Here is a 144179-nt window from a genome sequence, read left to right as displayed (position 1 = left end):
GTCAACAAAGTCTGGAAACTTGTAGACCTTCCTGAAGGGATTAAACCCGTAGGGTGTAAGTGGATATACAAGAAGAAAAGGGGTCCTGATGGGAACGTTGAGACGTTCAAAGCTCGACTTGTGGCGAAGGGTTATACCCAACAAGAAGGGATTGACTATGAAGAAACCTTCTCGCCAGTCGCGATGCTTAAATCCATCCGCATACTCCTATCCATAGCTGCAGCTCTCGACTATGAGATCTGGCAAATGGATGTCAAGACAGCTTTTCTGAATGGCAATCTTGACGAGCGCATTTACATGGCTCAACCAGACGGTTTCGTGGATAAAGGTCAAGAGACCAAGGTTTGTGAGTTGCTTAAATCCATTTATGGACTAAAGCAAGCATCTAGGTCATGGAACATTAGATTCGATGAAACTGTAAAGAGCTTCGGCTTTGAACAGTCAATAGATGAGCCTTGTGTTTACAAGTTAATACACGAAGGCAAAGTTGTGTTTCTGGTACTATATGTCGATGATATACTACTCATTGGTAATGACGTGGGTAAGTTATCTGAGGTTAAGGTCTGGCTAGCAAAGCAATTCGATATGAAGGATCTAGGAGAAGCCGCGTACATTCTGGGAATCCAAATCTTTCGAGATAGGAAAAACCGGACCCTGTCGCTCTCTCAAGCATCTTATATTGATAAGGTGATGGATCGCTTCTCGATGCAAGACTGCAAGAGGGGTCAAACACCCTTTAGGCATGGAGTTTCACTCTCTAAGGACCAGTCTCCCAAGACTGCACAAGAGATTGAAGACATGAGGAAAATTCCTTACGCCTCTGCCGTAGGAAGCCTCATGTATGCTATGCTTTGCACCCGACCTGATATATGTTTCGCCGTTGGCGTAGTTAGTCGTTTCCAATCCAACCCTGGACCCGAGCACTGGATTGCTGTTAAGCATGTTCTTAAGTATCTTCGAAGAACTAGGAACTTGATGCTTACATACTCAGGTACTGACCTGACTATGACGGGATATACCGACTCCGATTTTCAAGCGGATAAGGATTCCAGGAAATCCACTTCGGGATCTGTGTTCATCCTTAATGGTGGAGCTGTTGTGTGGAGAAGTATTAAGCAATCTTGCATTGCTGACTCCACAATGGAAGCAGAATATGTGGCTGCTTGTAAAGCATCCAAAGAGGCTGTATGGCTTAGAAAGTTCCTTAAGTATTTGGAAGTTGTTCCAAACGTCGACGAGCCCATGACCCTTTATTGTGATAATAGTGGGGCTGTCGCTAACTCAAAGGAACCTAGAAGCCATAAGCGCTCTAAGCATATTGAGAGGAAATACCATTTGATTCGAGAGATCGTGCAGCGCGGAGACGTGGAAGTGAAGAAGATCTCAACGGTGGACAACCTCGCAGATCCATTCACCAAGGCCCTAGCGAACAAGGTCTTCGACCAACATCGTGAGGGATTAGGCATGAAGGACTACACACACCTTCTTTGAGTCAAGTGGGAGTTTGTTGTCAATAGTGCCCACAAGAAGAGTTGTAGTCTTTATTTTGAACATTTGATGTAATAAAGTCTCATGAAGACTCTTGCTTGTAATTGCCTATTCATTCATTAATAAAGTTGAAACGTTCATTCAATCTTCATTGTCTGAAGCTTTATGATAAAACCATAGTCTTTTAGTCCATAAACAAACTTAACAACTTACGAAGAGAAAAATGTAGATTTGCATGAACAAACTCTTCGTAGTTTGCTTAAAACGATATATTCGCAATCTTAGGGTCAAAGGACTATTGACCTCAGTATGATTGTTAGAAGAATCTATGATGTCTGGTTATGAGGCATTGAGAGTTAGGAACTCTATAGTTCTTCTAGGTATCTTCCGAAGGTACTGAATTGACCAGTGCACTTCTAGAGACAAGATAAGAACAAACCATTTAACCTCTTATGTCTCGAAGTCACTATGTATGAATTGCATCATGCTTACCTTAATCCTGAAATGAGACATGCCATTTCACACCTTAGTATTCTCATTTGAGAAAGTCAAAGTTCGGACTCACTATGTGATTCCGAACAAGGCCTATTGGTGAGGTACTAAGTTGTGAGTCTGTCATGAGTAACTTTGTGAAGTTCTCATAGATATGGAATTCATGTACAAGATTGCTGAAATGCAATGTATGTCACCTCATGCTTTGTTCCTTGGAGTGTGAATAAATGAACTGGCCAGTGTCCAAATTGAGTCTTGACTCTTTTGGATGAAACAATGTGACTTGTTAGCTCCTCGTCAATACATTGTTTCTAACTTATTCACAAGCGACAAAGGAGTTGAGGAAATAACAGCTAGAAGGGTAAAATGGTAATTTAGTAAATCCCGACTAGCTGATGACATTCATGAAGGGTAAACATAGATAATATTCAGTGGATCCGCTCATTATAATTAGGTCGAATTCTTGAGTAGAAAACAAATTCATTTGAACCGAGAGATTTTCAGTGTCAGCTCTTTAGTGGAGTCAGTTGGCATTAAGCTAAACTTGGAAAAGGTTTGTGAACTTTTGAGTCCAAGTGTTTAGCTAAAGCTTTGTTCATTTGGGTCCATGAGGTCACTGTCACGAATCACATCGATAGGAATAGTTAAACTGGAAGCTAAGCCAAAACAAGAACGAAAATAGTTAAAAGGGTATTTTTGTCTTTTGAGACATAAGGATGAAATGGATGTCAATAAATTTTGACAAGTTCATTTGATGACTTAATGTCACTCGGCCATAATATGATTAATTGGGCCTTGTGAATTAATTTCATTTCATAAGAATTTTATTGAAAACTCTTAATGGGCCTTTTTCATGTTCTCATGAATAAATGAAGAAGCTTCTAGAAGCTCCTTCTAGAAGTGAAATGGGCGCCCATAATACCCAAGGAAAGAGAGTTTATTTTGTGCATAAATGTATTTAGATACTTGCCAAAAGAAAAAGAGGAAACAAATTTCCCACACATGCAATGGGAAATTCGGCCAAGTGAGAAAAGGGAAAGCCAAGGAACAAAAAAGGAAACAAATCCTTGCCTCTAGGAGGCAGCCTTGGGCGCCCAACAAGGAATGGGAAATGAAGGATTTTTGCTCATGAATATGTGATATTCTATAGAAGAGGAAACTACCTTATTGAAGGTGAGACCTCTCCTATAAATAGGAGCCCCATTTCCTCACAATTCATTCATCCAAGTTTAAGAGATTTGAGAGACTCTCTCTCTAGAACTTGGCCGAAGTCCTCTTCTCTCTCTCTCTAGTTTATTTTCGGTTTTCTCTTGTCTTGGCACCTAGGTCCTCACTCGACCTAGTCTTTAGCTCTGCGACTTCGAGACTCGTTCTCAAGTCGTAGTGTTTAAAAGTGCCCACTCACTAATTCCTTCTTTTCGAGTGATTTAGTGATAGAAACTATCGTGGTTGCTCGAGTTCCCGAGGAAAGAAAAGAGAGACGTGCTGCGAGGGGAGACGAACGTTGCCAACCTTCCAAAGGCTCATCAACGTTCAAGCATCAAAAAGGTTAGTAACTTTTAAAGCTCATATTAGTTTTTATTTACATGCATATGCTCTTGTCTAGGTTAGTAAAAACTAGTTTTACTTAAAAAGAAAATTTTTAAAATTCCGCCGCTTTGCGAAGCGTTTAATCTTTTTCTTAAACCCTAGATCGATTCCAACATCTTCAAGGTTCAAGCTTCAAGAAAGGTTAGTAAACTTCTATACTCATAATAGTTTTTAATTACATGTACTTGCTCTTTGTCTAGGTTAGTAAAAAACTGTTTTTACTTGAAAAGAAAATTTTTAAACTCCGCCGCTTAATGAAGCGTTAAATTTTTTCTTAAACCCTAGATCTATTCCAACAGGATCGACCAAAACAGAGGGAGGAAAATAACAGCCTGAATAAGGAGATGAGAACTAAAGCAAACAGCAGAAAATAACCACAATCAACATAGTCTGAATACACATACCGAAGAGGAGAGCAGAGGCTGATCACCAAGAGAAGCCAAGGAGTGTATCAACCAGAACATCAACAGCTAAAGGTGACCAAATATTCATATGGTTCAGACCAAATAAAGAGAGACTCTAGAAAGTAGAAGTCCCGCCAGAACCTTCATAATCGTCATCTTTATCTTCCTCTTCACCACTATCGACCACATCTTCTTCCTCATCCTCATCTTCAACATAATTATCTTCATCTTCTGGAGCAGGCTGAGCAGTCTGTGCCGGATGTGAGGTAGAAGCACCATTAGTACAAGAAAGAGAAGTCATCACCTTAATAGGACCCTCACAAGTAGCTTTCCGACGAGTATACGTCTTATGGATCTCTTTGAGAGCAGAGACTTCCTGAATAAGAGCCTTGACGATATCACTCTGCACAATCTCGGAAAGAACATCAACCTTCAAAGATTCACCGGTGGCGACAAAAGTCGCGACAAAAGGCCTGACAAGATCACGAGCATGTTTTCATTCACCCAGCTTGTGACGGAAAGATAGATTACTCGGAGCCTTTCCAACAACATCCATGGAAGGTAGACGATCAGCATTAATAATATTCCCATGACTCAAGAAGTTGTTGATCACAAAAAGAGAGACATCAAAGCAGTGCCCATGCAGAAAAACCTTTCTGAACTCTGGATAATGCGGTTGATCAATAGAAGCATACAGGTTCATAACAAACTCCTTCACCAACTTGGTATAGTAAGGACTAATTTCTATGACAGTCTTGTGCAACTGTGCACCGTTCAGAAGCTCCATAGTCACATAAGTCTTCAGAGCCTCTTTAGAAAGCTCTTTCTTAGGAAACACAGTCATATGAAACACATACCTCCACTTCCTCATACGATCTTCTTCGTGGAATGAGAACTTGTCCAGATGGGCAGGAGGAACACCCTTAGGAAACTTTTGGCCTCCAACAGATTTCCTGGAGGCAAGGGACACAATCTCCGGAAGAGCAGATTCTTCCAAAATCAGGAACATTCTTCTCAAAAGATTTTTCCTTTAACTTCTTCTTGTTCAATCCCATCTTTACCAAATTCTTTTTCTTCTTCTTTTTCTCCGGTTCAGGAGCAGTAGTCATACTTTCTTCCATCATCTTCCTCTTCCTCTTTCTTTTCTCGGACAGTAGAGTAGCAATGCACATGCCGTCTGTTGTCAATGGTGCCCACAAGAAGAGTTGTAGTCTTTATTTTGTACATTTGATGTAATAAAGTCTCATGAAGACACTTGCTTGTAATTGCCTATCTATTCATTAATAAAGTTGAAACGCTCATTCATTCTTTCTTTGTTTGAAGCTTTATGATAAAACCTTAGTCCTTTAGTCCATAAACAAACTTAACAACTTACGAAGAGACAAATGTAGATTTGCATGAACAAACTCTTCGTAGTTTGCTTAAAACGATATATTCGCAATCTTAGGGTCAAAGGACTATTGACCTCAGTATGATTGTTAGAAGAATCTATGATGTCTGGTTATGAGGCATTGAGAGTTGGGGACTCTATAGTTCTTCTAGGTATCTTCCGAAGGTACTGAATTGACCAGTGCACTTCTAGAGACAATATAAGAACAAACCATTTAACCTCTTATGTCTCGAAGTCACTATGTATGAATTGCATCATGCTTACCTTAATCCCGAAATGAGACATGCCATTTCACACCTTAGTATTCTCATTTGAGAAAGTCAAAGTTCGGACTCACTATGTGATTCCGAACAAGGCCTATTGGTGAAGTACTAAGTTGTGAGTCTGTCATGAGTAACTTTGTGAAGTTCTCATAGATATGGAATTCATGTAAAAGATTGCTGAAATGCAATGTATGTCACCTCATGCTTTGTTCCTTGGAGTGTGAATAAATGAACTGGCCAGTGTCCAAATTGAGTCCTGACTCTTTTGGATGAAACAATGTGACTTGTTAGCTCCTCGACAATACATTGTTTCTAACTTATTCACAAGCGACAAAGGAGTTGAGGAAATAACAGCTAGAAGGGTGTAAGTGGATATACAAGAAGAAAAGGGGTCCTGATGGGAACGTCGAGACGTTCAAAGCACGACTTGTGGCGAAGGGTTATACCCAACAAGAAGGGATTGACTATGAAGAAACCTTCTCGCCAGTCGCGATGCTTAAATCCATCCGCATACTCCTATCCATAGCTGCAGCTCTCGACTATGAGATCTGGCAAATGGATGTCAAGACAGCCTTTCTGAATGGCAATCTTGACGAGCGCATTTACATGGCTCAACCAGACGGTTTCGTGGATAAAGGTCAAGAGACCAAGGTTTGTGAGTTGCTTAAGTCCATTTATGGATTAAAGCAAGCATCTAGGTCATGGAATATTAGATTCGATGAAACTGTAAAGAGCTTTGGCTTTGAACAGTCAATAGATGAGCCTTGTGTTTACAAGTTAATACACGAAGGCAAAGTTGTGTTTCTGGTACTATATGTCGATGATATACTACTCATTGGTAATGACGTGGGTAAGTTATCTGAGGTTAAGGTCTGGCTAGCAAAGCAATTCGATATGAAGGATCTAGGAGAAGCCCCGTACATTCTGGGAATCCAAATCTTTCGAGATAGGAAAAACCGGACCCTGTCGCTCTCTCAAGCATCTTATATTGATAAGGTGATGGATCGCTTCTCGATGCAAGACTGCAAGAGGGGTCAAACACCCTTTAGGCATGGAGTTTCACTATCTAAGGACCAGTCTCCCAAGACTGCACAAGAGATTGAAGACATGAGGAAGATTCCTTACGCCTCTGCCGTAGGAAGCCTCATGTATGCTATGCTTTGCACTAGACCTGATATATGTTTCGCCGTTGGCGTAGTTAGCCGTTTCCAATCCAACCCTGGACCCGAGCACTGGATTGCTGTTAAGCATGTTCTTAAGTATCTTCGAAGAACTAGGAACTTGATGCTTACATACTCAGGTACTGACCTGACTATGACGGGATATACCGACTCCGATTTTCAAGCGGATAAGGATTCCAGGAAATCCACTTCGGGAATCGTGTTCATCCTTAATGGTGGAGCTGTTGTGTGGAGAAGTATTAAGCAATCTTGCATTGCTGACTCCACAACGGAAGCAGAATATGTGGCTGCTTGTGAAGCATCCAAAGAGGCTGTATGGCTTAGAAAGTTCCTTAAGTATTTGGAAGTTGTTCCAAACGTCGACGAGCCCATGACCCTTTTATTGTGATAATAGTGGGGCTGTCGCTAACTCAAAGGAACCTAGAAGCCATAAGCGCTCTAAGCATATTGAGAGGAAATACCATTTGATTCGAGAGATCGTGCAGCGCGGAGACGTAGAAGTGAAGAAGATCTCAACGGTGGACAACCTCGCAGATCCATTCACCAAGGCCCTAGCGAACAAGGTCTTCGACCAACATCGTGAGGGATTAGGCATGAAGGACTACACACACCTTCTTTGAGTCAAGTGGGAGTTTGTTGTCAATGGTGCCCAAAAGAAGAGTTGTAGTCTTTATTTTGTACATTTGATGTAATAAAGTCTCATGAAGACTCTTGCTTGTAATTGCCTATCTATTCATTAATAAAGTTGAAACGTTCATTCATTCTTTCTTTATTTGAAGCTTTATGATAAAACCTTAGTCTTTTAGTCCATAAACAAACTTAACAACTTACGAAGAGACAAATGTAGATTTGCATGAACAAACTCTTCGTAGTTTGCTTAAAACGATATATTCGCAATCTTAGGGTCAAAGGACTATTGACCTCAGTATGATTGTTAGAAGAATCTATGATGTCTGGTTATGAGGCATTGAGAGTTGGGGACTCTATAGTTCTTCTAGGTATCTTCCGAAGGTACTGAATTGACCAGTGCACTTCTAGAGACAATATAAGAACAAACCATTTAACCTCTTATGTCTCGAAGTCACTATGTATGAATTGCATCATGCTTACCTTAATCCCGAAATGAGACATGCCATTTCACACCTTAGTATTCTCATTTGAGAAAGTCAAAGTTCGGACTCACTATGTGATTCCGAACAAGGCCTATTGGTGAAGTACTAAGTTGTGAGTCTGTCATGAGTAACTTTGTGAAGTTCTCATAGATATGGAATTCATGTACAAGATTGCTGAAATGCAATGTATGTCACCTCATGCTTTGTTCCTTGGAGTGTGAATAAATGAACTGGCCAGTGTCCAAATTGAGTCCTGACTCTTTTGGATGAAACAATGTGACTTGTTAGCTCCTCGTCAATACATTGTTTCTAACTTATTCACAAGCGACAAAGGAGTTGAGGAAATAACAGCTAGAAGGGTAAAATGGTAATTTAGTAAATCCCGACTAGCTGATGACATTCATGAAGGGTAAACATAGATAATATTCAGTGGATCCGCTCATCATAATTAGGTCGAATTCTTGAGTAGAAAATAAATTCATTTGAACCGAGAGATTTTCAGTGTCAGCTCTTTAGTGGAGTCAGTTGGCATTAAGCTAAACTTGGAAAAGGTTTGTGAACTTTTGAGTCCAAGTTTTTAGCTCAAGCTTTGTTCATTTGGGTCCATGAGGTCACTGTCACGAATCACATCGATAGGAATAGTTAAACTGGAAGCTAAGTCAAAACAAGAACGAAAATAGTCAAAAGGGTATTTTTGTCTTTTGAGACAAAGGATGAAATGAATGTCAATAAATTTTTTAACAAGTTCATTTGATGACTTAATTTCACTCGGCCATGACTTGATCATTGGGCCTTGTGAATTAATTTCATTTCATAAGAATTTTATTGAAAATTCTTATTGGGCCTTTTTCATGTTGTCATGAACAAATGGAAAAGCTTCTAGAAGCCCATTCTAGAAGGACATAGGCGCCCAACATACCCAACCAAGAGAGAATATTTTGTGCATAAATGTATCAAGATACTTGCCAAAAGAAAAAGAGGAAACAAATTTGCATGAGGATGCTTTAGGGTAATCGGCCAATAGAGAGACAAGGCAAGGCAAGGAACAAAAATGGAAACAAATCCAAGCCTTCTAGAAGGCATCCTTGGCCGAGCATCTCAAGTGGGAAAAGAGGTAATTGGCTCATGAATATGTGATAGTCTATAGAAGAGGAAACTACCTTGTAGAAGGTGAGACCTCTCCTATAAATAGGAGCCCCTTTTTCTCACAATTGATTCATCAAAAGTTTTAGAGATTGAGAGCTTCTCTCTCTAGACTTGGCCGCCCCTTCCTCTCTCTCTCTCTAGTTTATATTTTCGATTTTTCTTGTCTTGGAACCTAGGTCCTCACTCGACCTAGTCTTTAGCTCTGCGACTTTGAGACTCGTTCTTAAGTCGTAGCGTTTAAAAGTGCCCACTCACTGATTCCTTCTTTTCGAGTGATTTAGTGATAGAAACTTTCATGGTTGCTCGAGGTGCCGAGGAAAGAAAGAGAGACGTGCTGCGAGGGGAGACGAGCGTTGCAAACTTTCCACAAGCTTCTTCAATGTTCAAGCTTCAAGAAAGGTTAGTAAATTTCTAGCTCATATTGGTTTTTAATTACATGTACTTGCACTTGTCTAGGTTAGTAAAAACTGTTTTACTTGTAAAAGAAAATTTTTAAAATTCCGCCGCTTACCGAAGCGTTAATTATTTTCTCAAACCCTAGATCGATTCCAACAAATGGTATCAGAGCTATGGTCAAATATTAGCATGTACATGTTTTTAAAATTATGAGCTTGAAAATCGTTTTCGAAAGTTTACTAATTTTGTGACAAGTTAGAATTGTAATCTTAGATTTTTTTTTTAATGTAATGCTCTTGTCTTTAAATTAAAAAGCATGTTGATTTTCTATGAGTTTGGGATGTTTTTAAAACACATTAGAATCAGTTCTAAAAGTTTTTAATTTTTTATATTGAAAAACGTGTTTTAAAGGTTTGAGAAATTTCGAGTAAAATTTTGTGACAAGTTTTGATATCTTGCTAGTTTCTTATTTTTACTTGAATCGTTTTATGCATGTTGTTATTTCTTTTATTCTATGTTATTACCCTGCTAATAAAACACAAATAAAAGCTTTAAACAACATCTTGAAACGTTCCGTTACACTCGATTCTTTTTCGCACCTAAAAAGGACCAAGCTTTAATTTATTTCTTTTTCTTCGAGCTGGAGTAAACCCGCATTAAAAGTAGCATAACTCTCTGCTCAGAAATCGAAATTTAATGATTCTTGAATCAAATTAAAGCTCTGTCTGTCCTCTGTCCAATGCCACCGGTTTCGGCTCAAAAGGACATCGGAGCCGCCAGATATGGCGATTTTACTCCGAGGTGCGCGGCTGTCTGAAACTCCAGTTTTTTTTAGAAATCCGGATTTTCAAACCCCACTACCATGAGTTATAGAACTCTAATGAGAAAATTTTCTTGAGAAAAAATGTTTTTCATATGATTATAAACATGATGTGTAAGATTAAAATGTTTTGATTTTTTAAAGTTTAATTGAAATTGAATTTTTACAAAACTAGTTTGAATTTTGAAAAACCGTTTTCACTTTCAAACTTGAAAATATTTTGTCATCCAAATCAAATAAATTTTCAAAATGTTTTCAAAACTATATCTATATCACATATGTTCAAAATCTATATGCTCTTGAAAATTTGAGTGGGAGGTCTCTTTGTAGACAAGCCGAAAAATAAAAAGATGTGTAATCTCAAACTTTCAAGTGTTCGAGTGAGTTGAAGTTCACACTTCCCTCACGCACTTTCCCGAAATAGAAAATAGGAAAAGATCGAGTATGTACCTTGTGCCTTTATGCAATAATACTGCTCTGAACATGTCGATCTAGGATTCTCTTCTAGTTGTCCGCTCTGTCGCTCTCTAACTAGGAAATTTGTTTCCGAACTTATAAGAGTCGATGAACCATCTCCAAAAACTAAGTGGGAGGGTTATATTCGTTGTTTGTAACCGCGATCCCCAACACTAATGAAAGATGCAATAACGTGGGACTAAGAGCCGCTCTTGCGACCCTCACTTAAATGTGAGTACTCCAAGGCGTTATTGCTTCGATCATTGCTCAATGAGCTACGTCCGAGAGTGATGCAATGATGACAAGGCCTCCCCTTGGGGGATTGTTTTTCAAAGCTGATCTTTTGGACTAAGTGGTTGGTTACACACTTAGGCTCAATCCCTAGTAATCCTCCCTTGAGGCTCTGCGAAAGGATGTGAGTGATCAAACCAATTTAAAAGGTGGCTAGTCAAAATAGATGTATTGACATCTTGGCTTAGCATTAATGATGTGTCATTTACTTATAAATGGAGATTTTTTGCGGCCTTCTCTTGAGGGAGTATATTATCGTTTGGTTTATAACACCTTTGGATTTTACAAAAGTCTTAATAAAACTTAAATCCTAAACCAAAGACTAATCATAAACTTGTTTCAACTTTTATAGGCAATATGTCTCTCAACCCTCTCTCTACAATTCTTTCCTCGAATAAACTCGAAGGCGACAATTACGTCGACTGGAAACGTAACCTCGACATAGTCCTTACTGTCGACAAGCACAAATGGGTTCTCACCACCCCCTGTCATCAAACGAATGAAGATTCGACGCAAGAGGAGAAAGACGCCCTGGCGGCCTGGCTTCGATCCGATGAGATTGCGAGATGCTATATTTTGGCATCGATGAACAATGTGTTGCAACAACAACATCGTGATTATGAAACTGCCACCGATATGCTCTACAATCTCCATGAGATGTTTGGAGGGCAAGGACGTCAAGCTAGGTAACAAGCGGTCCGACAATTCATGAACTATCGTATGAAGGCTGGAACTCTCGTTAGAGATCATATGATGCTGATCATTAGCTATCTCAACGAGATGGAGATTCTTGGATCTGAGATTGATGGGGAGACTAAAATAGATATGATCTTGGAAACTCTCCCCGAAACCTTTGATACCTTCAAGTTGAATTATTCCATGAACAAGCTAGAGTACACTGTTACCGAGCTCATGAAGGAACTTCAAACCGCTGAGGCACTCACTAAGAAAAAGAGGGCTCAAGGAGAAGTACATGCTACTGCCTCCACCTCTGGATCTAAGAAGAGACCTCGCAATGCCGAGAAGAAGAACCAACCTAAGGTTCAAACGAAGAAGAAGGCGCCAAAGGCTCCGAAGGTGGACAAGTCTAAAGACAAGTGCCACCACTGCAACGAGCCTGGTCACTGGCGTAGGAACTGTCCCGCCTACCTCAAAACCAAAGCAAAAGGTATTGTACTTGTTACTGAAGCCTATTTAGTAGCTGATAATGTATCATCGTGGATTATTGACTCCGCTGCTACTAACCATATTTGCTGCTCCTTGACTGGTTTTAGGAAAAGCAAAAGCTTAGAGGATGGCGACTTCTGCTTCAAGTGGGGTGATGAGAGCGTGGTGTCTGCGAAGGCTGTGGGATCCGTGACGCTATCTTTTGAAGATCGAACTTTAAATTTGAATAATGTTTATTATGTTCCTTCCTTTGGGAAAAACCTAGTATCTGTTGCTCAACTTTTCGAGCAAGATTATTATTTAAAGTTTATAAAGAATGGAATTCGTATTTCTTTTTCTAATTCTTTCGTCACTGATGCATGTATGAAGAATGGTCTTTTTCTACATCTATCTCACTCAACCTTCTCTTTTAGACACCGAAATAGATAACGATCTAATTAGGGAGCCAAAGAGGATCAAACTTTCTGAATCCTCCGATCTAACAAAATCAACATACCTCTGGCACTTAAGACTTGGTCATATCAGTCTAGATAGGATTAAGAGGCTTGTGAGGGATGGTCCACTCCAAGCCTCTGCAATAGGTTCACTACCTACTTGTGAATCCTGTATAGAATGAAAAATGACTAAGCGACCTTTCTCCGATAAGGGTCGAAGAGCCACTGAGTTGCTGGAACTAATACATTCTGATGTATGTGGTTCACTCAACCAACAGGCACGTGGAGGATACGAATACTTCGTTACCTTCACTGATGATTACTCAAGATATGGGTTTGTCTATTTGCTCAAACACAAATCCGAGACCTTTAACGTATTTAAGGTCTTTAGGGCTTTAGTGGAAAAGCAAACTGGCAAAGTGATCAAAACCCTTCGATCCGATCGAGGTGGTGAGTATATGTCTGGAGAGTTCGATGACTTTCTTAAAGAAGAAGGTATCGCTTCTCAGCTTACCGCACCTGGCACACCTCAACAAAACGGAGTGTCAGAGAGAAGAAACCGAACTCTTATGGAGATGGTTAGATCAATGATGAGTTACTCATCACTCCCGCTTTCCTTTTAGGGATATGCCCTTGAAACAGCCGCCTATATTCTGAACCAAGTTCCATCCAAAACGGTTCATGGTACTCCTTATGAACGATGGACTGGCCGTAAAGTGAATCTTGGCCGCATCCGAATTTGGGGTTGCCCTGCACACGTGCTGAGGCAAAAGACTAGCAAGTTGGCTAGTAGGTCAGAATTGTGCCTGTTTGTAGGATATCCGAAGGAAACCAAAGGTTTTACTTTCTATAGTCCCGAGGACGATAAGACTTTCGTTAGCACGAATGCTCGTTTCCTCGAGGAGGACTTTATGAAAGATGCAAAACCTAGAAGCAAAATTGTGCTTGAAGAAAAGTTGGGTGAGGAAGCTTCTACCTCATCTGTAAGAACTGTTCTTACCCCAACTGAAACACAACCTAACTCATCAGAATCTCGTCAAGTAGTACTTAGACGTAGTGGGAGGGCTACTCAAAAGCCTGACAGGTACATGTCTTATGGAGACTCTCTTGTAGCCGTCTCCGACATGGATGACCCTGTTTCCTATAGCCAAGCGATGGCTTGTTCTGAATCAAACCTTTGGCTTGACGCCATGAAAGTTGAAATGCACTCGATGTATGTCAACAAAGTCTGGAAACTTGTAGACCTTCCTGAAGGGATTAAACCCGTAGGGTGTAAGTGGATATACAAGAAGAAAAGGGGTCCTGATGGGAACGTCGAGACGTTCAAAGCACGACTTGTGGCGAAGGGTTATACCCAACAAGAAGGGATTGACTATGAAGAAACCTTCTCGCCAGTCGCGATGCTTAAATCCATCCGCATACTCCTATCCATAGCTGCAGCTCTCGACTATGAGATCTGGCAAATGGATGTCAAGACAGCCTTTCTGAATGGCAATCTTGACGAGCGCATTTACATGGCTCAACCAGACGGTTTCGTGGATAAAGGTCAAGAGACCAAGGTTTGTGAGTTGCTTAAGTCCATTTATGGATTAAAGCAAGCATCTAGGCCATGGAATATTAGATTCGATGAAACTGTAAAGAGCTTTGGCTTTGAACAGTCAATAGATGAGCCTTGTGTTTACAAGTTAATACACGGAGGCAAAGTTGTGTTTCTGGTACTATATGTCGATGATATACTACTCATTGGTAATGACGTGGGTAAGTTATCTGAGGTTAAGGTCTGGCTGGCAAAGCAATTCGATATGAAGGATCTAGGAGAAGCCGCATACATTCTGGGAATCCAAATCTTTCGAGATAGGAAAAACCGGACCATGTCGCTCTCTCAAGCATCTTATATTGATAAGGTGATGGATCGCTTCTCGATGCAAGACTGCAAGAGGGGTCAAACACCCTTTAGGCATGGAGTTTCACTATCTAAGGACCAGTCTCCCAAGACTGCACAAGAGATTGAAGACATGAGGAAGATTCCTTACGCCTCTGCCGTAGGAAGCCTCATGTATGCTATGCTTTGCACTAGACCTGATATATGTTTCGCCGTTGGCGTAGTTAGCCGTTTCCAATCCAACCCTGGACCCGACCACTGGATTGCTGTTAAGCATGTTCTTAAGTATCTTCGAAGAACTAGGAACTTGATGCTTACATACTCAGGTACTGACCTGACTATGACGGGATATACCGACTCCGATTTTCAAGCGGATAAGGATTCCAGGAAATCCACTTCGGGATCTGTGTTCATCCTTAATGGTGGAGCTGTTGTGTGGAGAAGTATTAAGCAATCTTGCATTGCTGACTCCACAATGGAAGCAGAATATGTGGCTGCTTGTGAAGCATCCAAAGAGGCTGTATGGCTTAAAAAGTTCCTTAAGTATTTGGAAGTAGTTCCAAACGTCGACGAGCCCATGACCCTTTATTGTGATAATAGTGGGGCTGTCGCTAACTCAAAGGAACCTAGAAGCCATAAGCGCTCTAAGCATATTGAGAGGAAATACCATTTGATTCGAGAGATCGTGCAGCGCGGAGACGTGGAAGTGAAGAAGATCTCAATGGTGGACAACCTCGCAGATCCATTCACCAAGGCCCTAGCGAACAAGGTCTTCGACCAACATCGTGAGGGATTCGGCATGAAGGACTACACACACCTTCTTTGAGTCAAGTGGGAGTTTGTTGTCAATGGTGCCCAAAAGAAGAGTTGTAATCTTTATTTTGTACATTTGATGTAATAAAGTCTCATGAAGACTCTTGCTTGTAATTGCCTATCTATTCATTAATAAAGTTGAAACGTTCATTCATTCTTTCTTTGTTTGAAGCTTTATGATAAAACCTTAGTCTTTTAGTCCATAAACAAACTTAACAACTTACGAAGAGACAAATGTAGATTTGCATGAACAAACTCTTCGTAGTTTGCTTAAAACGATATATTCGCAATCTTAGGGTCAAAGGACTATTGACCTCAGTACGATTGTTAGAAGAATCTATGATGTCTGGTTATGAGGCATTGAGAGTTGGAGACTCTATAGTTCTTCTAGGTATTTTCCGAAGGTACTGAATTGACCAGTGCACTTCTAGAGACAAGAGAAGAACAAACCATTTAACCTCTTATGTCTCGAAGTCACTATGTATGAATTGCATCATGCTTACCTTAATCCTGAAATGAGACATGTCATTTCACACCTTAGTATTCTCATTTGAAAAAGTCAGAGTTCGGACTCACTATGTGATTCCGAACAGGGCCTATTGGTGAAGTACTAAGTTGTGAGAATGTCATGAGTAACTTTGTGAAGTTCTCATAGATATGGAATTCATGTACAAGATTGCTGAAATGCAATGTATGTCACCTCATGCTTTGTTCCTTGGAGTGTGAATAAATGAACTGGCCAGTGTCCAAATTGAGTCCTGACTCTTTTGGATGAAACAATGTGGCTTGTTAGCTCCTCGTCAATACATTGTTTCTAACTTATTCACAAGCGACAAAGGAGTTGAGGAAATAACAGCTGGAAGGGTAAAATGGTAATTTAGTAAATCCCGACTAGCTGATGACATTCATGAAGGGTAAACATAGATAATATTCAGTGGATCCGCTCATCATAATTAGGTCGAATTCTTGAGTAGAAAATAAATTCATTTGAACCGAGAGATTTTCAGTGTCAGCTCTTTAGTGGAGTCAGTTGGCATTAAGCTAAACTTGGAAAAGGTTTGTGAACTTTTGAGTCCAAGTTTTTAGCTCAAGCTTTGTTCATTTGGGTCCATGAGGTCACTGTCATGAATCACATCGATATGAATAGTTAAACTGGAAGCTAAGTCAAAACAAGAACGAAAATAGTCAAAAGGGTATTTTTGTCTTTTGAGACAAAGGATGAAATGAATGTCAATAAATTTTTTAACAAGTTCATTTGATGACTTAATTTCACTCGGCCATGACTTGATCATTGGGCTTTGTGAATTAATTTCATTTCATAAGAATTTTATTGAAAATTCTTATTGGGCCTTTTTCATGTTGTCATGAACAAATGGAAAAGCTTCTAGAAGCCCATTCTAGAAGGACATAGGCGCCCAACATACCCAACCAAGAGAGAATATTTTGTGCATAAATGTATCAAGATACTTGCCAAAAGAAAAAGAGGAAACAAATTTGCATGAGGATGCTTTAGGGTAATCGGCCAAGAGAGAGACAAGGCAAGGCAAGGAACAAAAATGGAAACAAATCCAAGCCTTCTAGAAGGCATCCTTGGCCGAGCATCTCAAGTGGGAAAAGAGGTAATTGGCTCATGAATATGTGATATTCTATAGAAGAGGAAACTACCTTATAGAAGGTGAGACCTCTCCTATAAATAGGAGCCCCTTTTTCTCACAATTGATTCATCAAAAGTTTTAGAGATTGAGAGCTTCTCTCTCTAGACTTGGCCGCCCCTTCCTCTCTCTCTCTCTAGTTTATATTTTCGATTTTTCTTGTCTTGGCACCTAGGTCCTCACTCGACCTAGTCTTTAGCTCTGCGACTTTGAGACTCGTTCTTAAGTCGTAGCGTTTAAAAGTGCCCACTCACTGATTCCTTCTTTTCGAGTGATTTAGTGATAGAAACTTTCGTGGTTGCTCGAGGTGCCGAGGAAAGAAAGAGAGACGTGCTGCGAGGGGAGACGAGCGTTGCAAACTTTCCACAAGCTTCTTCAAAGTTCAAGCTTCAAGAAAGGTTAGTAAACTTCTAGCTCATATTGGTTTTTAATTACATGTACTTGCACTTGTCTAGGTTAGTAAAAACTGTTTTACTTGTAAAAGAAAATTTTTAAAATTCCGCCGCTTACCGAAGCGTTAATTATTTTCTCAAACCCTAGATCGATTCCAACACCGTCATCCTGCTGGACCTTTTCCATTAATGAGGCAAGAACATCTTTTCCAACATTCTGACCTCTATCAGTCTCGTCCTCATGCATCAGAGGAGAAGATGTTGGAACATCCTTTAACACATCTTTACTCAACCCCAGAGTTCCACCAATCGCATCCACGGAAGGGGGTTCTTGCTCACCAAGAAGGGATTCCAAAACATCACTGTCCCTAGGATTCTCTTCAGAGGGAATGAAAGTTTCAAGATTACCTTGTACCATTTTGTGGGGGCTGTCAAGAGGAGACCCGTTGGTAAGGGTTTCTACCTCGGCAGTGACATCAGCCTCCCATTTATCTTCAGAAACGCTACTGGAACTGACTTCTCCGGTAATGTCGGTGATGGTAAGGGAGGATTTCTTGATCATGGCTTTTCTGACAGCGGAGAGTGAGGGGTTTTTAGGAGGAACAGATGACCCAGCAATTGCACCTCCGGCCTGACCATCGGCGCGCTTACTGGGTCGCAATCCTCGAACCCGGACACCATGTTTGTTGCTCTTCTGCCCTGGCCCCTTCGTCTTGACATCTTTCGCTCTCATTTTTATCTTCTCTTGCTTCGATGAGACAGTGGTGTTGATACAGCTTCTTGTTCCTACCATTTTGAAGAGAATTCCAAGAAAACTACCACACAAATAACCGTCAAGAATGGTGAAAACACAAATTAGAGAAAATTTGGGAAAGAAGAGCGATGAAACACGAAAAATAGCGAAATTTGAACAAGAGGTAACTTCCCAACATGCTTATTATTATTATTATTATTATTATTATTATTATTATTATTATTATTATTATTATTATTATTATTATTATTCTTCTTCTTCTTCTTCTTCTTCTTCTTCTTCTTCTACTATCATAAAGGATGCCAAAGCTTCATCATCACCAGCATCTTTCCTCTTTCCAGAGGTCTTTTCAGAAGGTCTCTCAGTCTCAGAGACAACCTCATCAACAGTACCAGCAACAACAACTTCTTATGCTATCTCCATAGTTGAATCACTAGGAAGCACACTTACTACCTCATTTTCACGAAAGATGCAAGGACATCTTGTGTGACATCCTTCTCACTGATCTGAAACTCTATGGATTCTTTCACGACAATTTTCTTTTTCACCATGGCAGATGTTCTCTTCCCGCTTCTTGTTCCAACCATTCTGACAAAATTTGCAAGATAACCTCCACAAAATAACACGAAGCAAAGAGTGGTTACACTAACCAGAAAATCATCAATTGCATGAGCTGAGAACCAGAGAAGTACAAAACAACGTCGTGAGATAAACTGAGCCAAGGGATTACTCAAGCTCAAACAATAGGGTTGTGTATACAAAGTGACATTAGGGCAATGAACAACAGAGTTTTCCCAAACAACCAAAGGAGAGCAACTGGACCAAAGCAAGTACGAAGTCCAAACTATGAACCAAAATGGCATAAAAGCCATGTATACGCGTCGAATGAGCCAACCAGATAAATGGGCCCATGAATAAAAAGAGAAGAAATTCCAATAATAATCATCCGTACAAAACACCTTATCATAATCAAGGGCCCTCAAAAGACAATACTGGCCTAGACCCAGTAATTGCTATTGAACAATAACACACAGCTCAAGTGAGGACCGAAGATCATAAAAAAGATCAGCATCCAAAACCTTAGCAAAAATGTCAGGTAGTTGATTTTTAGAGATAATCATACCACTGATGTTCTTGCAGAACAAAGTCTTGACATCTAGTCCGACACCATACTCAGTAATCATTTGTTTCAACCACAAGAGTAGAGTGATGCTGCTGTCAGCTGCAGTATATCCAGACTCTGCAGTAAACAAGGAAATACAATCCTCCTTTTTGCTGAACCATGAAATTAAATTGTTTCCAAGATAAAAACAACCACCTGAAATGCTTTTTCTATCAACTGCACTTCCTGGCCAGTCATGTTGGAATCGATCTAGGGTTTAAGAAAATAATTAACGCTTCGGGAAGCGGCGGAATTTTAAAAATTTTCTTTTACAAGTAAAAACGGTTTTTACTAACCTAGACAAGTGCAAGTACATGTAATTAAAAAACTAATATGAGCTAAGAAGTTTACTAACCTTTCTTGAAGCTTGATCTTTGAGAAGCTCTTAGAAAGTTGCAACGCTCGTCTCCCCTCGCAGCACGTCTCTTTTCCTTTCCTCGGCACCTCGAGCAACCACGAAAGTTTCTATCACTAAATCACTCGAAATAAAGGAATTAGTGAGTGGGCACTTTTAAACACTACGACTTAAGAACGAGTCTTGAAGTCGCAGAGCTAAACACTAGGTCGAGTGAGGACCTAGGTGCCAAAACAAGAAAAAATCGAAAATAAACTAGAGAGAGAGAGAAGAGGGGCGGCAACCACAAGTTCTAGAGAGAGAAGCTCTCAATCTCTAACTTATGTGGAATGAGAAAACAATGAGAATGAGGGCCCTATTTATAGGAGAGGGGTTAGCCTTAGAAAATAGGAGTTTCCTCTTTTTCCAAGCATTCATGAGCAATCTCTTATTGCCCATTCTCTCCATATGCGCCCATCACATTCATTCCCTTAAGGGATTTGTTTCCTAATTTGTTTCCTCTTCTTTGCTTGTCCTTGCCGCCCATATCATTTCCTCTTAGAGGAAATTTGTTTCCTCTTTTTCTTTTGGCAAGTATCTTCATACATTTATGCACAAAATATTCTCTCTTTCCCTTGGGTAGTAGGCGCCCATTTCTCATCTAGAAGGAGCTTCTAGAAGCTTCTTCATTTGTTCATGACAACATGAGAAAGGCCCATTAAGATTTTTCAATAAAATTCTTATGAAATGAAATTAATCCACAAGGCCCAATAAAACTAGTATTGGCCGAGTGATGCATGTCATCAAATGACCTTGTCAAAAAATTTATTGACATCCATTTCATCATATGTCTCAAAAGACAAAAATACCCTTTTGACAATTTTCGTTCTTGTTTTGACTTAGCTTCCAGTTTAACTATTCCTATCAATGTGATTCATGACAGTGACCTCATGGACCCAAATGAACAAAGCTTGAGCTAAACACTTGGACTCAAAAGTTCACAAACCTTTTCCAAGTTTAGCTTAATGCCAACTGACTCCACTAAAGAGCTGACACTGAAAATCTCTCGGTTCAAATGAATTTATTTTCTACTCAAGAATTCAACATAATTATAATGAGCGGATCCACTGAATATTATCTATGCTACCCTTCATGAATGTCATCAGCTAGTCAGGATTTACTAAATTACCATTTTACCCTTCTAGCTGTTATTTCCTCAACTCCTTTGTCGCTTGTGAATAAGTTAGAAACAATGTATTGACGAGGAGCTAACAAGTCACATTGTTTCATCCAAAAGAGTCAGGACTCAATTTGGACACTGGCCAGTTCATTTATTCACACTCCAAGGAACAAAGCATGAGGTGACATACATTGCATTTCAGCAATCTTGTACATGAACTCCATATCTATGAGAACTTCACAAAGTTACTCATGACATTCTCACAACTTAGTACTTCACCAATAGGCCCTGTTCGGAATCACATAGTGAGTCCGAACTCTGACTTTTTCAAATGAGAATACTAAGGTGTGAAATGACATGTCTCATTTCAGGATTAAGGTAAGCATGATGCAATTCATACATAGTGACTTCGAGACATAAGAGGTTAAATGGTTTGTTCTTCTCTTGTCTCTAGAAGTGCACTGGTCAATTCAGTACCTTCGGAAGATACCTAGAAGAACTATAGAGTCTCCAACTCTCAATGCCTCATAACCAGACATCATAGATTCTTCTAACAATCATACTGAGGTCAATAGTCCTTTGACCCTAAGATTGCGAATATATCGTTTTAAGCAAACTACGAAGAGTTTGTTCATGCAAATCTACATTTGTCTCTTCGTAAGTTGTTAAGTTTGTTTATGGACTAAAAGACTAAGGTTTTATCATAAAGCTTCAAACAAAGAAAGAATGAATGAACATTTCAACTTTATTAATGAATTAATAGGCAATTACAAGCAAGAGTCTTCATGAGACTTTATTACATCAAATGTACAAAATAAAGACTACAACTCTTCTTGTGGGCACCATTGACAACAAACTCCCACTTGACTCAAAGAAGATGTGTGTAGTCCTTCATGCCTAATCCCTCACGATGTTGGTCGAAGACCTTGTTCGCTAGGGCCTTGGTGAATGGATCTGCGAGGTTGTCCACCGTTGAGATCTTCTTCACTTCCACGTCTCCGCGCTGCACGATCTCTCGAATCAAATGGTATTTCCTCTCAATATGCTTAGAGCGCTTATGGCTTCTAGGTTCCTTTGAGTTAGCGACAGCCCCACTATTATCACAATAAAGGGTCATGGGCTCGTCGACGTTTGGAACAACTTCCAAATACTTAAGGAACTTTCTAAGCCATACAGCCTCTTTGGATGCTTCACAAGCAGCCACATATTCTGCTTTCATTGTGGAGTCAGCAATGCAAGATTGCTTAATACTTCTCCACACAACAGCTCCACCATTAAGGATGAACACAGATCCCGAAGTGGATTTCCTGGAATCCTTATCCGCTTGAAAATCGGAGTCGGTATATCCCGTCATAGTCAGGTCAGTACCTGAGTATGTAAGCATCAAGTTCCTAGTTCTTCGAAGATACTTAAGAACATGCTTAACAGTAATCCAGTGGTCGGGTCCAGGGTTGGATTGGAAACGGCTAACTACGCCAACGGCGAAACATATATCAGGTCTAGTGCAAAGCATAGCATACATGAGGCTTCCTACGGCAGAGGCGTAAGGAATCTTCCTCATGTCTTCAATCTCTTGTGCAGTCTTGGGAGACTGGTCCTTAGAGAGTGAAACTCCATGCCTAAAGGGTGTTTGACCGCTCTTGCAGTCTTGCATCGAAAAGCGATCCATCACCTTATCAATATAAGATGCTTGAGAGAGCGACAGGGTCCGGTTTTTCCTATCTCGAAAGATTTGGATTCCCAGAATGTACGCGGCTTCTCCTAGATCCTTCATATCAAATTGCTTTGCTAGCCAGACCTTAACCTCAGATAACTTACCCACGTCATTACCAATGAGTAGTATATCATCGACATATAGTACCAGAAACACAACTTTGCCTTCGTGTATTAACTTGTAAACACAAGGCTCGTCTATTGACTGTTCAAAGCCGAAGCTCTTTACAGTTTCATCGAATCTAATATTCCATGACCTAGATGCTTGCTTTAGTCCATAAATGGATTTAAGCAACTCACAAACCTTGGTCTCTTGACCTTTATCCACGAAACCGTCTGGTTGAGCCATGTAAATGCGCTCGTCAAGATTGCCATTCAGAAAGGCTGTCTTGACATCCATTTGCCAGATCTCATAGTCGAGAGCTGCAGCTATGGATAGGAGTATGCGGATGGATTTAAGCATCGCGACTGGCGAGAAGGTTTCTTCATAGTCAATCCCTTCTTGTTGGGTATAACCCTTCGCCACAAGTCGTGCTTTGAACGTCTCGACGTTCCCATCAGGACCCCTTTTCTTCTTGTATATCCACTTACACCCTACGGGTTTAATCCATTCAGGAAGGTCTACAAGTTTCCAGACATTGTTGACATACATCGAGTGCATTTCAACTTTCATGGCGTCAAGCCAAAGGTTTGATTCAGAACAAGCCATCGCTTGGCTATAGGAAACAGGGTCATCCATGTCAGAGACGGCTACAAGAGAGTCTCCATAAGACATGTACCTGTCAGGCTTTTGAGTAGCCCTCCCACTACGTCTAAGTACTACTTGACGAGATTCTGATGAGTTAGGTTGTGTTTCAGTTGGGGTAAGAACAGTTCTTACAGATGAGGTAGAAGCTTCCTCACCTAACTTTTCTTCAAGCATAATTTTGCTTCTAGGTTTCGCATCCTTCATAAAGTCCTCCTCAAGGAAACGAGCATTCGTGCTAACGAAAGTCTTATCGTCCTCGGGACTATAGAAAGTAAAACCTTTGGTTTCCTTCGGATATCCTACAAACAGGCACAATTCTGACCTACTAGCCAACTTGCTAGTCTTTTGCCTCAGCACGTGTGCAGGGCAACCCCAAATTCGGATGCGGCCAAGATTCACTTTACGGCCAGTCCATCGTTCATAAGGAGTACCAGGAACCGTTTTGGACGGAACTTGGTTCAGAATGTAGGCGGCTGTTTCGAGGGCATATCCCCAAAAGGAAAGCGGGAGTGATGAGTAACTCATCATTGATCTAACCATCTCCATAAGAGTTCGGTTTCTTCTCTCTGACACTCCGTTTTGTTGAGGTGTGCCAGGTGCGGTAAGCTGAGAAGCGATACCTTCTTCTTTAAGAAAGTCATCGAACTCTCCAGACATATACTCACCACCTCGATCAGATCGAAGGGTTTTGATCACTTTGCCAGTTTGCTTTTCCACTAAAGCCCTAAAGACCTTAAATACGTTAAAGGTCTCGGATTTGTGTTTAAGCAAATAGACAAACCCATATCTTGAGTAATCATCAGTGAAGGTAACGAAGTATTCGTATCCTCCACGTGCCTGTTGGTTGAGCGGACCACATACATCAGAATGTATTAGTTCCAGCAACTCAGTGGCTCTTCGACCCTTATCGGAGAAAGGTCGCTTAGTCATTTTTCCTTCCATACAGGATTCACAAGTAGGTAGTGAGCCTATTGCAGAGGCTTGGAGTGGACCATCCCTCACAAGTCTCTTAATCCTATCTAGACTGATATGACCAAGTCTTAAGTGCCAGAGGTATGTTGATTTTGTTAGATCGGAGGATTCAGAAAGTTTGATCCTCTTTGGCTCCCTAATTAGATCGTTATCTATTTCGGTGTCTAAAAGAGAAGGTTGAGTGGGATAGATGTAAAAAAGACCATTCTTCATACATGCATCAGTGACGAAAGAATCAGAAAAAGAAATACGAATTCCATTCTTTATAAACTTTAAATAATAATCTTGCTCGAAAAGTTGAGCAACAGATACTAGGTTTTTCCCAAAGGAAGGAACATAATACACATTATTCAAATTTAAAGTTCGATCTTCAAAAGATAGCGTCACGGATCCCACAGCCTTCGCAGACACCACGCTCTCATCACCCCACTTGAAGCAGAAGTCGCCATCCTCTAAGCTTTTGCTTTTCCTAAAACCAGTCAAGGAGCAGCAAATATGGTTAGTAGCAGCGGAGTCAATAATCCACGATGATACATTATCAGCTACTAAACAGGCTTCAGTAACAAGTACAATACCTTTTGCTTTGGTTTTGAGGTAGGCAGGACAGTTCCTACGCCAGTGACCAGGCTCGTTGCAGTGGTGGCACTTGTCTTTAGACTTGTCCACCTTCGGAGCCTTTGGCGCCTTCTTCTTCGTTTGAACCTTAGGTTGGTTCTTCTTCTCGGCGTTGCGAGGTCTCTTCTTAGATCCAGAGATGGAGGCAGTAGCATGTACTTCTCCTTGAGCCCTCTTTTTCTTAGTGAGTGCCTCAGCGGTTTGAAGTTTCTTCATGAGCTCGGTAACAGTGTACTCTAGCTTGTTCATGGAATAATTCAACTTGAAGGTATCAAAGGTTTCGGGGAGAGTTTCCAAGATCATATCTATTTTAGTCTCCCCATCAATCTCAGATCCAAGAATCTCCATTTCGTTGAGATAGCTAATGATCAGCATCATATAATCTCTAACGGGAGTTCCAGCCTTCATACGACAGTTCATGAATTGTCGGACCGCTTGTTGCCTAGCTTGACGTCCTTGCCCTCCAAACATCTCATGGAGATTGTAGAGCATATCGGTGGCAGTTTCATAATCACGATGTTGTTGTTGCAACACATTGTTCATCGATGCCAAAATGTAGCATCTCGCAATCTCATCGGATCGAAGCCAGGCCGCCAGGACGTCTTTCTCCTCTTGCGTCGAATCATCATTCGTTTGAGGACAGGGGGTGGTGAGAACCCATTTGTGCTTGTCGACAGTAAGGACTATGTCGAGGTTACGTTTCCAGTCGACGTAATTGTCGCCTTCGAGTTTATTCGAGGAAAGAATTGTAGAGAGATGGTTGAGAGACATATTGCCTATAAAAGTTGAAACAAGTTTATGATTAGTCTTTGGTTTAGGATTTAAGTTTCATTAAGACTTTTGTAAAATCCAAAGGTGTTATAAACCAAACGATAATTTACTCCCTCAAGAGAATGCCACAAAAAATCTCCATTTATAAGTAAATGACACATCATTAATGCTAAGCCAAGATGTCAATACATCTATTTTGACTAGCCACCTTGTAAATTGGTTTGATCACTCACATCCTTTCGCAGAGCCTCAAGGGAGGATACTAGGGATTGAGCCTAAGCGTGCAACCAACCACTTAGTCCAAAAGATCAGCTTTGAAAAACAATCCCCCAAGGGGAGGCCTTGCCATCATTGCATCACTCTCGGACGTAGCTCATTGAGCAATGATCGAAGCAATAACGCCTTGGAGTACTCACATTTAAGTGAGGGTCGCAAGAGCGGCTCTTAGTCCCACGTTATTGCATCTTTCACTAGTGTTGGGGATCGCGGGTTACAAACAACGAATATAACCCTCCCACTTAGTTTTTGGAGTTGGTTCATCGACTCTTATAAGTTCGGAAACAAATTTCCTAGTTAGAGAGCGACAGAGCGGACAACTAGAAGAGAATCCTAGATCGACATGTTCAGAGCAGTATTAGTGCATAAAGGCACAAGGTACATACTCGATCTTTTCCTATTTTCTATTTCGGGAAAGTGCGTGAGGGAAGTGTGAACTTCAACTCACTCTAACACTTGAAAGTTTGAGATTACACATCTTTTTATTTTTCGGCTTGTCTACAAGGAGACCTCCCACTCAAAATTTCAAGAGCATATAGATTTTGAACATATGTGATATATATATAGTTTTGAAAACATTTTGAAAACTTATTTGATTTGGATGACAAAATATTTTCAAGTTTGAATCGATCTAGGGTTTGAGAAAATAATTAACGCTTCGGAAAGCGGCGGAATTTTAAAAATTTTCTTTTACAAGTAAAACAGTTTTTACTAACCTAGACAAGTGCAAGTACATGTAATTAAAAACCAATATGAGCTACGAAGTTCACTAACCTTTCTTGAAGCTTGAACCTTGTAGAAGCTTTTGGAAAGTTGCAACGCTCGTCTCCCCTCGCAGCACGTCTCTCTTCCTTTCCTCGGCACCTCGAGCAACCACGAAAGTTTCTATCACTAAATCACTCGAAAAGAAGGAATCAGTGAGTGGGCACTTTTAAACACTACGACTTAAGAACGAGTCTCGAAGTCGCAGAGCTAAACACTAGGTCGAGTGAGGACCTAGGTGCCAAGACAAGAAATAATCGAAAATAAACTAGAGAGAGAGAGGATTTTCGGCCAAAGTTCTAGAGAGAGAGTCTCTCAAATCTCTTAAACTTGGATGAATGAAATGTGAGGAAATGAGGCTCCTATTTATAGGAGAGGTCTCACCTTCAATAAGGTAGTTTCCTCTTCTATAGAATATCACATATTCATGAGCAATTTCCTCTTTTTTCCCTTTGAGACACTCGGCCAACTCAAGGCTTCTAGAAGCCTTGATTTGTTTCCAATTTTGTTCAAGGCCTTGCCTTGTCTCTCACTTGGCCGATTCCCACTTTCCTCTTGGAGGAAATTTGTTTCCTCTTTTTCTTTTGGCAAGTATCTAAATACATTTATGCACAAAATAAACTCTCCTATTTCTCTATTAGGGTAGGCGCCCAAGTCTCTCTAGAAGGAGCTTCTAGAAGCTTCTTCATTTGTTCATGACAACATGAGAAAGGCCCATTAAGAATTTTCAATAAAATTCTCATGAAATGAAATTAATTCACAAGGCCCAGTTAATCATATTATGGCCGAGTGACATTAAGTCATCAAATGAACTTGTCAAAATTTATTGACATCCATTTCATCCTTATGTCTCAAAAGACAAAAATACCCTTTCGGCAATTTTCGTTCTTGTTTTGACTTAGCTTCCAGTTTAACTATTCCTATCGATGTGATTCGTGACAGTGACCTCATGGACCCAAATGAACAAAGCTTGAGCTAAACACTTGGACTCAAAAGTTCACAAACCTTTTCCAAGTTTAGCTTAATGTCAACTGACTCCACTAAAGAGCTGACACTGAAAATCTCTCGGTTCAAATGAATTTATTTTCTACTCAAGAATTCGACCTAATTATGATGAGCGGATCCACTGAATATTATCTATGTTTACCCTTCATGAATGTCATCAGCTAGTCGGGATTTACTAAATTACCATTTTACCATTCTAGCTGTTATTTCCTCAACTCCTTTGTCGCTTGTGAATAAGTTAGAAACAATGTATTGACGAGGAGCTAACAAGTCACATTGTTTCATCCAAAAGAGTCAGAACTCAATTTGGACACTGGCCAGTTCATTTATTCACACTCCAAGGAACAAAGCATGAGGTGACATACATTGCATTTCAGCAATCTTGTACATGAATTCCATATCTATGAGAACTTCACAAAGTTACTCATGACAGACTCACAACTTAGTACTTCACCAATAGGCCTTGTTCGGAATCACATAGTGAGTCCGAACTTTGACTTTCTCAAATGAGAATACTAAGGTGTGAAATGGCATGTCTCATTTCAGGATTAAGGTAAGCATGATGCAATTCATACATAGTGACTTCGAGACATAAGAGGTTAAATGGTTTGTTCTTATATTGTCTCTAGAAGTGCACTGGTCAATTCAGTACCTTCGGAAGATACCTAGAAGAACTATAGAGTCTCCAACTCTCAATGCCTCATAACCAGACATCATAGATTCTTCTAACAATCATACTGAGGTCAATAGTCCTTTGACCCTAAGATTGCGAATATATCGTTTTAAGCAAACTACGAAGAGTTTGTTCATGCAAATCTACATTTGTCTCTTCGTAAGTTGTTAAGTTTGTTTATGGACTAAAAGACTAAGGTTTTATCATAAAGCTTCAAACAAAGAAAGAATGAATGAACGTTTCAACTTTATTAATGAATAGATAGGCAATTACAAGCAAGAGTCTTCATGAGACTTTATTACATCAAATGTACAAAATAAAGACTACAACTCTTCTTGTGGGCACCATTGACAACACTAGCCTTCATGTGACAGTTCATAAACTGTTGGACTGCTTGTTGCCTTGTTTGACGTCCTTGCCCTCCAAACATCTCAAGGAGATTGTAGAGCATTTCGGCGGCAGTCTCGATGTCACGATGTTGCTCTTTCAGCATATTGTTCATAGATGCCAAGATATAGCACCTCACAATCTCATCGGATCGAAGCCAGGCCGCTAAGGCGTCATTGTCCTCTTGAGTTGAATCATCATTCATCAGAGGAGGACACGGGGTGGTGAGTACCCATTTGTGCTTGTTAACGGTAGGTATTATGTCGAGGTTACGTTTCGAGTCTATGTAGTTTTCGTTTTTGAGTTTGTTCGAGGAAAGAATGAAAGAGAGAGAGTTGGGAGACATATTGCCTATAAAAGTTGAAACAAGTTTATGATTAGTCTTTGGTTTAGGATTTAAGTTTGTTTAAGACTTTATAAAATCCAAAGGTGTTATGAACGAAATGACACTTTACTCCTTCGAGGGAAGGCCGCAACGAGTCTCCTTTCATAAGTAAATGACTCATCATTAATGCATAGCCAAGATTTCAATACATCAATTTTGACTAGCCACCTTGTAAATTGGTTTGATCACTCACATCCTTTCGCAGGGCCTCGAGGGAGGATTACTAGGGATTGAGTCTAAGTGTGTAACCAACCACTTAGTCCAAAAGATTGACTTTGAAAAACAATCCGCCGAGGGGAGGCCTTGTCATCATCGTCTCACTCTCGGACGTAGCTCATTGAGCAATGATCAGAGCAAAGCGCCCTTGAGTACTCTCATTTAAGAGAGGGCCACGAGGGTGACTCTTAGTCCGGCGACACTTGCACTTTTCATTAGTGTTGGGGATCGTGGGTTACAAACAACAAGTATAACCCTCCCACTTAGTTTTTGGAGTTGGTTCATCGACTCTTATAAGTTCGGAAACAGATTTCCTAGTTAGAGAGCGACAGAGCGGACAACTAGAAGAGAATCCTAGATCGACATGTTCAGAGTAGTATTAGTGCATAAAGGCACAAGGTACATACTCGATCTTCTCCTATTCTCTATTTCGGGAAAGTGCATGAGGGAAGTGTGAACTTCAACTCACTCGAACACTTGAAAGTTTGAGATTACACATCTTTTAATTTTTCGGCTTGTCTACAAGGAGACCTCCCACTCAAATTTTCAAGAGCATATAGATTTTGAACATTTGTGATATAGATATAGTTTTGAAAACATTTTGAAAACTTATTTGATTTGGGTGACAAAATATTTTCAAGTTTGAAAGTGAAAACGGTTTTTCAAAATTCAAACTAGTTTTTGAAAAAATTCAATTTCAATTAAACTTTCAAAAATCAAAACATTTTAATCTTACACATCATGTTTATAATCATATGAAAAACATTTTTTCTCAAGAAAATTTTCTCATTAGAGTTCTATAACTCATGGTAGTGGGGTTTGAAAATCCGGATTTCTAAAAAACTGGAGTTTCAGACAGCCGCACACCTCGGAGTAAAATCGCCATATCTGGCGGCTCCGATGTCCTTTTGAGCCGAAACCGGTGGCATTGGACAGAAAGACAGACAGAGCTTTAATTTGATTCAAGAATCATTAAATTTCGATTTCTGAGCAGAGAGTTATGCCACTTTTAATGCGGGTTTACTCCAGCTCGAAGAAAAAGAAATAATTAAAACTTTGGTCCTTTTTAGGTGCGAAAAAGAATCGAGTGTAACGGAACGTTTTATGAAGGTTGTTAAAGCTTTTATTTGTGTTTTATTAGCAAGGTAATATCATGATATAAAAGAAATAAGAACAAGCATAAAACGAAGATCATAAAAAAGATCAGCATCCAAAACCTTAGCAAAAATGTCAGGTAGTTGATTTTTAGAGATAATCATACCACTGATGTTCTTGCAGAACAAAGTCTTGACATCTAGTCCGACACCATACTCAGTAATCATTTGTTTCAACCACAAGAGTAGAGTGATGCTGCTGTCAGCTGCAGTATATCCAGACTCTGCAGTAGACAAGGTAATACAATCCTCCTTTTTGCTGAACCATGAAATTAAATTGTTTCCAAGATAAAAACAACCACCTGAAATGCTTTTTCTATCAACTGCACTTCCTGCCCAGTCATGTTGGAATCGATCTAGGGTTTAAGAAAATAATTAACGCTTCGGGAAGCGGCAGAATTTTAAAAAATTTCTTTTACAAGTAAAAACGGTTTTTACTAACCTAGACAAGCTTGAACGTTGATGAGCCTTCGGAAGGTTGAAAACGTTCGTCTCCTCGCAGCACGTCTCTCTTTCTTTCCTCGGCAACTCGTACTTGCTCTTTGTCTAGGTTAGTAAAAACTGTTTTTACTGGAAAATAAAATTTTTAAAATTCCGTCGCTTAACGAAGCGTTAAACTTTTTCTTAAAACCTAGATCAAATCCAACAATCTCATAATGAGTTACAGTAGTACCCGGATGAATGGTAACTCTGTTATGAATATGGAAGGCCGTGTTGAGCGTTTCAATCCTGCAAAGAAGAGAAATTTCTTTGGCAAGCATCATCACTCGAGCCATTTCCTAAGGAGTGCGATTCTTCCTTTCAAAAATCTCATTTTGTTGTGGGGTGATAGGGGCAGAAGATTCAGGAGCTATTCCTTATATGCTTTCTCCCTTTTCTCTTTGAACTTGCCTCTTTCCACCGAGACTTTCAGTCTGCATAGGACCCATCAAGTCCATGTGTAGGAGCTCCAGAACACGTGAAGTGGTAAGATGTTGCACCATCTTGTGCGACGTCTTGACCTTCTCAGAGACAATCTTGTGCATGATTCTGAGATTCAGATGACCGAGTTTTTGATGCCATAGCTTAGCTTCATCTGCCTTGGACAGGAGACACTTGGTGACATGAGAGTCTTTGACCGGGAACCACATGTAACAGTCGTCCGGAGAACTGGTTCCTTTCATAAGCTCATCATGTTCCTCATTTATCACAACACACTCATCACGAGTAAAATTAACACGTAAGTTCAAGTCACAGAGTTGGCTAATGCTAATAAGATTAGCAGTGAGGCCTTCAACCAACAAAGCCTCTGTTAAGCAAGACAAACCAGGATAATTAAGTTGACATTTACCAATAATCTTGGCCTTCACTCCATCACCAAAAGTAACATCGCAATTAGAGTAAGGTTTTATGTTGGATAAAAAGGTTTGAACACCTGTCATGTGCCGAGAACAACCACTGTCAAAGTACCAATCGTTACCAGTGGAGGCACGCTGGGAGGTGTAAGCAATGTCGGCGCGATAGGACTCATTTTTCACTCTCCATTCCATGCGAGATGAGGGGGAACGACTTGGTTGAGCTTGCCTATGGGAGGATTGATGCCGATGAAGATTCCTCCCATATAGGCGATAGAAAAATGGCCGAATATGACCACTACGTCCACAGTGATGGTAGATCCAACGAGGTCTGTTGACAAGAGACCTGGTTAGTCTATAAGGATGTTGCTGATGCTGATTCTGGAACTTGTCACGACCAGATGTCTGAGACATATTTCGTGGCATCTCGGCAGCTGACTTTTGAGGGACAAAAGTAGTCTGAGACGTGGAAGCACCGTGAGTATACCCAAGCCCCTACATGTTCTTTGCAGGCTTTCCAACTGTGAGAATTTTATCAAGACTGTCGGTGCCAGAGTTCAACATCCTTACTGATTTAGTCATCTGGTCCAGCTCTCCATTTAGGCGGCTGACTTCCCGTTTCAGATCAACAATGGTTTCTAGTAGCCTTGCATTGTCTTCAGTCAAAGAGAGAATAAGAGCACTCTGCTTGTCAAGAACATGGGACTCTTCAACCCATTTAGTGTGTAAAACATTGTACGCATTATTCATAGCGTCATCAGATAATTCCTCATCTATAACAAATTTCTGTGAGGATTCAGCAGATTCATTAATAGATTCAAGGTTATGAGTGGGAATAGAGGCTGTGAAGGCCACAAAGTTACTTATCTGGTCGGAGTCGCTATCTTCTTCTTCGTCATCAGACAGAGTGGCATTGTATCCCTTTTTCTGCTTTTTGAGGAAGTTGGGACACTCCTTCTGAATATGTCCAAAACCTTCACATTCATGGCACTGAATGTCTTTGCATTTTCCAGAGCGTTCACCACTTTTTCCGTTCCTATGAGAGTCAGCATTCTTCTGGAATCTTTGTTGAAAGTTATCCTTGACGTCTTGGGAGACATTCTTCCCAGTCATCTGATTGAATCTCTTCATGACCCTGCTATAATTCTTGGCCAGCAAAGCTATAGTATCGTCAATATCATTGTCAGAATCCGAGAATACCTGCTCTTTTTGTTCATGAACAGAGCTTTTGAGGGCCATTCCTTTGTGTTTCTTCTCCATCTTGGGGAGTGAAAGCTCAAATTTCATGAGGGATCCCATGAGTTCATCAAACTTCAGAGTTTTAAGGTCGTGGACTTCTTCTATTGCCGTGATCTTCATTTTGAATCGTGGGCTTAAAGCTCCCAGAGTTTTCCTAACGAGATCTTCATCGGTCATGGGCTTGCCGAGAGAGTAGGATTCGTTGGTAAGGTCTCGAATGCGCACATTGAATTCAGCAACCGATTCATCTTCAAGCATAGTGAGAGCTTCAAAGTTTGTAGTAAGATACTGCAGCTTCTACTCACAGACTATAGTGGTTCCCTCATAGGCAACAGCAAGAATTTCCCAAGCATCTTTGGCACTCGTGCATGTGTTTATAAACCTGAAAACATTTTTATCAACCCCGTTAAAAATGGCATTGAGTGCGCGAGAGTTACCCAGAGCTGCCTCATCTTCAGTAGGACTCCAGCCCTTCTCGGGTTTTGAACCTGTAGGAGCCCCTTTATCATCAACGGTAACTAGGGCTTCCCAGCCGTGTATCACTGCCTTCCAAGTTCTGCTGTCAAGGGATTTCATGAAGGCGCTCATGCGGGCTTTCCAGTAACCATAGTTGGTTCCATCAAGTACTTGAGGACGATTGACCGAACCTCCCTCTCTGGAACTATCCATATCTGGTAATCAGAAAAGAAATACCCAGAAAACCACCAAGAGATCTAGGTGCCTGCTCTGATACCAATTGAAATTCTGATTAGTCACAAAGGCAAGATGTCGCACACAATGTGTTGACAATGTGTCCGACAACTTGCTTGAACACAGATAATGGATAATCAACAAACAGTGCGACAAATAAACGACACACAATATGGTTACCCAGTTCGGTGCAACATCACCTACGTCTGGGGGCACTCTGCCAGTGGAAAGGATTTCACTATATAGTAGTCAATAGTACAAGCAAGGTCGTATATGATTACAACACAAAATCAACGTCCTAGAGACTATTACCACGAGTGAATACCTAGACCAGGGACTCCCCCTGAATTTGAAATCCTCCTCAATTCCACTCTTCGAGCAAACGCCTATGCTCAGATGACTTCAGTCTTCAAACGCACGTGAGTCTTCAATCACGTAAACACAGAACCCAAATCACACAAACACTCAATCTTCTGGAATAGTGTTTGAGGAATTACACCGCCCTTATCAATACCCAAAGCCTCCCAATCCGCCGGTCTTGCACGTCTAGGAGCTCTAAGTGTTTTGATAAAGCGTCAAGGCTGCTAAGGGGGGGAGCGCATGGCTTTTATAGCATCTGTACAATACCTAGAAGTGTATCTAGTGTTTCCTTACCCATTCTCGCAAGAATATCACGCAGTAAAGACACCAGTGAGGCAATCTGGCAAAACTGGAAACTTGCCCAAAATACTGTCTTCACACAGGAGGAAGGATGTCGTACCAGAAGCTGAAGTATGAAGACCGACATCTTTCCAAACAACTTGCACTAAAAAATAAAAGCCAACATATAACGTAACAACATCTGTAAATTCTAATCTTTAAATATAGAACACAATACCAAACCTACTCAAGAGCTTTATTGGCTTGAACAATGAATATATAGTCATTTAAATACATCCTTAGCTTTATGTTTATGAGAAAGAGATAAATGTATTTTTAGTAATAGTATATAAATTAATTGCAAACTGGGAAAATATTGTATATTTTGAAAAATGGACTAAGATTAAATATTAGCTAGTGCATTCAGAATAGTTGTCTTTATTACACCCATTATACAGCACGTTAAACATTTTATCGCTTAAAGTACAAAAGGCATAAACCAAAAGGAAACAAAAGTCTCCACACACACCAGGAAAATTTATAAATAATTAGTTTATCAACCCTCATCAAGTATATAAAATGCACATAACATATAGAAAATACGTATGTGTCACTACCTTATATCCTTGTTATTCTTGTTTATCGTAATCAATAGTAGACCCCACTTAATCAGGCTGAGTTAAGTGATATTTAGAGATATATACAAAAAAAAAAAAAAAAAAAAAAAAAAAAAAAAAAAACACACACAAAAAAAAGAATCATTTTTCTAATAGCAATGTATGGCTGGTGATATCATGAGACATATAAATGCATCACTTGATAATGACGCAAATCCAATGTGGTACAAAATCACCATGGCTGTAATAAGCATTTTTATTTCTAAATATTGATATTTATTTTTATTTGGGGTAGTTAGCCTAAATAGCTTGAACTAAATTTAGAGTGATTCGACGAAATCAGTTAGCAAATTTTCTCAGAGCATCTCCAATACAAGCAATCATAGTTCCTTTGTTGCTTATGTGTAATTGTCAAATCATTTTTTTATGCTTATGTGTATAGTAATGACTAATAATTATGACATTATAGTCACTTTTGAAACCGCTGCTTTTCATTTTTCTTATAAAAAATTAATAAAATATTAAATCAACCATTACTTTAGTTTATGTGGAACCCAACTCAATTATATTATATTATTTTTTTAGAATATGTAAAGCAACTTAAAATGCTTGCATTATTGATGTTTTTAGTAGTTCTATTTTTTTAAAAAGGACCTTTTAGATTTATATGGATAGTTTAATGATAATGCAGTAACTTAATCATTTAATCGCTTCGTCTCATTTATCTTAACTGTAACCTTCAAAGCTTGTTTTTCATTTAATTGCATGACATTCTAAGTCATGATTACATCTTACATACATAATACATGAGCCTAGCTTAATCAATATTTATTCATGCACCATAAACAATAAAGGAAAATATTCAGACGGAAATCACAGAAACAGCGGATTTTAATCGCTACTTTACGAAAACAACTTGTTTCTTAAAACCTTACGAAAATGACAGATTTTACTTTTTTTTTTTATCAAAATGTCTTTATTTAACATGCTCAGTATACAAACTTGATCTATGAGACGCAAAAATGTGCCGAGTTTTGCGCCATCGCGTTGGAGTTCGAACGCCCGTGGGAGGCTGTTTCCACCGTCGGTGTGACTTCGACACTCCTCTCTGTCCTCGCTGACCAATTCATGCGGTATCGGTATATTGTACACACCATACCTACGAGATGCGAAAGCACAGAAAGCTATGCGCCACCACGTCGAAGCTCGAACGCTCGTGGGAGACCGTCTCCACCATCGTCATGGCTCCAACGCTAACAGTATACAAGAATCACATTATCAGTATATTGTATATAATATTTCCGTCGTCGCCGTAACTCCGACGCTCCTCTCTGACGCTACCAATATACAATAATCATATCATCAGTATATTGTATACAAATATCACATAATCAGTATATTGTATATAATAACATGTATGTGATTAAATAAAATATATATGATAAATATATATATATATATATAAATATATGCTACTGATTAAATTATATATTTATACTGTATGTTAGCCGTATACTCTATACGTTAAGTTTCTAGGAAAAGACAATCAGCACGACAAAAAAAAAATCATGGTTGTAGTAAAACCTAAGAGCAACTGGAAAATAAACAAAGTAAGAGTAAAAACGATCATTCACATTTAAAATTCACTATTTTCGTAATCTAGAATGTCCACCCGTTATTTTTGTAAAAAAAAAAAAGACAAAAACGCGGTACTAAATGTAATTTCCACAATATTCAGCCTAGATTGAACGATGAACTCTTGGATATATAAGTATGTTGCATAGGATTACCACTCGGATAAATTAAGTACCATAATCTTCAAAGGCTCTATTTAAAAAATATATATATATGATTTTCTCGATACTCCCATAAGATTAAAATAAAATTTTAAACGTGGTGCGTCAAATAGGAAAGTAAAAAAAATATCAGAGTTATCTCGTTTTAATTATTTTTTCTTGAAAATACGTAATTATCTTTGTTGTGATAATATCTCTTTTTACTTGAGAAGACCTCAAAACAAAAAACAAACAAAAAAATAAAATAAAAAAATTGTTGTTTACGGTTTTATTTGACTTGTAATTATTATATAACACTTTACGTAAAGGTGATTGATTTGTCACATTTTCCATCATCTTTCCCAAAAAATCAATCAGTGTCTTATGTAAAGTTCGCAGATACGCTTATAGAGCATCTTTAGTGGTAAGCTAAATGTCATATTTAGATTATCATGTTACATGGTTCTCATTGGTTGAAAAAAAATTTGGGTCCATTTTTTGCAAAGCTAATGGTTAAGCACTTTGCTCTATAGAGCTAATTTGCTAAGCTAAATCAATAGCTAATATACAAAACAATGATAAGCAAGTAGCTTAGAACTTTTGCTATTTACTAGCAAGTCCCTCCAATTGTTAAGCAAATGACCATTAAAGATGCGATATGGAATCATTGCTTATAAACTTGGCATTAGCCATAATTTACTATTTCAAATTAAAAAAAAGGTCAAAATTATAAAAACAAAATGAGCTATATTATGATATATCTGAAATTTAGATATACAGAGAATAACTATCTTTAAATGAGTTGCATGTAAAATTTTCCCAACATAAAGTAGTTGTGTTAGTTTAAATAAAAAACGAGAAAAGTGATGGAAAAAATTTCGTAACTAACTTCATGCCTCACTTTTAATATTTCACTCATATTTTCAAAACATTTCACTACTAATCATTTTTCTTTTCTTTCGGACAAAAATACTCTCATGTGTCATAAATTTAGTCAAGAAATATTGAAATCTGATTACCAATTATTGAAATATGGTCAACAACTATTGAAATATGATTAACTGTTATTGAAACATATTAACTGTTAATGAAATATGGTCAACTTATAGAAATATGGTTAAAAGTTATTGAAATCTGATCAATAGTTACAGAATATGGTCAATAATTATTGAAATCTGATTAGCTGTTATTAAAAACTGGTCAATAATTATTAAAATTTATTGAAATCTGATTAACATTTATTGAAAACGATTATTTATGAAAATTAAAAAGTTTTAACGACTAATATTGAAATAGTTACGAAAATAGTTACTTTCGATTATATTCACAAAAATGATTGTGTTATCGTACTGGCTTTAAGGACAAGCCAATCATTTAAAATAAAGGCTAGTCCAGTTGGAATTGAAATTATAGAAGAAAATATATATATATATATATATATATATATATATATATATATATATATATATATATATAAGTACCAGTGACCTATTTCTATATAGTTCACAAAACTAATTTTTAACTTCATAATACCCATTAAATATTCAAGATTACAAAACAATACACTTATATATCACTTTTTATATTTCTCTGTAACTGTTTACAAACACCAATATATATAGTGTTGGAAATCATCTAAAACCACGAACAAAAATACAAAATTTTATTTTTAACATATTTATACTTTGCTTTTTTAGTTTAAAGAAACAATAAACTAATTATTGGATCGTCCGAAATCAAAAGAGATACAAAATGAGAGTAAAAATGGAGAATGAACATGTGGATACTCTTCTTAGAAAAAATTATTTAGATATTATTAAAATATGAGTCTAATTTTTATTTTTGATGTTTCAATGGCTTGAATTTCTCATTCATAATCTCTCTATACAAAGTAACGTGTCCACTAATATTTATATTTGTGTAAACTTGCATTGCATGATGCCATGATGTATACATATTATTCGCTGAAATGGACATCGTATATAGTGGCTAAAGGAAAAAAGAGAATATTCCCGTTATCCATATTCAATATCATTTTACTTTTTATTCCCTTCATAATCAACTTCTTGGTCAGGTAACATATACTCTTATCCATTAAGGCCAAAGAAGAATAAACCAAGTAGCAATATTGATATGGGCTAGTTTATATAAAGCCTACAACTACAGCATTTTCAATCAACAAATCGGAAAAATGGCTCAAATAGCATAAATGGAGTCTCAGTATATATATATATATATATATATATATATATATATATATATATATATATATATATATATATATATATATATATATATATATATATATATATATATATATATATATATATATATATATATACATCAATCACCAGAAAACAAGATCATAAACTTTCACAAAACTAAAACATAAAAATAAAAATTGATTTGCACGATGATTAAAACAAAAATTGAAATATACATGAAATTAGAAATTGTGGATGAGATATATTAAAGTGCGAGAGATTTGATTGTAAGTTTTTAATTACATAATTTCAAAGGGCTAAAACGTGAAGCACCTAAATAATGATTTATTGTATAACGTTTAAAAAACCATAATAGAGTTTTTCCCAAAAGATTAAAATGTTTTCGTAAACATTTGCATTGCAGCATATGGACGTGTATAAGGGTGACCATCTGGTCCATTTAAACAATTTTACACAATTTAGGACGATCAAATTGTTTTATCCTCAGTTTAATCGAAATGTGCGATTTATACCATCAATTTTTAAAAATATCAGACATAACTCTTCAGTTTAATATAAATTACATATATCTCCCATAAAAATATGTTATATTGCAAATACCACCATTTTCGTTTATTTTTTACACAAAATAATTTGAATTCCCCAAAATACCTTTAATAGAATAATAAATATTTATTTAATGTTTTATTAAGAAAAATCAAAACTTCTCTTTATAAAATAAAATCTTTAACTTTTTATAAAGAAAGTTTTGAATTTAACATTTTTATATATAAAATAAAAATAAAAATTTATTTCATTAAGGGTATTTTGTAAAAAAGCGAAAAGGGTTGTATTTATAATATATCATTTTTTAGGGGAGATATATTTCATTTGTAATATATCATTTTGAAGTTTTGATAAGAAAAAAAAAATTGTACAGGAGAGAAAGAGTAACGAACAGTAGAAAAAAAAACTAGTTTTAAGCGAAGGACAAAATGAAAAATTCAAATGGATTATTCAAGTGTCACCTCATCTGTTTGACTATTTTTTTAATAAGTTTCCAAAATTAGCTACATTCAAAACGTGATGTTTAGAATGGCCTAATAAATTACAAATTTCTTTTTTAATTAAGATATTCAAATCAAATTAGTAGGCTCAAATTGTCGGGTCTACATATCATTAAATACAAAATTACGACGATACATATCAATTTATTATGATACAAATGAAGAATATAAAATTCTACGTTTAGTTAAGGTGAGTATACAAAAATGAAATTTTAATAAGGTACTAATCGCAGTGAGAAGGAGAGGGCATTCTTTAAAAAAATTGTTAAGAAATCGAATGAAGAAGATGACGAAAATAAGTTAAATTGTCTATGACAAACTTTTAAAATCAACATCTCGTTTCTTTACGTTATGTCAAATTAAAAGGGGCCAAAATGCATGGCGTATATTTTTCTCCATATTTAGAAGTGATGTGTCTAATAATGCGGTAAACTATTCTTAAAATTTGAAAGACCGTGTTTAAATACCTCGGTGGCTGGTTTAGATGCAACATATCGCTTCTAAAATATATTTTCTAGTAGTGACACTATATTCTTCCAAACATTTTCTCCAAATAGGATGAGACAAATGTGTGGGCTTAATCCCCAATGTAAAGTTGGAACATCAGACAAATTCCATATTCTGCGGGAAGTAAGACTTGCAAAACCTTAAAAATGGTTCATAACTATTTTTCCCGAGACCTGTAATGTCTTGTACCATATTTTATAGTTCTGGGAACCCCATATTTTTATTTTCTTTATTTTGTTATCAATTACTTCAATTTTAAAGTAATTTATATAATTAAAAAATATAACTTAAAATAAAAACACTATGATAATACTAAATGATACGAAACGGGGATCCACGTCTATCCCATTTTATGGATGGTACCAAGACAAAAATCCATGTACCATTTTTTATATTATAGTATTTTTCTCATTTCACACATGGTATCAAGAATACAGGAAATGAGATCTCACGAGATCCGATGAGTGGCAATATATACTCTGGTGAGTTCCTCGACTTTTAGGTCATATTCTCCGGTTATTTGAGTCATTCATTCACAGCTAATAAGATATTAAATACTTATGTTTTTGGGAGTTCAAAAATTGATCACGCATAAGGGATCATAAGGAATCTAGCTCTTCAGAAAGAGAGTCAATGCTCACTGACGTGATACTTGATTTTTTAGTCAATAGATTGCACGCACTTTTATAATATGATTGCAACAATAAAAATCTTTCACTCAAAATTCAATGGAACTTGGGAATTGTATGTGACTAAAAGGATGTAAAGGTTAAATACTCGCATCTTGTCACTTGATGAAGCATAATGATGCTATTAAGAAGCTAAATGCAGATAGTGCCCCTGGTTGCGATGGATATTCAGGTCACTTTTTCTTGTGTTGCTGGGATATTATTCATAAAGAGCTTGTTCTTGCAATCCATGATTTTCTTTAGAGGTGTCAGTATTCATAAAATGATCTCCTCCGCTATCTTGGTCATGATTCCGAAAATGGCTCTGTCGGGGAATCAAGCGCGTATCAGACACGAACAATCGCTCTGATACCACTCGTTGAAGATGATTCTCTCATATAACCATATTAATGCGGAAAAATAATTAATTACGCTGATCATAAGCTAATTAAATTATGGTTATAATTAACAAGATCTAGTTATGTTTAATTAATTTAATTCACGAGAGCATATTTATCAAGCAACTGATTTGAGCGAAAAACGAATACTTACATTGATTTTCGGTTCAGCTACAGAACGCTCCTAAACCAATCACGTATTCCTTGCGTCGTCTTGATGAAGGACTCGAGGATGACACCTTAGTCTTCCGAAACGTAATCTCCGAGACGAATAAGAAAGATGAGTGGGCACAGTCTTTATCTCACTAGTTGAGAAACGTTGTGTTTCAAATCTCGCTCTTATTTTACTAAGAATGGAAACGAATTTCCGAGGGGGAGAGGTAGAAAATTTCGCACGGCCAAGAGGGAGAGCCACGAAACTTTCCACAAATTAATTGCATATTTTTGTCTTCTCATGAACCCCTATTTATAGTAGTAAAAGTAGATATTCATGTAATCTTCCTGAATATTTTATTTCATTTTATTGTGTTCACACTAGTGGATTAAATCTAGGCCGTTGGATCTCAACAAGTGAATCATACTTTTTCTCTCATCCATCAGATCAATATCTATGGGATATTATTCTCTATTTAAATAGAGAATATTTTATTTAGTGAGATAATAAAGGAGAATATATTATTTCCTTTAAATATATTCTCATATATTCTCATAAATACTTTCCTTTAAATAAGGAGAGAATATATGACAATATCTTATATTATTCTCTCTCCTTTATTTAAACAACTAAAGAGAAAATATTGGTAAATACCAATTTGAAATTTTTGAACTTGATGGCACACGGCCAAGGTGATTTGCGCAATCCCTAGTGCCAAAAAACCTAATTAGACTTTTCCATGTGTGCAATGCCCAATTGCTTAAAACCCGATTAATCATTTATTTACTTGGTCCAACAATAAACAAATAATTAATAATTGTTTATTTACTTGATCAAACAATAAATAAACAATTCTACCATAAATATTTATTTAATTCTGCGAATACCCGTTTTCCAGAATTAATGTTGTCAATCACAATTACAGCAAGTGAGATTAATAATGATAAACATTATTATACGAAAGTTCTTATCCGCCTTTATCAGAACCGAATCGGGGACTATGGACCTAGTAATAGAAGCTTAACAAATCCGATGAAAAAGACGAAATAGTCCTTTCTCTTTTTCCATCGATTCGTCTAATCTTGGTCAAATACTCCACTTTGTAAGCCAAGACTGAACTCTCCTTTAATACTAGAATTATATTTACTCATCGTGACGAGTGTCCACTGATATAGTCAGTTCGTGATCAAGATCCTCCAGGTTCAACCCGTGTCAAGAGAAGTCAATTTCTCCGTTATACTTCTCTTGATACATATCAGCCCTAAGCATTGTTGCTTCCCCAGCGAAAGATTCTTTCGAACGTTACTTACTTCGAAAGTGCTAGCAATCTATCGGTTTTGGAATCAACCCTTAGGTGAGTGAACATTAACCTTCTTTCAGGAAGGCTGGATTCCGTATCTGTAAATCACTTCTCACTCGAATCATGCTCTGAGAGACTCCCAAGACAAAAGCTGTGATTAGCATGGATAGCCTTTTAGCGAATGAGTCAAAGAGCTCAGTAACATGACCCAGTGTCCATGATCACTTCAGGATTCAGATCAAGTCTCACTGTGACCATCATAGTGGCCTCGGTTAGTGTGTCATAACGGTCCTTAAACGACACATCTACAACCAAAACATGTCCAAGTCGTACACTTACCACATGTGTAGAATACTCTCACATAGTGATCAGCCTTCACCTATGTGTTCCATATATATGACTTTAGATATAGCTTTCCATGCGTATATCAGTCATCGACCTCGTTTTAGCTCACCGCCTAAACTCAGGTGCCCAGCACGTGACTCAGTTTAATACGGAGGCTATGGAAGATAGTTGTTATTGATTCTGATCGTTTAGAACTCAACCTACTAATCATATAATGCTAATATAGTAATCTTATTATCGAATTTAGTAATCATTTATTCATTATTTTCAAGTGGGCAATATTCCCAACAATCTCCCACTTTGACCAGAGAAGATAAATTTCCTTCAGCTAATTTAATTATTTACCATCATTATAGACGGTTTAGACTTTGACCCAGGATTGAGATTCTCATCATATGTATTCCCACTTTTATCTATACTCTATCATTTATGTCGATCTGACATATGTCCCATTTTCATATTATTCTAGTTCATGCATTTTTGCAAGTGATCTTTGACTTACCATTTAAGGTCAAGTCAAATTGTTCATAGTAAATAAATTTACTTTAGAACAAATTAACAACTCGCATACCTTTAGATTATACACCAGACTTTTTATCTAAAGATAACAAGTCTCTCTATCAAGGTGTACATCCCTTTGGTGCCAAAACAGGTTGCACCATTGCATGGTTTGATCTCATCACCACTTACTATAGTGTGATTTATTGAACGTGTTTAAATAAGAATTTATTGACCTATTTCCATTACTTGGTTATTTATAGTTCATCCTTGTTTGTCGTGTTCATATTCAATATATACACAGGACTTTAAGGATCTACTATATTTAAATAACTAAGTATCTCACTATTTCCATAAATTACAGTGTTTACAACACATGTAGGTATTCTCGGAAATACGACATTGTCTAAGGTCTAATTATTAGTCCTTTTAAAGACAATGTTGATAGCCTCAACATTGAGCTCATACCTTATATCAATAAGTGTGTTTGAGACATAATGGAACGACCCTGTCGTTTCTAAATTTAATTTTAGAAACAGTTAGCTCAGTCAATTTACTTGTGTCATAATGAGGTCTAGAACTATAATAGTAATGACTTTATTCATGACACTTGTTTAGGAGCTACACTTATCAATCATTCTCAAAATATTGATTATAACAAATACCCATGTACAATCATGATTAGTTTGTTAAGCACTTAGGATCTACCTTTCATATTTCAAAAGGTTTAGTAGTATAACTACTTCGATCCATGTCTTTATGTTATTGGAACTTCATCCTCAAAGGACAGTTCATCTTCAATTTTGAAGATCCCAAACGAAGTGGTTCGTGGTATCAGAAAGAAGAGTATCATTGATGATAGTGTCTCTCCTTAAGGGCTCAATCCCTTACCTTATAGCTTATTAAAGCTTAAACCATTTCATTAATCCTTTTATAGATCTCTCTATTCCTTTAAGCTAATAGCTTAACAGGTAGATCTATTAAATATGGGCTAATAACTTTCAGACAAGTTAGTTTGATCGAGAGTGATATCTCAAGATCATGTCTTTCTATTTAAGGAAAGTTTATTGTTGATGAGAGTGACAAGGATCCATTCTAGGATGCTCCCACTAGGTTATTGATTTTAACGACAAGATAATTCAAAATTATTATTCCTTTCAATTCATTGATTTATGTGGCAAGGTAATCATTGATTACTCTTCTACTTTAATTATTGAATAATAGCATATACATTCCGGTTAAGGATGTCATCTTCAATGATGGGTTTAATCCTATGAAGGATGTTGCTATTTATTGAACAACAAGTGGCTAGATTTCATTAAAGAAAGCTCCCACTCTTTTTTTGAACAATAGTGACTAGAATCCAATTAAGGATGCTCACATTCAATAATATTGGTTATTTAGTGACTAGGTTCCATTTATGGATGCTTCCACTATGTCAATGAATAAGAGTAGCTAGGTTCCAACTAAGGATGCTCCTACTCGATTATTGAATTTTAGAGTGGCTAGGTTCCAATTAAGGATGCTCTCACTCAATCAATAAATCTAGAGTGGCTAGGTTCCATTCAAGGATGCTCCCACTCAATCAATACGAATATTAGTGACTAGATTCCAATTAAGGAAGCTCCCACTAATTTAATTCATCATCAACACTAACTTTTAGTTGTGTCTCCTTTATTACTTATTATTCGCACAAGTCATTGTCGAATAATGGTAATAATTATTTATACGCTTTCCAAGCTCTAAATAGTTTTTAAACAATAAAACATATTCAACATAAGAATTTAATGAAGCAATAAAAGCTAATTAAATTCTAACAGAGATATTAACTTAGAAAATATTTATATTTATTTATTGTGCTTCTATATAGCATACGAACGGAAAAAACGTTACCTTCATATTCTATATCTTTTTCATAAGGACATAAGCATTCATGCATATTCAAATATCATAAAAGCAATCAAGGCATTCAATTATAGAAGGAAATATTTAAAGACACAACCATGTGTTCATAAATAATGTAATAAAACATAAAGAAATAAAGATTCATCATTTCTGGAATAACCATAAAGGCTAAAGTCCAGAAAACCTCGGATTATTAAATGACACATCCCATGTTCAAAAATAAATCCAAAAATGAAAGTAATAAAACTAGCGGGAAAATAGATCTTCAAACGGAGCATGAGCTTCTCTACAATTCGGGCTTGAATCCGCCATTGTTTAGCAAGCTCGTCTACACACGTGTGCTCCATCAGATCTGCTCTGCAACAAGAAAAGAAGTATGCTCATGAATAATTATCCTCAAAACATTTTTAGGATATCTTTAATCATGAATTTTAAGGTACCATACCAGCATCTTCTTGTTTTTCTCAAGCTCAGCCAAGTACAAAGGACAATGCCTCTTCCAATGGCCTTCAGTGTTGTAGTGGTGGCATTTACCAATGCTTTCTCGCTTCTTCTCCTTTCCTTTTCCACTTCTCTTGAAGTTCTTCCTTTCCTTCTTAGCGGGACCTTTCCCCTTCGAAGTATTCGGGCGTGCATTAGATGACTCAGCACCAGAAGTCAACTTCTTCTTGGTTTTTATGCGAAGAACTGTTTTAAGCATAGATAGCCGACCCTTTGTTCTTCCCATGTCGAGTGATAGACTCGAAATTCTGTAGTTCATTCAACAGCTGAGACAGTCCATACGTCAACTTGTTCATGATGTCGTTGGACGTAAACTGTATGAAGTCACTCGAAAGGGAATTCAGGATTATTCCCACCTGAGTAACCTCATCCATCTGTGCCCCATGGAGTTCAGCTTCGGTGAAGTAGTTAGTCATCTTCATGACATGATCCATCACCGGAGTTTCCGCAGTCATCTTAGTGCTAGTGCACTTACGGGTGAGCTCAATGCGGGCTTGCTTTCTTTGCATCCCAAACATTTGTTGCAACGAGTCAAGGATCTCCACAGCGGTCTCATTCCCTTCCATCTTAGTTCGCAACGCATCAGATATGCTTGCGAGCATGTAGGCCACCGCCTTGTTATTGGCAGTAGTCCACTTGTCATAGTCCTCCCTCAAGTTCTTGGAGGCACCATCAGCAGGAAGAGGAGGTCTGTCTTCAGTGAGGATAAAGCGAATGCTTTCACTCACAAGCACAATGTTGATATTCGACTTCCACTTAGGGAAGTTATCTCCAGTCAATACGTCTTTCGACAATAGGGCCATAATAGGGTTCGACATGATTACTAAAAACATAAAAGCACATTTACTAGCAATATGAAAAGAAACAACCATCAATATAATTTAGGAAATAAAAACTATAATGCAAACATGCACGGGATAAAATACTAATCAAAAAGAACCCAGTTTTTAGATTCCATGGTAATTCGACTAATAGCCACAGTCCGTTTCACTCTGGTGACGTAACGGAGTGCACCTAGTGAAAATGAGAACCATATCAGATTAGTGAGCAACCATAGTACATGTACCTTCATAACTATGCTCGCTAACTACCAATTTTATAGGAATCTTTGGCCACATGAGCAACCACCGGTTCGTTCATGCATGAGTCAACCCAACATTTCAGTTAAAGAAATCTAGCTCATACGCACTAGCATAACTAGTACACGCAGAGATCAACCCTCCCACCTATCGTCAGAGACACAACCTTGGTATTGGAATCAGAAAAGCCCTTCCGAATGGAACTGACCACCATGTTTAGAAAACTGCCGGTCACGCGGGGATCTTTCATCCTCACGGTGTTGTGTCAATGTTGGAGACCTTACGACTCAATATACTTTCAGTATTTTAATTTTTCTAGCATTAACTTTAATCTAGGTGATCAACTCGAGTTAACTAAGTCATATTAAAAACTCGAGTGTTTCTAAGCTACCCTTAAAAACAGATGTTTCGATATAGCTTATTGATTAGGAATTCATGACATCTAGTCTTGATTATCCTAATAGTATTCCATCACGGAAAAGCTCCCAGTAGAGAAGGTGAGACACTAGGTCTTCTTAAGTACCTCTCAGCTTAGCCTCTTATCGGCTTGGTGACAGAGCTCTCCGATCCGTTCAACTCATTCATTAATTAACTATCCTAATCCAATTAGACAAATTTAATGAATGAAAGCCCATGACAACCATTAACATACGATACATGATCTAAGTTATAGCATACAAGCATGGCATAGTAATTAAATAAACAAGCAAGAGCATGTAAGAATGGTTTGATTCGGATTGATCGTTTCCTATTTGATTCTATAAAGTAAATCAAGATGAGCCCAATCATATTGGCACATGGATTCAATTGGGCCCATTCTTATGTCCTTTAGAAAAATAAATCAATATCAAATTATTTAATTTTTCTAATTTTTTTATCGAAAAAATTAATTAAGTAAAAGCCCATTCCAATGTCCCATTTAAAATAAATCGATATCATAATCATTTATTTTGTAATTTTTTAAATAAAAATCATTAGGGCTCAGCCCATACAATTAATTAAATAAAATGTTTAAAAACTTTAAAAAAATAATTCGGTAATTTTTTTTTATGAGTGGGCCCGTGGGCCCACTAGGTTTTCCGGGCTGAGGCCCGGACGAATCCTCTAATCTTGACCTAGGTCAAGATTAGACTTGAGGCTGCACCGGACCGCCGCCGCCACGAGGGCGCGGCCCGGCACGAAGAGGACGGCCGAGACTTGTCACAAAATTTTGTGACAAGTTTTCTTGTGGCGTAGTCGTGGAGGCTTTCTTCGTCCGTCATGCTTCTTCGTTGTGTGTCCGTCTCTCGCCGATCATCGTGATCAAGAACGTCGCACCATCGGATTACAACAATAATAATAATAATTATTACATAAAGCCTATACCCTTTGAATTTCGGGTTTACAAAAAAATCTAGAAAAGCGAGAATCAAATATTCTACGATCAAACCACGAATCACAATCCACATATCATATATTGAATTGCATGAAATTCACATCCACATATAATTTCATTCAAACCATATTTAAATTAATTACGAGAACGAATCGATTAATTAATCATAACATCTAGCTCTGATACCACTTGTCGGGGAATCAAGTGTGTATCAGACACGAACAATCGCTCTGATACCACTCGTTGAAGATGATTCTCCCATATAACCATATTAATGCGGAAAAATAATTAATTACGCTGATCATAAGCTAATTAAATTATGGTTATAATTAACAAGATCTAGTTATGTTTAATTAATTTAATTCACGAGAGCATATTTATCAAGCAACCGATTTGAGCGAAAAACGAATACTTACATTGATTTTCGGTTCAGCTACAGAACGCTCCTAAACCAATCGCGTACTCCTTGCGTCGTCTTGATGAAGGACTCGAGGATGACACCTTAGTCTTCCGAAACGTAATCTCCGAGACGAATAAGAAAGATGAGTCGGCACAGTCTATATCTCACTAGTTGAGAAACGTGGTGTTTCAAATCTCGCTCTTATTTTACTAAGAATAGAAACGAATTTCCGAGGAGGAGAGGTAGAAAATTTCGCACGGCCAAGAGGGAGAGCCACGAAACTTTCCACAAATTAATTGCATATTTTTGTCTTCTCATGAACCCCTATTTATAGTAGTAAAAGTAGATATTCATGTAATCTTCCAGAATATTTTATTTCCTTTTATTGTGTTCACACTAGTGGATTAAATCTAGGCCGTTGGATCTCAACAAGTGAATCATACTTTTTCTCTCATCCATCAGATCAATATCTATGGGATATTATTCTCTATTTAAATAGAGAATATTTTATTTAGAGAGATAATAAAGGAGAATATATTATTTCCTTTAAATATATTCTCATATATTCTCATAAATACTTTCCTTTAAATAAGGAGAGAATATAGGACAATATCTTATATTATTCTCTCTCCTTTATTTAAACAACTAAAGAGAAAATATTGGTAAATACCAATTTGAAATTTTTGAACTTGATGGCACACGGTCAAGGTGATTTGCGCAATCCCTAGTGCCAAAAAACCTAATTAGACTTTTCCATGTGTGCAAGGCCCAATTGCTTAAAACCCGATTAATCATTTATTTACTTGGTCCAACAATAAACAAATAATTAATAATTGTTTATTTACTTGATCAAACAATAAATAAACAATTCTACCATAAATATTTATTTAATTCTGTGAATACCCGTTTTCCAGAATTAATGCTGTCAATCACAATTACAGCAAGTGAGATTGATAATGATAAACATTATTATACGAAAGTTCTTATCCGCCTTTATCAGAGCCGAATCGGGGACTATGGACCTAGTAATAGAAGCTTAACAAATCCGATGAAAAAGACGAAATAGTCCTTTCTCTTTTTCCATCGATTCGTCTAATCTTGGTCAAATACTCCACTTTGTAAGCCAAGGCTGAACTCTCCTTTAATACTAGAATTATATTTACTCATTGTGACGAGTGTCCATTGATATAGTCAGTTCGTGATCAAGATCCTCCAGGTTCAACCCGTGTCAAGAGAAGTCAATTTTACCGTTATACTTCTCTTGATACATATCAGCCCTAAGCATTGTTGCTTCCCCAGCGAAAGATTCTTTCGAACGTTACTTACTTCGAAAGTGCTACCAATCTATCGATTCTGGAATCAACCCTTAGGTGAGTGAACATTAACCTTCTTTCAGGAAGGCTGGATTCCGTATCTGTAAATCACTTCCCACTCGAATCATGCTCTGAGAGACTCCCAAGACATAAGCTGTGATTAGCATGGATAGCCTTTTAGCGAATGAGTCAAAGAGCTCAGTAACATGACCCAGTGTCCATGATCACTTCAGGATTCAGATCAAGTCTCACTGTGACCATCATAGCGGCCTCGGTTAGTGTGTCGTAACGGTCCTTAAACAACACGTCTACAACCAAGACCTGTCCAAGTCGTACACTTACCACATGTGTAGAATACTCCCACATAGTGATCAGCCTTCACCTATGTGTTCCACATATATGACTTTAGATATAGCTTTCCAGGCGTATATCAGTTCTACATTTGTTGTGTGTGTGAATGGACATGTGTTTATATATCAGTTGAGCCTCTCCACTTAGTACCAATTGGTTTTAAGATGAAATTTAACAATTATAACAATGGTCCATTAGGTAAATAGTCATATTTACATTTTGATAATGCTAAATAGCCAACATTTCGTAGGTCTTAATTGACAATCTGATAGAGTCACAGGGCTGGTGTATCGGAGAAGGAATCGGGCCGAGTGGGCTTAATTAATATTAAGCTTTTTCTATGCTTTATTTAATTTTTTCAGGAACTAGAAATAAAGCTTTTAATAATCTGTTTAGGCCTATTAATTATTAATTAGGAATAAGCCCATAAAAAAAAGTTCGTAGTTCTAAAACTAACCTATAGATGTGTTACAGACTCATTCGATTGAAAACAATACCATCGACTGAGTCGTAACGGTGCAGCGGTCGGTGGGCCGCGCGATCTGAAGGCCTAATTGGGCCGAGGTTAATTAATTTTGTTTTTATTATTTAAGCTACTGTTTTCAGTATTTAAGTTAAGGCCTTAATCTTTTATTATGGATTTTCTATTATGTCTTTTATTTTGTTTAGGCCTCGTTAAGAAAAGCCCGGTTGTAAGTTGCCTACATATAAATAGGTCTTTTTCGTTAATAAAATTATCTTTCAGCCAAATAATCTAATCTCTCTCACGTTAGGAGAGATTAGGTTTAGCAGAGAGACAAACACTCTAATTTTCATAATTACCTTCATCACGGGTCCTCCCGTCAAGAGATCGAGATCCCGGGCCGTAACAACTTTGGTATCAGAGCGGCTCGAGATGGGAGACACACCAAGAAGCATGATGGAAGAGCTACGAGCCTTCATGGCTCGGCAGGAACAGATTGCTGAAGAGGGACGGAAGAGGCAGGACGCGTTGGAGCAAAAGCTTGCGGCTCTGACCGGCGTAGAGCAGAAACTGGCAGAGCTGACCGCGATGGTGAATCTGACAACATCACTCGAGGCAGAGTCGGCACAAGGTTTAGGATCAGAAAAACAAAGGGGAAGTGATGAGGATGACAAGTTCAACGATGTTGAGCGCACATCGCCAACAGACGAGCGATTGAAGGGCAAACTGCCGGATCAACAAGTAGGGCGAGTCGAGGGGTTCAAACCGAGTTAAGATTTTCGGACTCAAAACGAGGAATCCGGGTTGGGCGGCCAGGGCCATGGGCGTTCTGCTGGTGATGGAGGCTGGAGCAGAACAATCAACAGCCACGGCGGAGGCGCGGGTCGGGGTCGAGCACATGGCAGTAGCAGTGGAGTATGGCTAGGACGGAGATGGCTCCCAGGAATCGGATTCAGCGAATCTCGCCAAGATTTTCGAGCATCCGAGCCGAGAGCCAACATGTACGGCGCCGACGAAAGAGATTTCGGCGATGCTCGTGGAGGAGTCGTGGTTGCTGCCATGGAGACAAGCCGCAAAAATCGAGTTCCACGTTTCACCAAGATGGACTTCCCACCTTATGATAGCACCACCGAACCAGCCGAATGGCTTCAGAAGTGCGAGGATTTCTTCGACGATCAAATGACGTTTGAAGAATCTAAAGTGCGACAAGCCACTTTCGTGTTGATGGGACCGACGCACGGGTGGTACCACAACCTCAAGAGGATGGTTGACCAGCCGTTAACGTCGACCGAATTTTCCGAGATGTGCATGGACCATTTGGCCCCGAGGAACACGCGAACCCGTTGGGGGAGCTATTTTTCCTGCGCCAAGTGACTTCGGTCGAGGACTATTATGTAGTGCGCGTGACGACTGAACAGAGTATCTGGTTCTTCTGCGTCGGCCTACGTGATGTGATACGCTGCGAGGAAGAGTACCACCGACCAGAATCTCTCTACGCGGCGATGAAGCTGGCCAGGAAAAATGAGATAAAGCTCATCGACGACAGACGGCCTCGCACTTTTGGAGGCCTTCCGGCGAGCACCTCGAGACCACCTATCTTCAATAACACGAGCACGCTAAAAGGATGAGTGACCGGCCAGACACCACGACCTCCATCAGGAAACTCGTGAAGGTTTTTAAAGAAACTAACGAGCGAGGAGATCACTGAACGACGAGCCACGGGACTTTGTTTTAACTGCGACGAGTTGTTCGCGCCGGGTCATCGCTGCAAGCCAGCCCTTTTTCACATCGTCTTGGTCGAAGACGGGCAGAATTGCGAGGACGATGACGACGACCTCGAGCTCTCTTTGAACACGATTCGAGGTGAACACAACGCCCAAACCTTCCAGGTGTGGGTAATGGTTTCCGGAAAGACCTTTTGGGCGCTGCTCGACACCGGGAGCACCCACAACTTTATCAAAAATAGCGCCACCAAAGAGCTCGGCTTAACCGTGGAACATCAGCCGGGCATATGCGTGGCTCTCCCCGACGGAGATCGATTGGACATCAGCAGAATTTGCAGGGACATTTCCTTATACGTCCAGGGGTACGAGTTTTCTGCTGATCTCTTCGCGATCCCATTAGACGTCTTCGACATCGTCCTCGGCATTCGCTAGTTGAACCGCCTCGGTTGGATAATTTGGGATTTCGTAGCTCGCGAGATGGAGTTCACGCTGAATGGTGAAACTATCACATTACACGGCGAGATGCCTGATCGACGGCCGAAGAACAAACAGCTTTTCCATTTGTCCGACGAGCGTACAGATTTGGGATTGCTTCTCGAGGAGTTCGAGGATATCTTTGCTACACCAACATGCCTTCCTCCTCCCCACGCTTGTGATCACCAAATTCGGCTGCTATCAGGGACCGATCCGGTGGCAGTACGGCCTTATCGTTACCCCTACATGCAAACAGATGAGATCGAGCAAGAATGCGCTGAGATGTTACGCACGGGGATCATCCGCGAGAGTCATTCACCATTCTCATCGCATGTCTTGTTGGTGAAAAAGGCAGACAACTCTTGGCGGTTTTGCATCGATTATCGATAGTTGAATGCGAAAACGGTGAAGGACAAGTTCCCAATCCCCGTAGTAGATGAGTTGCTCGATGAACTGCATGGAGCTACGTTATTTACGAAGCTCGACTTGACATTGGGCTATCATCAAGTACGCATGAATCCCTACGACGTCGAGAAGACAGCCTTTCATACCCACTATGGTCACTACGAATTCCTCGTCATGCCATTTGGATTGTCGAATGCTCCTTCGACCTTTCAAAGTTTGATGAACGAGGTATTCCGTGAGCACTTACGGCGTTTTGTTTTGGTCTTTTTCGATGATATTCTGATATACATTCGTACCATGGAGGACCACCTCCAACACGTCCGAGCAGTCCTGCTTCTTCTACGAGCGAACAGACTTTACCTCAAGCGTGCTAAGTGCTCCTTTGGCCTTCAAGAAGTGGCATACCTGGGTAACGTAATCCAACGCACGGGAGTCGCCGTTGATCCAAGTAAAATCACGGCGATCGTGGACTGGGCGATACCACGTACAACTCGGGTTGTTTGTGGTTTCCTAGGATTATCTGGGTATTACCGAAAGTTCATCAAGGATTATGGCATCATCTCAATGCCCTTAACTCGACTTCTTCGCCGAAACGGGTTCCATTGGGATGAGGCAGCAGATGCGGGTTTCCTCGCTCTAAAAAAGGCTCTCTCCGAGTCCCCTGTACTCGCCTTACCAGATTTTTCGGAGGACTTCGTTGTCGAGTGCGATGCATCGGGAAGCGGGATCGGCGCAGTGTTGCAGCAAAAAGGCCACCCAATTGCTTTCTTCAGCCGAAAACTCGCCGAGCGACACCATAAGCTTGCTGCCTACGAGCGAGAGCTCATAGGGTTGGCAAACATCGCCTCGTCGAATTCGCGGTGGGTGACTATGTATGGATGAAGCTTCAGCCCTATCCCCAATTTTCGGTGTCAAAATCTGCGCTTCACAAGCTGTCACCACATTTTTACGGCCTTTTCGTGTCCTTGGCCGCATCGGACCGGTTGCCTACCGTCTACAACTTCCAGAGGGATCGCGCATCCACGACGTGTTCCATGTCTCATTACTGAAACCACATCGCGGCGAGCTACCATCTTCAACAACAGAGCTGCCATTAGTCCTTGACGGACGTACGCTGCCCAGTCCACCGCACTCGGTTGTTCAAGGGAAGGCGATAGGTGCTGGTCCAATGGAGCAACGACGACCGTGATAATGCCACCTGGGAAGAGTTTGGCACGTTCACTGAAGCTTATCTACATTTCGTGCTTGAGGACAACCTCGATTTGGAGGGAGGGAGTAATGTTACAGACTCATTCGATGGAAAACAATACCATCGACTGAGTCGTAACGATGCAGCGGTCTGTGGGCCGCGTGATCTGAAGGCCTAATTGGGCCGAGGTTAATTAATTTTGTTTTTTATTATTTAAGCTATTGTTTTCAGTATTTAAGTTAAGGCCTTAATCTTTTATTATGGATTTTCTATTATGTCTTTTATTTTGTTTAGGCCTCGTTAAGAAAAGCCCGGTTGTAAGTTGACCTACATATAAATAGGTCTTTTTCATTAATAAAATTACCTTTCAGCCAAATGATCTAATCTCTCTCACGTGAGGAGAGATTAGGTTTAGCAGAGAGACAAACACTCTAATTTTCGTAATTACCTTCATCACGGGTCCTCCCGTCACGAGATCGAGATCCCGGGCCGTAACAAGATGGCTCCTATTATGCTTAGGAGGTTTTCAGTTTTATTTGCTTGGTTTAGCCGTCGAGTCTCCTAGAGAACATCGTTTGTGTTCTCGAAGGTTCGGACGAGACTTTGTTTGTTGATTTCTATTCGATTATTATTAATGGGGATTCACGATTTGTGGATTCCCGTCGGCATATCCTTCACAGCGTGTTATTGTGTTTATCGATCTGAGACACATCACAATCTCCCATCTTTTCAAAAACTGGTTCAATGGCAATGTTCAGCAAGGTATGGTTCATTTTAAAATTCAACATGCCTGTTATATTTTTGGGAAATTTGGAAGAGTAGATGCAAAAGTCTCTACGAGTATAGAAACATGAACACATTGAAGATTAAAAATAGTATTTCTAGTGGTGTTCTCTCCTTCATTCCAGCTGTATGATTTTGCTAATTGGAAAGCTCCAGATATTGGTCTTAAACTGAACATTGATGATTCTTTTAAGAATGGTCAAGGCTCTATTGGTGGTGTTATAAGGAACACTGAAGGTTAATGTGTTAAGACTTTTGCTGGCAAAGTTTTAGTTGATGGTAGCCTGGCTACCGAGCTTGAATGCTTGATTATTAGCATCCTCAACATGAGAGACTTGTGGAAGGATATTAAGGTTATTGAAAGCGGTTCCAAAGTATGTGTTGGAAATTCTTATCTGACACTTTACATGGGATCGAACTTGTTCATGCATTTCGCAAGGAAAACATGGTGGTGGATGCGCTTAGCAAGTTTGGTGATTCCATAAATCGATGTACCTTCATTGGCCGTTTCGATATTCCTCTTACTATCTCTTTTTTACTTACAAAAGATTGCACAGGGTATAGATATCATAAAAAAATTATATAATTTATGCATCTTACAATCTTCTTTTTCTTTCTTTATTTTCTTTTTCTTTTATGTAACTACGGTATTTCTCCGCCACAAGTGAAGATTATGAATAAAAATTTTGTGGTTCCGTCCACGTTTAATTTAAAAAAAAAATGAGGCATAATGATGTAATGACTAAATACTCCCATCTTATTGATTGATGATGTATGTATAAAAATCGTTCAATAATATGTGTCGTTGTAGAGTTTAATACTGATTATTTAATTATTATTATTGATATACTTAAAATTATTTTAAATTTTTTATTTTAAATTTATAGCTTTAGGCTTAATTAAGCTTTATATAGTATTGCATTTTGGTTCTCATGGGTAATTATTCCATGCTCATACATTATTATGTCAAATCTAGCTATAGACAAGTTCTAAATAAAAAAAATTACCAAACTTGTATTAAGACTTACTTTCAACTATTGTTAATGTTTTTTTTATATATAAAAAACTATTGTTATCAATAAGCATACTGCAATGCTTTAACTGCAACATTTATGTTGCATTCTTTTATTCCCTTTTTTTTTTGCTTCATTAAAGCGACTTATCATTTTTTTCAACAGAAAGTTAAATTAACGGTCCTTGGCATTCCAATTAAATACTTCGTAACGTTTTAGTTTCACATCTAGGGGGGAACAATTATAAACAACAAAAGCAACAGACTGCTAAAAAATTTCCATTAACTTTTGATTATTAACGTCCAAGATTAAGCGTCACAAAACTTTTTCAGTCTAGCCCTTTTGTTCCCTAGTGTCTTTCTCTTATTTATTGGAAGAGAAAACGTATGTCTGGCTGTAGTTGGCCTACTGTTTACCGACACACGACAAATAAACAAAGCAGAAAAAAAAAAAATATATCTTAGTTTTAAATTTCTATGGATAAGCATGGCGATGTGTAATAGACTTGGGCAAATTAATTTTTTCTTCCCTGCCTGTCTCATTTAAAATTGTGTGCTCTTTTCAGACCTTGCCTTCTCTTATTTGAGAGAACCCATCAATTCAATTTTATGGGCCCCCTCGAACTAGTTTACTTGCCAATTGCCATTATTCTCACTAAGCGTGTGTGTCTTTCAAATATAAAAAAAATATAAAAAAAAAATTTGAAGTGCCGACTCAAAATCGATTTGTTTTATAAATTTTGAAAATCATATTCAATTAAGTAATGTCAAATTTTATAAAGAGAAAATAATAAACTCCTATGTCGTTGAACTGTACAAAATTAAATGTAAAATATCATGTAAAATGTATCCAAATATATAATCTTAAGATAAATTACGGTTTGTGTCCTAAATTTATTGCACTGCTAACAACTCACATGCGATCTTTTGGATTTTCATCTGACTCGTTGATCATTCTCAATCTATGTGACTCGTTGGTCATTCTCATGTTTGTAATATATATATATATATATATATATATATATATATATATATATATATATATATATATATATTGTCAATTTTTTTTTAAAACGTGATCGGCACCACAGAAGAAATTCATTAAAAACTCTCACATGGATGGCGGAAGAACACCGTGGTTACATCAACAAGTTTGATCTTTAATAACACCTCGCAACGAACGTCCGAGTTAACCTTAAGGGCATACCTCGCCAAATTATGAGCCGCAACGTTACAAGAACGGGGGAGGAAAGAAATATCAAAACTAGAAAAAGCAACACATCTAACCTTGATATCTTCAAGAATGGTTCCAAGCTCCGTCGTCGGGATGGAATCGCTCTTCACTGCATTGACCACATCGAGGCAATCAGATTGCACCACTATCTGGGTAGAGCCGAGATCCGCCGCCAAACACAAACCTCCAAGAATGGCAAAGGCCTCCGCATGAGATAGAGAGAAACCGGAATTTTTCACCAAAATCTCCGAGGCAATCACCCACCCCCGGTGGTCGCGAACAATGCAACCGGTCGCGAACCTACTCTCCCTCGTATCAATGGCCGCGTCCACCGTAACCGCAACCGTCCCGGGAGTCGGGGCCTGCCATCCCACAGCCAGCCGTTCTTTATCCTTGGCCGCCGCTATGCACCCCCCATCGGCCGAGCGAAAGTCGTCGAGGAAGACGCCGGTTCTCTCCACAAGATCCTCTGGTCTTTTTTTACCAAGACCGGTCGCGACGTTGTTCCTATGATTCCAAATATTCCAAACCAACATCACAAAGAAATCCAATTTACTAACTTCGACGGACTCCATAATGTTGATGAAGAAAGAGATGACGTCCTCCCCACGGTAATCTTTAATCGCATCATCGAAGGTAGAACAACTCCACACTTTCCGGACCCATCTACAACCCCAAATGGCGTGAGGGATCGTTTCCGGGCCTCCGAAACACACCAGGCAGCGTTTATCACTAGTGATCTTCTTTTGGAAAAGGGCAACCTTCACCGGGATCCATCCTCTACAAGCTCTCCAAACAAAAGACTTTTTTTGTCAATTTTTTTAACGGTGTTATTTTTTGACCATGTGTCAAGCTCTGGATTGATAACTAGATAAATTTACCAAGATATTGTTTATCATAACCCCGACACAACCCTCCTCAACCCCTCGCCCCTCCACCTTCCCGTTAAAAAAATGCTGATAGAAAGAAAATTGTTGCAAATATTAGAAGGATCAAGTAGCGAAATAAAATATCCGACTCATCACAAGGTAAGTTGTCAATAATTCAATAGGCAAATTTGTAATTTATCCATAATCTTAGAGAAATTTCATTTTCTAGACCTCGAAGTTATGAAAATATCTCAGTTAGACTCACTAGTTCATAAATATCTAAAATTAGACTTTTGTACCAATTTCGGACAAAAATACCCTTTCAATGTAATATAACCATCTTCACTTCATTCTATACTTCTTTTCATCTCTCATCCTCTCTCATTTCCTCTCGTTTCATCATTTTTGAGTATCCACTTCAATCAATCCCGTCGAAATGGGTTAGTATGCTCATTCATTCATCTTTTATAGTTATGTTGATATAGTTTGTGTAGAAAAAAAGAAGTTAGTAGATTTAGGTCAAATATCCGGGAATTTAACGTTATTTCCGATGAAATTTAAGTACGATTTCCGATGAATCCGGTGATCAACGCGTATTCGAGTTTACCGAATCTCACGCGTTTATTTCCGATACCGAAGTGAATCTCACCCCTTTTCGTGGACTCCACCTTTCGAAGAAGCAGAGAGTGTAAGAGTACTGAAGAGAAATTTAACGTCGTCGCCTCGAAGAATTGAGCGAACGGAGTCTCTGCTATCCTTTGAAGTAGATCCAGAGCTGTGAATTTTTCTTTCACAAGCTTCAACATTCCCGAACCACTATACGTGATTCGACCCGGAAAATTACTCTCACATAGCAACGCCAAATTCTCCTAAAACACGAGTTATAACAAGTTTAATCACTAATAAATTATAAATATCATTCAAAACACAACTAAAATTAAATATCATTCAAAACACAACTAAAAACACAATTACATATCATTCAAAACACAACTACAAACACAACTAAATATCATTCAAAACAATCCAACAATAAACACAACTAAAATCTGAAAAAAATAAAAAATTATAACAAGTTTAATCACATAGCAACCACGTTACATTCTCCTAAAACACGAGTTATAACAAGTTTAATCACTAATAAATTTTAAAACAAAACAAATATCATTCAAAACACAACTAAAACTAAATATCATTCAAAACACAATTAAAACACAATTACATATCATTCAAAACACAACTACAAACACAACTAAATATCATTCAAAACAATCCAACAATAAACACAACTAAAATCGGCGACAAAAATAAAAAATTATAACAAGTTTAATCACATAGCAACCACGTTACATTCTCCTAAAACACGAGTTATAACAAGTTTAATCACTAATAAATTTTAAAACAAAACAAATATCATTCAAAACACAACTAAAATTAAATATCATTCAAAACACAACTAAATATCATTCAAAACAATCCAACAATAAACACAACTAAAATCTGAAAAAAAAAATAAAAAATTATAACAAGTTTAATCACATAGCAACCACGTTACATTCTCCTAAAACACGAGTTATAACAAGTTCAATCACTAATAAATTTTAAAACAAAACAAATATCATTCAAAACACAACTAAAATTAAATATCATTCAAAACACAACTAAAAACACAATTACATATCATTCAAATTTAAACCCATCTCTCGTTAGAAAAAAAAACAAAAAAAATTCACTTTGAAGCCGACGGGATTCAATGTCATCGAAGACAGTCGGATCCCGTCGGATCCCATCGGAATCGGTCGGATTCCGACCGATTCCGATGGGATCCGACGGGATCCGACGAAATTTAAAAAAAAAATAACTTTGAAGTCGGAGACGGTCGGATCCCGTCGGATCCCATCGGATTCGGTCGGAATCCGACCGATTCCGATGGGATCCGACGGGATCCATCAGGATTTAAAAAAAAAAAAAAAAAATCCAAACATTTCCAGATTTAAAAAAAAAAAATTCACTATGAAACCACTCTAATCTTATTTCTTATCTATGCTACACTAAGAAACCATGAAAAACCATTAAAAAAACCATTAAAAAACATACCTTTTTTGTCATTTTGAGGTAGCTATGGAGGTTGATGGAGGTCGGGGTCGGCGTCGGAGTTGGTGGTGGGCGTCGGAGGTGTCGAGGTCGGCGTCGGATTTGATGAGGATGGCGTCGGATTTGGTGATTTTCGCGTCGGATTGGTGGAGATGGAGATGTGTTGAGAGAAAGTGAGAGAAAGTGAGAAAGTGAGAATGAAGAAGATGATGTTATGAGGTTTATTTTGAATTGAGGGCATTTTTGTCCAAAATTGGTACAAAAGTCCAATTTTGGATATTTTTTAATTAACGGGTCTAATTGAGATATTTTCATAACTTTTAGGTCTAGAAAATGAAATTTCTCTAATCTTAACACGCATTTTCATGTTTGTAGAAAAAAAAAACATAATTAAACGACAATCTATAGAGTGAAATCCTAGAAATTTATGGATATTTAAAATTTGATCAAGAACTTTTGTGTTTTAATATGAAGTATAGGTGAAAATTTTTTATTCGTCTTATAACAATATTAAAGTTATATGTTTAATATTTTTAAATCTATACACAAATAAATTCAGACATAAAAACACAAAGTTGGATATTTTTTTTTATTTCCCTTAAACTAATTTGAGTAAAATATATTCACAACTTTTTCTTTTTAAACGACTCATATTTCTTCGCCTTTACCAAGTAGGTAAAATAACTTTATAATAATGAGATTAAGGCTAGTAAACATATTATAAATTAAATTGTATTAAATATTTTTAAAAAAAGTTAATGTATAACTTAATTTTCTAGTTAATGTATATACTCAAGCTGGCTATTGGAAGGTAACGGAAATTCCATTTCCAATAAGCTACCTTCCATTGCTTATTGGAAATGACATTTCCATTAGGTAAATTGGTGTCTTCCATTGCTTATTGGAAATGGAATTTCCGTTAAACTTAATGAAAATACAGATTTCCGTTAACTTCCATTAAGTAATTAAAAAAATTAAAAAAATCAAATTTAAATGATAAATAAAAAGGACTAAACTGTTAAAATTTTAAAAGAATGTATTAATATGTAAACTAAATTTCATCTTTATTAATAACTTTTTTAAAAATAAAAATAAAAATAAAAAATAAAAACATTATAACAATATCATCTTTTCAATTTTTTTTCCCTTCCTCATTTTTCAAACACTCCTCTGCTCACATCACGTGCAACAATACACTCATAATGATTTGCTTTTTTTTTTTTTTAATTCAATGTTAGGTGGTTATATCTTTTGTCTTCTTCTTCTTCCTCTTATCTTACTTGGACTCTCTCAACAAAGAAGCACAACAAGCTCTGAAACTACTAATCAAACCGGATCATCAAAGCTGGTTACTTTTCTCCTTTTCAATTAATTAATTTATAGAACAAGCAATAGGAGTGCATTTCACTTTAACCCTCTTGCAAAAATATGTCACACACATGCACACACAGTCAGCAACGTCTTTATTTTTCTTTCTCCAACGGCATTAAAGCCTTCCGACACCATCCGACTCTCTCTGCCACTTCCGACTGCCACTCGGAAATCACCTGCCAGCTTCCGTGCCACGCGGCAGACGGAAGTTCTGAGAGGCTCTCTTCACGCGCGGAATTCCATCCTTCCGTGGATTTCCAGCCGAATGCCCAGGATGAGTATATACGCAAGGGCAAGGGCAGGGAAGAGAAAAAAAAGGCTTTTTTAAATTTGGACCAAAAAATGGAATAATACTAAAACTATGACTATTTAAAAAAAATTGGACTAAAACCCATTTGTTGCATTTTATTCCAAAATTATGACTATCTATTTTGTAAAGCGGTAAACCATAAACATTTAAACTAAAAATGAAGAATGAAATCAACATGAAGAACAAATAAATATGAAGAACTAAAATGAACCAAACTTTTGAAGAAGAGAGAGAGAGAGAGAGAGAGAGAGAGAGAGAGAGAGAGAGAGAGAGAGATGATTAATGATGAACGGATATTTTTGTTCAAAAAACTTACTCCCTCCGATGTCATCGTCAAAATTTTGGAATAAAAAGTAACTAATAGATTTTGGTAAAAATATTTCTAAATGGTCATAGTTTTTTTAATTGTCTATTATAAAGGGTGATGTAGCTAAATAGCCAATTTAAAGTTATGAATTTGTAAAATAATCAAGATTTGTCTTAATTTAGTGAAATAGCCAAAATATGCAGCAATCTGGTTTCAAAAAAAAAATTGACCCATAGATTAATTTTTTTGAAAGTGATAAATTGCTTATAATAATCGTCAAAAATTTTAATCCTGGCAGTCAAAAAAATTTTGAAAACGTAAATTTGACTAATTTGCTGAAAAGTTGCAACTTTGACTATTTTTCTAATCAATAAGTTTCAAATAGCTATTTTGTACGATTTTCAATTATAAAATAGCCATAGTAATTTTATTTTTAAATGAATATCCAATAAGAGTCAGAAACCCCATTGTTAAACATACATGATTTATTAAGAAAAAAAAATAAAAAAGGATACCTCATTTAAATACTGATCAGAGTCATTAAAAAAAAATGAATTAACTACAAGATAGGAAACCAAATGAATTCAAACGGGAATTTGGTATTGACATATATTTCTACATGCTCAATTTTTTGGTGGGCTAAACCGTGTGAAGATAACTCTAAACCTTTAAAAAAAAATTATACGAAATAAGTTACCTAAAAAATTGAGATTGTAAAATGATCCATATTTCACTTAAGTTTCAATTTTAGCCTGTCTTGGACAATTTTAATAAGAAGTAAATTTACATAAATAACCTTTTTCTATACTTTGTATGAATATCAACAAAAACATAACAAACACATAATTTAGCCAATGTTTGAAATAGAAAGAATAAAGGATGTTATGTGTTAGCTCTTAATATTATAGGTTTGACTATTTGATTTCCAATTAAATTCAATCACTTACGCTGGTATTATTCATTGTTAAAAGAAAGTAATTATTTATAATTTAAATGGGGTTCAAGCACGTTAAAATAAGTAGTTGTGCTGGTACTCTCTCTCTATCTATCTATATATATATATATATATATATATATATATATATATATATATATATATATATATATATATATATATATATATTCCAGAGTTCTCTCTCCTCTCTCTCTCTCTCTCTGAATAATAATAATAATAATAATAAATAGATCGCATGTGTCGATACTAGTGTGGCTACAGATCAAGCCATGTGGCGCCAATGACGGAGCGGTGGTTCCCCCATTGACATCGCTCGACGCAGTCACCGTAGATACCAACGTTGTCCGTGAAGACGATGACAAAGGACTCGTCAGAGGGTTTCCAAATTGATTACTAGAGGTCGGAGCTTCACAAGTTGCAGTAAGTATCTCCGTCGAAACCGATGAATGTTTCGAAGCCCTCCATTCTTTCAGATTTAAACTCGCCCTCGTATGTTTCCGCTCGACCAAGAAAATCTTCTCTTGCCAGAGGCTTTTTCCCGACGCCACTCTCCCTCGCACAATCAACCGTTAGTCCAAAGGTACAATCCCGATCAGAATATTTGTGTTTATGCAATCGGATCGGTATATTTATGTTTATTTCGTTATCCTCTTTTATGAAAATTATCATATTGTGTTTATTTTCGTACATGTCTGTAAATTTATTTAATTTTTATAATTATTTGTGTTAATATCGGTAAATTTGTTACAAAAACACTACATAAATAAATATGAGAAACGACGACACAGCCTTCGAGTGCCACACTAAAGTAAAAAAATCGGGACAGAGAGCAAACTCATCGTTAATAGAGAGAGAGAGAGAGAGAGAGAGAGAGAGAGAGAGAGAGAGAGAGAAGTTATTAAACATAGATATACTCAACAAGTATTTATTGCAACTAGTCAATCATCTATCTATTTTTAAGGATCTAGCTCAAATTTTATTTTATTAAAGAAATAGCCCATCATACCAAAATTAATTAAATTAATTGTTCAGTTAATTAAACTAACAGAATTGTTAATTTAATTAACTGAATAGTTAATTTAATTAAATTCGGTTTGGTGGGCTATTTCCCTAATAAAATAACACTTGGACTATTTTTTAAAAGTATGATGAGCTATTGGGCTATTGACCTAATTGTCCCTATAGTCAACTCATTTAATGACTCTTTTTTTTTTCAATTATGAAATATTTTAATGAAGGATATTTTGGATATTTGATCCTCTTTAATCTCTGTCAATGCTCATTTTGCAAAATTAACAAAACTTTGGCTAATTAGCAAAATTTTAAATTTCCGATTGGTTAGTTAGCCATAGAGCCCTTAAAAATATTGTACACAAACACATTATTGAATTTATATTTTTGTTTTCTATGGTTCGTTTATTTGGTGTTTAATTTAGTTTAAGTTTTTATTTTTTTCCTTTTTGTACTTTTTTTTTTATTTGCATGTCTTATAAGATGATAGTTTTCTTATTAGATGATAGTTTATATTTTTGTTTTTATGTTTGGGTTTTGATGTTTGGTTTGCTATATATTCCTTTGTTTATGAGTTGTAGTTTAAGATTGTATTTTTCACTATTAGCATGTATACTGTGATGGTGAATAAATTAGTGAAACTCTTAAACATTATTAGTGTACGGAGAAACGTCAGTTGTGTTTGTGGTCAATTATAAAGCATATGATTGTTTATAAACCGTTGATTGATTTGAGGGAAAATAACACATTTATACCTTGTGTTTTAGTGAAATGTCGAGTTTAACTTTCGGTTTTCAAAAATGTCGAGTTCATACCCTCTGTTTAACTAAAATGACGAAATTATACCCTCTGTTAACTAAAATGTCAAAATTATACCATGAAATAGACAACAGTGTCACGAATATTCTTTTTATTGACTTTTCATTGACGTTGACTATAATATTTATATATAAACACCAATTATCTTTATTCATTCGCGCCATATATGTAATTTATTTAAAAACTAAAAAATAAACAACAGTCTCTTAATCGTGAAGAACACAGAAAGAGGCAAATGGGAAAACATCGATAGTTGATAGTCATCAAAATCGCATATTCGAACAGAGAATCCAGGATTTAGAGTTACAATTCGAACACGGAATGAAGTAATTTCTTAGGAGATATGAGTTTTATTATTTAATTTCAATTTAAGGCTATTTTTATTTCAAAATTGAGAATTTGGAAGTTATGGCACTGATTTAGATTTGATTTTTCTTATATTAGAGTTAATATCAATGAAAGAGAGATTTGTGACACTGTTATTCATTTTAGGGTATAATTTCGTCATTTTAGTTAAACAGAGGGTATAATTCCGTCATTTTAGCTAAACAGAGGGTATGAACTCGACATTTTTGAAAACCGAGGGTTAAACTCGACATTTCACTAAAACACAGGGTATAAATGTGTTATTTTCCCTTGAAGCCTATGTCAGGTGTTATAATGTATTAGCGGTTTTTGTTAAAAAAAAAAAAAATTACTTTTCATAATACCCGATATCAATTTTGATGATTTATAAGTGGTTATTTATTATAAAAAGAGTATGTCTTGTTTGTGGTTAATAAGCTATTTTTTCGAAATCGAGTTTTGATGATTTGTTTAGTGCCTCGTTTGTTATAATATAATATAATTGTATTTGTGATCAATTTCGAATTGATTTTTTTAAACAACTTTTTCATTTAACAATTTTGCCGGGTTTGAATTTTTTTTAGTGGTTTTTTTTTTACAAACAAAATAAATTGTTAGGTTGCTAATTTTTTTCATTTATGTTAGTATGTGTTTGTCTATATTTTTTTCTCGAATCCAGGACGTCTATCTCATCAGCGGAAGAACCAACTTTAGACAATTTGGGCGAACACTCATCGTTAGATTTGCCACCATATTAATTTTTTTTTAAATAATATAATTGAAATAAAGGTAGAAATGAAATTCAATTTTTAGAGAAATTATAACGCAATAAAATTTTCAAAATTATGAATATTGACGAAAGAAATGACGAACATTGCATAGTTAAATCACCTAGAACACAACCTTACTCATATTTTTTAATTAATACGAAGACAAGATATACATTGTGTGTTTATTATGAACAAAGAAACTGTTTTGCACGTCCGGAGAGAAAATTAATTCAAATTTAGGAATATGGATTGAGCTAAAAATATGGAATCAAAATTATTAATGGGACATATAAGAGAAGCCCTTCCTTATATATTAGAGAATAGTACCTATAAAAAGGGGGAAAAAACTAACCCTTATTGAATGTATGTTTTTTTTATTATATAAAACTACTGATCTATAAATAGGCAAAATAGCCTTACTAAAATGAAAAGTGTGTTTAAAAAAAAACACATAGAAAAATTATTTAAAATCATCATGGCCTATAAATAATAAAATTCAACACAAAGAAATTTCCAAAATAATAAACCATCATAAATATGTTGTTGTTATTTTGTGTTTGGAAAAACTGTTTCCCAGATGTCCTACATCATGTACTTAAAATTTTGAAAAACACGTAATTATTCGTTAGATCGTGACGGATTCGATTTTATTTTATGCAAGTTTGATTTATTATTTTATTCGATTATGATTTTATCTTCACCGAATCATATTGAGGCGGTCTTTCATAGAAAGCCTAGCAAGGAATCTAGGGTTTGACTAATATAAAATAGAAAGTATGTCCAAAAGAGTCTGGTTACGCATTATGTGTTTTCGAGAGAGCTTTGTGTGCAAACCTTTTGTTCTTGAGTGCGGTTATAGTCTATCTTATTCCATCTTCACTTATCTTTGCGAGTGTCAGAATAAGGTTTGTGCTTCGTGATATTGTAAAGATCGCGTGTTGTTATAAATGTTGTACAAACACTCGAGGAGTGATTTGAGTAGAAGCGAGGGGACTCAGATTCAAGGAGAGCTATAATTGAAATGAATGGATATAGTCTTAGGAAAAAGGTACTAAAGGGTTGATCATTAAGCTAAGACCATTGTGTATTTATTCTACAATTGACTAGTGAATTTCCTTTCCATGAGATTATTGTCCATCCAAACGTAGGCCTCGTTTTCCGAACTAGGGTACCAATCTTGTGTCTCTTTATTTATTGATTTAACCTTTGCACATTAAGTTGGTAAAATATATTGTGTATCATATCTTGTCATTAACATCTTCAGAGATATCACATAAATAGAAGATATATAATTTCAGTTGGTAACACAATAAGTACTCAATATTTTTTGGTATGTTCTTTGGTATCTAATTTGTTCTTGGGAAGATGGATGTTTTCAGTTAGAAGGATAAGGTAGCAGTGCTCCACTTCTTGATGGATCTAATTATGCTTACTGTAGGCGAGAATGACTTCTTTCATAAATTATATCGATTATATGACTTGGAAAACAGTTATTCATGGTTGCAGTCCTCCTATGAGTACTCTTGAAGACAGAGAGGCAGTGGTTCCTAAGCTAAAGAATGTATGGTCTCCTAGTAAAGATGAAATTTCCCTGGCCAATTCTAAAGCCCTCATGCCATTTATAATGAAATTGATAAGAAAGTATTCCGACTGATCAACATGTGCATTAATGCCAAAGAAGCCTCGAAAATCCTCAAAAAAATCTAATGAGAAGACTTCCAAAGTTAAGACATCGAGACTTCAACTGGCGACTAATGAGTTTGAGAACCATCAACGAATTTTATGATTGCCTTCATGATCTCTCTAACGAGTCTTATGCTCTTGGAGAGAAGATGACATGAGAAAAACTTATAAGGAGCTCAAGATCTTTACTTACGTATGAAATGTTTCTCGATGAGAGCCTTGCTGAGAAAAAGCTCAAGAGAGTTGTCTTTAAGCCTACAAATTGCGATTCTAAATCTCAAACAAATAATGTCTATAATGATGCATGTGATGTAACTCTTGTCATCCTTGGAAACAATTTGGAAGAACTACGAGAAAACTTGAGAGGGGATAGAGCAACTTGAATACTCAACCTGGAGTTCCATTCAATAGAGGCAACACTTGTGAAAAGAGTCACCAAGGTGTTAGACCTGGAAATTACTTCATGAACTAAATAGATAATGATAAAATCTATGGTCAGATGAACATAGAAAAAATGATTAAATGATGTGAATATGAGGTCTTTGAGCATATACAAGTAGATAATCCAGATTACCTGACGAAGCAACCAAAGAATTACAACACCACTCTTAGTGATGATGAAATTTAATCCGATGGTGAAGAGGAACAAGATCACACCAATCACTTTGTTGCTTTCACTTCCAAGTGCTTGAATCCTATTGAGCATGATATATCCTAGTATTTATGAAGCCATCTCTATTAAAGTTTCTACGACAAGTAATGTTGACCTTGAGTACTTTGTGCATCAAAGTAATGATGAATTGTGTGTAAAGCTCTTAGATGCGTAAAAAATTATCTATGTGAAATGTGTTAGGAATTTTGCCCATAGAAGGATATTATGGTAATTTCCTCTAAACAATATTATTTTAATTATGAAAGACTGCCAATTAAACAAGATAAAGACATAATCAATAATAGAATAGATGGGTTAGTACATGATATTGTATAACAACATTTATCAAACTTTTAGCCCTCTGCATTAACTAGATTATATCTATAAATCTGTTGTGAGAAATATAAGTCTCGGTTAAAGCACTAGTCAGTGATCAATCTATGCCTAGTGTTGCGATATTTTTATAACTAGCACGCAAGCGGACGTATCGAACAAGTAATAGTGTTACGTAAGTAACGGATATCGATCCCACAGAGACTAGTTACTCTAGCGATTTTCTGAAACTTGATGCTAATTAATTCCAAGTAAGATTAAGAAGATGGTTGTAACAAAAGCAATAATAAAACTAAAGCAAAGAGTTAAATACGAGTTTTGCAAGAAGAGAAGGTAGGGGTCACGATTTCACCGGAACTAACTAGGACGGGGGTTTCGGGCTCGAACAACAAAATCTACTCCTATGGATGCTAATCTCACTCTATCAAAATTATTCACTAGCCTCTCTCGAGTGTTCTAGCAAACCTATGCAATTGACGGATTATTATCCTCTCGGCATCTAATCCTATTAAAACAATCACACGCAATGAAACAAGAGTTCAAACGATTACATAAATTGCCTAGATTTTCTAACCTAGGATCAACTATGATGACATGAACAAAAGCACGATTATTTACTCTCTCTCGAGTAGCTAAACATTCCTAGATAACAGTTCTAATGGTGATCAAGCACTAGAAAGCATAACGAACAAATCATATCAAGCAACCCATAATAATGAAGCAAACAATGATTATCTAACCCTAACGAACCCCCCAACCATTATCAATCCCGGCTACATCGCAACCCCAAAAGAAACTTAGCCTCTAATGGAATTCATAATCAACGCTAAACAAAACAGAATAATTAAAAGCACTAAAATAAAGATTGAAACCAACACATAATTCATATTAAATAAAATTGATGTTCAACAATAATTTAGAGCAATAAAATAAATAAACGGAAGGGAAGAAAGAAGAACGATTGAATTCGGAGAAGGAGAACTCGTCGGGTTGTCAATTCCGTTGAAGAACGCCGTTTCCTCTTTAAAAAGCTCTCAAGAACAACCAAACAATAAAAGAGAAACTAAAACAAAAAGGAAGATATGTGTTTTCAGAGCTTAGAGTCTAATATATAGGTCAAGGGGTGATTTTCGGAGCATATTGGGCCTTTGGAATGATTTAATTCGCTCAAAAACATCAAAAACGGAAAGTAAGTCCGTCAAAACCCGAAGAGCGCGCGGCGCGCGGCTCCAAATCCGGGTTATGCGCGCTGCGCGCGTAAGACTCTGTGTGATTTCATGATTGCGTTCCCAGGATGCGCGGCGCGCGGTCTCGAAGTCTGTCATCGCGCGGCGCGCGAAGGAGGGTGCGCGGCGCGCGGTTGTCGCCAATTTCCTTGCTTGTGCTTTTTGACTCTATTTCGACCGTTTTGTCTCCAAATCCCGTCCTTTTTCCACGAAATTGATTGTAGATGCTCTATTGCTCTTTTGAACCTGAAACTACTCAAAAACCTACTAAAACCATTAAAATACTTGAGGACTCGTCGGTTTTTGGTTCGGGAAATAGGAGTTTTACGCGTGATTAACGCACCTATCACCTAGGTAGCTAGACTTGAGATCACATATGTGGTTCGCCAATGAATAGGTTTTTCCTAAGTGGGAGCATTATACAAACTTGGTATGTACATGACCTGGACAGGTTGCGATTAAGTACATCATTTAAGTGATCATTATGATGAGACGTATCGCAATCACAACTGATGACCACAGTGTAGATCAACCTAAATCCCAAGGAGCTCTTGGAAATAATAGTTATACATTCGGCTATTTGATTCATTCGTTCCTAGCTACATAAGATGCTTATATACTTATGTTTTAGGAGACCGGAGTATAATCAGTGATGGAAGAGGTACGTCAAAAGTGGGATCCAGCTCATAATAAAGAGAGTCAATCTTCGCTCACCCGATAGTCGATTTCAGAATTGTTAGATTGTGCGTATCGTTGCACTATGAATGGCTAATGAATCTTTTGCTAGGGAATCGGTGGAACTCTGGGCTCATAAGTGACTCAAGGATATAACTACATATTTGAACCTTTCGTGTCACGAGCTGAACCTGGAGGATAGACTATGCATACTGGTTATATCAATGGACACTTTATCTATAAGATCAAGTAAATATAATTCTGATAACTTTGAGAGATAGGGTTTTAGTGGAATATCGTCAAGATTTAGTAAAATAAAAGAAGAGAGGTAACAGTATGTACGCTCTCGCTCGTGTTCATCTAGCTTTGAGTTACCAGTCTTCCCCTAGTCGGCACCGACAAGATGGAATAAATAGAATAAGATCAAACCAAATCCAAAAAGTGCATATTCTATTTAAGTAAGCTTGAAAGCAATAAATAGCAAAGCCATGGCTGTGAATTTTCAACCAACAAAGGTTCATTCCACACCTGGAATTTCGGTCACTCCCTCTCCCTGGTTGGACGTTTTCCCTTTCTTCCCGAAAGCGAGAAATTTGTTCATACCACTTTATAAAGAAAGAATTATTCTGACACCTTGTTGGAATAATTAAATGAGTAAAGAGTTTGCCCATGCCTTGGTCCTTGTTAATCTAGTGAACGGCTCAGAAGATTTGGTGTCGATCAATCAACGAAGAACGTGAGGATTTCAAAGACCTTGAAGATTGTCTATCTTCTATGTCTACCTTGAAAACATAGCAATTCAAATAGCGGGATTAATTGTAAATAAATTATAATCCTTCTATGTAGAATGTTCTTATTAATTTTGTTTAACAATATTTATGGTTTGTTTAATTAAAATAGAAACTAGATTTGTTGTTTGTATTCTCGTAGAATCTAAATCGTTTAGGATTCTTTATTCCGTATTAATGAATCACAATAATTCTCAAGAAAATGGTTGAAGAATCTAAGATATTCAAGATGCACAAAGAAAGGAATTAAGTTATGCTTACATAGAAAGGTAATCTCATTGGTGTCATTACAGATTTAAAGAAACAAGTTGTTAAACTTACTTTTGATCTTGATTGCATGACGAAATATGTTCCCATGCTGAACTCATGAACTTCCAATCTCAATGAAATCATGATAGTTGGAAAATAATTAATCATAAAGGTCTGGGATAAATCGGTCAAAGCTTTTCCTTGAATATCTATCCAAAGATTGTTTTGTTCCTCCTCAGCCTAAAAAAGTTAACATGTCGTAGATGATATCTACTTCATAGGTACCTCGTGTCAAGTGCATACTGCTACAAGATGTATACCATATATCTTGAGATGTATACCATACTGCTACAAGATGTATACCATATATCTTGAGAGGAAACCACAAGTTCAGAGACGCGCATCACGTCAGAGAGAGAATGTTTATTTTAAAAAATAAAAGTTAGAATGCAGATGTGTTTTTAAATTTGATTCCCAGTCCCTTTAATAGACTCCAAAATTGTGTACATGTGTGCTTTTCTCCTTCTATCAAGGATTCAAGACTAACACCTCACAGGATGAAGACTTACTCTCCCTTATTGAGTCACACGACCTTGATATTCAATCCTTTTGAAAAGGAATGAACTAATAAGATTAAACCATACAATTAATTAATCCATTTACTTTTTTCTTAAGAAAATTCTACAAAATGCCATGTATATTATTTTTCCTTTACTGAAATTGTTTTCCACCTAAGGGTATGCACCGCAAAGCTTTATCCTTGTGATGTGATAGGTGTGTTTTATACGTGTTAATCACTTATATCCATACCCAAATTTTCACGAGTTCTCGAGTGTTTCTTATTTAATTTTTAGTTTATTTTATGGTGAATTAAAGGTTTGGGGGAGTATTTTGGTGTTAAAGATTTCATCGTATCATCTCGCAATGTGTTAGAGCAATTAAAGTGTCAAAACAAATCAGAACGGAGTGGTCGACAAGTCTAAACAAAGTTTTTGAGGTCCACGTGCCACGTCGTTCACCTCGTGCACCACACAACCATCCAGAGAGTTGAAAAGAGCTTCCACACGATCCTCGTGAAATTCTGCCCCCCGTGAACTGGAGCAAGTGTGTCGCGCCCTACTCATAGCGCCTTGCGCGTCAGACCTAGAGAAGTTTGATTTTATTGGGTTTTAGTTTCTTGTTTAGCTAGTTGGGAGAGGAAAAAGAATTGGAGAAGCAGAACAATTCACCTCTATCATCGCCACCATCAAATCAACATTTCACCTTTTTTCTTGTTATATTTAGAAATCCCGTTTTTATCATGCTTGTTTATTTTAGTTTGATTTGCATGGAGTCTGTTATTTATTTTATTCTTCTCCCTTCACCATGAACTAATCCCCTAGAGGATGATGGCCTAGCTTACATGATTATGGCTGTGGATTCATGTTTATTTAATTTAAGTACTTTTCGTTCCATCGTTCTTTGCTTGATTTAATTTTTTTTCTATGCTCGTGTGAGATTTGTGACCTCATGCTTGTTTGTTAGGATTGTTTAGATACTCAAGAGAGATTGAATGATCGTGCATAAAAATTAAATCACTGTAGTACATGCGTATAGACTAGAGATAGCTTAGGCTGCAATCGAGTCGTGTGTACGTTCTCGAGTATGATGCTTGTCATATTTTTAGGGTTTGATAACGAGAGATAAAAATCGTTATTGACATATGTTGTTAGTTCCTCGAGAGAGATTTGGCGATAATAAGATGCGAGCGTGATTAGCAAAAATAGGACCAAAACATCGTGCATAATTCTATACATAATTGTGTGATTAGTAAAACATCTAATTTTGGGCACTAAGCCCAACAATACTGCTTCAAGTGATATATGGTAATTGCATTTTAGCTGACATCGAAGCAATTTCGCTAGTATTTTTGTGTCCTCTGGTATGTTTTTGTAATTTATAGGTGATATTCAAGAGTTTTGAGTTTTTTGAGGCATTTTTGCGCAATTTAGAAATTCGTGAGTCAAAGTAACATGTGAGCGCATCGTGTAAGATTCCATCAATGAGGTGTGTTAATGTTTCATGCAGCACATATTTTGAAAAGTTTGGTATGAGAAATCATGCGCCAAAGAACATGGCGCGTTGCTTGAAAATTGATACCCAAGCGGCGCATTGCTTCCGAGTTTCTTTCCTATTTTGAAATGGCACGTTGTTTTTATTTAACAAGTGGATCCCAACCAAGGTCTCGTATATCTCCGGAAAAAATCTCTAAAGCTAGATCTACAAATTAAAAGCTACAAAACATATCTTTTCATTATTTTACTTTTGTTTGGCCTATTGGAGATCTAGGAGTCTGTTGTTTTCCAACTTCTTCAACTTGTTTCTTCTTCCTTTGAGATTTAGGAGTCTGTTAGGCCTATTAGAGATCTAGAAGTCTGTTATCTAGAACTGTTTAAAGACTGGAGGTTATAAATAATCGTGAATTTGGAGTTGTAGAAAATTCTAGAGTTTTATGCGATCGTGAAATTCTCGTGCTTAATATTAATGATTGTTTGAATACGACTTGAAGAGGTTATAATTTGATAACTGATGAGATTTGTAGCGACTCGGAAGAGGTTAGTGATTAATATTTTGAAAATTTCGTAGTCCTTATTTTTCTTGCATGTTTATCTTCATTTTAATTAATCGTTTTTATTCAATTCCTTCTTCTCTTGATATTTTGTGTTAAATTCGTTAGCCAACTATAAGAGTTTGAGATTAATTAATTTAGTCATCATGTGTCCAACATCCCTCACAGCTTCTAAATTTATATAACTTGAAACGATACGTGCAAATTCAGGTGAAAATATCGCAACAATTCTTGCAATTCCAGATAACCCCATGTCTTGTAAGAGGCTATCAGCAATGATATATTCTCAGTTTTAGTGTATTTTGTTAGGCGTGAAGCTTTGGGCTATTTTCGTTTCCGATTTTATGCTGCTTTGATTCGCATTTACAACTTTGTGTGTTCTTTGTTGTATGTACATATACAGTTTGAGTTGAAGAGGAATAAGAAGGAAACAAATATATATATAGGTAGCAAAAAGTAAAGAACTACAACTTTTTGAGCAAATGCACAAAACTACTTGTATTTTTTTAGATCGAGGGGGCGAGCCTAATGTGGCTATGTCACCATGAGTTGAGATGTACTTATTTTTGAAGTTCAAGTAAAATTAGGAATAAATCGTTTCGCTCATATTTGAAATAAAAAGGAGTTAAAATGCCACTGAAGAAGGTCTGAAATTTTCACGTGAAAATAAATGACTTCTCAAGGTTACATATATGCAACTCAAAATTATGTCGGTTACTTGTTAGGCTTCTTCTACTAATTTTATCATATAATATTAAGAGATTATTTTCAATGATTAGTGCATTTATTGATTTTTCTTATATGGAAAGCCTACCCATATTCTTCCATTCTATTATATTGATTGATATTGAAATCTCAGAACGAGAGAGAGAGAGAGAGAATCCGTAAAGGAATATTGAAAAAACTGTAATGATTTGATTGATTAACTGTAAAGGAATATAATCCTATTTATACAAACAAACTTATCGAACATGCCAAAACGACAGGTCGTATAATTAAAGGATAAAAAACGACAACAAAGAAAACTGAGAAAACGACTAAGGAATGTACGCAGTGTACATAACTTGTAACCCAAGAAACAGACTAAAAACACTCTAATTCCAAAACTCCCCCTCAAGATGAAATTGGGGAAAAAAGATCGACCAAGTTCATCTTGGATGACAGTCTGAGAATCGTCGGAGAGGGTAATGGCTTCGTGAAGATGTCTGCAACTTGAAGATGAGTCCGGATAGGAAGTAATTTCACCATGCCACGATTGAGATGTTCCCGGACAAAGTGTAGATCAATCTCAATGTGCTTGGTTCTCTCGTGATACGTTGGATTCGAAGCGATGTGCATTGCCGCTTGATTGTCACAGTAAATCACGGAAGCTGAGTCAGGGATAATCTGAAAGTCCTTTGCCAATTGCTGCAACCACAGGACTTCACTCATCACAACCGCAAGAGCCCTGTATTCTGCCTCTGCAGAACTCCTTGCCACCGTAGACTGCTTCTTTGACTTCCAAGCCACAAGTGCATCACCTACAAAAACACAATATCCAGTAATGGATCGCCTAGAATCAGTACATGTACCCCAATCAGCATATGAAAATGCTCGAATGTTTACAGAAGAAAAAGAAGGATAGAATAAGCCTAATCCTGGTTTAGACTTAATGTAACGCAAAAGATGATGTGCAGCTTGTAAATGTTTGTCCCTGGGAGAATGAACAAATTGGCTCAAACAATTTACTGCAAAAGTAAGATCTGGACGAGTAATGGTTAGGTACAATAAACGACCAATGAGTCTCCTAAAACCAGTAACATCAGTTAGCACAGGTGAATCATCATATAGAGATAGATCAACCCTAGTATTCATAGAAGTCTTGACAGGTTTAGAGTCAAGAAAACCTGAGTCTTCAAGAATCTGCAAAGCATAATTCCTTTGACTCAAAACAATTCCTTTTTCTGACCTAGCAATTTCCAGGCCAAGGAAATATTTGAGATCACCAAGGTCCTTCAATCTGAAAGTTGAGCTGAGGACGGATTTAACATCAGCAATAACAAGTTTATTTGGACCAGAAACAATGATATCATCGACATATAATAATATAGCAAAAAAATTATTCCCACTGCCACGAGTGTACAAAGAATAATCCGATTTGGATTGAACAAAGCCAACACCTTGAACAGCCTCAGTGAACTTCAAGTTCCATTGTCTAGAGGCCTGTTTAAGACCATAGATGGACTTATGTAACCTGCAAACCAATCTTCCTGTATGTGTTTTATACTCCCCCTGAGGCATATATCCAAGAGGTAGATCCATATAGACTTCCTCAAATAAGTCTCCATTAAGAAAGGCATTGCTTATGTCTAGCTGAGACAAATACCACTTCTGAGAAGAGGCAAGACTAAGTAAAACCTTAACAGAAACTAATTTGGCAACAGGAGAAAAAGTATGAAGAAAATCAACCCCCTCTTGTTGAGTGTAGCCCTTAGCAACCAAGCGAGCTTTTCGTCTAGCTAGAGTCCCATCAGCATTCAACTTGTTTGTGTATATCCACCTGTAACCAATAGAAGTCTTGTTGGCGGGTAAAGGAACAACTGACCATGTGTTATTAGCATGCATGGCAGTGATCTCCTCTGCCATAGCTTTCCTCCAATCCTCTGACTTCACAGCAATGTGGTAGAAAGCTGGCACTGAATTAGTTGTAACAGACAAAACAAGATTTCTAAAGCCAACAGACAATCTGCTATAGTCAAGCACTTTATCAATAGAATGCTTGGAATTATAACTTTGACCTGTTTTAAGTAAGTTGCAATGATAGTCTTTGAGATAGGCTGGTGGCACATGAGTCCGTGAAGACTTTTTGATTGTTGAACCATGAGGAATAGGTTGATCAGGAATGGCCAAAGGCTGAGCAGGTTGATCATTGATTGGTTCTTGTGAGGCAAGGATGTCAGGACCAGAAGAAGGATCATGATGAGACTCAGTAGATGAGTGAACCATGGGAGTGAGAACATTGGGAACATCCTCAGAAACATGAGACTCAGGTGATGAGTGAATCATGTTATGAGTCAGGACAGGCAGGGGTAGACTTGCAAAAGGATCAGCAATGGTAGGAGTAGATTGTATGTTCTTAAAAGGGAAAATATTTTCATAGAACAAAACATCACGAGACAGAAAAACATCATTGGTATTAAGATCCAAGAGTCTATATCCCTTGACCCCTTGAGGGTATCCAAGCATCACACATTTCCGAGCTCTAGGTGCAAACTTTGACCTATGAGCACTCAGAGTAGAAGCAAAGCATAAACATCCAAAAACTCTCAAATGACTATAGTCAACCTCCTTGTTGTACAGGATTTCATAAGGAGTAAGGTGAGACAAGTTAGGAGTAGGAGTACGATTAATAAGATATGTAGCAGTAAGCACACAATCAGTCCAAAAAGTAATAGGAACATGGGACTGAAAAAGTAAAGCTCTAGCAACATTGAGAAGATGCTGGTGCTTTCGTTCAGCCACAGAATTCTGCTGAGGTGTTTCAACGCAAGAAAATTGATGTACAATGCCATGTTTAGAAAAGAACTCCGTGAAAATGAGTTCTTTTGCATTATCAGACCTAAACTGCTTGATAGTAGTAGAAAATTGATTCTTCACATAAGCACAAAATTTTGGAAAAACAGTATGGACATCAGACTTTTGTTTCAACAAAAAAAATCCAACAATACCTGCTTTTATCATCAACAAGAGTAAGAAAGTATCTGTGACCATTGCGAGAAGTAACCTTATAAGGTCCCCATATATCACAATGTATCAGATCAAACACATTAGCAGCAAAATGATTTGCAGAAACAAAAGGCAATCTATGTTGCTTAGCTAATGGACAAATGTAGCAAGGCAAAGTCTTATCATGATCAGAAATAGTACATGATAAACGAGATTTCAAACAGTCTAAACGTTTAAAAGAAAGGTGACCTAGCCTTTGGTGCCAAGTCTGAGCAGTCACTTTATTCACATATGTATTGGAAGTGGTGATGATGTCTTTGGTGAGAACATACAGATCCTCATAAAGCCTACCCTTCCCAATCATCTTCGAGTGATTGATATCCTGAATAAAAAAGGAATCACAAGTGAAAGTAACAGCAACCTTAGAGTCTTTGGTTAAGGCATTAACAGAAATCAAATTGAACTTGAAACTAGGAACATAGAGAACATTATGAAGAGTCAGATCTGAGTTCAAAACAATGTCACCTATAAAGTGGACAGGGATAATAGTGCGATTTGGTAAGGTAACAGTGGAGTTAATAACACTCCTAAGTTTACTAAAAAAAGATTTCTCAGCACTAATATGCCCGGTGGCACCAAAGTCCATAATCCAAGCGCCAAGAGAGGAATTAGTGCAAGAATGAGTAAAGTTAACCAAACCATATAAACCTGTCTTAGAGGAGGTGAGGTTGACTTCTCCTGAGGTGGACACTTGAGTAGTGAGTTGATTGGAGAGATGGCTGATTAGCTGATGGATTTGCTCGGATGAGAGGTGAGAAGAGGTGTTGCTCAGGGCAGATCCGTCGATGATGCCTCCCATACCAGTAGCATCCACTGCATTTGCTTGAGGCTTGGTCTTGAATTTGTATCCTGGTGGATAACCATGGATCTTGTAGCACTTGTCGATGGTGTGTCCCAACATCTTACAATGAGTACACATCGGGCGATCTTTGCCTTTAGACTTCTTTTGATCATCCTTGACCGTCATTGCAAGAGAGTTTGACTGATCAGTATTGGCAAGAACATCCACTCCAATCGTTCTTTGAGTCTCTTCTTGAGTAAGAAGTGCATAGACTTTACTCATTGGTGGAATAGGCTCCATCAACAGAACTTGACCACGCGTGTGAGTGTAAGAGTCATTAAGCCCCATCAGAAATTGCATGACATACTCAGATTGAGCATAATCATTCAATTTAGCTTTTCCTCCGCAAGAACAGGCACAAGTGCACTCTGGCTTGAATTCACACAATTCTTCATGGAGAGATTTCACCTTTGTGAAGTAGACACCGATAGTCTTCTGATCTTAAGCAAGATTGTTGAATTCGTGCCTCAGTTGAAAAATCCGTGGACCATTGCTCTGTTGGAATCGATCTTTGAGATCATTCTAAATCTCCTTGGTTGTTCCTCCATAAAGAAGGCTTCCAGCAATTTCTTTGCTCACAGAGTTCATGATCCACGCTACAATGGTGCTGTTGTTGCGACTCCATAGGCGGACAAAATCTGGATCCTCTGGAGGTGGTTTCTTGATCATACCGTCAATAAAACCTAATTTGTTCTTCGCCTCAAGAATGATAAGCATCGATCGACTCCACGCCGTGTAATTCGTGCCGACAAGGACATTCGAGACAAGAGAGCCTCCAGAAGAATCAGAATGATGCAAATAGTATGGATCATCAAGAACGGACCTAGGTCTCTGGTTGTTGTTGGTTCCGGTGATCGGCGATTCTAGCGATGAAGCTTCCTGATCCGGCATGATCGCGAAGAGGAAAGGAGCTCAAGGATGATGAAAGGAAAAACGCCTGAGATCGGAAAAGAAAATCAGAAAGAGCGGGGTAGCTCTGATACCATATTGGAATCTCAGAACGAGAGAGAGAGAGAATTCATAAAGGAATATTGAAAAAACTGTAATGATTTGATTGATTAACTGTAAAGGAATATAATCCTATTTATACAAACAAACTTATCGAACATGCCAAAACGACAGGTCGTATAAGTAAAGGATAAAAAACGACAACAAAGAAAACTGAGAAAACGACTAAGGAATGTACGCAGTGTACATAACTTGTAACCCAAGAAACAGACTAAAAACACTCTAATTCCAAAAATTGATCTTCAAATTTATATCAGTTGCTCCTTAGAGGACTAGTTCTGGACAAACGGAAGAAAGTATAATTTTTTTTTCTTCAGTAAAACGAAACTTCGATCTTTAAATGGAAGGAAGACTTCTGAACATCAAAGATTGGAATTCCAACTAAATCGGAATATAACCTTTCTTCTGATGATTTTTAGCAATAATCACAGAATTAAAAATTAAATAAAAAATTTAAACTTCAAATGTATCATTTTATCCAAAAAAAATTTGATAAACAATATCAAAATATATCGAAAACTTCATTTCCGGTTTCTTCCATTCCGTTTCTCAAAAATTATACGGGACAGAGGTTAGAAGAGTTCATTACATACAAGTTATATATGTGATTTATAAAAAAAGTGCTAGTTAGCTATCTAGGTTATATTAAGTCCATCTTTTAAAATAATATCACAGCTATGAGTTTAATCAGGTGCATAGTTCAAACTCACACCCAACAATATAATATACCAATTATACCCTTCAGAATTAATCCGATTAACCTTTGCAGTTAATCAGATTAGCTATCACAATTAATACGCAGAACTAGATTTGCTACCTTCGAACCGCCGGATCGGTGCAGCCGCGGGACTCGCCGATGTTCGAGATCGTTTTTCGGTGGAGGATTGTCACCTATAATCGGATTAACCTTCACATTTAATCCTATTAACTATCACATATAATACGTAGAACTGAACTTGTGACCTTCTAACGGTCGGATCGGCGCAACCACTAGACTCGTCGATGTTCGAAATCGTTGGCGGAAGAGGTTTGTGACAGTTAATCGGATTAGCTGTGACAGTTAATTGGATTAGCTGTGACATTTAATCGGATTAACTGTCGCCGAACTATGAAGAATGAGAGCCGATCCTGAGACACCATTACTTCACCACAATCTTCTGGCATTCATCCAAAGGACCACTAGATCTTCAGACGGTTTTCGGCGGAGGTGCGCTGGCGGCGGGCAAGGACTTCGGCAGCGATGAGGGAGAAGTTGTCGGCGTTGGCGGCGGAGGAGTCCTTCCGCCATTGGAAGAGGCGGCGAGCGTCGCTGGAGCCGCGAGAGAGCGCGATGAGGTCTACTAGGGGTTCCGGCGAGAGCGGACTCTTTCAGACCGTACAATCCGCGGTGGTGATCGATCGCCGAGATGAGGAGGTGATGACAGAAGAACTAGGTTTTAAGATTCACCGAAGGTTAGAGTTTTTCTAGATTCTCCGATTAGGAGCTCCGTTATCTCAGGGTTTTTGATTCGTCACGGGCGAGAGCTCGACTTGGATCGGCCATGAATGTCGACAGCAATAACAGAGGATCAAGACTCAACAACAAGCGAGGCTTTCATCGTCTAAGCGTACCTCCGAACGACTCTTTGTATTCCTCTTCGCATTCGTCGAGAAATCAGAACGATAACCAGAGAGTCTGTTACCATTGGAGAGCCGGGAAGTGCAATCGATTCCCTTGTCATTTCCTCCAGAACGAGTTGAATCCATCTTCGTCGCAAAATTAGCAACAGCCTAAGGGAACGGCTCGTGACCTTAATAATTCGACTTGGGGACTGTCTAACAGCGATGGAGCGTATAACAGCAGAGACGATTGGGTCGGTCCATGGATTTTCCTTCCTTTTGCCGCATTTCGCTCAAAGGGTTGAAGGGAGATAGTGCATACTGTGTTTTTTGCACTTGACAGTTGACCGAGTTGAACTTCGATTCGCCCGGCTCTATCAGCAGGCGGGCTAGTGCTTATCTTGTGGTGAGGAAGATGACTAAGGTCTGTCATTTCTAGACTCAAAGAGAAAATGATATTTTGGGCAACTCTAATTAGTGTTGATTATTTGCCTAAATAAATTAATAATTTGGCTACTAATTTAATCTCCCCCCTATGAAATGACTAGTTATTTACAAATCTCTAAACAAATAAAAATAAAAATAAGAAAAAAGAAAACTCATCTTTTACTCCATATTATTAATTTTTTTCGAAAATTTACTACATATTATTATATGAGAGTGCTAGTCTGTGATCACTAGGGCAGCGCGAAAAAATCGGTAAAACCGTAAACTGGATCGAACCATTAGTCCGGTTTAAAATTTCACCGGTCCGGTCTGAACTTTCAAATGGTCTGGTCCGGTCTAAAAATTTTAAACAGTGGTTTATACCGGATCGATTAATATTTAAATAAAAAATGAATAAAAATATGTCTAAAATGGTCCAGTCTAAAACTGTCCAAAACCGTCAAAAAGAGAACCGTATTGGTTACAATTTAAGAAAAATATAAATAAAAATAAGTTAAAATAAAACGGTCCGATTTAAAACGGTCTAAAACGGTTTAACGGCTCAAAACGGTCTAATGGTTTATAACGGTCCGGTCTGAAACGGTTTAAACTGAATTGATTTAAACTGGACTGGACTGTTTTAACTGGTTTGATCCGATTCAATTTTTTTTTTCATATTTGCTCCGGTCCGGTCCGACTTAATTTTTTTAAACTATTTTCAATTTATTTATTTTTTATCCGTGCACCCCTTAGTGATCACATCATGAAGAGAGGAAGAGATGGCACGTGCCTCATGATAGACCTATCATGTGATCATCTCCCTCGCAATGCATTTCTGTGGACCCCAGAAATTCTCTCTCCTCTCTTTCACTCATCGGTCTCTCTCTACTCCTTTTCACGCAGATTCACTTCCTCATGAAAAACTCTTTTTAACTCTCCCTCTTCTAGACTTTTCATCTCTCTCTTTCTCTCTCTCTCTCTCTCTCTCTCCAACACTAGTTCGTTCTTTCTCTCGCTCTCCCACTCTCTTCTTCTTCTTCTTCTTTGAAACAGAGACAAACAAGAAAAAGCATCAAACGACACACACATCATTTCACACTAACGAGATCCGCATGATGTCGAAATAGCTTTGAAAAACAAAAGGAAAAAAAAAAAAAAACAATGGTCGATTGAACACAAAAAAAAAAAAAAAAAAAACACTAACAACAAGACTCCAAAAGAAAAACCGAAAATCCTACATCACATGGGTTGTTTCCAATCCAAGACCACTCACCTTCATTCCCCGGACGACCCGGATGCTATCAAACCCGACCCAGGTTTCATCTCTCTCTCTCTCTCTCTCTCTCTCTCTCTCTCTCTCTCTAAGTTTGTTCTACACTTAAATGGGTCTGTGTTGTTCAAGGGAATGGGATCAGCCAAGAGGAAGAAGAGGAGCGAGTACAGGCCTTCAAAGAGTACGGTCTGAGCGAGCTGAGGAAAGCCACGAATGGGTTCAGCTCCGATTCCATAGTCTCCGAAAGCGGTGAAAAGGCTCCGAATGTGGTCTATAGAGCAAGGCTTCACAACAATCGCTTGGTCGCAGTGAAACGGTTCTCCAAACAGTCCTGGCCTGACGCCCAACAGTTTGTGGTGAGCTTTTTTTTTTTTTTTTGCTTCCCCCAGAAAATGAAGCCAAATGGGTTTAATTTTTTAATTTTAAATTTTGAATTTTGTTCTGTTTTCATAGGCTGAGGCATCTGGAGTTGGGAAACTGAGGCACAAGAGATTGGTGAATCTGATTGGATGTTGTTCTGAAGGAGATGAGAGGCTCTTGGTCGCTGAGTTTATGCCTAATGAGACTCTCTCTAAACACCTCTTTCACTGTAAGAATTTTCCTAAAAGAAGAAAATAGGCTTTACTTAATCTGTTTCAAAAGAAAAGCTTCTTGCCATTTCTATTCTTTTTCTTTTTCCCTCATTACCGAGATTAACTTTTTCCCTCTTCACTTTTTAAACCCTTTTGCTTGTTTATTATCTATCTTTGCTTTTCAATACATTATTTAATGCTTGTCTGCTCTTCTCTCTCAAGTGTCTTTAGGCTTTTGTACTGATTGTATAGTTTTAACTGACAAGCTGTGAAGTTTAATGGTGCTTGGTGTAAATGCTCTTGTACTAACATTTTGTAGTAATGATATTACCTTTTTATTTTTGTAATTACTTGTACTTTGACTTAGGGGAAAAGAAGCCATTGCCATGGGAAATGCGGGTCAGAGTTGCTAACTATATCGCCCAAGCCCTCGATCACTGCCACGCTGAAAATCGAAAGATTTACCATGATTTGAACGCATATCGAGTTCTCTTTGACGAGGTAAGTTTTGATTTTTTTTTTTTTTTTTTTTTTAAATTTCGCTAGTTGGACTAGATCCATATTTATGAGCTGTACATTTTGTAGCCCCTTCTAAGCAATTGTTCTGTTTATTTATTTAAGTACTGCCACATTTATGACATACAGTTCTGTCTATATCATCTACCAACCTTATCTTTTACGATTCATGTCTTTTTGAATAAAACTTGTTCCTGTGATCTGGTTCTCCTCGCTGGATATATCGAATTTGGATACTTGATCAAGTGTGAGATGTTCACATTTGAGAGCTCTATGAACTAGAACAACAATGACATGTTTTTTCGTGGTCCTAGAGTTTGAAAATGATTTGAATCTGCCAAGTGAATAAGAAGTGGGTCAACTTATGATCGGCTTTTTTTGACCGATTTCTTTTTTTCTTTGTATTTTTTTGCTGAGTGATATCGATTTTGGAATTTAATGAACGATAGCAATGGTGCACTTGTCCAGCATGTATTAACTAAATTCAATTTTTTATTTTTATTTTTATTTTTTTTATTTAGGATGGTGACCCGCGTCTATCGAGTTTTGGTCTCATGAAAAATAGTCGAGATGGTAAAAGCTACAGTACTAATTTAGCTTACACTCCGCCCGAGTTTCTTCGCACAGGTACGCTTTTTTGAACGATCAGAGGGAATAATCTGACCAATTAGAATAAGCACGTGATCGAATTTGAAATTTCATTTGCAGGCAGAGTCATTCCCGAGAGTGTTGTATATAGTTACGGAACTGTTCTCTTAGACCTTCTAAGTGGGAAGCATATTCCTCCAAGCCATGTAAAAAGCTTCCCTTTTTAAAAAATTTCCTTTTCCTTTTACCGAAATCCCTTGCGTAACTTGAAGCTTTTTTTGGACTCTTTAGGCACTCGACTTAATAAGAGGCAAGAGTGTGTTGTGCGTAATGGATTCATCGTTGGAAGGGCAGTACGAGAACGATGACGCGACTAAATTGGTTGAGCTCGCTTCAAAATGTCTTCAGTCCGAGGCTAGGGATCGACCCGACACCAAATTTCTTCTCATGGCCGTGGCACCGCTACAGAAGCAGAAAGAGGTGAAATTTTTTACTCCCCATTTTTGAAATTTTCTATTTTTTTTTTATATATTTATCTAAGCTTTACTTGTGGTCTCGTCTATAGGTGGCTTCTCATGTCCTCATGGGGTTACCGAAAACCACCGTAGCTCTACCGACGATGCTATCTCCGCTCGGGAAGGCTTGTGCGAGAATGGATCTCACTTCCATCCACGATATTTTGTTGAAAACGGGTTATAAAGACGAAGAGGGCGCGGAAAATGAGGTATCGTAGACCACTTCTTTTAATTACCTTTGTTACTCGATCGGTTTCAAGCGTACTAAAGTTTTAGGGTTTATTAGTTTCTTGTGTGAACGATTTGATAGTGATCATTACATGTTTATTTTGAACCAAGTTTCACAATGGTAAAACAAGAGTAAAATCTTGTGAATGAAAACACGGATGTCAAAAGCTTGTGGTTTGAGATTGATTAAAGTGTGGTTTTGATGTGTAGCTTTCGTTCCAAGAATGGACGCAGCAAGTGCAGGACATGCTTAACACCAAGAAGTTTGGAGATATCGCGTTCAGAGACAAGGATTTCAAAAGCGCAATAGAGTATTATTCCAAGGTAAGCATCGAGCATCTGATATTTAACAGCTCAAATACACGCAACACTAAAAGTTCTTGATACGCTCGAAAAATGACCCATTTGAATTCGACAGAAGGATTTTTATTTTTTTGTTTTTATTTTTCTATATGCAAATAGTCCCCGAAGTATTATGGGAGTGATATTTTGCTCCCATGACTAAATTTATGAGCAAAATGATCGACAAACTAATTATTTTTTTAGCATTAATCCTTTTCGTAAAGATCTAAACCTTATTAAGGAAATCCACTAAAAATGTAAAAGATTTTTACAAACTTAAATAACTAGGTTTTTTTTTTTTTGAACAAATTGCTTTCGCAGTGACTCAAACTTATGTCATCAGTTGGGGTATGGGTGTGCTTTACCAACTGAGCTAGCCCATAAATAACTTGTTTTAGTTTTCAAAACGTTTCAGTATAGATATCAAGCTATTTAAGTTGGCAACTATGTTTTAAGTTTCTTAAGTGTAAGACATAAATAAAAAATATAAAAAATAAAAATAAAAGGATAATGATGCTGCTAAATGAATAGTTTGAAAAGTATTCAACCGGACTTTGAAAGATAGGAGGAAATAAGCTTTAATGTAAAATTTTAATCGATTAGTCCGATATATTTTACGTCACATTACCCTGGACTTTTTATTTATTTATTTTTTTTTATAATTATAAAATTTGGCCGTGCTGACTAAAATTCCCGGGTCGGACACTGACGGTTGTTGGCGTAGTTGGTGTTGACGATGCCGTCGCCGTCGGCAACGGTGTTTGCGAGGAGAGCGTTTGCGTATCTGATGAACGGGCAAGCTGAGCTGGCGCTGAGAGACGCTATGCAGGCCCAAGTGTGCATTCCCGAGTGGCCCACAGCTTTCTACTTGCAGGCCCTCGCTCTCTCCAAGCTCGGCATGGAAACCGACGCCCAAGACATGCTCAACGACGGCGCTTCCTTCGAGACCAAGCGACAGAACAGCTGGCGCGGCTAAAATTAAGCTTGATAAACACAAACACAAACCAGAAGAATTCATGATAATGTGCTTACTTATTGCTTATTTATTATTACTTATTATGTTGGAATTTGTGTGTTTGAGGAGCACCATATTACATGTTGATGATGTTTTTGGTACAAAAATGAAGTAATAGAAATCGTCGCGTTTCACGTTACAAGGTCTTTTTTTTTTTTTTTTTTTTTTTTTTTTTTTAAATTGAGTTAAATGGACATGAGGTTGTTTTGAAGTATGTATTTAATATTTAGTTTTTTTAGATCATTGGCTTGCTTGTAATATGTTCAAACGAGGTCTACGAATGTTTTAGACTTTTAGTCATGAGTCACGACTATGACTTTTCTTTTCTTTGCGAATTACGTCACTCTTTTGGGCTACAAATACGCAATTTGCATGCCGTGTACAGAAGAAGAAAAATGTTTTGGAAGTACTATTCATTTTCAAGAACCGAAAATATTGACTGCTAATTTTGTGACAACTCAATATGAGTTACCGAAATTCTAATTCGGTTGGAAAGATTCAACCTAATCTTAGATGGGCTCAAGTTTAAAAGATTCAATTTAAAAACGATGGGTGTTTTTTAAACTTTCATGCCATTTGAAAACTTTTATGCCTATCTACTTTTATTTTTATTTTTTGATCAATATTATTATTATGTAAGAAAAGATCTCAAAAAGATCAAGTTCCCAGAATTTCCAATAAATAAATAAATGAACGTGGGTTACAAAAAGAAAAAGGAAAAAAGAAAAAGAAAATTCAAACGTGCTGGTGTTGTTGCCGTAAATTTCAGAAAGTTCCATCAAGATCGGGTCGACAAGGGGTAAAACTGTACTTTACAGGCGTTATATTTTATGCGTATATATATGCAACGACAAAACCAAAGATTAACTCTAAAAACCTGACGGAGACACCGCGAGCCTGAGAAATTTAATCACAACTAAAGTAATCTCTCTCTCTGGTATTTCCTTTCTGAATCTCGGGTTTTTATTTCATGTTCGTAAATTTTCGTTTCTGTTTGTTTCCCTGGAAGTTTCAGCTATAAATTTAATTTATTCGTTGTTGTTAGTTGTTAGGGATTTAGGGTGATGAAAAAGAAATTGAGGAGAAAAATAGATCATGTTTCGTTTGAGTTTGATTCGGTTGGATTCGATCTCGGAATTATATAGATTTCGGAGTTTAATCTGCATCTATGTGTCACTTGTATAGGAAAGCTCCGAATTCTCATCTGTTTATTTCAATACTTTATACTTCATCTTTTAGAAATGGTCTCGAATATTTAAAATATTCAAACCAGAACAAAAGTTTTCATATTAACTGTAAAAATACTCGGAAATTTCACAAATTGTTGTGATTATCCTTTCAGTCTTGACTGAACTAAAATCTAGGTGTTTTGAAACAATTGATGGGTATATGTGTTTTAATTATTAGATTTGAATCCTGTTCATTATAGTCTTAAGAATGTGCTCTATTAGTTAAAAGAAGAAGAATTTGCAATCAAGTACTTAATGCGCGAAATCATCGATGTTTGTCGCAGGAACGTTTTATGGATAACGGATTACCCTGCAACAAGGAGGTTTCGGAGGAGCTGACAAGAGAGTCGCTCATAGCGATCTCGAACTCTGTACCCGACAAGGCCTCGGAATCGAACCTCTCGCTCGACCCCTTCATTATCTTCGATGGATTTTCTGCCTCGAGCGGCGACGTGGCAGAACACTTCCGCTCTGAACTGATCTCTATCTCGGATGCCCAATCTCCTGATGTCAAAGCCTGAGTGCCGAGGAATTGTGAATGTTGTTGGATTATGAATGACTTTTATCTTTGTTGACGTTTATACAGAGTTTTCTTAACTGTGCAGATTTGGTTTATGGTTTATAATCATCAGTAAGTCATCTTTGTGTGATACTATATTTGTTGAATTTAGTTTTGGCTGAAGTTCCAAAGGAATCAAAGCCTGAGCATTTTATATACTGAACTATTCCTTTCATACGTTATTATAGTTCCCATAGATTCCGTTATCCATAGCTACAAAGTACAAACTCTGGTTTTTGTCCGTCCTTCTTCTGTGCCAGTTTCATTATCAGTTCAACGATTCTCATCTCCCAAAACCTATTGTTTCCATATTGTTGAGCTTTGAATTTTTTTTCCTTGGCTTTCTAGTAACACATAATTATATGATTGTAGTCTTTATGTGATTGTAGTCTCTTACATGTACATACGTTCCAGAATACACAACATTTGCAAAATTGGTTCTAGCCATAATAGAGACCATTTTTAAAAATAATTGTGGACACAATAATTTTTTTTTTTTTTTTTAAATAAGCTACGCTGTCTAGAAACATAGAGCTATAATAGAGAGACCATTTTGGTCCATTACAACACAATCACATAATAAAAGTGTTCACTTCTGAGATGTAAAAAACTCCAGACATTCACCATTATTGTTCCTAGTCGCCCAAACACAGTAACCATTTGTTTTCTCCATCAGCGCACAAAAAAGGTATGGCTATCTGTAGAAAAGGTATTTGTGACAACAATGAGATTGATACAAATGGAAACAAAAGTATTTATATAAAATCGAAACAAGACAGACAACACTTACCGTTCCTCGTCAAGTTCTCTGTCAGAATCGCCTTCCTCCCACTTTCTCATCAGGATCATTGTCATCTTCGTCAGCCTGCAGATAACGAAACATCAGACTTCAACATGAACTCGATATATATATTTCTATAATCAATTAAATTAATGGTGATAATTTCATTAAATAAAACACACACACAAACCTCTGAAAACTCGGTATCAGGAGGTCTTTCCTGAAACTGGACGCTGGGGACGTGCTGAAGCCTCGAAAGATAGTCAAGAAGCATCGATTGTATTACATCCAGTGATTTCCGTGTATTCATGTTCTTCATATCACTAGCGCCGACATAAAGACTATAATTCGGAGCGAAATACTCTAAATAATCGTGTGGGTATATTTGGTCATCCACATCTACTCCCACAACAACTGCGGTCTGCATCACACACACACGAGAAAAAAAATCGCGTGAATACAAGGAAACCATTATTCATTTGACAGAAAAATAGAAAGAACAGAAGAGATCTATTGTTGTACCTCGTAGGACCAGCATCGAGCGACATTGGTGATGGTATAGCCTCCGCCGCCGAGGAGCAACAATGGGACGTTGAACGATCTCATGTATTTGACGCACTCCGCGTGGCCTTTGCTTGTGAGATTGAAGGTTCCTAATCTGTCTCCGGCCAAGGAATCCGCACCGCATTGGAGCACCACCGCCTCGGGCTTGAAAACCTCCATCACCTTTGCCATCAGGGGTTTGAACAGCGCGTGATAGCTCTCGTCATCGATCCCGTCGTCGAGTGGCACGTTGAGGGAGTAATACTTTCCATGGGATTTTCCGATGTCGAATATGTGGCCCGTCCCCGGGAAAAAATCTCCGTACTTGTGGAACGAAACGGTCATAACTCTGTCGGTTGTGTAAAAAGCCTCTTCGACGCCGTCGCCGTGGTGGACATCAATGTCCAAGTACAGAACACGCTGTGACACATATATACAAACATGAATTTCGTACAATACTAGAACAAGGGGTAAAAAGGGGTAAAAAGTGGAATGTTGATTATCATACAATACCTGGTGGTGCTTGAGAAGCTCGAGGATGGCGATGACGATGTCGTTGATGTAACAGAATCCGGAGGCGCAGCACCGCCTGGCGTGGTGGAGCCCGCCGGCCCAGTTGATGGCCACGTCACACTGGCCTTTGTTGAGGTTGGCGGCCCCACCGACGGAGCCGCCGGTGTAGGACTGACAGTAGGAGAAGAGGCCGTCGAAGACGGGGCAGTCTGAAGTTCCAAGGTGGAAGCGGTTGAGCTGAGTCTGTAGTTCGGCGAGGTGGGACTCGGGAGTGAGGCTGCGGAGGAAGGCCACGTAGTCGGCGGAGTGGTATCGGCAGAGGTCAGACTCGGTGGCCGGCTTTGGGTTGAAGAGGTGCATGTGAGGGAGAAGGCCGAAGGTGGAGACGAGCTCGTGGGTCATGCGAACGCGGTGAGGCTTCATCACGTGTTCTTCGGCGTAATAGTAGTCTCCCAATTCCGGATCGTAGAAATAGCACACCTTCCTCTTCACGCCGTCCCTTCCCGAACTCGACGTCAGAGAATTCCCTCCGCTCCCCATCTAAGAAATTCGGTGATGAAAACTGAGCAAGTGATCGTAGAAACGCGAATGATATGGTGACGGTATGTTCGTGAGGAAATTTCAAAAGTTCAATAACCTAATTTTTGGGTAGGGAATGATATTTATAGTTAGTGGATGGTCGTTTATTACTTGATGCCCACGAATCCGAATCCGATTTATTTTTTTAAGATGGTTTAGCTTGTTTATTTTTATTTTTTAAATTCAGAAGACAATCTAATATATTATTCGCTTCACTTCACTTCAAGTGGCTTTGCCTATATCCACCGACTTTCACACGTACCATTATTTTTGTATATGGCATAAGGTAAAAACAAATAAAAAATAATGGGCTAGAAAATATATATTATAAACCCTTACGAAAACAACAATTTAAATTTAAGCTTGAATTAATATTTTTAGAAATCAAACCAATTTTTACCTACAAATTTGACACATTTAAAATCAACAAATAATTAAAAAATTAGCCGAATAAAAATAGAAGAATTTTTAATTAACCAACATTTTATAATTTTTTTTTATTATTTACCAAAAACTTATTAAACATTGGTCAAATGGCAAACTAAAACTGTAAAGAAGACTATGTATCTAATAAACCATAAAACCAATGATTCAAAAATCGCATTCTCCGCAAGGATTCCACGTGTATATGCAAGTTCACTGTAGAGGTCTAAGAATATTCCACAAATGTCTTTTTGCAAATTTCAAAAATATCGTAAATATTCCACAAGTACATAAATTATTTTAAACAACACTGTAAATAGCGTAATTATTTTGAAAAGTATTACAAACACCGCCATTATTTTAGCAAATACTGCATATATCATTCATATTAATGTGATGCGATACCGCATATATCATTCATTTTAGCAAATACCGCATATATCGTTCAAATACCGCAATTTTTTAGTGATGGGTTTTAGATTGATGTTATGGGATGTGACATCTTTAGCATTGTTCGAAATATTAATGGCGATTTATTTTTCTCTTCTTGTATATTCAAATCGTCACACATTCTCTCCATCAGAGGCCAAAGGGAAAATCTCCACTAGTTCAACTCCTCCGCGCGATGCTAATGGTACAATGCAGTCTTGATCTTCTAATTACTTTAGTTCTTGTGTGGTGCTTGGATATTGTTTATTATATGATCTTAAATGGGTTGTTGAACGTATTTTCAAGTTGAGCATTATATAGGCATGTTTAGTTTAGCTCCGCAATAGATTGTGATGTTGTAATTTTGATTGTGTTCTGGCTGTATTTATGAACCAACACCTCTTTAGCTCTAGAATTATGATTTAGTATTAAATTTGACTATGTAAGGCCTAGATTCATAGCTTGATTGGAAGGGTTAGATTTGTGATGCTTGAAATGATAGTTGATATAGATGAATATGGAATAAATAAGGGGCAATTAGGCCAGTAGCCAAATAATCATCCGCATTTTAAAAATTAGCCCTAATTTTATTTTATAAAAAAAATAGTTCATCAGTCCGCAGTAAATTAAATTAATTAAAGAGTTAATTTAGCATATTAATTTTTTTTTTATGTAATATCTTACGGTGTATTATTCATATTAATTTATTTGTTTATGTAATAGGTCACCAATGAGGTTTTTGCATACCACATTGCCCCAAGGATGGCTATTGAATGTATCTACGTCTTCCACCGCCTTAATCATCTCTAAGCACGGGGACTTGTTTTTTGTCTCGTCGGCCATGAGGACATTAGCCAAATGTAGACTTTTAAGAAATTGACCTCAACTTCTGTCGGCCAATCATTACTTTGCTCCAAGAATTGGTTGATCAAGTCTCTCCTAAAGTACTTTCCTGTAAAAAATTTTGAGTAGAGGCTGTCTTTGGAAATTACCCCTCGAACTTGAAGCCCCCATAGTTATCAACTACTTTGAGAAATGTGATCTCTTGGAAGTCTTTTTTGTAAACTCTTGAACCTTCCCTCTTATCTGGAACAAGAGTTTGTCTTCCGGCACGCCATTATAGCTCCCAGTCCTCAGGATCAAATGATTGATGATCGACGACGACTTGATTGTCTTGGGTTGCTCCACAAATTGTCCAAAACATGATTCGGCAAATAGGGCTTGTGTCTCTTGCTTGCACTTGCATAAAAGGGTTAAGAAACTGTCCAATCCCCCGTGGAAGTTGAACCTAAAAACCTTTTATATTTTCTTTGGGAAAACACTTTTTCCACCCCTACAAATGTAAGTTAGAGAAATTATACGTTAAACAATGACAAGTAAGTCAGTTACAGGGTAACAAAGTCAATTACACAACCGATGTGTCACGAAATAAACCAGTTCGTGACAGATGTGTCATGACATCAACAAGTTTGTAATCGATGTGTCAGGAAATCAACTAGTTCGTGACCGATGTGTCGAAATCGCGGATTTCGTGACTGTTGTGTCCCGAAATCAACTATTTTTGATACATAAGTCACGAATATGGCCCATTCTCGTGAAACATGACCCACGAAATCAACGAGTTCATGACCAAACAAATAACATGAAAAATACCTAAAATTGTAATCTCCACATGCACAAACAAATTTTTGCTATTTTCCACAAAATTGGTTTGTAATACATACCTTTTTGAAATTCTGGGTTGACGATGTCCCTAGGCTGATTTTCCTTTGCCTCGGGTTCTCAAATTGTGTGCGACTGACGCGACCATGAACGCGTCCGCGTCGTAATCGTGCGTTGGCTTATCGGCCTTCATTTTCCAAGCCGGCCTAGGGCTTCGTCAAACTTCTTCTAGTGCTGAAGCTTCAACTCTTGACTTCGATTTGTTCACTCTCGTCATTGTTGTTCGCTGATTCCGACTTGGATTTCTTGTTGGGTAATGAAGAAGATGAGTGAGAGTTAGGGTTATTTTATGGTTTGTCTGGTTTGAGCAAAGTTGAGAGAGAGAGAGAGAGAGAGAGAGAGAGAGAGATAGAAGAGGGTAATGGAGAAGACGAGAAAGAGTTAGGCTTGTTCTCTGGTTTGTCTTGTTGGTTTGAGAAGTTTTATTTTATCGAATGGTTTGAGCGAAGTTGAGAGAGAGAGAGAGAGAGAGATAGAGAATCAGCAAATGTGAAGATTCCGAATCGTGCGATGGAAGTTTAGAAAAGGAACGTGTCAATTGAGGGAAGTTTTGTTTTTATTTGTTTAAATTATATTTGAGGGTATAATTGTCTTTGCTCACATGGTTGAATACTAGGTCCGTCAATATTTGAGTTTTGTTTAGTAATTGCCAAGCAAATGGTATTGTTGCTATCAATTTCCCCGTGAACTTTACCAACCAGCACATGTCATGGAAGAGATGTTTCAACTAAGGATCGAAATACCGTTACCGTTCCGAGCTTCAGAATTTACTGGTAACCCCTGGTACCGTAAAGGAATACTGGGGAAAGCAGGAAAAAAAAGAAAACCAGTACCGTTGAACTTACCGTTACCGTAGAGGAATACCATCAAATACCGTATTTACCGAGGGGAATTCTATTAAAAAAAATATATATATACAAAAAAACATACAAAGTACGTAGGATAAAATTCATAAAATTAAAAAATAGTATACAATGTTTCAACACATTACCAAATTACAAACACAACCAAAACTAAGTTCAATAGTACAAACCAAAAATTCTATAACAAATAAATATTATTTATATATCATTTAATGATACATATAATAATTATATTTTAAATATATATATATATATATATATACAAAATATCTATATATTTATATTTATATATGTATATATATAGATTGATAATCACCTCTAAATTTTTCCCCCATATAATTAACAAAAAGTCCAATTATGTTTTATTTTGTACGTAAGCCCATCCCCACTAGGTCATTTTAGTTAGTACTCATTGTAGTGCAGTACTAAATAAATATATAATAAAGAAATGTGGACATGACACATGCATGAGAAATGAAAAACCATTTAAGATTATTAATTTACTATACAAATCCTCTCTATTTCTTCTCTCTTCACTCCCGAGTTCTTCTTCTTCTCATATACCTGCAAAAAATTAAAACCCTATTTTTGGAAGTTTGATCTTGAAATTTCAAGATTTAAACTCAAAATCATCAAAAAAAACTTAAAAACGACGCGAACCTCACCGGAAAAGGCGGGATCCGACGGGATCTGGGAGGAAATGGCTGTGCTCGCGTCGGGAAGGTGGCGGTTTGGCGGGATCCGAGCGGGATCTGGGAAAAAAATGCTTGGCTCACGGCGGAAAGTTGTCTAGATCAAACCGACCCAAATGACCACATTTTAGGGGAATCCGGATTTTTATAGCCGGTTTTTTTTTTTTTAAGTGAACCGGACCGGGAAGTGAGAACCGAGTTCCTCACTGGTTCCCGGTCCGGTTCCCCCGGAACCACCGGAAACTTCCGATTTTGGTGGTTCCGGTGCCGGGGAGTTCAAAAAAGGGGGAACCGGACCGGTTCCCGTCCGGTTCCCGAACATCAATTTTGCCAAAAATACAAAAACAATAATTTCAAAGTAACAACATATATATATACATATGTACTTACTTTTTAAGTTGATACATGTAAATATATAAATATATATATATGATATATAAGATAATATATATATATATATATATATATATATATATATATATATATATACTGCTTTTAAAAACAATGTACGTACATTATATATAAAATAAAATAGATTTTTTTTTTCTTCACTCTGAAAACCATCTTTTAGTGATATTAGAATTATTTCATTATAAGTTAATCTCATTATCTAAGTAATCTTGAGAATTTTTTTAATATTAATTCACACAAAACAAGATAATCTTAAGATACCTGGGAATGTAACAGATGATCCGGATTCCAACCAAACACACTAAGGTTCTTTCAACGTAAACAAATTTAAAGAGGACCCAACTTTTATTTTCATTTATTTGTTCTTTACAAACGCATCACACATGAGAGAGTCCATATCCCTAAATTTCTATACGTTTTGCCATATTCTTTGGATTTTTTATATTTGAGCTCGTTTAGCACAAAATATGGCTTTACACCACACATGGACTCTTCTTCGCCGTCTTTGTCACCTCTTTGACGGACCTTGGATCTGTGGCGGCGACTTCAACGAGCTCTCTCATCCTGAAGAAAAACGAGGTGGCTGCTCAAGACCCCAATACCAAATGGACAATTTCAACAATGCTATTGATGATTGCAGCCTTCAAGACCTTGGCCCGAGCCATGATTCATTCACTTGGTTCCGCTCTTCCGGCGAGGATTTGATTCAAGAGCGACTTGATCGATTCCTTGCAACCACCTCTTGGAAGACTCAATACCCTCAGGCCGCGGTCAGCCACCTGAACTTTTGGTCGTCAAATCATGCTCTCATTGTTCTTCATTGCAATGGGCTGAAACTCCAAGACCAACGCTCAAAGACCCACCATCGTCGCTTTCACTATGAAGACGCGTGGGCTGATGATCCCGATTACGAGCAGCTTATACGAGACACCAACCTCCTCTATGAGGCTTCAAACCCCTTACAGGAGTGGACGAGGGTGTTGTCGGGCTATGAAACTACCCTTCGAAAATGGAACCACGAAAAATTTCGTGCCCTCCAAAATTCGATAAGGAGTCAGAAAGATAAGCTAGCTTCTGCAAGCACAAACCTCAGCCCCGACACGGTCAATACATTTCATCGTGAGGAAAAGCTCCTCAACACGCTCCTTGATAAAGAAGAGAGATATTGGCGCCAAAGAAGTCGCGCCACATGGCTCAAACACGGTGATCGTAACTCTCGCTTCTTCCACCGAAAGGCCACACAACGACAAAAGAAGAACACGATCTCCGGCCTCTTCGATTCTGATGGTAATTGGCAGGATCAACCTCACACCACCTCAAAGGTAATATCCCATTATTTCCAAACCATTTACCGCTCCTCTAATCCCTCAAAATCCATAACAGCTGCCATCCTTGATTGCATCCCTACAAAAATTTCCTCAACAACAAATGAGATACTTCTTCAACCCTTCGAACCCGACGAAATCCGAAAAGCCCTCTTCAATATGTCTCCACATAAAGCCCCAGGCATCGATGGCTTTCCAGCAAGCTTTTTCCAAAAACATTGGGACACTTTTGGCAACCTCTTCACACGAGTCTGCCTAGGTGTTCTAAATGATGATTGGTCGGCCAAGGAAATAAATCACACCCTCATCAGCCTCATCCCAAAAAAAGCCAAACCTACTCAAATGAAAGACCTCCGGCCCATTAGTCTTTGTTCGGTGATATACAAAACCATATCCTCCTGCCTAGCCAACCGACTCAAACCAACTTTGCCTTCCACTATCTCCGATACCCAATCCACCTTCGTCCAAGGCCGACAAATATTTGACAACGCAATTATCGGATTTGAAGCTTTACACACGATGAGACTTGGTCGATTCGGAAACGGGGATATGGCTGCCCTCAAACTTGACCTTTCCAAAGCCTTTGATCGTGTCGAGTGGTCATTCATCGAAGCTATAATGCGGCAGTTAGGCTACGATGACCGTTGGATACTTAAAATCACGAATTGTATCACAACGGTGACCTACTCCTTCGTCCTCAACGGCTCTATATATGGCAATATCACCCCTACCCGAGGTTTACGACAAGGTGATCCCCTCTCACCATTTCTCTTTCTTTTTTGCGCCGAAGGCCTCTCCTCCCTTCTCCATGAAGTCCAAACTCTCAACCAAATTCAAGGCCTCTCATTCGGACCCACAAACCCACAAATTTCCCATCTCCTATTTGCTGACGATAGTCTCGTTTTTTTCAAAGCCACAAATAGTGAATACATTATTCTCCGAGACACCTTAAACACATACTCCGCTATTTCGGGCCAAGAAATAAACTTCGACAAATCTGAGATTTGCTTCGGAAAATCAGTCAATATTGATCACCAAATTGCCATAGCCTCCACTCTTTGCGTTCGCATTGTCCCTTGCCATGAAAAATATCTTGGTCTCCCCGCTTTCGCTGGATGGGGAAAAAAACCCTTTTCTCCCACATAAAAGACCGTGTTTGGAATAAATTGAGGGGCTGGAAATCTTCCCTTTTCTCTCAAGCCGGCAAAGAAGTCCTCATTAAATCCATTGTTCAAGCTATACCAAGCTATGCGATGAGTTGTTTCCGTCTCCCAAAAAGCCTTCTAACCGAAATACACCGCCTTATAGCTCGATTTTGGTGGGGTTCTACTGAGGAAAAAAAGAAAATTCACTGGTGCAAATGGCGATTCCTTTGTAAGAACAAAATTGACGGAGGTCTTGGATTTCGTGACCTTGAAGCTTTTAACCAAGCCCTCCTTGCCAAACAAGCTTGGAGACTCATCCGAAATCCCAATTCTCTTACCTTCGGCATTCTCAAAGCTTGCTACTTCCCCAATCAGCCCTTCACCCAAGCCAAAACCCACCGTCGAGGATCCTTTCTTTGGCATAGTCTTCTTTGGGGCCGTGACCTTATTCTTTCCGGATCACGGTGGCGAGTTGGGAATGGAGAAAATATAAGAGTTCTTCATGATAAGTGGATTCCTCGGGCCCCTTCTTTCAAACTCATAGAAGTTCCTTACATCCCAGATGATACCCGAGTTATGGACCTTCGTCGGGGAAATGGCGAGAAGGATATCGACTTCATTGATGCGGTTTTCCAGCCCGATGATGCTAGTCTCATCCTTAGCATTCCCTGCCCCAAATCCAATGCCATCGATCGGCTCCGTTGGCATTACACACGAGATGGAGAATTCACGGTCAAGAGTGGATACCAACTTGCCTACAACCACAAAAAACTATCATGCCCATCTAGCTCAAACCCGTCAGTGTCTTGGTGGAAAACGTTGTGGAGGCTCAAGCTCATCCCCAAAATTAAAATTTTCCTTTGGAAACTAAGCCATGGATTCCTCCCTACAAACGATGTCCTCTCCAAAAAGAAAATTACTACTGACCGTGTGTGCCCCTTTTGCAGATCTGCTCCAGAAACAGTTGTCCACGCCATTTGGACATGTCCCGATGCTTTTTCTCCCTGGCAAAGTTGCGACCTCGACCACGCCATCGACCCGCGCTACACATCAGATATAATTGGCTTCCTTCTTGCTGCTGCCGATCGTCTCAACCAGGAATCATTCCGTCTCTTCGCTGCCTTCTCTTGGTCTCGGTGGACTTATCGCAACAAGGTCCTCAACGGCCAACCGCGACTCGACCCTCGCTTTCTCATAGATTGGACCTCTCAACTTCTCGACGAGCTACGTCCGCCGGACCAGCCTCAAGCCTCTGCTGCTGCAACGATCCCTTACAAGTTTCCGCGACTCAACAATGACAAAATCTAAATCAACGTCGACGCTGCTGTTTGTTCTCGTCGGAACCGCTGCGGAATCGGTGTTCTTCTCCGTGACAACACAGGTGCAATTACCGTCTCTCACATCGCCCAAACCCCCGTAGTTCTCGCCCCCGACATCGCCGAAGCTACTGCAATTTTGCACGGTATCAAGATAGCTAAAGACCAAAACATCAATCACATCTCTGTTCTTTCAGACTGCCTCACAGTGATTCATCTCATCACCATTGCTGCCTCCCCGACGACTGAGTTGGGCCTTGTTACAGATGATATCCGGAAGCTTGCTGCTTCTTTCTCTTCTTGCTCCTTTTCTTTTTGTCCTAGAGCTAACAACAATCCAGCTCATTTACTGGCTAACTATGCTCTAAACTTTGCTTCTACTGCTACTTGGACCTTTTTAGCCCCTCCGACTGTTGTAACTGCTGCTTTAGCAGATTTACATTTATTTTAATAAAATGCACACCCTTTTATCAAAAAAAAAAAAAAAAATAGAAAACCATGAAATTTACTTTACATCAAGAGGAAATAATATTTTCACAAGAGAAAGAAAGCAAAAAGGGAAATCAAAGGCACATTTTTTTTTAGGTAGTTTTTGAAAAGAAAGAATCTTCGCAAATTACAAATAGTCTTCGGAAATCAGTTAGCATCCAAGATGATTGATTTCTTATGCTTCTTCTCCTTCTTCCTTCTTTTTATTTTCTTGTGAAGCAAAAGGTATATTTGATTTCCAAGAAGAATTCATTTTTTAAGATTAATACTAATGACCATCTTCTTCCTCACAGAATTTGGTATATTCTTTGGAACCCATCAACGACTCCAATTCTGAAGGATCGCTTGGCTTCACCTTGATCATCCATCCACCTTCATATGGGCTTGAGTTGATCTTCAATAAAGTACCACAATAAAATGTGTAACAAAGGCAAAATTTAGAGACCATTCAAGGAACTAATTTATTTTTTTGTTGATGATAAAAATTAAAAAACTGAAAAATTCAATTTTCATTTGTGATAATGAGTTACCATTGCTTTCTAGATATGACATTCAAATTTAATCTCCTTCTAATGACCATAACAAAAAAACAAAAAACAAAAAGTTAAATTTGCGGTCATTTTTTTTTCTTTCTTTCTTTGGCTACAAGGTTTGCCCTAGGGAGTAAAAAAGTAACTTGAAAAAAAAAACTGAAATTGGGTCTGAACTGCCAGAGATCAAACTATTGAAGGAAGGTTTCAGTATTATTAGTGTAAAACCTATAATGCAGTTATTCAGAAATGACGTCATAGTAGTAAATAATTCATATTATTTACCATTCCTGGTGACTCGGTGAGCTTTGAGTTGATCTCAACAACCTCGCCGGAGATCGGAGAGTTAATGTCACTCGTTGCTTTCACACTCTCCACCGCTCCGAAGGACGAACCTTTTGACACGGAAGATCCCTCTTGAGGCAGCTCCACAAACACCACTTCTCCAAGATGGTCCTACAAATATATTAAAACTTATTTTATTTTTAATCTTAAGAAGTTCCATTGATAAACGCCTCTACCATAATAACTCAATTATCTCTCTATATGTTCCTAAAAAAGATTAGATTCGTGCGCTTTGACAAATTAGACAAATTATTTAGGCATTTCCCAAAATTTTCCCTTAGACTGAGATAAATAATATTTTTTGCACAAATTCAAATAATAAAAAAAAAAAAATTCTCGCATCTAGCCTAACCTTGGGCACCGGAACCGGAAGAAGCCGAAACTTCCGGTTTCGGGGCATTTACTTCTGCCATCGGAAGTACCGTTCTGGTAACTAATGGAATAGAACTTCCAGCTCCATAAGTGAACCGGAACCTTCCTTTATTTTATTTTAAATTTTAAAAAAAAAATGGACCATTGGAGATCGAACGGCCCCCAAAAACTAGAAATTTTTTTTATAATTATTTTGCAAAATTGAATTAAAAAAGTATTTTGATTTTTTTTTTTACCAAAAGTAGAAGTTTCAGTCTTTGAACCGGAAACTCCACTTCTAATAGGACGGATTTCCGGCCGCTAATAGCTGAAAGTCTTCCGTCCGTTAAGAAATTTCTAGCTTAATATATTTTAGTCGAAATTGAGTACCCCTAAGCCTTATTTGAGTAGCTACTAATTGAGCTAACTTAAATGGAGCCAGAAGATATGTAGTCACCTAAGCATAACTATTAGTGAACTAGTCACAAAGTTGACATTGATTAGGAAATTAGACAAACAACTCTTAAAGCCTAAAAAATGTCTTTATTTACCAATGAATTAAATATTTATCTTGGTTATGTGATATATAGCAAGATAGTATAATAGAAAAATTAATATATAATGAACACCAAATTTATAAATGAAATAACTAAGTGAACTGACCTGAGCATGGTCAGTGATACCAACAGTGGCCACAGAGCCTTCATGTTTCACCCACTCATGCGACGATGCGTATTTCAAACCGTCCAAAACTGCCAAAAAAAATATATATACAAAATACAAAAATCCTCAAAATAAATTAGCAGAAATTGTGACACACATTACATTGCATACACATATGGTATAAGCGAGGAGTGTTAATTACCAGAAGAGAAGCATCTAGAAAGAGATAAAGCAGGAGATAGATTGGCCTTGGAAGAGAGTTTGAGAGCACTGGCTGTAGAAGAAGCCCACATTCTCAGTGCCATCACTTCTTTTCTTTTTCTCTCTGTCTGGTTCTTCTTTCTTTTCTTTTTTCTTTTTATTGAACTGAGGAGACGATAGAGAGAGGAAAAAGAGAGGGTTTATATGAAGTTCTTTTGGTTTTATCTTTGATGTATGGTGAGAAACAAAAGCCTCATCCTAAGACTTCCAACGGCACACACGCCTATACCTTTTTTTTTTAAGAAAAAAAGAATTAGTTACAGACTTGGTCATGTAAATGTTACGTTATTTACTTCGAATTTTAGTGTACACCGTGTACTCACACCGCATGATCTAAAAGGGTTTTTAATTCTAAATCTTGAAAATTTAGATGTGCAAACAAATTAGAAAGAAATTTTTTAATGTGCAAACTCGATGAACTATACTCTGGTTGGTTGACTCCGGTATTCAAGCGAAAATCACAATCAAACGCCATAATAATCAAGAAATTTTGACATTTATATTAATAATTAAAACTCACCTTCCAAAATTCAACAAAAATTCAAAATTTGGCGTTTATATTAACAAACAGAGGATAATTTTTTTTTACAAAATTACCCTCAACTATTTTCTCGCCATTTTTTCATTGTTTTCATTTTTTTGGGGCGAACTAAGTAACTAGCCCAAACAACCCCATGCTTTAAAATTATAGCCCAACTAATAAGATATTTAAGAAAGTAGTCAATTTGTTAAAATAACATTTCAATATTCCAATAATACCCTTAAGGGTCAATATTATTAAATGTCAGAGTAAATAATATTAACCGTAACAAGAAAAATAATAAATCTCATTAACGGTAATAAAAAAGAATAGTAAATCTTATTAACGGTAGTACAAACAGTAATAAATTTTAGAGATTTGTAAACAATTAGCCTTCTTATAGCTAAACTATCTATTTATTTAGCTATAAGAAGGCTAATTGTAGCTAAACTATCTATTTATTTAGGGAAATAGCCCATATTTTTCATTCTTCCAAAATTACCCTTCATTTAAACTGTTTTAACTAACTCTCTTCCTCTCATTTCGTTCCTCCGATCAATCTCACGGCGATTTTTTCTTCCAGAGCTCGGAACGAGAAGACAAGAGGCTATTTGCAATCTCACGGCGGCGATTTCTAGTTTCTTCCTTGGATTTGCGTTTTCCTATTTCTTCTACAGGTTTGAATTAGCTTTTTTTAATTGATTCCATGATTTTCCTGTGATTTGCAACCAGGATATTCAGAATTGACTTCGTTGGAATAGATGTTTAGGATCATCGTTTTTGTAGATTTTCTTATATTGTTCAGAATCGACTTCGTTGGAATATATATTCTGTGTCTAGATTTGAATCATGGAATCGTTAGCCAAATCTGAGACAGGTATGTTGCTTTTTTCAAATGGTAAATAATATTTACTATCGAACGGGGAACTGTAAATATTTGCGTAGTTTATGAATTTTCACTGATTAACGTTTTTTTTATTATAGTTGGCTTTTCCAAAGATCTGGGTATCGTTGATAATGTAAATTTTGATAAATTTACATCATCATTAGTCTTTGGCGAGGGTTCAATTTTCATGAAGAAAGAACACATGATCAAAGTCATGCAATTATTGGCTATTTCAAATAACTTTGAGTTCAAAGTTGCTAGGCCATCTACGTCTCGCTACAATCTGATTTGCTCTGTTAGTTCTTGCAATTGGATGATAAACGCTGTCTCGTCTAAAGATATGGGCTTTTGGACCGTACGCAAATATTCGAACGTGCACAGGGTTGACCATCGGTTGAATATATTGTCTAATGATCACCGACAAGCATCATCATCTTTGATTAGCCATTGCTTAAAAAGTAATTTAGAGAAAGTATGTGCTGATCACATTACTCCAAAAGACATCATTTCAACAGCAAGGACGGACTTACAAGTCGATATTTCCTATTACAAGGCATGGAAATCCCGTCATATGGCCCTTAAGGAGATTAGAAGATCCCCGAAGGAGGCTTATTCTTTGCTTCCTTACATTGGAGATATGATGAAGTCCAAGAATCCAGGTACCATTCTTCATTTATATCAATATGTATCTCGTGGTTGTAACATTAAATAATATTGACACAATAGTTAATCAGATTAACTAATAGATTTACTGTTGGTTTATTAGGTACATTTATACCGATTATCATGTCAATTCGATTAGAGAATTCATGTATTTTTTCATAGCATTAGGAGCATCAATCTCGGGTTGGAAATATTGTCGTCCTGTAATCTCGGTTGACGGAACCCATCTAAAAATGAAGTATGGCGGGAGTTTGCTTATTGCTTCGGTAATGGATGGGAATAACCATATCTTCCCGATAGGATATGCCATAGTCGATTCAGAAAATGACTTGTCGTGGGAGTGGTTCTTTCTCAAGTTGAAAGAGGCCATAGGCGTGCATGAGTCGATGGTTGTAATTTCAGATAGGCATAAATCGACTGCGAAGGCTGTTTCTAGTGTATTTCTTGAAGCAAAAATCGCAGCGTGTATGCAACACTTATTGAGCAACTTAAAGGTTAATTTTCATCACAGTGCAATTGCACCCTTTTTCATAAGGTGTGCAAAGGCGTATACGGTGTCCGAGTATGAGAAATATTTGAGTCTCTTGAACAAAATAGATCCTCGCATCAAGAAATATTTAGAGGATGCGGATCCGAAGAGATGGTCTCGTTCGCTCTTCCCTGGACGGCGCTACAATTTGATGACAACCAATATCTCGATAAGAAGCAAGGGGTTGTCTTGTATCATAATTAATTATTGAGCTTAGAAATATACTCCAAAAATGGTTTTATGAGCGCACTGATTTTGGGAATTCTATGACGACATCTCTTACTCCTAGAGCTTTTGAGATTTTGTTGACAAATGAGGACAATGCTCGCTGTATGTCGGTGAGTTTACTACTAGCGTACCTTTGCAATACATTTGCTTTTGTAAGATCAGTCACAAATATTTATAGTAAATATTATTTACTAGTACGTAAATAATATTTACTAACAGAATTTCTGTCATTTTCTATACAAGTTGATATTAATTATTTTTCCTTTGTTTGTTAATTTATTATATTTATTACTTGCAGGTCATACCCATAAACATGCATGATCTCGAAGTGGTTGATAACGGAGTAAATGAAACTGTAAATTTAGCTAATAGAACATGCACGTGTTACTATTGGCAATTGGACGAGTTCCCTTGTTCTCATGCTATAGCTACTATGTGGAAGAAAAAAATGAATCCTCTGTCTTTTGTATCGCCTTATTACACCAGAGAATATTTTGTAGCGACTTATGCCGGAAGCTTGTACCCAATCGAAGATAGGTCGCGATGGAATGTCCCCCAAGAGCTTAAAGACTCAATTAAAGCTCCGAATATTAGGGCAAAGGCTGGGAGACCGAAGAAGACAAGGTACAAATAAGCTTCGGAGAATTTGAAAAAGCTACACTGCGGAAAATGCGGCCGAAATGGCCACAACAAGCGAACGTGTCTAATGGACTAAATTTCAGCACACAAATTTTCTACATTGATGTCCAATTAAGTTTGATTTTTGAACTTGTTGATATGGCATTTCTTAATCATTTGATATTTTCCATATTATCTTGTAGAGCTTTATGGATTCATTAAGTTGTACAATGGTTTGTTAATTTTTGGAAATGGTTAATACAATTAACTGTCGGGGTTAATATGATTTACTTACAGGAAACTTGGTACAATTAACCATGTACAATGGTTTTTTTAACAAAAGTGCTCAATGGCTAATAGTATTTATTGATACGTTATATGTTGGCTTTATTTTTTAATGCAAGTTGTGTGGAAAGATGTCGGTCGTTATGCTTCTACTTCTGGTGTGACATCTTTCCTCCTGTGTGCAGACTTTATTTCAGGCAAGTTTTCAGTATTGACAGATTGCTTCGCTGGTGACTTGATTATGAGATATTGCATCGCTGCTGACTTCATTGTAAGATATTTACCTCGCTGCTGTCTTCATTGCAAGATATTTTGCCTCGCTGGTGACTTGATTATGTGATATTCATTTGAGGCTGGGTAAGGAAATCCTAGATTTACTTCCAGGCTTGTGAAGCTGCTATAAAAGCCATGCGCTCCCCCTTAGCAGCCTTGACGCTTTTGATAAAACACTTAGAGCTCTTAGACGTGCAAGACCGGCGGACTGGGAGGCTTTGTGTTTTGTTGATCGCAGTGTATTCTCTCAAACACTATTCCACAAAGACTGAGTGTCTGTGAGAGTTGGGTTTTGTGTTCGCGTGATTGAAGGTTCACGAACAGCTGAAGACTGAAGGTCATCCGAGCCAGGCGGTTGCTCGAAGGGTGGAATTGAGACGGAGCTCAAATTCAGGGGGAGTCCCTGACTAGGTGTTTACTGGTGGTAATAGTCTCTAGGTTTTATGGATTTGATGATTGTAATCATATATAAACCTTGCGTGTACTATTGACTACAAGATAGTGAAATCTTTTCCACTGGCAGAGTGCCCCCAGACGTAGGTGTATTTCACCGAACTGGGTAATAGTCTCTAGGTTTTATTGATTTGATGATTGTAATCATATATAAACCTTGCGTGTACTATTGACTACAAGATAGTGAAATCCTTTCCACTGGCAGAGTGCCCCCAGACGTAGGTGTATTTCACCGAACTGGTGGTAATAGTCTCTAGGTTTTATTGATTTGATGATTGTAATCATATATAAACTTTGCGTGTACTATTAACTACAAGATAGTGAAATCCTTTCCACTGGCAAAATGCCCCCAGACGTAGGTGTATTTCACCGAACAACAACCTGTAATCAACCAGATAAAAAAAAACAAGTTCGTCATATATGTATATTATAACAGTAAATAATATTAACTGTCACAGTAAATATTATTTACCTCGTTGTTTTCAAATACATTCTCTACAAGCCCTTTGGAGTTGCATCTGCCCTGGTACAAAAATTGCCGGCGAAGGACACGCGGAGTTGCGTTTGGATTACGGAAGATTCCATATTCATTTTCTGCAAGAGCGGGAAGGATTTCATATGCCTATGCAACTAAAGCATGCAAGAATCCGTGCACACCATATCCTGTGGTGATTTTTTGAAGTGAATCACCACAATTTGTGATCGACTCCATAAGCTTCTCGTAGCTCACTCTCCCCCATGGATAGTTGTAAAATGTTTCAGAGTTGTCGGCTATATCAAGGTGCCGAGTGTTGATGCTACTCCTATCTTGTTTTGGCAGCAAGATTGTCTCTAAAAACACCAATTTAGCCAACATTACCTTCTCATTGTCCGTTGCGTCCCTGGCTCCTAAAAATGCGACTACCACTTCAAGGGTAGACACTTTTTTCATCTTCTTGAAAAATTTCTTAGCAAACATAGATTTCGGAGTATAATCTCTTGAACGGTTGTGTTCTTCGAGCTCATCCGGAGTGAATTCTTGATAATTCAGTCTTGTCATAAGAGCGAATTCCGACAAACCAAATTTGACAACATGGTTGTTGATCTTGAACCAAGCTTCACATGGAGTCACCTTGCCATCAACCTTCTTAACGGTGTAGTCGGTGTTGATGCATTGTCTAAGCATCAACTGGTGCACTATCCTTGACGGATAAGTAGAGTGCTTTTTGTTATCGTCATTGGGTATTTGACGAACAAGCAATAATTGACCAAATATACTGTCTCTGAACATCTCTAGTTGTTGATCGCTTAGTGCTTGGAACATATGACTGGTATCTTCCAACTTCGTATGGCTGACTATTTTCTTGCTTGGATCCCACCATTTTTTATCCAACACATATTCTCATCCCTACAGGAAATGTAAAACACCATTCACAGATAGTAAATCATTCAGTAAATCATATTAACCGTTAAGTAAATCATAATAAAATCAAATACTAAATCATATTAAGCATTGATTAAATCATAATTAATAAAGGACAGTAAATCAAATGGTAAATTAGACAGTAAATCGCTCAATCAGACAGTAATTGGTATAACATTTTCAGTTAACAGTGAATCATATTAACCATTTTTATGGTTAATCTAACACAAAATTGATTGGAGAATGTAAAACACCATTCACAGATAGTAAATCATTCAGTAAATTATATTAACCATTAAGTAAATCATAGTAAAATCAGATACTAAATCATATTAAGCATTGATTAAATCATGGTTAATAAAGGACAATAAATCAAATGGTAAATTAGACCGTCAATCAAATATTAAATCATATTAACCATTTTTATGGTTAATCTAACACAAAATTGATCGGAGATTACGTCTAGGGTTTCAGTTATGGTGTTTTATGGGATATTCGAATTGTTAATAATATTTACTTACCATTTTATGGTTAATCTAACACAAAATTGATCGGAGATGACGTCTAGAGTTTCAGTTATGGTGATTTATGGGATCGCAAAGAATTGTTAATAATATTTACTTACCTATTTTCTTCGTCGGCTTCGGAAGTGGAGAGATTGAAGGATTTGAAATTGACAGAGATTGAAGGTTTGAGTTACTCACCATTTTTTCTTCGTCGGCTTCGGAAGTGGAGAGATCGACGGATTCGAAATCGACTGAGGGATTGAAGGTTTCAGTGTTCGTATGAGGGGTAAAGAAATTATGTTTGGCGGAGAGGTTTGAGTGTCGAATGAGGGTTAAGGAAATTGTGTTTGGCGGTGTATGTATTTGAGTGAAGGGTAATATAGGAATATTATATTGTTTGATAGTGGATTGGACTAGTTACTTAAATTTTGTGATAGTTGGGCTAGAATTTTAAAAGAGGTGGTCAATTTGGGCTACATACCTAGCCGGCCCTAAATTTTATTAACCGTAACAAAAAAAACATTAAATCTTATTTACCACAACAAGAACAACTATAAATCTTATTAACTGCAACAAGAAGAACAGTAAATCCGACTTTTCATCGGAGATTCAAACGGCGAAATCCCGGCCTTAGCTTCCGATCAGAACGCCGCCGTTAATTGGATCGCCTCCAATGCCACTTCATTCTCCGACGGAGTCTCGTTTGTCTCTGTCGGAAATGAGGTCTTGACATTCGGCGACGAAACTCTCAAATCTTAGCTTCTTCCGGTGATTTCAAGACTGAACTTGCCAGACCTTCAAACGTCGGATCGACGTAGTCGCAGGACTCGCTGATATTCGATATAATTTTTGGAGGAAGATCGTCACAGTTCATCTGATTAACTATCATAGTTAATAGCATAAATGAACGTACGACCTTCGTGTTGGGAATATTGCCCACTTGAAGATAATGAGTAAATGATTACTAAATTCGATAATAAGATTACTTTATTAGCATTATATGATTAGTGGGTTGATTTCTAAACAATTAGAATCAATAACAACTATCTTCCATAGCCTCCGTATTAAACTGAGTCACGTGCTGGGCACCTGAGTTTGAGCGGTGAGCTAAAACGAGGTCGATGACTGATATACGCCTGGAAAGCTATATCTAAAGTCATATATGTGGAACACATACGTGAAGGCTGATCACTATGTGGGAGCATTCTACACTTGTGGTAATTGTACGACTTGGACATGTCTTGGTTGTAGATGTGTCGTTTGAGGACCGTTACGACACACTAACCGAGGCCGCTATGATGGTCACAGTGAGACTTGATCTGAATCCTGAAGTGATCATGGACACTGGGTCATGTTACTGAGCTCTTTGACTCATTCGCTAAAAGGCTATCCATGTTAATCACAGCTTATGTCTTGGGAGTCTCTCAGAGCATGATTCGAGTGGGAAGTGATTTACAGATACGGAATCCAGCCTTCCTGGAAGAAGATTAATGTTCACTCACCTAAGGGTTGATTCCAGAACCGATAGATTGCTAGCACTTTCGAAGTAAGTAACGTTCGAAAGAATCTTTCGCTGGGGAAACAACAATGCTTAGGGTTAATATGTATCGAGAGAAGTATAACGGAAAAATTGACTTCTCTTGACACGGGTTGAACCTGGAGGATCTTGATCACGAACTGACTATATCAGTGGACACTCGTCACGATGAGTAAATATAATTCTAGTATTAAATGAGAGTTCATTCTTGGCTTACAAAGTGGAGTATTTGACCAAGATTAGACGAATCGATGGAAAAAGGGAAATGACTATTTCGTCTTTTTCATCGGATTTGTTAAGCTTCTATTACTAGGTCCATAGTCCCCGATTCGGCTCTGATAAAGGCGGATAAGAACTTTCGTATAATAATGTTTATCATTATTAATCTCACTTGCTGTAATTGTGATTGACAGCATTAATACTGGAAAACGGGTATTCGCATAATTAAATAAATATTTATGGTAGAATTGTTTATTTATTGTTTGAACAAGTAAATAAACAATTATTAATTATTTGTTTATTGTTGGACCAAGTAAATAAATGATTAATTGGATTTTAAGCAATTGGGCCTTGCACACATGGAAAAGTGGAATTAGGGTTTTGGCACTAGTGAGTTGCGCAAATCACCTTGGCCGTGTGCCATCAAGTTCGAAAATTTCAAATTGATATTTACCAATATTTTCTCTTTAGTTATTTAAATAAAGGAGAGAGAATAATATAAGATATTGTTTTTTATTCTCTCCTTATTTAAAGGAAAGTAGTTAGGAGAATATATGAGAATATATTTAAAGGGAAATAATATATTCTCCTTTATTATCTCACTAAATAAAATATTCTCTACTTAAATAGAGAATAATATCCCATAGATATTGATCTGATGTATGAGAGAAAATGTAGGATTCACTTGTTGAGATCCATGAGCCTAGATTAAATCTTCTAGTGTGAACACAATAAAAGAAAATAATATATTCTCGAAGGTTTCATGAATATCTCATTTTACTACTATAAATAGGGGTTCATGGGAATGCAAAATTAAGCAATTAATTGGTGAAAAATTCGTGCATTCTAGCCTCTCTTGGCCGTGCATTTCTACCTCTCCCTCCCCTCGGAAATTCGTTTCCATTCTTAGTAAAATAAGAGCGAGATCTCGAAACACCTAGTTCGTGATCTAGTGAGATAAAGACTGTGCCCACTCATCTTTCTTATTCGTCTCGGAGATTACGTCTCGGAAGACTAAGGTGTCATCCTCGAGTCCTTCATCAAGACGACGCAAGGAGTACGCGATTGGTTTAGGAGCGTTCTGTAGCCTAACCGAAAATCAATGTAAGTATTCGTTTATCTTCAAATCGGTTGCTTGATAAATATGCTCTCGTGAATTAAATTAATTAAACATAACTAGATCTTATTAATTATAGCCATAATTTAATTAGCTTATGATCGACGTAATTAATTATTTTTCCGCATTAATATGGTTATATGGGAGAATCATCTCCAACGAGTCGTATTAGAGCGATTGTTCGTGTCTGATACGCGCTTGATTCCCCGACACTTCGAACGGTCGGATCGGTGCAACCGCGTGACTCGCCGATGTTCGAAACTGTTTTCGAAAGAGGTTCGTCAACTGTGACAGTTAATCCGCGTGAAAGTTAATAGGATTAATTGTGATAGTCATTCGGATTAGTTGTCACCGAACTTGAGTTTCATGAGACACATAATCGATCTTGACTTTTCTTCTACCAGCCTCATTTTTTATATTCCTCTTCCTCTTCCTCCTCTTCGATCATCGCCAAAAATCAGCGGCGCTTGACTGCCATTGGAGCCGGCGGAGGCGAGTCGCGAATCATCAGCAGAGGCGGCGGTGCGGAGGCGAAGGCGAAGGGAACACCTCTAGTCTTGCTGGAGCCGCGGAGCTTGGAGATCGAGCCTTTGATCCAGCTTCGAAGATGGAGGCCCTGAAAGCTCAGACCTCCCACGATCCAGTGAGCCACAGAGGCCCAAGAAAGGAGAGGATAGCTCACCGAAACCGGTGGATCGACTCGCTCATCGTTGAACGCCGATCATGAGGTTCTGGTTTCAATGGTTCTCGGCAGAGAGACGACCATGGCTCGGAGCTAGGTTTTTTTCTAGGAGTTTATGGTCATGGTGTTTGAATTTGAGGAGAGACACGATTGTTCAGATGGTTTGGAGAGAAATTGGGGAAAAAGGTGTTTTTGGAATTCAATTTAATGTTGGCCATTATACTAAATATATATTGATAGTTTAGCTATAATTTTAACTTCCCCTTTTAAATTCAGCTAATTGCTAACAAATCTCTTTTGTTTAACTATCTATTTCTTCTCTCTCCCTCTCTCTATCTCAAGTTGATCACGCCGGAAAACTTCTCGGTTCAGGTCATGGTCATTCATTTCACTTTACAGAACACGGAGTTTTCGCTTCTTGTTGTCCGACCGTCTTCTCTCTTCTCTTATCGTTTTGTCTCTCAGCTTGTCCCGTCTCTAACATCACCATTCCTCTACTCGAAAAGATAAAAAATTCTAGGGTTAGCTTGAAACCCAATTCGTTAGCAAGAATGATCAGCCCGATGACCATCCTCGCGACGGTCGGGGCGAGTTGGGGAAAGGCTATCCCTATATATCTTATAAATAAGTACAACTCGGGAAACATAAACCCGCATTTTTTCGGGAAAAAAACCTTGTGCACGCAGCAATAGCTGAACTTCAATGTTTCGGGTATATCATCCAGGTCAGGCAGAAATAGCTCGATAACGTCTAAGATGTTGAATGACTGACGAATCCGACCAAGGTCGTTAATTCGAAGAGAAGTGGGTGGAGCATGAACTAGGTAGTTGTTGAGGTGGCCGAAGTAAAAAAATTGCGAATTTCATTAAAGAAATCCGATTTATTTAAGAATTTTTTGGGCTAAATTCTTGTCTTGGGATTCTGAGTCCTTGCTTATGTTGAAAATAATGACTTGTTTTAGAACACCGAACGTAAGTCAGAACAAAAGGTTAGAGATAATAAGAATGAAATCGAGGATCAAAGACGTAGATTTTGAGAAAATCGCACAATGAAATGGTAATTCAAGTATATATGTTATATGAATGAGCTAGGTCATTTCTTTGGCTTTCTCTACATGTATTTATACTAAAATCTAAACATTATAATCATAATTGCGGATATTAACGTTAACAACTACATTAAATCCTTGATATGTAATGTCTCTTTATTTATTACATCAGTTACGTATTTAAATCTCATGTGAATCTCCTTTATTGACTGTCATTGAGCAACTGACAAAATCGACATCGATCTAGCACCTGTCACTAATCCGTTATTGAGCTAGTCTTATGTCCAGCTCGACATCGAGCTGATATTTTAAATGGATTGGCCCTGCTTCATTTCTTCACAACTTTTTGCTTGGCCTTTAATGTTAGATCTGAGTCAATGGGCCTATTAAGTGGACGGAGTCCAGTACCGAAAATAGCCTCTGAGAGGAAGATCTTCTTCATTAGGAAAGACAACCTTCTTATTCGAACTGGAAGCCATCAACTTGGCAAAGAGGATTAAAACCCAAAAAACGAAAGATTAACTGAAGATTTTTTGAAGAGCATGAAGAACTTTGAGACCAAACTTGGAAACCTAACCTAGAAACATGAGAACCACAAACAAACACAAAAATGCATGATTGAATAAACGTAATAACCAAGTATTATGATTAGAAAACATTGAATAATAAAGAAACCCTTAAACAAAAAAATCCATGACGAGAACCTTAAGGCTCCGTTTGGAACCCGAAAAATAAAAGAGAAAATGAAAATAATAGAAAATGAAAATAATAGAAAAAATGAAAATGTAAGAGAAAATAATAGAAAAAGTCAAAATTCTAATTGTGTTTGAAAGTCATAGAAAATATGATAGAAAATTGACGGGAAAGTAACGATGAGACTAGGGACGGAGCTAACTCAAGTCCAGGGTGGGCTCTAGTCCCCTTCCACTCAAATTTTTTTATTTACATTTTTTGCCCATTTTTAAAAAAATTTACATTATTTACCCTAAAATATTTACACTTTTGACTTTTTTTTTTTTTTTAAATTTCATTTTTACCATGAATTATTTTTAATTATAGCCCCCCTAAATTTTTTTATTTATCTTTTTTGCCCATTTTTAAAAAGTTTTACATTTTTACCCTAAAAAATTTACATTTTTGGCCCATTTTTTAAAAAAAATTTCATTTTTACCATGATTTTTTTTAATTAGACCCCCTAAATTTTTTTATTTACATTTTTTGCCCATTTTTAAAAGGTTTTACATTTTACCCTAAAAAATTTACACTTTTGGGCCCATTTTTTTAAAATTTTTTCATTTTTAGCATGATTTTTTTAATTAGCCCCCCTTAAATTTTTTTATTTACATTTTTTACCCATTTTTAAAAAGTTTTACATTTTTACCCTAGACAAATGTGATCCCCTCATAGACAAATGTGGAGAGATTCTCATTTTCCATTTGATTTTCGAAGGAAAATGAAATCCTCATTTTAGTTATACACTTTCCTTCGGATTTTCCATCATATTTTTTTTCTACCATATTTTCATCAATCCAAACAATCTAAGTAAAATATGAGGGATTTCCATTTTCCTTTCTCTCTTATTTTCCGGGTTCCAAACGGAGCCTAAGTGCAAAGAGAATCGCAATATTCTTTGTGAAATAAACAAAGGGGGGAAGAAAGAGAAATGTGTCTAGTGAAGAATTCAAGTGAATTAATTAATAGCAAACATTAGAGCCCTTTGAGTTATAGGCACCAAGTTCAACAGACTAGCGTTACATGTGCTGTCAAATCAACGTATAACCAGATATACAAACTGTTTTCGAATATTTTGTCAGTGACACGAGGCTTACCACGTGGAAACTTTGTCACACAAGCTTGATCTCAAATCCTTCAGCCCACTTGAAGGGTTAGCCCGAGCGAACGGGCATTGGACACTTTTTTCTTTAAGTTTATATACTACTACGTATTAAATAAACAGGGGGGTTGACTGTTGGTATTGGAGTTTGTCCTTCATCAGGAATAAATTTTGGGCATGTTTCAAGCACTAAGCCCTAGCCTAGGGGGCTTCCTCGAAGTCTCGTATGCGTGGCCCTTGTCATTTTATGACAAGCTGAGTCATTTTCAGCTTAGCTCATCTCGAACGAAGATATGACGAGCTAAACTATTTTACGCATAGCCCATCACAAGCTACCAAGAAGTGAGCTAAGTCATTTATGGCTTAGCCCGTCGCATGAGACGTGATGAGCTAAACCATTTTATGCTTAGCCTACCATGATGAACCCTATGAGCCAAAGTCAGTTTTGGCTTACTTAGGTCCGACTATCAAATAAAAACTCTTTCAATTGTCTCCTCAAATTGAGGATCTTGAAGACCAATCAACCAACTTCTTCTCTACCTTTCCTTGGAGACCGTATCAAGCAGTGCACATAGCAGATAACGAGAAGAGGAAGACTGATTCAAACGCGACGTATCTCATAAAGAAGGGGAGTTCGGAAACCATCCTTAAGATCTATAAATAGGGATTGAAGGACTAAAACAAGGCATCTGTTCCGTACACAATCAAAATTTATATCTATCTCCCATATTTTCCAATTCATACCCTTCTTTCTCTTCATCAATTATCATATAACATTCCAATTTGTCACATTTATTCTATTTACCTTAATTCAATTAAAGTCCTCGTGCCAATATTAATTGTTTTGTTAGTTTGTTTATTTATTTTATTGTGATATTGAAGTTTATTTAGTCTCGTAATGGAAGTTTGAGGCTCATAACAAATGGAAATCGATTTTTCTTTTGAAAATTTAGACTACTTTGATGTGAATTATCACTTCAACAATATTTATCATCTTAAACCTCTAATCATAGAATCGCGAGTCGTGACATTGTCTATGGTTATGAAAATAATTCTCTCACACAAACATCACTCGTCTATTGCTCGTATTAAGATTGGTAAGATGTTATCGGCCGTGTGGCTTCTCGCCATTTTCTTAAAGACTATGGTCATCTTGCTTAAATTTCAACGCTCGTCTATGTTATTGGATTTTTGAAGGGGGATGTTTTTTTTAGAGATTTGTAACGAATTAGCCATTTCATAAGGGGGAAGTTAAAATTTTGGCCAAACTATCAATTCTATTAAGGAAATAGCCAATAAATGTATCGTCTTCCTATTTTACCCTTTTGTAACTGATTACAGAGTTGTTCTTGTTCCTGTATCTTCACTTCTGCGATTCTGATCCTCTCTGCGTCTCACTCCTTCGACGAGAACGGAGACGATTGTTTTGCCCGCCTCCATCGCCGCCCAAAGCTAACCCTAACCTTAGCCCATCGAAGACCCAACCTTTGATCCACATTGGCCAACGGAGAAGAGCGTCGAACAGAGCCAGATCCGAGGGACGGCGAGTCGACGGGATCGCCCACGCGCCGCCGCTTCGGAGAAGGGGAAATGGCTTCTCCAGGCGTTTGCCGTCGTTCCCGGTGCCGGAGTCGAGCTCCGCGACGGCGATTGCGTCAAGATCGGCGAGGCGACCTCGATCTTGGCCAAATCTGAGACATGTATGTTGTTTTTCAAATGGTAAATATTATTTACTATCGAACGGCGATTTGTAAATATTATTTACTATCAAGGTTATGATTTGGACAAATTGGAACGAGCCGACGAGTATGTGTAACATTACTGCAGTTATTTTTCATTTTGCACGTTTTACTATGAAAGATGAAGAGAAGAGATCACACTATAAACGATATTGACTTTCTCGCTTCAAGATGTTGGTTTTTTCAAATGGTAAATATTATTTACTATCGAACGGCGATTTGTAAATATTATTTACTATCGAACGGCGATTTGTAAATAATATTTACTTATCATTTTTATGAATAATCTAACCCAAAATCGTTCGGAGATGACGTCTAGGGTTCAGTTAATAATATTTACTTACAATTTAATGGTTAATCTAACACAAAATTGAGCGGGGATGAGGTCTAGGGTTTCAGTTTGGGTGTTTTATGAGATCGCAAAGAATTGTTAATAATATTAACTAACCAATTTACTTCGTCGGCGCCGGAAGTGGAGAGATTGAAGGATTTGAAATTACCAGAGATTGAAGGTTGAGATACTCACCATTTTTTCTTCGTCGGCTTCGGAAGTGGAGAGATCGTCGGTTTCGTGTTCGCGAATGAGGGTAAAAGAAATTCGTTTGGCGGAGAGGTTTGTTTCGAATGAGGGAATTGTGTTTTGCGCTCTATTATTTGAACTAAGGGTAATATAGGAATATTAAATTGTTTAGTAGTGGATTGGGCTACTTACTTAAATTTTGTGATAATTGGGCTATAATTTTAATAGAGGGGGTCAATTTGGGCTAGATACCTAGCCGCCCCTTTTTTTTATTGCGTTCAACCTAGGAGATTGATATCGAAAAGAATAACTTCGACGAAAGGAAGACATTCAAAACTGTATATTATAATATTAGAATTTAGACTATATATTATATTTTAAAATATATATTGTAATATAAAAGTGTATATTAAATAGGATGAGGGTTTCATACGATTTAAGAGAGTTTGAGATGAGTTGGGAGATGAATGAATGATAGGTGAATAAAATAGTGGAATGAGTTTGTATTTATGGAAAAAAAAAATTAATTTTTGAGCCCCAGCGAACAAAAAACGGCTATGTTTTTTGACTTTTGGGTCTCCAATGGCCCCTAAAAATGCATATGCTACAATAATACAATCTCGAAAGCACGTAAGTCCGAGTTGTACAATGGAAGAACCATAGGTGTCGGTTGGAATGCCCACCAAAATAGAAATTCAGTCGGAATCAGAATTTCTTAACCCTCCCGATTCCAATGCCCATGATTAATTGAAACTAACCCCTATTTTGTTGAGATTTTATAAAACAAGGATTTATTATTGCGTAAAAAGTGCGAATCCCGCGCGAGTTCCCATTTTTCGTCAGCCCAAGGAAGAAGTTTGGGGTTATTGCAAATACCGCAATTTTGTTTTAGACAATTTTGCGAATATCGCAAGTAATTTATCAAATTTCACAGATACCGCAGTTATTTTTGCAAATTCCACATATATCACTTATATTAATTTATTTATGAAAAATTTCCACAAGTATTACTAGCTCACAAAATTTTTCTCATTTTCCACCAAAATTATAATTTGGACAAAGATACTAGTAAAAGGAGGAGAGATGGTATTTTTTTTTATCCATTTTTACCCTCTTCTTTTTTATTTACTTTTTTTTTCAAAATTTTCCTTTGAGTCTAGTTTGTGTCAAGAAATCTTTTTTTTTTTTTAAAGACATATGAGTTTGTTTGACATTTGTTGACATATATATGTCAACAAATGACAACTCTGAAAAGTTGGTTATTTTGTTAACATGAATGTCAACAATTGACATAATTTGTTGACATGGATGTCAACAATTGACATAATTTGTTGACATAGATGTCAACAATTGACACATATATGTCAACAATCGACATGATTTGTTGACATAATTGCAACAATCGACATTTTCCTCTAGTCATCAATTGATCGTTAATGAGAAATATTTTTACTTCAAAAAAATTATCGAAACTTGTCCCATTTAAAAACAACCACCGAAGCTTGTCCCATGTACACAATTTGGATTTGATTAATGATGATATTATTACTTTTTTGAGAAAAAGCCATTTTTGAATTAACTCTGCCCAGAATGGGTGAAGGCCAAATCAGCCAACAAATGTTCGATTATACAAGGAGGGGGTTCCTCATACCAAGTAGTGGAGGAGGTAGCAGAAGATAAATTACAACGCGCAATGAAATGTGCCACTCTATTACCACTACGTTTGATAAAGCTAAACTTAGAGCCACTTTGAGCCGCCATGTTGATGATGTCTTCGATGGTGAATCCTTCCTCTGTCGCGACCGGGTCGTGAGACTTCAGGAGACTGATAGCTGTCATCGAGTCTGACTCTATTTCACAAGGAACAAAACCCCATTTCGACGCAAAATCAAGTCCTTCTCGCAAAGCCTCCAGCTCCGCTCCCAGCACCGAAAACGCCTTCGGTCTGGCTTTACTAAAACCAGACCGATTGATATTATTACTTTTGTTTAAACAATTCACTGACTCTTTACACGATTGATATTATTAATGATTAAAACAATGTTCTTCTCTTTCATTGTTTTCTTTAGGCTCCGTTTGGAACCCGGAAAATAGGAGGGAAAGGAAAATGGAAATCCCTTCTATTTTACTTATGTTATTTGGATTGAGAAAAATATTGTAGAAAAAAAATATGATGGAAAATGCGAGGGAAAGTGTATAACTAAAATGAGGATTTCATTTTCCTTCGAAAATCAAATGGAAAATGAAAATCTCTCCACATTTGTCTATGAGGGGATCACATTTGTCTAGGGTAAAAATGTAAAACTTTTTAAAAATGGGCAAAAAATGTAAATAAAAAAATTTAAGGGGGGCTAATTAAAAAAATCATGGTAAAAATGAAAATTTTTAAAAAAAAATGGGTCAAAAGTATAAATTTTTTAGGGTAAAAATGTAAAACTTTTTAAAAATGAGCAAAAAATGTAAATAAAAAAATTTAGGGGGCTAATTAAAAAAAATCATGGTCAAAATGAATTTTTTTTAAAAAAATGGGTCAAAAATGTAAATTTTTTAGGGTAAAAAATGTAAAACTTTTTAAAAATGGGCAAGAAATGTAAATAAAAAAATTTAGAGGGGCTATAATTAAAAAATTTCATGGTAAAAATGAAATTTTTTTTAAAAAATGGGTCAAAAGTGTAAATATTTTAGGGTAAAAAATGTAAATTTTTTTAAAAATGGGCAAAAATGTAAATAAAAAAATGTGAGGGGGAGGGGCCTAGAGCTCACCCTGGACTTGAGTTAGCTCCGTCCCTAGTCTCGTCGTTACTATGCTGTCAATTTTCTCTCATATTTTCTATGACTTTCAAACACAATTAAAATTTTGAATTTTTCTATTATTTTCTCTTACATTTTTATTTTCTCTATTATTTTCACTTTCTCTCTTATTTTCCGGGTTCCAAACGGAGCCTTAGAGCCAAAATAAAAGCAAATAAACTGAGTAAACTTCTTATTGAACATTATTTTACAAATGGTATTAAGTATACTTTTTATGACATTAGATATGATTGTATCAAGAAAAAAAAACAGCAGGTACAATACTCACTGGATCAGAATAATAAGAAATTATCAAAGAATGTCATTGTAATATTACAAATACAAAAAACAGAAACCGGAACATATGTTGTGGTCGTCAATTCTCTCATAGGTTCGGTTTTTTCTTCCTCTCTTGTTACCCAAATCCTTGGAAAAGCACATTACCCAAATCAAACATAAACAATCATCCCCGCTCGTCAAATATATATTTAAAAATTATAATTAAAATTAAATAAATAAAAGAAACATCCTCATCACATACCCAAAAAATAAAAGAGAAATTTCATTTTCTGGGCTTAATAAGCCATTAAATATCAAGATTAGACCCTAATGTTTAAAAATATCTGAATATGGACTTTTGGCCCAAATTCGGACACAAATACCCTTGATTCAAAAAACCCATGTGTTTTCTCTCATTTTCAAATGATTTTCATCACAAATCTTTTTCATTTTCGAATTGGTTGCGCTAAGATTAGAATTTTCGGTGGTCGAGCTCACCGCTGAGCTCGTGGGGTTCGGGGCAACGGCCCGATTTTTTTTTTTTTTATAGGAATTTGGGTATGTGTTCAGTTTCGATTTTGAGGGTTTCACCTTGAATTTCATCGTACAGCATCGTACGGCATCGTACGGCATCGTACGGCATCGTACAAAATCGGTGAGCTCGACCACCGAAAATTCTAATCCTAGCGCAACCAATTCGAAAATGAAAAAGATTTGTGATGAAAATCATTTGAAAATGAGAGAAAACACATGGGTTTTTTGAATCAAGGGTATTTGTGTCCGAATTTGGGCCAAAAGTCCATATTCAGATATTTTTAAACATTAGGGTCTAATCTTGATATTTAATGGCTTATTAAGCCCAATTAATGAAATTTCTCTATATAACACTAGACATGAAAATTACGAGTACAAGACAAAAGGTAAGTGGTAAATCAATGAAGTAGAAAAATGGTTAAAGTGGTAAGTTGAACCTGTTCGTTTTGCTAGGAAGAATTTATCAAGCCATGTTTTTTTTTTCTCCAATATATTGGTTTCGTTACTTTGGTAAAAGAGGTGGGACTTTCAATTTTTGCAAATTGTCGAACTCGTTCAGCTTGTGAAGAAACAGCAACAGAAACGGTTTTTCTGCTTCCGTAATCAGGAAACGCTTGATGGAAATGGAAGAGATCGTGGACGACGACGAGTTGAAACCCTTGTGCGACGATGGAGACCACTCCAAGGTTGAGATCCTCGTCCGAACCGTTGGCCCAGCTCGACCTACTCGTCTCCTCGTTCCTTCTCCGATTCCAGTATCTCTCTCTCTCTCTCTCTCTCTCTCTCTCTCTCTCTCTCTCTCTCCATTTTTCTGATTTTGGGGGTTATGATTCCATCAACAGTCAGGATGATCGGATCAAACTCGCGATCTCTAATTTCGCGGCATCGGTCTAATTAACCAGATTAGGTGCTATCTCATGTGAAATTCAATTGCGTCGTTGTTTTCGAAATTAAATATCGCGCATTTGCTTCCGATTCCATGTTCTACTTTAGGTCTTTTGTGTAGTGTTTAGCACATTGTGTTTAGTCAATGAGAAAGAATGATTTACAATTCCCGTTAGAAAGAACCCAGTGGACAATATAGAGTCGTCTCGTCTAGGTTTGATTAGCTTCGATACGGAATTCTTCCATGTTCATTCTCGTTGTGATTGAGTTGACTTTTTTTTTTTTTATCTGTCTTTTATTTTGTTTTCGATTAAGTAGGTCCAAGATTTGAGAAAACTGATTGCTACAGAGAATCAACTGCCAATCGGAAAATTGAGGCTAATTCTGCGAGGAAATGTACTGCACGATAGCAGAAACGGCGATCACGTAGACCTACATCTCAAAAATGGCGGTATGTGAAAAGACCAAATTTTTTTCCCTTTTAACAACAATATTACTGTATGAGATTGGTTGGTTAACTTGGCTTTGACCGAACTGATTTGTTCCATCTTCAGATTCCTTGATTGTTGTCGTTAAACCTAGTCCAGCAAGTAAAAATACAGGCGATGGCCTCGACGAAGATGATGATGAGGACGAAGATCTGGTATTGTCTAATTTATCTCGATGTGGAAATGAACGTTTTTTTTATATTGGCCTATATATGTTCTAATTTCATTGCGCTTGTGTGATTTTTCAGAAATTCCGGCTTCCAGAGTCATCAAGCCGGTGGAAAAGGAAGGTTTACTCTTTCCTACACGAAAAGTTGAAGCTTCCCGGTAATTGAGTTTTGCATATCCATCTGTATCATATAATAAACTCTTGTTTTTTCTTCACGTGTTCTTATGTTTCGATCATTGCAAGATCTCGTTTTGATGGCAATTTTCTCTCTGAGTCTGAAGTCGTGGATCATCATCGTCATGTGGTTTATTTTGGCTCCCGTGGCCAGTAAATTTGGTCTCGGCCCTCTCTACGTATGTTTTTCCCCTAGACTATTTCTATCTTGACATTTTGGTCTAGACTTCTTTTAAAGAAAAATGGTCAGCATTGCAGTCGTTATCTAAAAAAAGATTAAACTTTTTATAAGAAATCCAGCACCTAAGGAACGTCTTAATTTTATAAAAGAAACTAATTAAATTATACCCTGACCCTTAAAACACTAAATAAAAAGAATAATAATTGGATTTCTTGAGTAAGATTTTGTTTAAATTATACTTTTTAAAATTATAAACAATTAGATTGGATGGAATGTATTTATATAAATAGCATGAAAGGTATTTTTAATTAGACAAACATAGTATTTTTGAACTGATATGGCTCCCTGTGCTTGTATGTATATACCTAAGTGGACTTGGAACTCTTTTTGTGATTAGTATCGCAGACCGTGGAAATCTTTGTCTCATGTACCAAAACCCTCGCCTAAATCTTTTTAATACGCAACTCAAAGTATTTATAATGTCCAATTGAAGAATATTTTCACTTGACATGTCTGTTTTATACCCTTACTTTATCTTCTACTCCAAATCAAAATCAATAATTTTTCACATTTTGGGTTCAACAAAATCTTTTCCAATCTATAAAGCAAAAAACCGTGGTATCTTTGCCCACGGTTTTTGAGGTGTTGCATCGACTTGTCGGAAAGGATCACATAACCGAGTTTATTTTATTTTTTTAAGATTCTTAACAAAGATTCCTTGGTAACTTATGTGTTGTGTTCAGATTATCGGCACTGGCTTTGTTCTCATTCTTATGAATCTTGGTAAACGGAAACCTGGTGAAGTCAGGTATCTATTCCACGTTTATAGTTTAATATAATCCTGATGTTGCTATGATATGATCACTTTAGTTTTAATCTTAATTTCTAATCATCTCTCAGTGCATATTCCATTTTCAACGAAAATTTTCAAGAACTACCGGGAACGCTTAATGCTGATCGTCTAGATCAGGACATTAGGGCTGGTCACCTCTGAGCTTTATACGCTGGAATCACCGATGTGCTTTTTTTTGGTAAGTGTCAAGAGATTTATTTTGCTTCTTGTAAAGACGGCAGAGTAAATCTTTTTCCTGTATAGTATGGACATTAGTGTAAAAAGAAACCACAATCGGAACCGAGTTTCAGTGTAAAGAACAAAAATGTTTGAAAAACTTAACTAACCTTACGAAGTTGAACTTCAGGATATATTTTTGACAGGTAAATTGACGCTTTGATTTTGCTGACCGCGGTGCGCTTTTTTAAACAAGAATGGTCTGTTTCGGGTTAACATATAAAATATACCAAGTAATAATATGGTGCGATTCTTTTTATTTTATTTTTTTATTATTTAATAATCGGTATCAAGATAATTACTGTGTTATTTCAATAGTGAAAAAAACATGGGAAGATATATATATATATATATATATATATATATATATATATATATATATGTTCGGTTTTAAGTGAGATGCTACGCTCATATATATACGACTTTAAAAAATGTTAAGTTTGTACTCAGTTTACTATTTATAACAGAGGTATATTTAAAATTCATTTTTGTGACTACCTTATATATATATATATATATATAGATATATATATATATATATATTTATATATATATATATATTTTTTTACTTTTTCTTGACTTTATCAATTTTTTGAAAATTTGATTTTGCCCTTATTTAACATTTTAATTTAAAAGAAAGACACATTTATCTCTCTCAGCCATTTTGTAATTTTTATCAAAGAAGCAGCAAGCAAAAGTCTAAACCTTGTATTTTTAAACACTTAATGAGTGAGAAGGATTTAATCTTGACTTGGAAGAAAATGATTTTTCTATTAAATAAAATTATTTTCTTTTAAAAAAAATTATAAAGTCAGAATAAATATTTCAGACAACTTGTCAGCAATTCATCATCCTTGAGATCATTCTCTCCGTTCAAGCTGTATCTTCACTCTGGGACCAACAACCCTGCTCATTTGGCTCAGCCTCAGAGCATCAAATCTCTCAATCTCCGTCGATCTCTTCCAAGTTTTGTTCCTCTACAAAACCCTAGCTTCGACCTTGAAAGCTTAGGACATGGAAGGCTAGGTTTCAAGGTCAAGGCTAGGGTTTTGTTGAGGATCCGAATGGATGACTTAACCACCATCCCGTGAAGAGCTCTTTTGAGGTGTGAAGCCTTGAGCTCTGTTCAAGAATCCACAGAAACATGACAATACTCTTTATGGGGCCAGAGCTAGACTTGTAAGCGCGAATAAGGGCATTCCAAGTAAAGAGACTTGGTTGGGGAGTTTGGTCGAACATTTGGCACACAACATCTAAAGAGGTGGTTGCCGAGTTGAACTCGTGCTTCTAGTGAAAGAGGTTTGGCCAAACAATAGAATAGCGATGTTGGTGTTTAGCAATGATGGCGTGCGTATAAGAGTTAGATTCAAATGTTGATGATGGATTTTAAGTTTTCTTTTTTATCATGGGTATCATTGGTGTTCATAGAGCTGTGACGGTGAAAACAAAGTCGCCGGAGCAGTATAGTAAAGAGAAAATAGGTCGTTTCGAGAGAGGTTCTTGTATTGAAGCCATGGATGACGTGACTACCATCTCGCAAAGAAGCATGTGTGTATGGGGATGATTCACGATATAATATCAATAAACTGAAGGTACATATCTGCCATACAAATGTGACACTTCGTTTAAACTCATAAATTTGTCATTTTTTTTTCCAAAGAACAACTTAATTATAGTGATGGTGAAATAGGAAACATTACAAGTTCAGTTTGTGGACTCGGAAGAAACGCCAATCCCAATAAAAAGTGTGATTACAAATTTGAGGATGATGTAATAGATAGCTTGGTATAGCATATTATGTATGTCTATAAAGTCTTTAGAAGTGAATATATGTAGAACTCGGCGCGCATAATGTTGGAACTTGGAAAAACCTTTGCTTGTTTGGTTCATAATGGTTGATCTGATTCCCTTGAAGCCTTAGCTAGTTTCACAAAAAAGTTGGACTTGGTGGTTCATACACAACGTGTTTTTTCCAATCATAGTCTTTGATTTAGGGTTATAATCGTGAGTGTTCTAATTAGTAAAAACATAATACGATTTTTTAACTTAAGCATATACCAAAAATTGTAAAAAATAAAAATAAAATAATAATGTCATGAATTACATTAATATGGTAAATAATTCAAGCGTCAGTAAAACCTGGATTTACGGGGTTGTCTCAAAGTATGAGATTTACGGGGTTGACTCAGAGTACATTAAATTAGTACTCTGTTTTCCCACATCTAGATGCGACATGCGTAGGTAGATCTAAAAACCATTTTTAAATTTATTTATAAACCATTGAATCAAATTCTTATGGACATTCTTAATTTGTTGCCGAGTTTGTCGGACAGAGATTAGTTTGGTTATGTTGGGCCTAGTCGGAGACTTTATACCCTAATTTTTTTTATTTTTTTTTTATCGTAGAATATTGATAATTAGGGTTTAGGAAGGGCAACTCAACTAATTTGTCCGTTTCATGCAAATCTAATCTGATATTAGCACATAAATTTTAATGTTTATTCAAGACTTGCTTGATTCATTTTCATAAGAAGTCAATTGATATGCGAGCTACGAAAGAATGGTTGTCAAAAAAGGGTCCAACTGCTGACTAATATGAGCTGAACTACAAGATCTAACATAGTTTCAATTGCAACATAAATTATTGATTTTCAATTTTGTCAATGCCTACAGCTACCTGGATCTAATGTAAATTTTCTGAAAGTCCAAGTAAAAGGGAAAAAAAAAAAATCAGTGTACACACTTTTGGGAAGTCTCTGGTAATCTGTAGTTAGAATGGTGTTCATTTAATTTTAATATATTTTTTTAATAAGTGTTATCAGAAAATTCGAATATTGATAACTAAACTTATATTGCCAAAAATTGAATTCATAATTGAATAGACCATTTTTTTTGTCATTAAACTAACCTATTCTTATTCCCTTAATTTAAAAAATAAAAAAAATCCGAATATATTCTACCATTCTTGAGTTTTAAATTTATGTCATCAGTTAACTTTCACATATTTTTAGTTTCTAAATTTATCTTCCAATCCTCTTTGACTAATTCAAGATCCAATTTTAGTTACCAGAGTTTTGGTTGTAAAGTTTACAAAACTACAGATTTTATAGAGTTATTTTCCCCTTTCAAAACAATATATCTTAAGTCTACCATCAAATTATATATTGAACATTACCGATGCTAAAACAATATATATATATATATATATATATATATATATATATATATATATATAAGTATATCGAACATTACCGATAAAAACGATATATATATATATATATATATAAGTATATCGAATATTTTTTTTGCTCCAATGATATTACACTACAGGGAATATTTTAACAATATGCTTTTTTATTAGTCTTTTTAATCTAAAATGCTTTTAGATTAACTAATTATATATGTAATTATATATATATATATATATATATGTAATTGTATTTTTAATATTAATTATGTGTAATATATAGTATAAATCAGTATTAAATTATTAAAAAATAAAAAATGTAATTAATAAAAGTGAAAATAAATAAATTTCATTACATAGATAATACAACATTTTTTAGAGAATAAATAATACTATTAAAAAAAACATAAATTTGAAAATAACATATTACTAATCGAATTAATTTCTATTCATAAACTCGTCCCACAATTGATCTATCAATGCATCACCTAGTGCAAAATGAGCAACTCTATCTCTCATCTATCAATGCATCACGAAGTACTATATATTAATTACCTTGGTGGTGGCGGATCATTTGGATTACCGAAGTGTTAGAATGCTTCCTGTTTATTGTATTGCTATTGTTGTAAGTTTAACTATTATTTTCGTTTTTTTTTAATCTTTATAGCAAGGTTTGAGATATCGTTTATCGGTACCGTCCAGGGACTAGATTTTATGGGTATAACCCTTACCGCAAAGGTTTACCGTGAGTTTTTCGGGCATGGAGTGCGCAGCGTGATTTGGAGAGCGCAAGTGCAGAAAAATCCGCGCGCGCGAATATGCATTGGATGTTGTGTGCGCCGCGCGCGCGGGGTGAATTCGCGAGCACACGCGAGGAGAAATTCTTCCCGATAATTTTCTCAAGAACCCCTTTTAGTGAAAGATCTTCATTCTTGTCACGAGCTTTAGAAGAAGACCCTGGGTTTGACATATTTTTTGGGTTGGATCCTATACGAGACCACCAAAACTGAAGACGAAAAAAGGAACACTAAGCAAACTAAAAAAAAAATTCTAGCGAACTCAGAAAACCTACGAGCTCGCTAGAGAGAAAAAAATAACGAAACAAAGACACTTAAAAGTGGAATATGAATTTTGAAACCTATTATAAGGAACGGTTAAAACCCACTTCCCAAAAAAAAAATTCATCATTAACCATCCAATTAAATCTTATCTCTTCGATTCGTGCAAAATTTTCAACTGACACATAGAACGTATGCATAATTAAATGTTTTCAAATATTTGATTTGCGTCCAAATTTTAGAACAAACTCAACTTCTCCTGGCTCTTGAGTCTACTAAATATTCTCCGAATATTAAATAGACTGGGGGTTGATTGTGGAGGCAGGGTTCGGTCCCATAGGATAAATTGACATTGGGCCGCGAAAGCCCAATAATCACTAAAGCCCATTTCAATGACAAATTTAATAAGTCACTAGTGTCCGGCCCAAGTCCATTTACGAACTCATAACGTGACCGCTAAGGTTGTGACGAAGTCGTAATCAGCACAGGAGATGAGATCTCGCTTTAAAACCTGGAGAGTTGACAATTTCTACCGAGCCCATTCAAACATGCAAGCAACGCGGCAATAGAAGCAGTGATAAATGACGAAGTCACCAACACGTGTCTCCATGGATTTCACAACTCGTCATAGTATAAATTCTCTCATTCAGATAAAATTTGGATATGACTTTTACCTATTATCGCTTACTCTCTATCTATCTCTCTCTCTCTCTCTCTCTCTCTCTCTCTATCTAATTGTATTCCGGAGCTCGTCGATTGTGTTCATAATCAGTCGAGCTTGACAAGTGTATTTGAGATCGAATATTTAATAAAGATAATTACTTTCGTTCTATTTCATATTTATTATTACGTATTGAATATACGTTTCTTACATGAATTCTTTATATGAGATCTACAAATAAATTAAATCAAATCAAACACTAAAAATCTATAATGTTTTCTTCGTGATTGTTGAGACTCGGAAACGACACCAACAACAAGCTCACCAGGAAGAGGAAGGTGAAGGTGGTCAACTTCTCCAAAGGCGGTGCCACTTCATTTGTATGAGGTGATAGTAAGCTTGACTCCGTCCCGGCTTCAACCAAAACAAACAACGCAAACTGGGTTGCCTTTCACTTCAACCAAGACTATAAACTGATTACAATTTCTACTCCTTAGTGGGCTTGCTCCAGGAAGTGGAGGAGGAGGGCGAGAAGCTCGCCAAGGTGCATGCTTGCACAAAGTCCCTCAATCCTGAGCTCCAGGGCATATAGGAAAGGTTCGAGTCCCTTGAATGGAACTTGACTATGAAGCATGAGACAATCAAGAAGCTGTCTAATGATGCAACCGAGCTTTCCCTCAATAACCAGGCGCTCCAGGTTGACCTCGAAAACCGGCTTGACAAGATCAACAACTGGACGAGAGTATACTCCCAATTGGATAAAGAAAAGAAGAAGGCGGATGAAGCCAACGTCGATATGTCTATAGTCGTCGAGCGAAGGAGACTGAGCTCAAGGAGGCAAAGGCGGAGGTCACATGTGTCAAGAGGTCAGTGAAGGTGGAGAAAGAGACAGCGGTTCACGTGGTAAGGAATGCGTCTTCCTTGAAGTACCAGAAAATAATCTCTACCGGACCAACAAGGAGAAGATGGATGAAACCATCGTAGTCCTCCGTAAGTTGGAGCAGTGTTGGGTCAACCAAGAGTTCATCGGAGAGATTTTCAAGAATGAAGTCACGGACTACGCCTTCGAACTGAATGATACAGAGGAGGATATAAAGAAGTTCCAGGCCAAGCTCGACGAGATCGTCATCTCCGAGATCAAAGACATTCCATTTACGTCGTATTCGAAGTCCTCTCCTAATGATGCACCAGAGTCGTTGATCGAAGGGACTTGCCAATCGATGAACACATATCAGTGCTTGGCTAGATGGTCGATGTGCTCGAGGGGATCTAAGAGGGGGACGAAGAGGTCGCGGCTAAAACTCCGGAGGATGAAGCTGCCAACCAGACCAAGTGACCAGGAGAAAAGTTAAAGTTTTGTTTTTTTGTAGTATAGTGAAAATAAATACTTCAATTAAATTAAAAGAACAAATAATTGGCTACATAGCCATCTTAAACACCAGCAATTTGGTTTTAGCCAACCTTTCGTTAATTTTCTGTAAATAGCCATATTGCTTACGTGGCAGCTTATTAATTGAATTAGTTTTACATTTTTACCCTTACGCTATTTTAATTAGGCAATTTTTTTTTTTAAAATTTCGAATCAATTATTGAAACCGAATAGGGAAGTTTTCAAATTTGAAAGTTCTCAACCCATTTATTGTTATGTATTTGGAAGTTTTTAGCATTGACTTTAGGTAATTAGTTTCTATTTTCGTGGCAATTCATTATAGATAAAATCTGTAAATATATTCTTCATTTATTGATATTATTTTTTCTTCCATATATTCATAATTTCCAGAATTTTTCGTGCCCAAAATATTTCCAGAATTTTTTTCAGTTTATTTACACGAATATACTGTAAATATGATTTGTATTTACAGTGAACATGCTGTAAATATGCTTTGTATTTACAATGAATATACTGTAAATATGCTTCGTATTTACACGAATATATTGTAAATATGTTTTCTATTTACACGAACATACTATTAATGTGAGCAACAAAAAAAAAAAAAAAAAAACTGTTCTTCGCGGAGTCTATGATTCCGATCGGGACCTTTGGACGCAGATCACGGAGAGGAGGACGAAGTGAGAGGCGCCGGAGTTTTTCCCAGCGACGAGGCTGTTCTTCGTGGTGTGAAAGGACAAAACTGAAAGAAAATAAAGAGAAAAAGCTTTATTTGTAAATTTGGAAGATAAGCATTACCATTGCCACGTCATCAATGTACTAGAGACTTCATCTCCTTCGTTGAGTAATACCCTTGCCGAGTCCTTCATACGCACGCGAACCAGGAGAAAAAAAAAGAGAAGGAAGGAAGAAAGAAAAGAAAATAAAGAAGAAGAAGAAGAAGAAGAAACTAGAGAGAGAGAGAGAGAGTTTCAGCCGGAGAAAGAGCAAGAAAGAGAGCGAGAGGTGGAGTTGAGCGAGTCGACGGAGAGGCCGATGAGGGGCGAAGCTTTGCCGCCGCCGTGATGCGAGAAAGTTTCGCCGGAGAACGGGAACATAAAAAAAGACCAGAGTTTATACAAAGGTAATAATCTGTAAATTCCTCCTCGTTTTGCCCGGATTTGAAAGGAATCACATGGCTAGGGTGGTTTTGGATTTGTGAAATTGGGGCTTTCAAATTTGGGGATTTCGTGTTCACCATTTCTGTTTGTGTGAGAGAGGAGATCGCGTGTATCGGTGGTATTAATTACTGAGCTTAATGATGCTCCTCAATAACCGCGAGTAGTTATTATCCGAATATTTTATTTTAAATGTTTTATTTTCAGTATGTTAATGGGCGGGAATAGTTGAGGTTATTTTGGTATTTTGATCTTGTGTAAATAACTGGGTCTGGCTATTGACCCGAAATTAACCAAATGTTAGCCAAATCCAAAACCGTCTAAACTGGGAGGCTATTTAGCTGTATAACCCTTAAAAGAATCCATAATCATAATCAAGATTTGCTACACTATCACCCTCTTAGGGTTCAGTTCACTGCGACGACAAGAACAAAAAAACAAAATAAACTAAAACAATCCATAAAACCATCTCAAAACAAAACATAGATAAAAACGGAGTTACAAGGAGTAAGATTAGAAGGAAAAATGCTGAATCACAATTGTCAGTCGTCAACGAGAGGTGGTCTTTGTTACCTCTTCGACACTGCTACCGCTTTATTTCCCATTCAATAATTCATATATCTACCTATGACAAAGATATAAATTGCGCGTAAGATCGAACAATCTTTGCTGAAGCTTGAGCTTCAATAGCTGCAACATGTCGCTTGACGTACGATGAAGAGATGTCTCGCTCAGGAGATCGAGAAGAAGAGAATCCAAGATGGGATTATTCCTATTCTATGACCTCCACAATGATTTTGGACCAAAATCAAATAAGTTCAATTTAATCCTAAACTATGATTATCTATTTTCTTTAAGTACAAAAATACCCTCAATAACTCACTGTGACTTTTTATTGACATTAATACAAATAAGTTCCAATGTTTATTGACATTAATATAAATAAAAAAAAAGAACATGAATTAATTATTTTTCAATAACTCACTGTGACTTTTTATTGACATTAATACAAATAAGTTCCAATGTTTATTGACATTAATATAAATAAAAACGAACATGAATTAATTATTTTTCAATAACTCACTGTGACTTTTTATTGACATTAATACAAATAAGTTCCAATGTTTATTGACATTAATATAAATAAAAAAGAACATGAATTAATTATTTTTCAATAACTCACTGTGACATTTTACTGAAATCAATACCAATAAGTTCCAATGTTTATTGACATTAATATAAATAAAAAAAGAACATGCTCATGTTTAGAATTTCAAACAGAACATGCTAATAAAACAGATGGTTTATTGACATCAATGTCAATAAACTAGACGGTTTATAGACATCAATGTCAATAAACTAGACAGTTTATTAACATCAATGTCAATAAACTAGCTACTCTCAACCCCGGCAACACCAAACACATGTTATCAAAATTGGGAATCAACAATATTGTATAAACACACATTTCGGCGCAGTTATCCACCCGACGTTCTCTCGATTCTACTCGGCCTCGCCTCGCCGACTCTCGTGCGGCAGCTCCGTCATGTCTCGGGCCGTGTCCTCGTCGACCCGAACCGCCGCTGTGGGCTCTGCGTAGCCCGCCCTAATTGAGCCTAGACCCTCGAGAACAAAACTCAAACGAAAACCAAACAAAATCCATAACAACTCAGTTACACACGGCAAAAAAAAAACAGCATACACGGTCAAGTCTCACGGCCAAGTCCAAAACACGTCCAAAAATCAAAACACAACTAGTCTCGAACACAAATTCAAGCACCGAATCACACCAACAACATCAATAATTCACAGAATCGTCAAATCCCCAATTTATAAACCCTAGTATCTAATTACTTACCTTGATGAAAGAGACGAAGAACAATGAAACTCGGTTTTCTTTCCCCGGCGTTCTTGTCCCGGTCTGGTGCTCGATGGCTCGCGACGTCTGCTGTTCTCGGTCGGAGCGCGCGCACAGGAGGGTTCGGTGGTCTGAAGTCGCGCGATAACTCGGAGCTCGTCGGGACTCGGGCACTACAACAAATACGACAATTACCGACGATTTTTTTCGTCGGTAATAATCCTATAATCGTCGCTAAATCTATTTAGCGACGATTATTATCGTCGCTAAATGTCCGTACCTAAATATATTTAGCGACGATTTATTCGTCGCTAAATATTTACCGACGATATTAGCGACGATAATGTCGTCCCTAAATATCGTGACGAGAAGTTTTTTTCCATTTTGAAACAGGTAATTAGCGACGACTTTGTCGTCGCTAATTCACGCGCGAAAATTTCCCGCGTGAATTAGCTAGCGACGACTTTGTCGTCGCTAATTATTATTATTATTATTTTTTTTCGTCGTTAATTTTTTTTTTTTTATGGTTTTCTGTTTATGAAATTCTAAAATGAAATTCTAAATTGAAAAATCAAATAAAAACTAAATTATATTATCCAAATCAAGAAATATATAAAATCCGGTTCAAACGTTTTCGGTTATCGAGAACTATGTAAATAATAATCTACTATACACAAAATATCTAATAAAACACTAGTCGCGACGTTTGCTTTGTCGTCTCGCCGCTCGTTTCCCCCCTCCTTGACGTGAAACGCTCTTTTGCTGGCGCTGAAGTTCTGCAGGCTGCGGCGTCGGAGTAGACTGACTTGGTCCGCCGGGCGTCGTCTGCTGGCTGGCGTCGGGAGACGGGCTAAGAAGTCATCCCCGCCTCCGCTGCCTCCAGCTCCTGTAGCCGCAGCCATCTGAAATTCAAAACAAAATTCACGATCCTACCGAAATTTCGGCAGAACCTCCCCTATAAACTTAACAACCCGGCATCAAGCCTTTAACTTTAAAACCTGCATAGAAACATCTTAAAACTAACAATAAATCAAACCTCAGTGGTTCGATTATTAAAATTCATAATTCATCACATTTTTAATCATTTCTAACAACAATTAAATACAATTCCATTTAATTTTACATGTTTTTACATAATTTTATCAAATATAAATATTTATAACTAATATTAAAATTTATAACTAATTTAACAAAACTAATTTCAATATATATATATATATATATATATATATATATATATATATATATATATATAGAGTTATAAGTTGTACAAAACGAAATTTCAATAAAAATACATTATGTAAATTTTTATAACTATCGTAAATAAGGCTTTGTAGCTAAATAACCAATTATCCTAACATTAATATCGTAATTATCCTCACTTAAATGAGAGAAGTACGGGAAGGCAGTATAGTTTTTTTATTAGTAGATTATTAAATCGAAATGAAATGAATATTATGTTGAAAGGATATCAAATCTTTCTTAATTTATTAGTAGATTATTATGTTGAAAGTTGCCATATAATCCAAATGAACCGCTCTAAGTCTAATAATTTCATATAGAGTATAATAAAAAATATAAATTATGTAAATATAACTAATTAATACTAATTTCAATATTTATAAAATTTATAACAAATATATAATTCATTTATAACTAATTAATTCATTTATAATTTATAAAATTTATAACAAATATATAATTCTAAAAATATAAATTATGTAAATATAACTAATTAAAATAAATTTATAACTAATATATAACTAAAGTTATATATATATATATTAATTCTATAAATAATTAATATATATATTTATATATATATATAAAGTTATAAAAAAAAAACTTACCGATGTCTGTGGGGAGCGGGGAAGACGGCGGGGAAGCGGGGAGCGCGCGGGAAGGCGTCGGCGGGGAAGCAGCTACGGCGTCGGCGGCGGAGCGGTGTAGTAGTGGCGGAGCGGCGGAGGAGCTGCAACGGGAGAGAGAGAGAGAGAGGTAAGGAGAGAGATGTGAGGAGAGAGAGAGAGAAGTGAGGAGAGAGAGTCTTACCGGGGAGGTAGAGATCGGCGTCGACTGCGTTGGCGGCACACGGCGGAGGAGGCGCACGGCGGAGGAGAGGAGAAACCAGAGAAAAATGGAGATTTTAGGGTTTGGGAGCGAATGAGGGAACCAGTTCGCGATCTGGTATTTAAAGACATTTAGCGACGATAAAATCGTCACTAATTGATTTCAAATCGTCGCTAAATGAACTTAATTGAACCAGGCATTTAGCGACGATCTATTCGTCGCTTAGTAAATTTCACACCTTTAGCGACGACCAAATCGTCGTTAAATCATTTCGTTGTAATTAAATGGGAGGGATTTTTCCCTCTTTAAAATTCGTCAAACTTCGAAAACATTTAGCGACGATTATTTCGTCGCTAAATGTATAGCGACGATAAAAAAAATATTTAGCGACGATAAAATCGTCGCTAATTATTTCCCCGCGAACTTAGCGACGACAAAAAAGAATTAGCGACGATAAAGTCGTCGCTAATTATCTTTGCCGCCAAACTTTAATATTTTTCGCCCCAAAAAATTAGCGACGATAATATCGTCGCTAAAAGGGTGATTAGCGACGATTTATTAGCGACGATAAAGTCGTCGCTAATAGTTTCGTCGCTAAATGTGGTATTTCTTGTAGTGGGGTCAGATGCGCGCGCACATGTCTGGCAAAGCTCGGGAAGAGAGAGAACAGACGAGAGAGAGGGAGATCGCGGCGGCGGCTGGTCGTGCAATCGGCGGAGGCGCGCGCGCAGTCGGCTCGGCGCTCGGCGCTCGCGCAGGAGAAGGAAGGAGAATGAGCGGCCGAGAGGGAAGACGAGATGGAGATTTGCTGAAGCTTTTCTCGTTGGTTGTTGTTTTTTTTCCCTTGTGTTTCTTGCAGGTGGAGTCGCGCGCGTGGAGAAGAGGAGAAGAAGAAGAAGAAGATAAGGAGGAGAGAGAAACGCAAAGTCTTTACTTATTGATGAAGGATTTGAGGTGGACCTCGAATTCACAAGCCCAACAAGCCTCGACGGAGTTCTTCTTCTTTTGGACGCAAGAGAGAGAGAGAGAGAGAGAGAGAGAGATTTTGGACGAAGAAGAAGAAGAAAAGAAACGCAGAAGAAGAAAAGAAATAAAGGATAAAAAAAGCACTGAGAAAAAATTGAAAAAAATAAAAGGATAAAAACGTAATTGTGTAAAAAAGTAAGTCATGTTTTTGGATTAAATTTGAGATATTGGATTTTGGTCCAAAACTATTGTGAATGTCATAGTTTAAGAATAATCCCATCCAAGATTGATACAAAGTGCAGGCTTAGCTTGACCATGTTAAAGAAGAGAGCAAGTTCTTGGCCACAATTTGCAGGTTTTCGTGTATGGGAGAGATTTTTTCTTGAATTTGAAAAGAGTAAAAAAGAAAATGATATGTTTCTTTCGCTTGACCATTGCAAATAGCCAAAGCTACTTGAAAATTGGAATTCCTTTTTCTTTAAGTTTGCATATTCTTACATTATTCCGAGTCTAATCAGTTTTGGGTTTGATGTGGTTCATACGGAGACTTGCAGTTGCAGCAACCCAAAGTTTCCACAACGTTCATCACCAGGTTGTGAAAAATCCTTATAAAGAAAATATTGTGTAACTTATTGGACTATTTGGAAAAAATTGTGTAACTTCTAAGATTGTAATACCTAGGCTGTTGATTTTTAATTACTTTTCGCAATCTCGATTGAAGTTCTGTCTCAGACAGAAACCCCTACCTGATATATATAGTTTGTCTTGTGATTGATATTGGTTTAATTTTGGGTCTCAATTCTTACTTAGTTTGGTTTTACCATTTTTTATTAGCGGAACTGGATTTTGAACCAATCATAAAACTAAAATATGTTTATCCAAATAATCGACTATGCGATCCTTTAAAACCATATAAAGTTTTAAAACTGGATATAAAAATTTTGCTATTTAATTCTTTAAAATAATTGATTAACCGATATCAAAACTCCTAAACCGGATCCAATTCTGAAGCTGGTTTGAAATAAATAAGTGTACTCTACTGGTTTAAAATTAGTTATACGGTTTCAAGTAGTATTCATTCGCCTTTTAAAAACCGGTTTATGAAACTAATGCTCATTGTTATAGACTTAACAACAGTATGGTAACTTAAATAATATCATTGAAATTTAGTTATAAAAAAATCGATTAATCGATTTCAAAGTTGGTATCTGTTTAAACGAATTTTTATATATAAAAAAAAAAGGGCCGGCTAAAGAACTAGCCAAAATGATACCCCTACTTTAAAATTATAGTCAAACTATTAACATATTTAGGAAAATAGCCAATTTATCATGACAACATTCCAATATTCCAATTATACCCTTAGGTTAATATTATTAACTATCATAATAAATAATATCATCCATAACAAAAAATTAGTAAATCTAATTAACAATAACAAAAACTACATTAAATCTTATTTGTCGTAACAAGAACGACAGTAAATCTTATTTACCGTAACAAGAACAATAGTAAATCTTATTTACCGTAACAAGAAAACAATAAATTTTATTTACCGTAATAAGAACAACATTAAATCTTATTTACCATAACAAGAACAAAAGTAAATTTTATTTACCGTAACATTTTGTAGTTAATCTAACATGAAAAGTATCAGAGATGATGACTAGTTAATTTAACGGTAAATATGATTTACTAATTATTTCCGTGAACAATCGATGACTAACAATTCGACAGTAAATCATATTAACCATTGAGTAAATCATTCGTTTTTATGGTAAATATGACTAGTTAATCTAACAGTAAATACGATTTACTAATTATATCCATCAACAATCATTGACTAAAAATCCGACAGTAAATCATATTAACCATTGAGTAAATCATTCGTTTCTATGGTAAATATGACTAGTTAATCTAACAGTAAATACAATTTACTAATTATTTCCGTGAACAATCGAGAACTAAAAATCCGACAGTAAATCATATTAACCATTGAGTAAATCATTCGTTTCTATGGCAAATATAACAGTAAATCCTACTTCCGCAAGTCCTACTTCCGCAAGTCCGTCGTCGAGAACTTCCACGCCTACATCGCTAAGACCTTCCCAATCATACAGGAGATCAAGTTCTCCGGCGTCGAGCTCCCGGAGTTCCGGCAATCTCAGCTCGCAGGTTCTCCGAAACCCTCCGCGAAGGTCTCGAGCTCGTCGACACGGCTCTCCGTTCAAACCGCTACAACGTCTATAAGAACTACAAACTCACGCAGAAGATGGAGAAGATCAGCCGCCGACGAGCGCTTCGACCGCATCGACCGCACCGGCGATCGCCGCGGCCAGCAGCTCGACGAGGTTCTCCGAGCCTTGACCATTGGCTCTGGCTCCGGAGCCGCCAGGATGGTGGCGGAGGAGGCAGCGGCGACGATCGCCGCCGTCGAAGCGGTGGAGGACGCGACGCCCGGCGTGGGGATAGAGTTCGCGGTGAGGAAGGTGAAGGAAATGTTGATCGGAAGGGATGACCTAAGCTTTAAACCCCACAACAACGTATAAATAGAATACATATTTACCAACCGATCCTGAAGATTAACTTGATTCTAGGTTAGTTAATCAAATTAACTTACTTAGTAAACTAGATTAACTATCATATTTACCAACCAATTTAAACATTTGCTTAATTTCGGGTTAGTTAATCAGGTTAACTTACTTAGTAAACTAGATTAACTAACATATTTACCAACAGATCAGATTAACTTACTTAGTAAACTAGATTAACTTACATATTTACCAATCGATTTATACATTAGCTTGATTCCAGGTTAGTTAATCAGGTTAACTAACTTAGTAAGCTAGATTAACTAATATATTTACCAACAGTTTGTGAAAATTAGCTTGATTATAGGTTAGTTAATCAGATTAACTACAGAAGTAAATTAGAGCTTCAGTCAATCAATGCGTTCAAACAGATCAGCGAATCAAACAAATTTTAAGGCCAGATCGACCGGGAGTGCGCGCGACGGAACCGATGACCGGGGAAGGCTGGGAGCAAGCCGCATCGGAGTGATTGGTGGCGCGAGCGAAGGAGATCGTGTCCGACGAGGGCTGGGAAGTGCAGAACCGAGCGACCACGAGCGAGCGAGCGACCGCCAGCGGTGCGAATCCGTTCACCCACGCCTCATAGTTCGCCTCCATCGCCGAGAACACCGTCTCCATCTCCGCTAATTCGAATCCCTCGTGGTACTCCTTGTCGTTCAAAAACCTAATTTTGCAATTCCAGATTCACAATCCAAACACAGACACAACACACAAAACAAAAATGATAATTGATTTCAGATCTCGGTGAGGCTCCGACGAGGACGAGCTTGGCGCAGAGGTAAGGGCAGCAGATCGCGGCGAGGATTTCGATCATGCCGGAGACGGAGTGGCCGACGTAGAAGCAGCGCTTGACGAAGAGAGCTTCGAGGAGTTCGACGAGCTCCACCACTTCCGTCTTCGCGATCTGCTTGAATTTCGCTCTCCACGACTGATCGCCGACGAGTTCGATGAGCTCCACCACTTCAGCTTTCAATCCGGCCGATCTCAGCGGTATTATGTCGATCGCCGTCGTGACTGACCTCGCGAAAACCCTAAACTGCGACGCGGCGAGTTCGCTCTTCGCCAAGAGCCAAACCCTAGCTCCGCCGTGAGAGAGGTCTTCGAGGAGGAATCGGAGCCTCTGGAGCGCCAAGTGAAGCTCGGAGAAGCAGAGAACCGCTGTGTCGGAGAAAAATAGATGATTTGGGGAAAAGGGTACTTTGGGTAACTCTAACTAGCGTTGGCTATTTCCCCGAATTTGTTAATAGTTTGGCTAGTAATTTAATCTACCCCCTATAAAATGGCTACTTACTTAAATTGGTTTAATCACCGATCAACTTTTCAGATCTTTAATTTGAGACTAGTCATTTTATAAATAGGATTCGAACCAAATTTTTTACTTGTGTAAGTGGTACCAAATCTTAGTTTGATTTAGTTATTGGTTACACCGATTTTTTTAACCTTGGTATAGAATATTTATTAAAATAATTACCACCTAACCTAGTGAACATTCGTTCTATTCTATCAAACTATTGTGGCTAATATTATGAAAGTGACTTACCGCATAAATTCCGTTAAAAAAAAGACTTACAGCATAAATGTTCTAGTATGCTTTATCTTGTTGCCAACTTTAGAAAATTTTCATTTTTTTTATACATAATATAGTTAAAACTGTGAGCAAGTTTTGACTTTTGAGTACTTTGTTGCTGTGTATGTGAGAGATATTACATATGAGAAATTGTCCTATCTGTCACTCTTTTGATAATTTTTTCCCACATTCCACTAAAACCTTAATTTGTCCCAAAATACCACCATGACAAGAGTAAAAAGTCATGTTTGCCATTCACTATCTATTTTCTTTACAAATTGGCATCTATGTTTACTCAGCCATTTTCTCCCAAAATGAAGACCGATTAATAGGTGAGTCTCAGTCAATCTCTCTCCTTCGTCCATCTCTTCTCTCTTTCTTGTCCAGTACATCTACTTCTCAGTCTCTCTCTCTCTCCTCATTCGTCCATCTCTTCTCTCTCTCTCTCTTCCAGTCCATCTCTTCTGACTGTCGTCCAGATCCTCTCTCTCTCTCTCTCTCTCTCTCTCTCTCTCTCTCTCTCTCTCTCTTTCTCCCCCATCTCGTCCAAGCTCTCTCGTCCAGATCTTCTCTCTCCCCCCCCCCCCACTCTCCCCCATCTCGTCCAAGCTGAGAAAACTCGTGAACACAGCTCAAAAAAGTCGCCGAAGGAGCTCAGTTATTGTCGGAGGAGCATTCCGAATGTCAGCAAAAAAAAAAAGAGAAGTTGCAATCCACGAAATAAAACCCTAGGTTCGTTTTTTTTTCATTTTCCGGGTATAAAAAAGCTTTTCGTTTTGAAATAATGAAGTTTTTGTTGTTTAAAAGCATGTGTTTGTTATGGGTATGTTATGTGATTTTTGAAGATGACGTTCATTATTTGTTGACATATATGTCAACAATGTTGACATCAGATGTCAACAATGTTGACATCAGATGTCAACAATGTTGACATATATGTCAACAAATAATGAACGTAAGATGTCAACAATGTTGACATCTGATGTCAACATTGTTGACATCTGTTTACTTTTTTGTACGCAGTGATGAGGGATATTTATTTATTATTCAAGCACAGTGGTACTTGGGTTGAACCTGGTCGGTATCACGAGAAAGGATCTTTCGGAATCGTGGTGCCGTACAACGTCAACTTCGCTAGTTTGATGCAAATCATTTACACGAACTTGCGTAAATCACCATCCACTCATACTGTTGGTGTTGCATACTCGATGGCTGGTGCAGTGCAGCCTGTTGAGATAACCAACGATGACACGCTCAAAGGTTTCTTATATTTGCGGAGAAGACGAGAAGATGACGTGGAGAATTTTCAATTGATATTGGAAGTGAATGAAAAACAATCGGGTCCCGATTCAGCAGGGATTGGATCCACTCCCAACAGCCGTGGTAGTGGTTGTGTTGGAAGTCTACGTAGAAGAGTTTCCGACATGCCATCTATAGCCGAGGAGGGGTGTGGTTCGGTCCCAACTCCTAATCAAACTATGGGATTAGATGAGTTTATGTTATTTGACGATGCGACACAACGACGAGGCTCTCCACCACCACAAAATTCGCCTCCACCACCAGGAAACTCTCCTGCACCACAAATCTCGTCTCCACCACGAAACTCGCCTGCACCACAAAACTCGTCTCCACCACAAAACTCGCCTCCACCACCAAACTCGTCTCTACTGCGAAACTCGCCTCCACCACAAAACTCGTCTCCACTGCGAAACTCGCCTCCACCACAAAACTCGTCTCCACTGCGAAACTCGCCTCCACCACAAAACCCTCATCCGCCGCCACCACGATCTCCTCCACCACCACGCAACTCCAATCCTCCACTGTATTCACCGCTGAATTCACATAGCGTCCCAAGTTCATCTACTAGGAGCGGTGTAGACGATGATACTATTGTTTTGGATGTCCATTCCCCTGTATATATTGAGCTTCATGCACTGTATGCTAATAAAAAGGCTTTACAAAAACACTTGATGTTGTTCGCTGTAGTCAACAACTTCACATATAAGACAAAGAACTCAGAAAAAAAATCTCTGCACATTGTTTGTCCGGGAGAGGGCTGTAATTGGTCTGTTCGATCTGTGAGAAAAGAAAACACGCCCATATTTCAAATTAGAAGGTAAATTGTCTTTATGTTCCATACGTTCTCTATCTGTTGACTTCTCTTCTTATTTCTAGTTGATTTCTACTGTTGACGTAGATGTCAACAAACAAAAAGCAGATTGTTGCAGATGTAACAATGTTGACATCAGATGTCAACAATGTTGACATCTGATGTCAACATGCAGATGTCAACATTGTAGACATGAGATGTCAACATTGTTGACATCTCATGTCAACATTGTAGACATATGATGTCAACAATGTTGACGTCTGTGTTATAATTCTGAACTTTTTCCCCGGTGATACTCATGGAATTTTCATGTTTCAGGTTTGACAAAGACCACAGTTGTGCCTTAGACGTAAGGCAAGGACGTCACCCGCAAGCAACGAGTGAGCTAATTGGAGAGGTTGTAAAGCACAAGTGTATTGATCCAACGACGGGTATGTGCAGACCGAAAGAGATAATGAGTTATATGCAAATGGATTACGGTGTTTCCATGACCTACAAAAAAGCTTGGCTGTCCAGAGAGAAGGCACTAAAGTCCCTCTACGGTAGTTCAGCAGATTCGTACGCGTTCTTACCTAAGTTAAGGTACATGATCGAGACTAAGAATCCCGGTTCTTTTTTTGACCTAGTCACTGGTGCGGGCAGCGTATTTGTCAGTTTTTCATGGCACTCGGCCCTTGGAGAAGTGGTTGGAAGTACCTTAGACCTATGATTATCGTTGATGGTACCCATTTGAAGAACTATTCTAAAGGAACGTTGTATACAGCGTGTGGGATTGATGGAAACAAGCAAATATTTCCGTTAGCCTATTGTGTTGGTCCTTCAGAATCTAACGAGGCGTGGAGTTACTTCTTCGCCAAATTGAAGGACGCATATGGAGAACGGGAGAATCAAGTAT

At 37.3% G+C, this 144179-nt stretch overlaps 8 protein-coding genes, 1 long non-coding RNA gene and 1 pseudogene across 13 annotated transcripts in view; 5 read left to right on the top strand and 5 right to left on the bottom strand.

Moving 5' to 3' along the window:
- Positions 1-57986: 57986 nt before the first annotated feature.
- On the bottom strand, positions 57987-61097 carry LOC149404901 (uncharacterized). The gene is made up of 4 exons (XM_089607720.1): positions 61086-61097; positions 59657-59857; positions 59001-59075; positions 57987-58880 (listed from the first exon to the last, which is right to left on the bottom strand). Exons 1-4 carry the CDS (start codon positions 61095-61097, stop codon positions 57987-57989), a joined length of 1182 nt encoding a protein of 393 aa, XP_089463846.1.
- Positions 61098-80312: 19215 nt separating this feature from the next.
- Positions 80313-80681, bottom strand: LOC149404900 (uncharacterized). Its single transcript, XM_089607719.1, has one exon. The coding sequence runs from the start codon at positions 80679-80681 to the stop codon at positions 80313-80315; it is 369 nt and encodes a 122-aa protein (XP_089463845.1).
- A 3032-nt stretch (positions 80682-83713) lies between these two features.
- Positions 83714-88014, top strand: BSK2 (BR-signaling kinase 2). The gene is made up of 10 exons (XM_089606501.1): positions 83714-84139; positions 84226-84452; positions 84550-84685; positions 85036-85169; positions 85706-85811; positions 85893-85978; positions 86064-86252; positions 86338-86496; positions 86726-86839; positions 87582-88014. Exons 1-10 carry the CDS (start codon positions 84067-84069, stop codon positions 87831-87833), a joined length of 1476 nt encoding a protein of 491 aa, XP_089462627.1. The 5' UTR covers positions 83714-84066; the 3' UTR covers positions 87834-88014.
- A 2264-nt stretch (positions 88015-90278) lies between these two features.
- On the bottom strand, positions 90279-90838 carry LOC149404898 (uncharacterized). Its single transcript, XR_016295373.1, has 3 exons — positions 90632-90838; positions 90451-90525; positions 90279-90358 (listed from the first exon to the last, which is right to left on the bottom strand). It is a non-coding gene; the product is annotated as an uncharacterized LOC149404898 (long non-coding RNA).
- A 113-nt stretch (positions 90839-90951) lies between these two features.
- LOC149404897 (histone deacetylase 19 pseudogene) lies at positions 90952-92122 on the bottom strand (annotated as a pseudogene). Its single transcript, XR_016295560.1, has 2 exons — positions 91498-92122; positions 90952-91404 (listed from the first exon to the last, which is right to left on the bottom strand). The product of XR_016295560.1 is annotated as a histone deacetylase 19 pseudogene (transcript).
- Positions 92123-99662: 7540 nt separating this feature from the next.
- LOC149404896 (uncharacterized) lies at positions 99663-100853 on the top strand. The gene is made up of 3 exons (XM_089607718.1): positions 99663-99883; positions 100034-100314; positions 100468-100853. Exons 1-3 carry the CDS (start codon positions 99663-99665, stop codon positions 100851-100853), a joined length of 888 nt encoding a protein of 295 aa, XP_089463844.1.
- A 29-nt stretch (positions 100854-100882) lies between these two features.
- On the bottom strand, positions 100883-103217 carry LOC149404895 (glycine cleavage system H protein 3, mitochondrial-like). Its single transcript, XM_089606499.1, has 4 exons — positions 102983-103217; positions 102781-102869; positions 101707-101877; positions 100883-101285 (listed from the first exon to the last, which is right to left on the bottom strand). The coding sequence occupies exons 1-4, from the start codon at positions 103083-103085 to the stop codon at positions 101160-101162; spliced, it is 489 nt and encodes a 162-aa protein (XP_089462625.1). The 5' UTR covers positions 103086-103217; the 3' UTR covers positions 100883-101159.
- A 1432-nt stretch (positions 103218-104649) lies between these two features.
- LOC149404894 (uncharacterized) lies at positions 104650-106501 on the top strand. The gene is made up of 3 exons (XM_089607717.1): positions 104650-105106; positions 105273-105604; positions 106166-106501. Exons 1-3 carry the CDS (start codon positions 104650-104652, stop codon positions 106499-106501), a joined length of 1125 nt encoding a protein of 374 aa, XP_089463843.1.
- A 15660-nt stretch (positions 106502-122161) lies between these two features.
- Positions 122162-126510, top strand: LOC149404893 (ubiquitin family protein). Of its 4 annotated transcripts, none has more exons than XM_089607986.1 (8): positions 122162-122458; positions 122907-123039; positions 123143-123231; positions 123325-123403; positions 123489-123598; positions 124344-124408; positions 124501-124631; positions 125499-126510. In XM_089607986.1, exons 1-7 carry the CDS (start codon positions 122321-122323, stop codon positions 124592-124594), a joined length of 708 nt encoding a protein of 235 aa, XP_089464112.1. In that variant the 5' UTR covers positions 122162-122320; the 3' UTR covers positions 124595-124631; positions 125499-126510. The 4 variants fall into 4 exon arrangements, with proteins under 4 accessions (XP_089464112.1, XP_089464110.1, XP_089464111.1 ...); XM_089607984.1 differs by lacking the exon at positions 125499-126510 and adding an exon at positions 124816-125026; XM_089607985.1 differs by lacking the exon at positions 125499-126510 and adding an exon at positions 124800-125026.
- A 16861-nt stretch (positions 126511-143371) lies between these two features.
- The window catches only part of LOC149404892 (uncharacterized), a 2030-nt gene continuing 1222 nt past the window's right edge, over positions 143372-144179 (top strand). Inside the window, exons 1-3 of the mRNA XM_089607715.1 lie at positions 143372-143412; positions 143603-143866; positions 143968-144179. The exon at positions 143968-144179 is cut by the window's right edge and continues 503 nt beyond it. Coding sequence (XP_089463841.1) covers positions 143372-143412; positions 143603-143866; positions 143968-144179 — 517 coding nt within the window. The remainder of the gene's footprint in view (positions 143413-143602; positions 143867-143967) is intronic.

This window comes from Urtica dioica, chromosome 2 (genome assembly GCF_054948205.1).
Source record: "Urtica dioica subsp. dioica isolate 48M chromosome 2, U.dioica_male_clone48M_v1_H2, whole genome shotgun sequence".
Lineage (NCBI taxonomy): Eukaryota > Viridiplantae > Streptophyta > Magnoliopsida > Rosales > Urticaceae > Urtica > Urtica dioica.
The sequence above is the reverse complement of the archived record's forward strand: the minus strand, read 5'-3'. Positions and strand labels throughout refer to the sequence as shown.

Coding starts and splice junctions, on each gene's coding strand:
- LOC149404901 (XM_089607720.1), bottom strand. Junction 59,076..59,656: donor ACTCTCTGCTTCTTCGAAAG/GTGGAGTCCACG, acceptor TCTTTCTATCAG/CATTTTTTTAACGGGAAGGT. Junction 58,881..59,000: donor TTATGATAAACAATATCTTG/GTAAATTTATCT, acceptor ATCCCGGTGAAG/GTTGCCCTTTTCCAAAAGAA.
- LOC149404900 (XM_089607719.1), bottom strand. CDS start 80,681: ATGCCGGATCAGGAAGCTTCATCGCTAGAATCGCCGATCACCGGAACC.
- BSK2 (XM_089606501.1), top strand. CDS start 84,067: ATGGGTTGTTTCCAATCCAAGACCACTCACCTTCATTCCCCGGACGAC. Junction 84,140..84,225: donor TGCTATCAAACCCGACCCAG/GTTTCATCTCTC, acceptor GTGTTGTTCAAG/GGAATGGGATCAGCCAAGAG. Junction 85,170..85,705: donor ATCGAGTTCTCTTTGACGAG/GTAAGTTTTGAT, acceptor TTTTTTATTTAG/GATGGTGACCCGCGTCTATC.
- LOC149404896 (XM_089607718.1), top strand. CDS start 99,663: ATGGACCTTCGTCGGGGAAATGGCGAGAAGGATATCGACTTCATTGAT. Junction 99,884..100,033: donor TGCCCATCTAGCTCAAACCC/GTCAGTGTCTTG, acceptor CCCCTTTTGCAG/ATCTGCTCCAGAAACAGTTG. Junction 100,315..100,467: donor TCAACTTCTCGACGAGCTAC/GTCCGCCGGACC, acceptor GTGACAACACAG/GTGCAATTACCGTCTCTCAC.
- LOC149404895 (XM_089606499.1), bottom strand. CDS start 103,085: ATGGCACTGAGAATGTGGGCTTCTTCTACAGCCAGTGCTCTCAAACTC. Junction 102,870..102,982: donor TTCTAGATGCTTCTCTTCTG/GTAATTAACACT, acceptor TTTTTTTGGCAG/TTTTGGACGGTTTGAAATAC. Junction 101,286..101,706: donor TCACCGAGTCACCAGGAATG/GTAAATAATATG, acceptor ACTTTATTGAAG/ATCAACTCAAGCCCATATGA.
- LOC149404894 (XM_089607717.1), top strand. CDS start 104,650: ATGATCAAAGTCATGCAATTATTGGCTATTTCAAATAACTTTGAGTTC. Junction 105,107..105,272: donor GATGAAGTCCAAGAATCCAG/GTACCATTCTTC, acceptor ATTTTTTCATAG/CATTAGGAGCATCAATCTCG. Junction 105,605..106,165: donor ACTTATTGAGCAACTTAAAG/GTTAATTTTCAT, acceptor TATTACTTGCAG/GTCATACCCATAAACATGCA.
- LOC149404893 (XM_089607986.1), top strand. CDS start 122,321: ATGGAAATGGAAGAGATCGTGGACGACGACGAGTTGAAACCCTTGTGC. Junction 122,459..122,906: donor TCGTTCCTTCTCCGATTCCA/GTATCTCTCTCT, acceptor TCGATTAAGTAG/GTCCAAGATTTGAGAAAACT. Junction 123,404..123,488: donor CGAAAAGTTGAAGCTTCCCG/GTAATTGAGTTT, acceptor GATCATTGCAAG/ATCTCGTTTTGATGGCAATT.